The sequence below is a fragment of the Delphinapterus leucas genome, chromosome 18 (assembly GCF_059928025.1).
Source record: "Delphinapterus leucas isolate spDelLeu-1000000601 "Yukka" chromosome 18, BTC_Dleu_Yukka2, whole genome shotgun sequence".
Classification (NCBI taxonomy): Eukaryota; Metazoa; Chordata; class Mammalia; order Artiodactyla; family Monodontidae; genus Delphinapterus; species Delphinapterus leucas.
Genome location: NC_143146.1, coordinates 64381554 through 64525732, shown reverse-complemented (window position 1 = coordinate 64525732; position 144179 = coordinate 64381554).

Sequence of the window (144179 nt, the reverse complement as noted above, 5' to 3'; positions counted from 1 at the left end):
CTTCTCGTAAACATTCCTCAAATGTCCTTATTCTATAACGTGTAGAGGAGCATATCCTTAAAAATACTTTCTAGTTTTGGCCATGAATTGATTTATTTCTACATAACAGATGCTTTTCTGATAAAGCTCCTTGACTCACCATTTTTAGAAGGCAGCCCATGCTGGATTCAACGGCCCCTGTTGATATGCTGTTTCGTAGATCTAGTCTATTTTTTCTTGCATTATATGTTTAGTCTACCTGATTAGTCTGCAATCTCTCAAGGACAGTAGCTGTGCTCATTGCTTCCTTTGGCGGTATTTACTCAGTGGAAGCATTTTCTTCACTACTGTGATATAAGCTAGCGTTCCCCCACCCACCCCCAATTTTCAGGCGGCATGTGGAGCCTCGCGTACAGGGTACATTTAGGTGGCAGTGTAGAGCTTATGCTTATGATTTACTCATTCGTTCAACTAGTATTTTTGATCTCCTACTACCTGCCAGAAGCTATTTTAAACTCAACGGTAAACAGACAAGAATTTCTGACCTCATGTGGCTGGCGTTTCAGTGAGGGCAGAACAGATGAAAAACAAAATAGACAGGGAAAATATTGAGTACGTTAGCTAGTTCTAAATACCAAAAGGAATAAAACACCTAAAAGGTAGCATCTGAATATAGACCAAGAAAATGAGGGAGTAATCCATGGAACAATCTGGAAGGAAAACGGTCCCTGCAGGGGAGAGAAAGTGCACTAAGGCGGGAGCAGGAATAGTTTGTTCAAGGAAGAACAAAGAGGCCGTCAGGCAGTAGCAGAGTGAACATCTGGGAAAGCAGTGGGAGGAGAACTCATAAACGTACTGGGCCCAGCAGTGCAGGGGCTTGTGGGTTACTGAAGAGACCTTACTTTTACTCTGAGGAGAAGGAAAGCTATTTGTTTACTAGGGCTGCTGTAACAAGTCACCACAAACTGGGTGATTTAGGCAACAGAAATTTACTGTCTCACCATCCTGGAGGCTAGAAGTTCAAAATCAAGGTGTTGGCCGGGTTGATTCCTCCTGAGGGAGAATCTGGAGCAAGCCTCTCTCCTTGGCTTGTAGATGGCCGTCTTCATGTTCACATGACATTCTCCCTGTATTTGAGTCTGTGTCCAAATTTCCCTTTTTAATAAGGACACCGGTCGTGTTGCATTACGGTCCACCCTCGTGACCTCATTTTAAGTTGGTAAAGACCCTATCTCCAAATAAGGTCATACTCTGAATTACAAGAGTTGAGGATTTCAACATAAGAATTTTGGAGGGACACAGTTCAATCCATAACAGAAGCTACTGCAGGTTGTGGAGTACAGCAGTACAGGGGCTAACTCTACTTAAAAGAATCGCTTGGGCTTCCCTGGGGGCGCAGTGGTTGAGAGTCCACCTGCCGACGCGGGGGACACGGGTTCGTGCCCCGGTCCGGGAAGATCCCACATGCCACGGAGCAGCTAGGCCCGTGAGCCATGGCCGCTGAGCCTGCACGTCTGGAGCCTGTGCTCCGCAATGGGAGAGGCCACAACAGTGAGAGGCCTGTGTACCGCAAAAAAAAAAAAATTTCTACCTTAAAGGAACAGATTAATATAAGGAAGTGAAAGGGTTTATATCAAAGTTGCAACATGTAGGAAACATCCAGTACACTCTTCTTGGATTACAGAAGCCAAGCCCCACCCACGTCAGTCTAATCGTCTTCTAGGCTTTAAAGTTATCAGTCAATGTTTCCCAAAGGTGCTTTTCGGAACCTATGTAATTAAAAAGATTTTAAAGTAGCCATACTTTAAAGAAGCCCTGGTCTTCATCATGTCTTTGAAAAGTGAGGCAAGGTCTTGGTGGTCTGAGCACTGTAGCTGTACAATAATCGAGCACAGTCCCAGTATGATAAAATAAGCAGGTCAGCCCCTTTAGGGGCCATAAGACGATGTGGCTTTTGTGAAACAAGCCTGTATGTTTAACGAGAGGGCCTACATCAGTCTCTGCTACTGAAGATGTTTACTATTAGTGATTCTTGCTATGGAGGGACTAAATGTTTCCCCACTTCCCCAGCCCTAGGGAACAATTGCTCCATGTAAGTTACAACCCGTAGATTTGTTGGCTGAGCAGAAGAATGGATTTTGGTGTTTTGGGAGGCCACCGCAGGTATAGCTCAGTTATAGGAACGGCAGTGATACATCCTGAGGAGGGTGGGATTGAGTGCAGGCAGGAAGCATCTCTCCGAACCACAAGGATGGAGTCCTCCTCTAATGTTGACGTCGTAAATGGTCAAGGATGGGCAGGGTCCCCAAAGTCAGCAGACTCATCCAGAATTAAACCATCCTAGGAAAACAATCAACCATTTTGTTTTTAAAAAATGACTCCAGGGAAGGTCATTACAATAGCGGCCAAGGTTACGCTCCTAAGCAAAAGTAATTTTTCTTGTCTCTAACTTGGATGATTTTCTTTTCCTTTAAGATACCTTTTAAAAGTCATATATCACACCAATAACAAATCAACATCGACTTTTATATGATGAGAGGCAGATTCATGGATTGTAGTTTTAGATAGACATTTACTTTTCAGATAATTTGAAACTTGAGAATTTAACAAATTAGCTCATTTCATCTAAGAACTAATGGTCTTTCTCTGAGTCATTCACAACTGAGGGATTAAAGAAAACATCTTCTTGGTATATTAGTCATGGAGGAGACTTGACTTAGCTTGGAGAATGTTTATGGGAATGAGAAGTAGTTTTTCGGTTTCAGATTTCTAGTGTGCTAAATTTCCTTTTATGAGTAAACCCGTCATGAGTTTGGAAAGATGAGCGTCAACATGAATGCAGCTTACTGATTTGGTGGTTATTTGAACAAGAATCTATATAATTCAGCAGATATCAGGAGCCTTACATGAAGTTCTAACAGTTTATGTGAACTTTAGTCATGAAAACATCTATAATATGGGTAATGAAATACCAGGAAAACTATTTGGAGACAATTTTCCATGGATCTCTTGGGTTTCTGCAAGTCTTGTGAGTCGAGACGCTGACTGGCTTTGTTCTGGACTATCTTTTCCAGGATGCTTTTATATCAACAGGCTTGGAAGACAGACACTTCTCTTCCCAGAGCAAAGGGCAGGCTTGTTTAAAACATTGGAGGATGGAGATAGTGTCTCCTTCCAGAGTAAGGATAGGCGTGCTTATTGCTCAGTATAATAAAGGTAGTACCTCCTTTGGAGCAAAGGGAAGGCATGATTACTGCCCATTATAAAAAAAAAATCTGGGTCCCTTAAGCGCAGGGCTCCTCCCCTGTAATGCAAACATCTGTGTGTGCAGGTGTCCCCTGTCCCTCTTTGTGTTTCATGGGAGCATTGAGTCTTGGGGGAACAACAAGGAAATGCTGATATTCTTACTACCACTACTGCTGTGAGTCATAAAGTCCTCTGTCTCTGATTTAGGCATCTCATGTCTTCTACCAGTGTCTGGCAGACTGTGACAGGCTAACTCCTTAGCTTGCAAGTGGGGTAAAATCTCAGACCTGACACAGTTTTTTTTTGTTTTTTGTTTTTTTATAAAGTTATTTATTTATTTAATTTATTTATTTGGCTGCATTGGGTCTTCATTGCTGTGCGTGGGCCTTCTATAGTTGCAGCCAGCAGGGGCTACTCTTCATTGCGGTGCATGGGCTTCTCATTGCAGTGGCTTCTCTTGCTGCAGAGCACAGGCTCTAGGCGCGCAGGCTTCAGTAGTTGTGGCTCACGGGCTCTAGAGTGCAGGCTCAGTAGTTGTGGCTCACGGGCTTAGTTGCTCCGCGGCATGTGGGATCTCACCAGACCAGGGCTCAAACCCATGTCCCCTGCAATGGCAGGTGGATTCTTAACCATTGCACCACCAGGGAAGCCCCTGACACAGTTTTGACAGTTACATTGATATGCATTGGAAAGGTATTGTGTGTGTGTGTGTGTGTGTGTGTGTGTGTGTGTGAGAGAGAGAGAGAAAGAGAGAGAGAGAGAGAGAGAGAGAGAGAGAGAGAGGGAGGGAGAGAGAGAGAGAGACCTTCCATGTAAATGAGTTGGTTTAGAATTTCTGATAAACTAGCAAAATAACAAAAAATTTTTAAAAGGCTGTCTCCACCACTGTTACATTTTAAAGCTGGTGATTATCCCCTAGATTGTAGATTCTTAACAGGAAGGAACTATGCCTTCGTTTCTGAAGTCATAGCTCCTTGCTCTGTGCCTGACACATAGTAGGTATTCAGTAAGTATTTGTGGAACCAAAGTTAAATAAAGCACACCACTACAGGGTGCTTTTTTTATTGCACAGCCTCTTTTAATAATTTCATTTGATAATTATTAAGCTTTACTCTTGAAAAGGGGTGTTACTAATATTTTGAGTATTAAATCATACAAATGTGCATTTTACTATAATTTTATCAAAAACTAGTTTCTCTTTAAAGGCTGATTATCAAGCTGCTCTGCATTTTCTAATGTGTTTTGACTATATCCAGCCTCATGGAATGGAGCAGGGTTGGCGAGTTAAGATATTTTACTTCTCATTATTGGACAAAATGAGGCTGAAAATCATTTTCAACCTCTGGGATCCTATGGTACTGATCTCCTATTTCTCTCCCATGAATCTGAAGAGTATTAATATTCATTTCAAAGTCATTCTCTTTGTAAGTCACATTTTCTGGGATTCCTTTTCTCTCTTTAGGAAGGCACACCTGTCTCTGCCTGGAGATGGAAAAATGTAAACAAAAAAATAATTCACCAGGAGGGAAAAGCGGTGCAAATACTAAGCCTGTGGTTATTTGTGCATCTGAGGCTGGGATTCTCTCTCACGGTCTATTCCAGACAGTTTATCTGAGCCCAGGTGGGTCAGGCGTTCTTTGGCTCTGGGGCCGGGATGGAGTGCAAAGCTGGAGCTGAAGATTGGGAACTCTCCTTATAAAGTTCCCATTACCATCCTTGGAATAGAGCAAGGATTACTTTACTCTAAACGACTAGTATTAAAAATATTGCTGTGAATGAAAAATTCAGTTTAATGGTTGAAAGCATGAGGCTTAGGGTCGGGCAGATCTCCTGTCTGGCCTGGGAATGAAACCCGCGCCCCAGAGCGGAGTGGGGGTGAAATGTCATCGTATCTGTCGTGGCCCCAGTGCTGTGACTGCGCTGTGGAGAAGGGTTCAGAAATCTTAATTATAGCAACTGTTATTTCACCTATTATTCGTATGCCAGGCAGGCCAGAAAGAAACACATTTGCCTTTCCATTGGCATGGGGTAGGGTGGGAACGGGGCGGAGGGTTGGGTCCGGTGAGGAACTGGGGCAGAAAAAGAAATAGCAGGTGTGAATAGATCTCCTGTTAGAGAAGGTTCTGGAGAAGGTGATGTCTCTGCATCCGAAGGTCCTGGGTTTTTTTCTGTGTTTTTATTTTTGTCACAGTTGCTTGGGATACAATAACTCTCATAAAGATTCATCACTCCACAGGTGTTTTGAATCAGAAAATAATGAAGAATAGGACCCAGGTTCTGGCCTCAGAATCTCCTACAGTCCATTCAAAGGTCTTTCATAAACGGTATCTTAAATAGGGATCAGGGCACTAATTCTATTAGAACTGAATATTTCTCTTCTTAGAAAAGTGCATTGTACCTTTTCTGGCTGAAATCTAACTTGAATGTGCTGCCGAACACTTTCTGCAACAAACTGTGATGTAGAAATCTGTCCCAAAATTCTGCGGAGGAACGAAGCATCACCTAGCGTGCAGAGACGGGCTCGTCTGAACGAGGTTAATCTCCAGAGCTTGTTTAGTTCAAAATACTCTATACTCATTAACTCCTTGTCGTTTGTGACACACAGAGAGAATAAAGCATGTGCACATCTGCGTGTGTGCATGTACCTGTGTGTGTGATACAGAAGAGGAAAACTGAAGGGGGAAACGTGACCGAAGCTTGATGTTAAAAGGAATACTGAGTCAATGTTATTCTAGGCAGCACACACAAATTTCAACTTAGAAACTGGCAAGTTGGTTGTATTTTTCAGATGAGCAAAGTGCATACTTTCAGAATGATGGAAGACTATTTCAGCATGATATTTAATAAGTCTTTTATATTGATGACAAAATGCCAGGCTCAACCAGACTGAGCTGAGCTACCACCATTCGATCAGGGGCAACCACTTTCTCAAGGGACCAAGACACTCCCTGGTGAGCCAGACCGCACTCCGGGGGAGAGACGTTTTATTTATTTTGTGGATGAAATGATATGTCATACACCACGGGTCTACTTGACTTTCTGCCTGGTTTCACTGCCGACTATCTGGACCAACTTCACTATTCCTCTCTCAAAGACACAGAGCATCCCCAGCCAGCCAGCCCTCACAGCACAAGCCTGAGTCAGGAGCCAGCAACTCAGGTTTCAAAGTGACTTAGACAACTTACTGATGCCTTGGTCCCCATTTTCCTATCTGTGAGACAGTTTTGCTTGCCCCGCTACATTTAAGAAGATGTTGAGAAAGTTCTACAATGTCTCTGGGTCCATCTGAGCTCCTTCCAAGAATGACAACTGTTGGGGGCCGCTTTTAGGGTGGTTGCCTTCCCCAGACCACACTCCTCTGAGAACTGCCTCTCCCACCAGCAGCCCTGGGCCCCAGCAGCTGGCTCACTTGACGTTTTGCTGAGCTCCTGGCCAGAGTTAGTGGAACCAAGGGTGGACGAGAGGAGGTGACCTCTAGGAAGCCGAGCCTATTGGTGCCTCACCCTCAGAAATCTGGAAAGGGAACCTAGAACCTGGCTCAGTTGGTTGGGAGCCATGGCTGCTGAGCCTGCGCGTCCGGAGCCTGTGCTCTGTAGCGGGAGAGGCCACAGAAGTGAGAGGCCCGTGTACCACACACACACACACAAAAAAAATCCCTTCACTAAACAAAACAACACACATTAGCCTCCTGCTTGTTCCTCGGCATCCTTGTCTGTTAGGGTTAAGTCCATTTAGTCAACATTAACATGAAACTGAGCAGAACTTGAAAGCAGAGCCCAGAACTGAGCCATTAGCAGAGTTTTTATTTCTCTTAGCACATTGAAAGATGATCCATCTCAAAGCACTCCTCAGCCAAGCTGGGTTTTGGCTCCTGTCCATACACAGGTGGACTCTGGCTCCATTCACCAGCTGCGGCCGCCCCATGTCACTAGGTGAAATATGCATGTCATCCACAGCACAGTTGGCCCATTCCAAATATACTGTCAAGGGCATCAAATGAGCCGGAAGAATTTAGGGCTGAGACCAGACGCCGTCCACCACCACTGTCCAGTGGTCCCTGGAGGCGTGAGAAGCCAAGTCGTTTCTGTTCACAGAGGATCAGAGTGAATCATGACCATTTCTGTCAGTCTGAGGTTGAAAGTGAAACCCTATTCAACCATCAAGATTTGCTCAACAGGAGGCTGGTTACGGTGGGAAGCAGAGCACAGCATATACCCATAAGTAGTCCCAGACCTGTAGGTGGAGAGCTTTCCTTTCTGGTCCCTGGTTCAGCGCATCATCAAAGAGTCTCTCTCTCTCTCCTTCATAGAAAAAGGGCCAGTACACTGTTTTAAACAGATCATTAGATGAAAAGTTGAAATACTGTTTTTAACCCCAGCTGTGTGTCCTCGAGCAAATTATTGGCCTCTCTGAGTCTCAATTTCCTTGTCTTTATTTATTTTTCACTTTTTCTTCCTAGCTTTATTAAGATATAATTAACATACAACATTGTGTAAGTTGAAAGTGTTATATTGCACTATGATTATCACCGAGTGTGAGCTAACACCTCAATCACGTCACATAATTACCATTTCTTATTTTTTTAAGGGGCATTAGACTATATCACCTCCAAGTTTCCTTCCAGGTGTAAAGATGAGCGGCTCTTCTCCTTATAATAGAAACTCTTTGGAGTCAGGGTCGTATTTTCAACTCCTGTGGCCCCTCCCCATTGCCCCCTCCACAGTGACTGTCTTTTCTAAAGGGGAGTGAATGTGTCATGAAAGTCTTCCTCTAAAATGCACACACTTAGGCGTCACAAACCTCAGCCATTAAGCTACAAACCACCCCAACGATAAAGGCCCCCTTTCCGCTGAGTAACTTCATCACAACGAGAGATTACTATCAAAAGGATGTTTCATCCTGCAACTTCCCAAGAGAGATGAGGCTTCTAAATTGATATCTATGAACTCTGTCTTTCTACAGAGGCAGACAGCTACTCATATTTCCCCACAGAAGAAGTAGGGTTAGCAGGAAAATAAGAGTGTGTTTCAACTCCTTTTCAGTGGAATTTATGGGTAAACCGAGGGGATTCACCTTGTGTTTTTTTTTTTTATTTTTATTGGGGTAGAGTTGATTTACAATGTTGTGTTAGTTTCAGGTGTACAGCAAAGTGAATCAGTTATACATATACATGTATCCACTCTTTTTTTAGATTCTTTTCCCACATAGGTCATTACAGAGTACTGAGTAGAGTTCCCTGTGCTATGCAGTAGGTCCTTACTAGTTCTCCATTTTATATATAGTGGTGTGTGTATGTCATTCCCAATCTTCCAATTTATCCCTCCCCCCGCCTTAACCCTGGTAATCATATGTTTGTTTTCTACATCTGTGACTCTGTTTCTGTTTTGTAGATAAGTTCATTTGCACCCTTTTTTTAGATCCTGGGAGGCCAGACTCTGACTGAGAATGTCCTGATACCTGGGCATACCCACTCCACAGAGCAGTCACAGAGAGGGTAGTTCACCTCCCCGGCCTCCCGGTCTGTTCTTCTGCCGACTCCTGCCTTGTGGGTCACACAAGAGTGCTATCAGAAGGCACTCTTGTGAGAAAAGTGCCGGGAGCTGTGCCTCCTCTAGAAATGTCACCAAGACTCCGTTATGGAACAAGAATGAGACATCCCATCGACTTCCAGGCATTTAGATTCCGCGGGCTGGCGTGTGTGGGGTGTTTGCTTGCTCTGTGCCGCCAACCCCCTTGCTGACTTTTGCAGCCACGTGAGGCTGAGCTATCATCAACGGTGCATCAGGAATAGGGCTCCTTGTTTGATGCAAAAACATTTGGCCAAAAATACATTCATCTTGGAGGATCCATGAAACTTTAAAGATAAGAAAAACCCAGTGTCTGAAATCAGAGACAGCTCTCTGGAAAACTGAGTGTGTAAGATGGTCAAATGTGACGTAAATGCCAGTGATGTGTGCAGACCACACCACGTCTGCTCATTCTGTGACCTGATGAGTGTTATTTTGAACTGAAGTGACTTTGTATAAGCATGGATATTTTCCCTTTTTTCTTCTATTTTTTTAAGAAGGAAGAAAATAAATTAAACCCAGTAGTAGCCAATGAGTAAATATGTTATCTATTGTTAAAATTTATCTATAGCGTACCCATAGAAAAATTCGTGTAAGAGTGTAACTTCATAATGAATTTTAATATGTACTTTTGGATCATTTCTTTTATAATTTTCATCACAGTGATTTTTTTTTTATAGAAAAGTAACATTTTTATGGCAGTCTCTGATGTCTCTATTCCCCATAGAGAACAGACACACTTGTCTCCGACTGTTAAAGTTCCTTTTACTGAGTCGGTGATCACTCTGCATTGTCAATCACTGCTTGTAAGTACATCTCCTTCAACAGACCATGGAGTCCTTGAAATAAAGGGACATCCCCCCCTTAGGCTTAAAATACTTAGCAATTGGTACATATGAGATATATAATAAAGAATTATTACATAAATAAGTAAATTTACCATTACAGAACCATGTTACATAATGCAAAAAAAAAAATATATATATATATATATAAAATGAAGTCTCAAGTCTAATGGGCCAAAACAAAAACAGAAAAGGAAAAAACTAACTTAATTTGTAACATTCCTTTTTATCTGATGTCAATTTTTTTCTCCAATAAGCCATTGATAGGTAAAAGGCAAATGTTAAATCCCCATCGCTAACAATGCATCATACAGAAGCAACACCATCCAAACAAAAATACATTCTTGGTCAACTTGAGTTTTCTCTCAAATATATATAAATTGAGATCCAATAAAAGGAATTTAATTCCTGTCCAGAGTAATTCAGGGAATCTTTTCTGGAGGAGATCTCTGTCAAGATGAAATAATGCAGTCTGCTTGAGCTGAGGCCAAGTATTTTAGAATGTGTTGCCCTCACCATTTTTGAAAGTCCAAAATAGAGGATCTAAAAAAAAAAATCCACAACTTTTTTTTTCCTCTGAATGGAACATTCCATTTCAGTGCAATTCATCAATTTTTTCCACCTTGCTCTTATTACTGTTTTCTTACCAGATGCCCATTTCTTTCTGTTATTTCTTTCCATGCCCATGCATGCATGCCTGGTAACCTGAGGTTTATTTATTTTTATTTTTTAATTGAAGTATAGTTGATTTACAATGTCGTGTTAATTACTGCTATACAGCAAAGTGATTCAGTTATATATATATATATATATATATATATATATATATATATATATACACTTCTTAATATATATTCTTTTCCATTATGGTTTATCATAGGATATTGAATATAGTTTTCTGTGCTATGCAGTAGGTCCTTGTTGTTTACCCATTATATATGTAAAAGCTTACATCTGCTAACCCCAACCTCCCACTTCATCCCTCCCCCCAGCCTCCTCCTCCTTGGCAACTACCAGTCCCAGGTTTATTTTGATGGAGCATTCTGGCTGTGGCCAGGGTCAGAGGAAAAAAGTTAGTCTTCACTTCCAAGTTTTAAAATGCTGTTTTATGGACCATATCGAGGATTGTTTTTCTTTCTCAAAATCTTTCTAAGAGAAAAAACGTACACCATTTAGGGAGCTTCATACTGGGAACAGTCTGCATCATGGGCTGCATTGTCTCTTCACTCTTAGGGGGCAAAGCAGGCACTGTGCTTCCCACAATCCCATGATCAAAATGACCCCATTTTTGTCCTCTGCTCCAAGGTCTCTGGACTAGGAAAGAGCCTGGTGGCTTGTACAGCAAGACAAAACATGGCAGTTTGATCATATCCTGTATCTAGAGGAGAGCTTCAGGGAAGATGGTCTGCTTAGTTCTGCATTACGCTTCATTGGAGCACAGCTCACCAGAAGCAAAGCACTAGCAAGTGACATTGTCCGGGACCCTTACCTTGAACTTTTTTCTACCGGAAAAAGGGGGATAGACTGGGGAGGGGAGAGGATGGAAGATTCTTCCCTCCGTGTCTGACTTGAACATCATCCATTTATACATCCTGGATCCCAGCATTAGTTAATGGAAGTAGGATGTAAGAAAGTAAAATGAGAACATAGTCAGACAATAGAATCTCAGCCTAGGAAAGGACTTTAAAGCATTTCTGTTCTACCCAGTTACCTGCCGTTGAAATTCCTCTATAATATCTCTGCCAAGCAGTTACCTGGTGTTTAGTTAGACAGTGAATAAGACAATACACTCAGAGTGTGGCTATCACCGTCCTCAGAAGGATGCACTGTTCTCAGGAGGACCCTGTCACCTCTTGGAGATCTAGATGTTTTGGCCATAGGTGTGACTTTTCTGACCTCAGGCATTTTGTGTTGATCTGGTTAGATCGTTGGTCAGAATGCAGGGTCACAGCTTCCGTCATTAGGTCTCATGACACTAGGAGGCTTATTTATTTTGCAAGGAGAGCCCAAGAGGAGATGAAAAAACCCCCAAATGTTCTGCAAGCCCTTTCGCTTCCCAAACATGGTAGCCAGCACTTCCACTGGCTCTGTTTAAGGGTTTCTTTCCCTTTGCTGTGTGTGACCATGCCTAGCCACCCAAGGAACAGCCTGCTATATGCTCTGACCTGTGCTCTGATCTTTCCTGAGGGATAGTTTATTGCACCAGACATCTCGGCAGTCTGGTTCAGGCCACAGATTCGGACCCCTAGATTTCCCTTCCGGATGCTAATTTTGCCATCACACCTCAAGGACACCACTACCCATTCAAGCCCCATTGCTTCCTCTTCCTTTTGTTTATTTTCAGTCATAGAGTTTGCCAGTATGATAGTAAAACACGACCATATTCATGTATTCTTTACTTCTAAAGAATTGAATGAAAATGAAGTGAGCTATTGCCTTCTTCTAAGGAGCTGAGGACCTTTTGGTCAATAACCATTACTAAGCTCTCATTATATGCCAGAAGTCAACTTGATATTTTTTTCTAATCCCATCGTTTTGAAATACATATTTTGAAATTGACCCTTAAATTGACAGATCTTTTACTCTTTTTTTTTTTTTTTTTCGGTACGCGGGCCTCTCACTGCTGTGGCCTCTCGCGTTGCGGAGCACAGGCTCCAGACGCGCAGGCTCAGCGGCCATGGCTCATGGGCCCAGCCGCTCCGCGGCATGTGGGATCTTCCCGGACCGGGGCACGAACCCGTGTCCCCTGCATCGGCAGGCGGACTCTCAACCACTGCGCCACCGGGGAAGCCCCTTTTTATCTTTTTAAACATCATTTTAATGGTGTGGCTCTTCTACTTCCTCCCATCACAATCCTTCTTGCATTTTCTGCTCCAAGAGGTGGAGGAGTAGAGTTCTGTTCTACACCAAGGAGACAGTTGGCACTCAATGAATAAAAGAGATCGTAGACCAGGGGAACACTCAGAAAATATAATTATTAAAGCAGAGATGTATGGTAGGGCTTTCAGCAACAGAGCTGCTTGAAACTCCTTCAGAAAGAAGAGCTAGAATTCCTTATCTTCCTTTTATTTTAGCATCCAGACTTCCCTTCCTGGCTCCTAAAAACCAGCTTAAGCTCCTTTCTGCTCCATAGCTTGTCGGTGACTAATCATAGTATAAACGTTCCTCTCCAGCTATAAGTAACACTGGAGATGCCAAAACTCAGAGAAGAATTAAATCACATGGAACGTTCGTATCAGTAGAACTCAGGTCCTCTAATGATCACTACCTGCTATAACAGTACGATTCAAGGATCCACCTGGAAACAGACCCCCTTATCATTTGCTGACAAAGAAGGCTAAGAAGTGCTTCTTAGCTGGAAAGACACTCAACTTATATTGTACCACTCTTGTTTTCTCCTCCCACATGGGCCGTGTACCCTGAAGGAAATACTTCTTAGATGTGTTCGGAGGTTCTGTCCATTCTTCAACCCTGAGGTGACAGTGGCAGATGGCTACTGCCCTTCTTTTAGGCATCATGATACCTAAATTACCACGTAACGATGGGACCCATTCTGACGTCAGAAGCTAACGTCCTGTGAGGCGAATGGGCTGCTTCTCAGAAGACCTGGAATAAATGAGGGGCAGTGGAAGTGGTCCCCCCACCGAGTGCAAGTAATAAGCAGGTACATGGTGTGCAAAGAATTTAAAAGCAATGATAAGATCAACTAAAAGTCTGTCTGCTGTTTAGTATTTCCATGTGCTGGCATTTCTAAACAGTGTCAGTGATAAAACACGCCTTCCTGAAAAAAATCTGTTTCTCGCTATACTCTGTTTGGAATAATTGCTGAAGTTATTGTTGATTTCACATATGAAAATATCTCTGTAACCTTCAAATTAGCATGCCTTGATTATGTATTCTTTAATAAACATGGTATTTTAAATGGAAGTGAACACAGAGAACCCACTTTCCCAGCTGGCGCCCGCCAAGCCGACTGAGCAGCTTGTGCTTCTTTCAAGAGTTTGTGGTCAGGGGCTTGGAGCTGATAAAACTTGTTTCCGTGACAGTGCGTGTGTTCAATTGCTATGGTACTACACATTCCTATGATTAAACAGTAGATTCAAAATAAATGATAAAATAATGATAGTATATTAGTCACCTAGGGTTGCCATAACAAAATAGCACAGGCTAAGTGGCTTAAATACCAAAATTAATCTTCTCACAGTTCTGGAGGCTGGAAGTACAAGATCAAAGTGTCAGCAAGGTTGGTTTCTAGTGAGGCCTCTCTCCTCAGCTTGTAGACGGCCACCTTTTCCCTGTGTACTTACAAGGCCTTTCCTCTGTGCACACAGGGAGAGAAAGATTTCTTTCTCTTCTTATAAAGACAGTAATCCTATTAGGTCAGGGCCCTATCCTTATGACCTCATTTAACTTTAATTTCCTCCTCAAAAACTTGATCTCCAAAAAGTCACATTGAGGATTAGGGTTCAACATATGAACTGGGTGGTAGTACAATTCAGTCCATAACAGGTAGTGATGGACTAAATTGAAACAGAACCTTGGTCACTTCAATTCTCTCCTTCATTGTGACTGTGCTGCACCTTTACTTTTGTTTAAACTTTTAAATAGAGAAACAGATCACAAATTGCAAGGCATAATATTTTTGTTTGGTAAATGCAAATGTTAGCTCATGCCTGAAATATTTTACATCTTTGGAATAATACCTTTAATATTAAAATTTTTAAAATAAATTATTACCTATATAATTGTGATTTACTTGTTATTAAACTGAAATGTATCACCTGTTATTGCAATAGGCAAATATGTAGATAGGCTGTCCCCCTTTTTAAAAAAATACTTTAATAGAAAGTTTTAATCCGTTACTTGCATACTTTCTTGTGCTGTACAATTTTATTTTATCTTTTGAACAGCTTGATTATACACACAATGGCCAAGGAAAGACTCTTCACTGTGTTTCTTTACTAGGCATTTTTACATTTCATTGCATTTCATGATTATAGTTGGATATGTTTGTCATTGGAGGTCAAATAACTGTGGAAAGCCGCTCAGCAGAGGTTCTTGGTCCTGATGACTAGAAAGGAAAATGGAAAGAAGCTAAGCAAAAATCACCCTGTTGAGGTCCTGAGCTCTCAAATTAACTTAGATACGTTTTCTCTGTGGAAATGTGGTTGGGCCCTTTCCTAATAATGTGGGGCTGGGGCTAGGGAATAAATAGATCCACTCACCTCCAGCCAGGACTCACTCCCAGTTGCTTCCTGCTTAGGTTCAGTCTGCCCCAGCAAAGGCATGGCACCCCAGAGCACAGGTCCAAGCCCTAGATCACTCCGACAATCAGCCGTCGGTCACCCCCTTGGGCTTCGAGTGTGTACCCCAACAATGAACTCTCCCCACAGGAGCGTGGACCTCAGAAAAAGCCAGCAAGGACCTGGGCTTGAGTCTGTTTGGGATGGAGGGGAATGTTCTGGGGACCACATACCCAGATCTTGGTGGCAGGGCTTCAGATGGGCACTTCCCCTTGGCCCTATGGACCCTTCAAAGCCAAAGGAGGGTGCCAAGCTGGCCAAGCTTGCTGTCCAGGTCTAAGGAAAGCACTCGTGTGGGCCACCCTGTCCACTGGTGGAAGGAACTTGGCTTTGAAATGTGGGTTAAGCACAATGTATTTTGCTAAATTTTCTCCTCACTAGCTCCCTGGTTGCTCCACGGATCATGGATTTTATTCTTTTTTTTGTTTGTTTTCTTGTTTTTTTGCGGTACGCGGGCCTGTCACTGTTGTGGCCTCTCCCGTTGCGGAGCATAGGCTCCGGACGCGCAGGCTCAGCCACCATGGCTCACGGGCCTAGCTGCTCCACTGCATGTGGGATCTTCCCGGACCGGGGCGCGAACCCGTGTCCCCTGCATCGTCAGGTGGACTCTCAACCACTGCGCCACCAGGGAAGCCCCGGATCATGGATTTTAGATGCCAGGTCCCTTACTCAAGATCCCTGGAACTGCCTTATAAGAGTCTTGGAAAGTCTTCCTGCCCCTCGGTTCTCCATCTAAAAGCAGTACCTTCCTGGCTTATTTCTGGCCTCTGAAACAGCTAGTCGGGAACACTATAGACTGAAGTCCAACTTTTAAATACTTTCCTAAGAGTTAAATATAGCATTTTTTCTTGTTATGGCACTTGAACCAAAATTACTTAGACAAAGACCATTCTTTAAGTGCCCTGTGTTTAATGTATCTGCTTCTATGTTTGCATCGATTTATATTTGTACGTGAACGTGCATGTTTGTGTGTGTGTGTGTGTGTGCGCGCGCCTGTGTTTGTATCTTTGGCTCCCAGAAGCCCCACTGAGAGTGATTTGTTTTGAATATCGATGCCTGTTCTGGTTGAGACTTTTCTTCCCCTCTTAAAGGTTTCAGCAGAAGCTGTGAAAAGGTACAGATCAGAGCATATAACATTCCCTAAGGGACTTCTCGGAGGCTCACACTTCATGTGCCAGACTCCCTCGTTTCAGGATAAGTATTTGACATGCTTTGTTACCTGATTAAACCTGCATGTTTTTCCTTCTGGCTTATTACTGTCTGAGGCACTGTGTTGTGAAATGAAAATTACTGGCATTTGCCAAATGCAGTGATTCAGAGAATTGTGAATTAGGGTTCTTTAATTACAGAGATCTGTGCCTGATAGGTTAATTTCAAAAGCAAAGTTAACCACATGTGTTCTATTTATTTTCAAACTAATTCTATTGAATTACATTTCATTTAAAAGGCCTTCCTGGTCCCCTTTTAATAAACAAAGAACAAAAGACAGATGTTTTGTTAAGATCCAATCTCATTTCACCTGGGCTACAGAATGAAGAACAAAATTACATTCCCATGAAATAGAATTCAAGCACCAGTGATTTTTATGAGATGTTGCTTTAATAGTACTATTATTTGGTATTATTATTCCGAACTATTTTTATATTAAATTATTTGAGAATAAATAAAACAAGGTGATTTATGGGGGGAAGATAGAAGGTTCTGTTTTAAGCTCACATTGTTTTCTCTATTTCCCATTGATGTTTAGATTTTCAAGAAATCACTATAAACGATATCTAATTTTTAATTTTATAGACCATTTCGTTATTGTTAATAGATATTAATTTGAAACAACAGTAACAATTATTGCTACACAGTCTATGAAGGCAGCTTCTTTATTTTTATTTTTTTAATTAATTTATTTATTTATTCTTGGCTGCGCTGGGTCTTCGTTGCTGCGTGCGGGCTTTCTCTAGTTGCAGTGAGCGGGGGCTACCCTTCCTTGTGTTGCCCGGGCTTTCTCATGGCTGTGGCTTCTCTTGTTGTGGAGCACGGGCTCTAGGCGCGTGGGCTTCAGTAGTTGTGGCGCACGGGCTTAGTTGCTCCACGGCATGTGGGATCTTCCCAGACCAGGGTTCAAACTCGTGTCTCCTGCACTGGCAGGCGGATTCTTAACCACTGCGCCACCAGGGAAGCCCCAAAGACATTTATTTTTAAAGGATATATCCATTACAGTTATTTTAAGTTTTTCTTCCTTTATTAAAAGCAAGGTGTGCACATAATAGTAATTTGTAAAAGATCCAGGCAGTAGAACCCCAAATAAAAAGTTTGTCTCCCACCATCTCCATTACCCAGAATCACAGACTGTTAACAGTTTCAGAATTTATTTCCTCTAGAGCTGGTTTTATATTTTATATGAGATGCCTCTATTCTTTTCAAGAACTTTTTTTTTTTTAGCATATGCCCCTCTGTTACATTAACCTCCAATTTCCTAGGATCCTCCCCAGAAGCAAAGCATCTTGGGTGCCTCTTATGCATGCTCCTGGATATTACATTATCTAGGTAATTATTTAAATGACTCTCAAGTGGAAGATAGTTTCAAAATGCTAACAACTTCTGCATTTAAATAAAATGTGAATATAAGCATGAAAATGCTGTAGGTAAAGTACAGGTTGTTTCTCCTTTTATATAATCCTTCAGGATGTCATTCCCTTGGAAAACTCTTCAGAAATGGTGTCCCCCTCATTGCCTCTGTCCAGGGACCTTACTGTCCTTCATACACGGTGCATACATTCCTCGTCCCCAGGTTATTTACACTTACAGGGAGATGCAGCTACCCCCAACTGGTTAGGAAAAACTTGCTTTGTTTGGGGGCTCCTTGTGACTCTATTCTTTGATTCTGTGCCATGACACGCTTTGCAGGTAAACTCACCTCATACCACCAAGAGCTTGTAGTATTAAATTGATTTCACTTCTTAGGTTGGCATCCAAGATAAACTCTCCCTATACCAAATTCTAACCACTAAAATAAAGCTCAAACGTTTGGAGGGTAGTTTTAAAACTGTTACGTTATTTCTTTAAAGTGACCGCAGCACAACAAAATTTTCTGGCCTTTCACACACCTTGAATTTGGTAACTCTTCCCAAAGCTAAATGGGAAAAAATTAAAGGCCAATATATTAGTTTATATTTACTTTTAAAACAATTATTTTATGTTTCTATTACTGATTTATAACCAGTTGATAAGAACTTCCATCTTTCTGTTGCCCTCCTGGTTGTTTTTAAGGCACTGAGGTTCTACTGTGCTAAGCCTTCTAAGAAGATGTGTTGGGACCCAGTTCTTGATTTAACATAAATTCTGAGATTCCCTGCTGTTCCCTGTGAATCCTTGAGTGGATCGAGGAAAATGAGAGAGCCATAATTCTAAAACAGTATAGCATGACGCTACAAACTTTCTGTGGTTTTACTTCTTTTATGTTCCTTTTAAAAACAAGATATAGGGACTTCCCTGGTGGCGCAGTGGCTAAGAATCCACCTGCCGAGGCAGGGGACACGGGTTCGAGCCCTGGTCTGGGAAGATCCCACACGCCGCGGAGTAACTAAGCCCATGCGCCACAACTACTGAGCCTGCGCTCTAGAGCCCATGAGCCATAGCTACTGAAGCCCATGCGCCTAGAGCCCGTGCTCCACAACAAGAGAAGCCACCGCCATGAGAAGCCCGGGCACCACAATGAAGAGTAGCCCCTGCTCGCCGCAACTAGAGAAAGCCTGTGCGCAGCAACAAAGACCCAACACAGCCAATAAATAAATAAATAAATAAAAATAAAAAGTAAAAACAAGATATAATGAAAAACAACAGATTTTTTCAAAAATTGTTTTGTGATACCACCAGCCCTGCAGCCGCTCATGCAGGCACCCAGCCTTGCTCAGTAGCGGCTTAGTCCTCACTTCATGAGGCAGGGTCTGGCAGCCAGCTGGGCTGGGGGCCAAACCCACCTACCAGGACACTCAGAGTAGTCGGTTGCCCCACAACAGAAGGGCCCACTCAGCCCACGTAGGGGCACCCCTAGGGCGTAGAGTTCTGGTATCCAAAGGGGAGTATGCTAGGCCTACATCTCCTACATAGGCCACTTTTCCAAGATCCAGAAACGAAATAGGCAAGATATAGAAGCAACCTAAGTGTCCATCAACTTAAGAGTCCAGATGAATGGATAAAGAAGATGTACAATGGAATATTACTCAGCCATAAAAAAGGAATGAAACCTTGCCATTTGCAACAACATGGATGGATCTAGAGAGTGTTATGCTAAGTGAAGTAAGTCAGACAGAGGAAGACAAATACAGCATGATCTCACTTGTATGAGGAAACTAAAGAACAAACAAACAAACAAACAAAACACAATGAGAACAGATTCATAGACACAGAGAATAAATGGTACCAGAAGGGAAGGGAGTGGAGGTGGGGGAATAGGCATAGAAGATTGAGAGGTACAACCTCTAGTTATACAATGAAAAGTCACAGGGATGAAGTACACAGCATATGGTTAATAATTACTGTGACAACTTTGTATGGGGACAGATGGTTACTAGACTTATCATAGTGATCATTTCATAATGTATGCCAATGTCAAATCACTATGTAATACACCTGAAACTAACATAATATATTAGTTATATTTCAATTTCAACTATAGTTCAATTTTTGAAAATGGCTTCCACTCCTTTGTGATCTTCCCCCCCCCATTTTAATAGCCATGTTGGATGGATCGCATGAATGAGTTCATTGTAAGGGTGGATATCGGCTAATTAATGCTGTTTAAAAATATTCACGTGCAACTTCCTGAGTTAATGGTTTCAAACATTTAAATTCGTTCATTGGAAGATAAATAAAAATGGAAAATCTGTGCTTTTTTGCATGTCAGACTCTGTTCTGGGCACCAAGAAGACAGACTCCCAGAGCCACAATCCTCAACAGGAAGAGTCACAGCCTGCTGGGTGAGGCAGGTCATAGACCACCAGCCCAAAGTCATGATGACTCTTGGAATAAGAGTGAGGAGACATGAACTCTGCCTGGGATCCTGGAGAAGCTTCCACAGAGGAAATGATGGTTATCCTGTGTTATAACGAAAGACGGAGACTTTGGAGATGAGGATGGATGTTCACGCTGAGGGAGCTGAGGGTACAGATGTTGCTTTGGTGAGTGGTCTGGTGAGGCTGGAGCAGAGAGGGAAAGGGCGAGGTCGCTGATACACCAGGCTAATTATGCCTCGTGGGTGCTAAGGGCTCACTGGAGATTTTGCAGTAGGGGAGTCAGAGCCGGCCCTCTCCCTGCTAGGGCCAAATCAAGGAAACAGCCTGTTACTAACCTCTGCACCCCCCTGAGTGCAGCAGGCACCCCAGGGGGAGTCCGGACAGGAGTGTGACGGTGTTTCTCAAATCAACAGGATGTATTGGTATGAGAGATACCAAAATAACTCTTTCCACCCCGTCCCCGCCCCCCCAGCCCCGTCCCTCCTACAGATCCCAGCTTAGTCACAGTTATTATCCCCAGAGCAATCCCTCCTCCTAGAACTGGGAAAGGAGGTATTCCCAGAACCTTGCTGGGAGGCTTACTGACCTCTAACCACGAAGCTGTGCAGAGCAGACAGCCTTTGAATGAGAAGGCTGCTTCCCCAGCCCACGGGCTATAGCAGGAGGATGACTCTAGCCCAGACGGCCTGTGGAAGTCAGAGCAGACCTCTTAGAAAGCAGTGCTTCTTTGCTACCTCCATGCTTTACATTTTTCTCTTCGTGGAAGTTCTGTTCCTGCCCGAAGTTACTTGCAGAAGAGAAAAAGGATCTGTACAAAGATTTATGTTACAGAGGTTTTCATTGCCACTTGATGAATTTTGGCGAAACATGGAAAACAACCCTAAATTTCTAACAATGAGGAACTGGTTAAATCAACTATGGTACATCCATGCAATGTTATACCATGTGACCATTATAAATGGCGGAGAAAAGAATATATAATGAGATGGTACAATGGTCTTGATTTCTAAATGCTAGAATTATGCATGATTTCTTCTTTTGGCTTATATGCCTCTACTAAATTTTCGGTAATGCATGTACACATTTTAATTAAAAGGAATGCTATTTTTGAAATCAACAGTAATTTTTTCTTTATTTTGAGGTCCAAACACTCTGGGATTCAATACCAATTTAAGGCACTATAAATATAGCAAATGCTTAAACCGGATCTTCATGTATAATTTACTGAAGGAGTCAAGTGTACATTTCAGAACAATTCAAAGCTCTAATTTGGACTGTGGTCCTGGAGACATGGCAAATCCTCAACAGTAAAATTTAAGATGTTTCATCATCCATCCAAACCCCTTGACACACAGATTTTCTTTATGCAAGGTTGTTCAGACACCGTATTTTTTGTTATTGAACGTGTAATTTGACAAATTGTTTTCTCTGTCTCAACTCTGGGATTTAATAGTTACAAATAGGACCTTAAAAGGTAGACATTCTTTACCTCCCCACATAATTATTACTTACTGTTTATCACTCCTGCTCACTGGTCCTACCAACCGCTGTCCCCAGCAGGCGTACGCAAGTGTAACAGTTTTGTCCAGGTTGCCATTCTGAAAATAAATTTGATTTAATTGTGGATCAGCAATATGGAATATAATTTATATACATGTAGTTGAAAGGGGCCTTTATAGAATTTCTATTTATTGCTTTTATAAGCTCGAGCAAAATAATGTTTTTCTCAGGTTTGTTTTTTTTTTTGCGGTACGCGGGCCTCTCACTGCTGTGGCCTCTCCCGTTGCGGAGCACAGGCTCCGGACGCGCAGGCTCAGCGGCCATGGCTCACGGGCCCAGCTGCTCCGCGGCATGTGGGATCTTCCCGGACCGGGGAACGAACCCACGTCCCCTGCATCGGCAGGCGGACTCTCAACCACTGCGCCACCAGGGAAGCCCTTTTCTCAGTTTTGGCATGAATGCTCCTCTTCTGGATTTTGATGGAGAGTCTTCCTCGCATCTCTGGCGAGTGATTCCCAAGTAAGCAGAATTGTAGGTGACTGATGGTTTCTCTGGAAACGAGAATATACCTCTCGTGCTTTCACCTGCTTTTAAATTTTACGCCTTTTATTTGTCTTCTTTTTTCTTCTTTCATACCTCCTATGTAAGTTTTCCTTTTCTTTTCCCCTGGGCTGACAGTTTTCGCCAGTGGAGCACACAGGCTTTTGCTTAATGTTCTGGGGGGTAATTCGGGACTGCAAATTGCTATGATTTTCATAGACTCTCACTCTATAAAAATCCCTGTATGAATGTATAAATCTAAAAGAGAGTTTGGGGAGAAAGAGGAAAAAGGCACAAGCCCTGAACTTCAGGTACCGTTTCTACATAAGGAAGAAAACAAGGAAAATGAAACAGCAAAGCCAATGGAAGGACCAGGAGAGTGTGTTCTTCTAAGACCTCACACAGAAATGTCATCCCCAGATGCCCACAGAGACTTTAACTATTTTCTCTTAATTTTGGAAGGGCAGGCTTAAAAGTGTTTTAATATTAGAAGTGTCAGAATAAGCTTCATGAAAACATTCTTTCTTATTGGAAAGGGAACATTAATTTCAGATTAGCAATTTAAACAGTTTTTTTATCACTTTAATTTCGGAGCTGTCAGAAGAGAAGCTTCATAAATATTCTTTCTTGTTCAGAAGGGGCATTATTATAAAATGGAAACTCTGGGGTGGCCCAACTGAATATGCCCTGTAGAGAAGCTATAGAAAATGTTAAAATAATGAGATCTTACCTTCCAAGTGCCCAGGGAGTGGGACCCAGGGAGGCAGTTTTGAAGAAGTGTTAACATTTAAAAACCACCTGGGTTCCATATAATACGAGGGAGTAGCAGTCCAGCTGAGCTAATGGTACTTTTGAAAAGTGTTTTGGGGGCTTCCCTGGTGGCGCAGTAGTTGGGAGTCCGCCTGCCGATGCAGGGGACACGGGTTCGCGCCCCGGTCCAGGAAGATCCCACATGCCGCGGAGCGGCTGGGCCCATGAGCCATGGTCGCTGAGCCTGCGCGTCCGGAGCCTGTGCTCCGCAACGGGAGAGGCCACAACAGTGAGAGGCCCGCGTACCACAAAAAAAAAAAATTAATAAATAAAAGTGTTTTACTTACTCTGCAGGGAGCTCAGACATAAGGAAAATCTGGTTCGGCTATTTGTGGTTTTATAGCGGCCATATTCAAGAAAGCCAAAGTGAAATATAGGCATTATATAAAAATCCTCTTTACATATCAATGTGCTGTATGGAGTCCTAATTGCAGATAGGGAAACTGAGGTCTCTGAGAATAGATTTGAACTTGCCCAAAGACATAGCAAAGCAGTCATTAAAAAGAAAACTTCTAAGTCAGACAAAGACAAGAATTAGACAACTGCTAAGTCAGACAAAGATTCTATGTGGGATCTAAAAAGTTAAATATGGGGAATTCCCTGGCAGTCCAGTGGTTAGGACTCCGTGCTTTCATTGCTGAGGGTCCGGGTTCAATCCGTGATTGGGGAACTAAAATCCCGCAAGCTGCGTGGCGTGTCAAAAAAATAAAAATAAAACAAAATAAAATAAAATAAAAAGTTAAATATGTAAAAAACAGAGAGTAAAATGGTGGTTACCGGGGGATGGTGTGGGAGGGATAAGGATTATGGTGTTTAAGGGTAATAATTTGTAACAAGTAGTAAATAAGCCCTAGAGATCTAATGCACAGCATAAAGAATATAGACAATAATATTGTCTTATAATTATGTAATGTGATAACTCTATTTTGGCAATCATATTACAATATGTAAATATATCAAAGTAACACAATGTACACCCTAAACTTACATAATATTGTATGTCAAATTTATTCAATAAAAAAAACTTCATACAAATGTAATACATTTAAAAAAACTTGAAGGTGTTTCCAATTTTGTTCACATGTTCTGAATGTTTGTTAATTCCTTAACTCCAAATATTTGGATAACTTGACTTTATTTGAACAGCACTTTAAAATTTAATACATAGCCCCCTTTTCAGCATTATAAAATTTTGTTTCCAGAAATAAATGTAGTCTTGAAAATTCCCCATCACATATACTCTCCGACAAAAGTGTAAGAAGCATATCTTTTCCTCTAATTCCTGGCCCAGATTCAGGCTGTGAACATTTCCAAACACCTGCATTGAGTATCTGCTAAAGGGCCTGTACGTGGATCCAAGACCTGCTTCAGGTATCATACATTCTTTCCAAAAAGATCTTGCCTTTTTCTTTTCAGGAATGATTAGGAAAAGCTTGTGTGATAAGCTTGATTGCTTATCAAAAGAAAGAAGGCATTGGCTAGCCCAGCTTAGTGGGAGGGAAGAGAAAAGGGAAAGTGATTTTGGAACCATTTGTAAGGGTGGACTGATCTAACGTAATCCGATCAGGGATAGGGTTCCATTAGACCTTCTCATGAGGGAAGTAAAACTCCAAAGAGAACTGGAGTTGGAGGTCCAAAGTTAGTGATATTTGAAAAGACCCGACTCTTTTCACTTTTAATACTGTGATATTTACATGGTTCATGAAGACTCTTGGACATGCTTGGAGTTCCATGAATATGTAATGTTGTTTTGAATATTACTCCTATTAAAGTGGGTCCTTTTTAAACATCATACAAACACTGTCGTTTTCTTGGGGCTTGATGCTATTGGTTGACCACTGGTAGGACCTCTACCCTAAATTTCCTCTCCAGGAATAGTGACAAATGCATGTGAATCCTTTGTTCTCTTTTGTTTGGCCCACTTATCACCAATGGCTTGTATTTGCAAGAACGAGTTGTGTACCTTATGAGGTGTATGACCTTGGACAAAGTCACTTAACTTTCCCAAATTTTGGCTTCCTCATTTGTAACGTAAGAGTAATTAATCATAGAGCCTACCTCAAATATTTCTTCTACATATCGTGCAACATAATGCAATGTAGAGCATTTAACCCAGTTCTGGCACCAAGTAAGGATTTAATTTTTCTAAAGAAAAGTAGCAACTAACATTTATTAAGTGCTTATTATTTGTCAGGCAAGGTTCTAATCACTTGATAGGTATTAACTCATCTAATACTATTATTACCTCATTTTACAGATGAGGGAGTTGAGCCACTTATTTGTCAGAAATTTAAAAGATCAATAAGTAATATTGCTTACTTCTTTTCCCAGGTTGGAAAAAAAAATTGAGAGAGAGAGACACAGGAATAGGTCGATGAAGCTCTAAATATTACTTTTATTATTAATACAGTCAGTCAGAGGAAATGTCTTCAGATCTGCAGCCTTGCTAGTATTTTTTTTCCCAGAAGACAATTTACCCTCCCACCTATGGACATCACTGGACAATTGCTGGACTGCAGGTTATTTCCTGCAGAGAAGAGAGCAGATCACAAGGCTTCCTCTCAGCAGGAAGTGAGATCTGAATAAAGGGAAGGAAAAACCGAGTTGAGCATGTCTTGTTTCTTCCCTCAACTCCTCTGTCAGGTAATCCCTTCTCCTGTCAGGAGGAATAAATGAGAGAATCCAGCCATTAGGCTAAGAAAAATCCCACAACATTAAAAATGGAAGTTAGGGTCTAAGAGGCTCTCCAAATATCATCACCATCATCATGACTGTATTTATTAAGATTCAATTTCTTAAATACATAGCAGACTCCTCAGAGTTTTTAAAATTTCTGTTTCTATCAATTTGGGCAAGTTGTGTCTTTCTAGGAGTTCATCTATTTCACATACATTTTCAACTTTGTTGGCGTAAAGATGTTTCTATAACCTCATTATCTTTTTAATGTCTGTCAGATCATAGCAAAACTCCCTTATTTACTTCCTGATAAGAATAACTTATGCCCTCTCTTAGTTCTTCTTGATCAGTCTTGCTAGAGATTTATACATCTTCTTGGACTTTTTGAAATTTATTTTTAAGATATTAGCTTTGTTGAATCTAATGTATAGCGTGTATTTGCCTTCCAATTCACTGATTTTTGCTCTTATCTTTATTATTTCCTTCCTTCTACTTTATTTGGCTTTAACAGATCTAGCTTTCTGGGCTGGATACTTAGGTCATTGAATTTTCAGCCTTTCTTTTCTAATCTATGCACTTAAAAGTATAAATGTCTCTCTAACAATGGCTTCAGCAGCATACTACAAGGTTTGATATACGGTATTCTCGTTATCATTAAGTTTCAAATATTTTCTAATTTCCATTTTCTAGTCCCATTTATCTCATTTCTTTCTTTCATCTATTTCTACCATAATTTCAGTGTAGTCAAAGAACATGAAGTCTCTGAATGATTTCAATTGTTTGAAGTTTTTCAAGAGGGATTTACAGCGTAGCATATTGTCTCTTTTGATAAATATTTTCTTCAGAGATTGGGTCAAGTTTGCTAATCATGATGCACAGATCTACTGTGTTTTATTGACTTTTTGTTAAAAATCTCCATTTCTTATTGTGGCTTTGTCTGTTATTCCTTTTAATTCTGTTGATTTTTCCTTATATATATTGGGGCTATATTACTAGAAACATATAAATCTAGAATTATTATATTCTTGATGAATTGACTATTTTATCTTTATGAAATGTTTTTATTTTTCTAGTAAGGCTTTTTTCCTCAAACTCTACTCTTTTGATATAACTACACCAATTTTCTTTTGGTTAACATTTGTATGAATATAAATATGTATTTTTTCATTTTTTTATATTTAGCTTTTCTAAATCCATATGTAAAAGCTGTATCTTGTGCCCCAGATATAGATATTCATGGGGATATAGATATGGGTAATATACAGACATAAACATAGATCAATATCTACAACCTTATCTATGTCTACATTTATGTCATTATTATGTCAATAACATTATATTATAATTTATAAATATAAAAACCTATTTAACAAACAACATACATGATATTCTGTAACCTGGTTTTCCTACTTAATATATATTATAGAAGTCTCTACCTATGGATGCCATGTTATTTTTTCAATATTTTATCATGAAGTTTCAGCTGAATAACAAAGTTAAAAGAACTTTATAGAACACTTGTATATCCATCACCTAGACTCTACCACCAACAATTTACCAGCATTTTACTAAATTTGCTTTCTCACTTGTCTGTCCATCTATTCATCCATTAATCCACACCTACATCTATATCATCTATATCTATACCTGGAAAGTATATATACACTGTAAAAACTTTTTTATCTCCAGGTAGAATTGAATTATAGAGTTAAGAGGTATAGAATTTTTATTTTTATATTTTAATTATGTCTGTATCATTTAGGTATTAGAAAGTAAGCAGGAATAACTTTTGAAAGAAAAAAATAAAGGAAGAGGTATTAAAAATAATAAAACAGATTCCCAGACCTGATCCTTAGATACTGTGTGTCAGTGGATCTGAAAACCAGCCTCTTTTCCACCAGCCAGTCCGGCCTCTCCCCATGTGTGTCCTGCAAGCATTTCTTGAGCATTTAGTAAGTGCCGGACATGGAAAGAAATCCATTCCTCGTGCTATTCCATTGACTGCTAACAACCACCACATGAATTAGGTACTATTATTAACTCCATTTGAAAAAGAAAAAAACAACAAGCACAGAAAAGGTCAATTTCCCTCCAAGGTGCACAGTGCTGGGTGGTGAATAGCAGAACAGGATTAGAGACCAGAGTCTGACTCATTTTTAAATGAATCAACTCAAAGAAGACACAGAGTGTCCACTATGAGCCAGACAAGGGAAGCCGCAGACACCATGTATACAAAAATGAACAAGATCTGGCCCCTGACTTGAAGAAGTCTTCAGTCTGTTGAGAACGACAGGGCATTTTGATACTGTCTGGCAAGGGCCCTGATGGGGTAATCACGGGGCATTTGGGGAGCACGTGTTAAATGCACTTGACCCATTGGTGGGGGGGTATTGTCTGGAAAGATCTTCTGGAAGAACTAATATCTAAAGCTGAGACCTGGAGATAAGGAGGCATTAAGTGGATCAGAGTGCTCTGCCAGATGCTTTAGGACGTGGCATAAACCGAGGGCCAATGGTGGGAAAAAGGCAGGGGTCCAGGGTCAAGAGAGATCCTGGCCCATTTTAGTTTTATGTCATAGCAGGAGCTGTATTTCTAAAACACAGATCTGATTGTGTCATTCTTCTGTTAAGAGCCTCTAATGTTCTCTGCTCCCTACAGAGAAATACCCCAACTCCTTAGCAAACACGCAAGGCCCTTCATAACCGGCTCAGCTTACTTGCTCTATTTTTGCTCCTCCAGCCATGCTGAAATACCCAACTGCCTCCGCCACATCCTAGCTCCTGTTTTTCCCTCTGCTGAGATACCCCTTCTCCCCTCTCTGCTCGGTGAATTTCTACCTATTTTTCAAAGTCCACTTAAAAGTCACTTCTCCCCTGGGCATCCAGATGAAATTAAATGTTTCTTCATTGTTCACATGATATCTTTCTCCATGCCTTAATGCATAAATTATTATATTATTATTTTTGTGGCTGTGTTTATCTTATCTAATGGAAGCTGAGCTCCTTGACAGCTATGCACTTCTCTTCTCCAGGCCTAGTGGGTTGGCAGAACCTCGGTAGGTCACCGACAAATACTTGTGTAATTGAATTGATTTGAACTCTAATTTCGCCAATCGTTGATTCGATGTTTCTAACTTCACATTTTTCCTCTAAATTATAGTTAAAATTGTCAGTTTGTACGACCTCATTTTTAGTCCAAGAAGTCTGGCTCATTTAATTTCTTTATAAATAATGATTTATGAAAAGGTTAAGTGTGGTCAAGGTTAAGTTGCAAGCCTTACTGCAGTGGAATAACCCCAGGAGAAACGATGAGAAGAGATTTGAAGGATAACAATTGAGCAGACATCACATCTGCAGCTTTGATTCCTGGGCACTGGCACAGGAAGTGAAAGAACCCCCGAGGGTCCAGCTTTAGATTAAGAGATTATTCATAGCCAATCTGCCAACTGGAGTCTCAGGGAGTGGAGCCCAGGATTCTGTGCTTATTAACAATCCCCAATCCTTGCCCCCAAACATGCCCTCACTCAGTTCCTGCTCCCTCCCAGGTGATTCTTATGCAAAGTAAAGTTCCAGAACCACTGCTAATAATCTCCCCTGGCAATATAATTAGTCAAAATTATTTCCCATTAAATTGCACTTTCCTGGGAGGCATAGTCCAAAGCACATATTGTTGAACAGCATGAAGGATTCCGTCCATGGTGTCTAGGTGAAATCACGTAACTGACAAATATGTAGAAGTGCCACTAATAACTTTGACATGAAGATAATTACAAAGAGTTTGAACTTCTAGTTGTTCCAGTGTGAAAAATTGTAGTCAGGAGCCAGAGAATTTGAAAAGTGATTTTATGCTAATTAATTATGCGATTCCAGGCAGATATATTTGGAGATAGGACTATTTTAAAGTCGGGATCCTGCTTTTCCCAACATATCCTTTTTACATGAACGTTAAACTTAGTAGTTAATAATAATCACCAGAAGTAATATGACACTAACTTTAAAAACCTGTCTTCACAAGGAAAATGGCAAATGTCACCATGCTGCAATAATAATATGGTTATTATTATTCCAAATCCCATTATTATTGCAAACTCATAGACCATGAATTAAATTATGTTCACAAAATTGAATATTAGAGTGCAGAAAAATACAAATATTTAAGACACATATATAACAGTTTTACTGTGCAGGCAGAGGGAGAGTGAGAGTAAAACGGTCTCCTTCTGGCATACATTTAATAATATGAGTGCGTGGCAAAGCATTCAGGTGGTTAGAGTTCAGTGAATATAATAATAATAATTAATTATAGCACCAGGTATTACTATCCACGTGCCCCAGCTGTGCTGGAGCTTTCTATACATTATCTCTGGTCTTCAAAATAACCCTCCAAAGAAAGTATCATTCCAGTGTTTACATTTGAATACACTGTGTGTAGGCAATTGTCTAAGGTTTCACAACTAGTTAGTGACACTAGTTTCTGAACACAGGACTGTCTAAGCTCAGAGTTCATACTTCTTTTCCTTTAGATGAAAAACTGCATGAAAGCAGAGCATGTATCTGTTTTTATTCCCTGTTCAATTCCCAGAGCCTTGAACAGAATGTGGTATAAGGGGCTTCCCTGGTGGCGCAGTGGTTGAGAGTCCGCCTGCCGATGCAGGGGACGTGGGTTCGTGCCTCGGTCCGGGAAGATCCCACATGCCGCGGAGCAGCTGGGCCCGTGAGCCATGGCCGCTGAGCCTGCGCGTCCGGAGCCTGTGCTCCGCAACGGGAGAGGCCACAACAGTGAGAGGCCCACGTACCGGAAAAAAAAAAAAAAAAAAAAAGTAGGTGCTCAATAAATAAAAGAATGATAGCATGCTACCCAGATCAAGAATTTCATCCTTGTCAATTTCCTGGAAACAATCCTTAATTCCACAGTTTATGATGTCCTGACCCAAACAAAAATAACATTAATCATGATGATAGGCAAAAATATACTAATAAAAACTTTTGATTAATCCAAAAAAGGGCAAGCACAGGTCAAAAAAATAAATAAATAAACAGGACAAATAGAAAACAAATACTAAGATGGGAGACACAAGAGAAGAAAAGGACCTACAAAAACAAACCCAAAACAATTAAGAAAATGGTCATAGGAACATACATATCAATAATTACCTTAAATGTGAATGGATTAAATGCTCCAACCAAAAGACACAGTCTTGCTGAATGGATACAAAAACAAGACCCATATATATGCTGTCTACAAGAGACCCACTTCAGACCTAGGGACACATACAGACTGAAAGTGAGGAGATGGAAAAAGATATTCCATGCAAATGGAAATCAAAAGAAAGCTGGAGTAGCAATACTCATATCAGATAAAATAGACTTTAAAATAAAAAATGTTACAAGAGACAAGGAAGGACACTACATAATGATCAAGGGAAAATGATCAATCCAAAAAGAAGGTATAACAATTATAAATATATATACACCCAACATAGGAGCACCTCAACACATAAGGCAACTGCTAACAGCTCTAAAAGAGGAAATCGACAGTGACACAATAATAGTGGGGGACTTTAACACCTCACTTACACCAATGGACAGATCATCCAAAATGAAAATAAATACGGAAACAGAAGCTTTAAATGACACAATAGACCAGATAGATTTAATTGATGCTTACAGGACATTCCATCCAAAAACAGCAGATTACACTTTCTTCTCAAGTGTGCACGGAACATTCTCCAGGACAGATCACAACTTGATTAAAAATCTTCCAAGAAACAGAAGTGCAGGACCAGATGGCTTCACAGGTGAATTCTATCAAACATTTAGAGAAGAGCTAACACCGATCCTTCCCAAACTCTTCCAAAAAATTGCAGAGGAAGGAACATTCCCAAACTCATTCTATGAGGCCACCATCACCCTGACACCAAACCCAAAGATACTACAGAAAAAGAAAATTACAGACCAATCTCACTAATGAATATAGATTCAAAAATCCTCAATGAAATACTAGCAAACAGAATCCAACAACACATTAAAAGGATCATACACCATGATCAAGTGGGATTTATCCCAGGGATGCAAGGATTCTTCAATATATGCAAATCAATCAATGTGATACACCATATTAACAAATTGAAGAATAAAAACCATATGATCATCTCAATAGATATAGAAAAAGATTTTGACAAAATCCAACACCATTTATGATAAAAACTCTCCAGAAAGTGGGCATAGAGAGAACCTACCTAAACATAATAAAGGCCATATATGACAAGCCCACAGCAAACATCATTCTCAATGGTGAAAAACTGAAAGCATTTCCTCTAAGATCAGGAACAAGACAAGGATGTGCACTCTCACCACTATTATTCAACATAGTTTTGGAAGTCCTAGCCACGGCAATCAGAGAAGAAAAAGAAATAAAAGGAATACAAATTGGAAAAGAAGAACTAAAACTGTCACTGTTTGCAAATGACATGATACTATACATAGAGAATCCTAAATATGCCACCAGAAAACTACTAGAGCTAATCAATGAATTTGGTAAAGTTGCAGGATACAAAATTAATGCTCAGAAATCTCTTGCATTCCTATACAGTAATGATGAAAAATTTGAAGGCAAAATTAAGGAAACACTCCCATTTACCACTGCAACAAAAAGAATAAAATGCCTAGGAATAAACCTACCTAGGGAGACAAAAGACCTGATGCAGAAAACTATAAGACACTGATGAAAGAAATTAATGATGATACCAACAGATGGAGAGATATACCATGTTCTTGGATTGGAAGAATCAATATTGTGAAAATGACTATACTACCCAAAGCAATCTACAGATTCAATGCAATCCCTATCTATTTATCAGTGGCATTTCTTATGGAACTAGAACAAAAAATCTTAAAATTTGTATAGAGACACAAAAGACCCCGAATAGCCAAAGCAGTCTTGAGGGAAAAAAACTGTGATTAAAAATCTTCCAACAAACAAAATCAGACTCCCTGACTTCAGACTATACTACAAAGCTACAGTAATCAAGACAATATGGTACTGGCACAAAAATAGAAACATAGATCAATGGAACGAGATAGAAAGCCCAGAGATAAACCCATGCACCTATGGTCAACTAATCTATGACAAAGGAGGCAAGGATATACAATGGAGAAAAGACAGTCTCTTCAATAAGTGGTGCTGGGAAAACTGGACAGCTACATGTAAAAGAATGAAATTAGAACACTCCCTAACACCATACACAAAAATAAACTCAAAATGGAGTAGAGACCTAAATGTAAGACCAGACACTATAAAACTCTTAGAGGAAAACATAGGAAGAACACTCTTTGATATAAATCACAGCAAGATATTTTTTGATCCACCTCCTAGAGTAATGAAAATAAAAACAAAAATAAACAAATGGGACCTAATGAAACTTCAAAGCTTTTGCACAGCAAAGGAAACCATAAACAAGACGAAAACACAACCCTCAGAATGGGAGAAAATATTTGCAAACCAATCAATGGACAAAGGATTAATCTCCAAAATATATAAACAGCTTATGCAGCTCAATATTAAAGAAACAAACAACCCAATCCAAAAATGGGCAGCAGGCCTAAATAGACATTTCTTCAAAGAAGACATACAGATGGCCAAGAAGCACATGAAAAGCTGCTCAACATCACTAATTATTAGATATATGCAAATCAAAACTACAATGTGGTATCACCTCACACCAGTTAGAATGGGCATCATCAGAAAATCTACAAACAACAAATCTGGAGAGGGTGTGGAGAAAAGGGAACCCTCTTGCACTGTTGGTGGGAATGTAAATTGATACAGCCACTATGGAGAACAGCATGGAGGTTCCTTAAAAAACTAAAAATAGAACTACCGTATGATCCAGCAATCCCACTACTGGGCATATACCCAGAGAAAACCATAATTCAAAAAGACGCATGCACCCCATGTTCATTGCAGCACTACTTACAATAGCCAGGTCATGGAAGCAATCTAAATGCCCATCGACAGATGAATGGATAAAGAAGTTGTGGTACATATATTCAATGGAATATTACTCAGCCATAAAAAGGAACGAAATTGGGTCATTTGTAGAGACATGGATGGATCTAGAGACTGTCATACAGAGTGAAGTAAGTCAGAAAGAGAAAAACAAATATCATATATTAACGCATGTAGGTGGAACCTAGAAAAATGGTACAGATGAACCGGTTTGCAGGGCAGAAGTTGAGACACAGCTGTAGAGAACAAACGTATGGACACCAAGGGGGGAAAGCTGCAGTGGGGTGGGGATGGTGGTGGGATGAATTGGGAGATTGGGATTGACATGTATACACTGATGTGTATAAAATGGATGACTAATAAGAACCTGCTGTATAAAAAAAAATAAAATTAAATTTTTTAAAAAAGCAAACAAATACTAAGATGGAAAATCTAAACTCAGTCTACCAGTGATTAAATTTAGTATTTAGTAAACGAACTACTCCAAGTAAAAAATAAAGATTGTTAGACTGGAATTTTAAAATTACATTCATACTGTTCACTTCATTCTTGTAATTCTCTATTTATATCTGTTTTATGGGTGAAAAAAATGGAGACTTCAGGGAGTAAAGAAACTTGACAAGATGACATAGCTGATAAACAGTCAAGTCAGGATAAGAGCCCTAGTTGTCCAGCCCAGAATCCTCACTTGTGCTGGTTTAGTACTGCTCAGCAAAAAGAAGGTACTGTCGAGCTTGGCAAGAATTGTGTACGTGCAATTCCAGGGGCAGAGCCAGATTGTAGCAGGCGTGGTGAATGGTAAAGTTTAACCCCACCATAAAGAAGTGAAAGCTCTTTGGGACTAGATAGGATTTCTGGGCAGTGTTAAGGAGACAACTGACATCAGATACCACCAATCTGTAGCGCAATCAATATACAAAAAAGTATGATTTTCTCCAACAGCATCTGCCTATCCTGGTTAAAAGTAGAGAAAATGGATGGTTGAACTATTCTGGGTTTGCATTTTGCTGGAAAGTGGCAAAATACGAGATGGACAATAGAGGCTAGGGTCTGGGGGAGAGGCTTCTGCCTTGGGGTCTGAGCTGAAGAGGCAGGCTGCATAGTCAGGGGGCGGGGTATCTAAAGAGGGCAAGGGCAGAGGTACAGGGGCTAGATGTCTGTATGAGGCTGAAGAGCAGGTATCCCAGGAGGAAGAGAGGGAGAGATCTAGAAGGACTGACCCCTGCTCTCAGAGACCAGAATGGGTATCCAGACAATGTCTTGTAAGACATTCTAGAGATAAATTAGAAACAACGGTAAAGTAGGTTAAGTAGATTTATTTTGTATCATTAAATTTCAAGGAGAAAGCTAAAAGCTGGAGACTGCAACTCACTTCTTGTTGTTACCTGAACCACCATTTTCTTGAGTTTCTTAAACATTCTGATCAAAGATCATTAAAAAATTCTAAATTCCTCCAGGTAACAGATTGCTCTCTCTGCATCACTCAATTTTTTTTTTTCTAAAACAGGGAGGAGGAAGATAGTTAAAATTAGCCACCTCTTTATAATGCATTTGCTGAAGCTAATTGGTAATTATTTTTGAACAGAGGCAGTTGGTGTGAGTGGTGATAACATATTTACAATACACACTTAGCATCATTAATGAGGTTGTCATTTCTATGTGGGGTGGAGATGGTCAGAAGCTGTCGCCTTTATCGCAAAGAGCTGCTCTTTCAGTTCTGGGGTGGGATGTGGGATTAGAAAACTCTTAAGAAACGGCCCTGCAGTAATAATGCGTGTCATGATATGTATTTGAAGAGCAGTAATACATACAGTTTTTCAAGAATTTCCATATAGCAAATGAATCATTATTATCCTAAAGCTTGAGTATTTTAAACATCTATTAACATAAAAGTGTGGCTTCTTTACAGTAAAGTATTGACATGGATGGAAACTCCCTGATTCTCTGACAATAAATATATCTTCCCATCCTAATTCTTAAGCATTCTAATATTAGCCTTTGCCCTTCTAAATTCCCATATTTGGATTCAGAGTGAGACTTTCTTTTCACTTCTCATTTAATCAACGTTGGCACCCAACTCCCCTCTGTCAGCTTGATATTCAGCTCTGGGCTGACCTAATTCTTCTGAGGCAATGAACTCGCTTACTCCCCATAGCTGGTCAAAAGGAATCAGGGAGGGGAACGAGGAGAGATACCAACTCTTTCTTGTGTTGGGCTGCGTTAGGGCATCAGCCTAATGCATTTAGGTACTTTGATCACATTCCACGGACAGTACTTTTTGTTTCTGTTTTTGTTTTGTGGTACGCGGGCCTCTCACTGCTGTGGCCTCTCCCGTTGCGGAGCACAGGCTCCGGACGCGCAGGCTCAGCGGCCATGGCTCACGGGCCCAGCCGCTCCGCGGCATGTGGGATCTTCCCAGACTGGGGCACGAACCCGCATCCCTTGCATCGGCAGGCGGACTCTCAACCACTGCGCCACCAGGGAAGCCCCCATGGATAGTTTAAAGCACCTCCTTAGTCCCCACGGCCCCGTGATTGAGTTTAACTTGACCTCACTTCCTTTTCCCTGGGTATACAGTGAAACCTCCTCTTGCGGAGTGGGGTTGAGAAGGGGGATTTTTTTTGCCACCTCAAGTGGGTCCTGATGCTTGTGTGTCACTTCCCAGTGCCCTTCCAAGCACTGGAACGTCTGGTGGTGCCCGTGAGTCCTGGTTGCTGCTGCAGACATTTCTGCTGCCCTGTCATCACCCCTTGACCATGTTGTGGCATGTTTATTACACAGAAAATTGTCCTTTGGGTTCCGTCTTCACTGGACACTACGCTTCTTCCCTCTTCTTGCTGATGAGATGTTTTCCAACTGACCACCTTCACCACAGCAGCATGGAGCCTTAGTTATAGCCAAAACTCATAGCAGAGTTGGAATTTCCATCTTGCAGCTCCGACTGAGGAAAACATAGTTTAGCATTGTTGTCTATAATTGATTTTATTTAGTTCTAGGACTCCATTCGCAATAATGGCCCCCAAAGCATAACTTTGCCGGCTACGGATTGTGAATTGCCCACCTAAAGTCCATTCTCCCATTCTTTCTTACTAAAAGAACACCAGTTTTATCCCAGCTACCAAATATCCAACCACAGTTTATGCTTCCCAGATTCCCTTGCAGTAGGTATGGACCTGTAACCAGAGTCTGACAAGTAGGATGTACACTGGAGTGTTATGTGTGACTTCCAGAACAGCCCTTTCATGTAAGATAACTCAACCTGAGATGTACCCTTTCCCCCCACCACTGCCCACCTCCCACCTCCCTTCAGCTTGCTGCCTAAAATGTAGGAGCTCGTGTATGACTTGCTTTCTGTATTGCTTCATTCTTACAGATTACTTTTAATGGTGGGTTTTTTTCCTCCATGTCTTGTTTCTTCAATAAGAATGCAGCAAAAGCAACTTAAAATCATGGACTGCTTTATTAAGCAATGTCGTGTGTGTGTGTGTGTGTGTGTGCGCGCGCGCGCACATGTGCGCATGTGCACATGCTCTGGGGGTATAAACATAATAGAAAAGACAATCCCCGACATGAAAAAATGTAAGATCAGGGTAAGACTTACTTGGTAAGAATAATAACAGAACATATCCAAGGTATACATACAGGTACACTGATATATATCAACATGTAGATATAGATAGATCTTAACCTAGTGTCAAGATAGGTATGTTACACTGGATTTTAAATTATCACTTTCCTTCCCTTTACATTCAGAAATTCAGCTGCTCATGTGTTTAGAAGTGAGATGCTCAGAAAGGATGAGATGAATAGACATTTCTCCAAAGAAGACACACTGATGGCCAAGAAGTACGTGAAAGGATGCTCAACATCACTAATTATTAGAGAAATGCAAATCAAAGCTACAATGAGGTATCACCTCACACCAGTTAGAGTGGGCATCCTCAGAAAATCTACGAACAACAAATGCTGGAGAGGGTGTGGAGAAAAGGGAACCCTCTTGCACTCTTGGTGGGAATGTAAATTGATACAGCCACTATGGAGAACAGCATGAAGGTTCCTTAAAAAACTAAAAATAGAACTACCATACAACCCAGCAATCCCACTCTTGGGCACATAGCCAGAGAAAACCATAATTCAAAAAGACACATGCACCCCAATGTTCATTGCAGCACTATTTATAATAGCCAGGTCATGGAAGCAACCTAAATGCCCATCGACAGACAAATGGATAAAGCAGATGTGGTACATATATACAATGGAATATTACTCAGCCATAAAAAGGAACGAAATTGGGTCATTTGTAGAGACGTGGATGGATCTAGAGACTGTCATACAGAGTGAAGTAAGTCAGAAAGAGAAAAACAAATATTGTATATTAACGCATATATGTGGAACCTAGAAAAATTGCACAGATGAACTGGTTTGCAGGGCAGAAATAGTGGCACAGATGTAAAGAACAAACGTATGGACACCAAGCGGGGAAAGTGATGGGGGTGGTGGTGGTGGTGGTGGGATGAATTGGGAGATTGGGATTGACATGTATACACTAATATGTATAAAACAGATAACTAATAAGAACCTGCTGTATAAAAAATAAATAAAATAAAATTCCAAAAAAAAAAAGAGTAGCCCCCTCTCGCCACAACTAGAGAAAGCCCATGCACAGCAGTGAAGACCCAATGCAGCCAAAAATTTAAAAAAAGAAAAAGAAAGGATGAGATGGAGGAAAGACCCTCACCCTTTTGAGCTGTAAAGAACTGTTGATGCTCTGCTCCCACTCTCTTTGTAAAGAGGTTCCTCATTAACCACACATGAGGATGCCAGGCCGACAGAAGACAGTTCCCTGTAGTCCGTGTCTGAGAAATTCATCTCCTTCCTATCAAGTACTACTGGGCAAGTTACTGAGATGACATCTTAATACATGAAGGAAATCATTTGCAGATTCATTACATGCAAATCTTTTCTTAACTCCAAGTGCCTTAAAAACACACACACCACATAGACACAGACACGAGCATAACTATGTTTGTATCATTTCTAGAATACACAAAAACCAAAGAAAGTCTCCGTGACATCATGAAGTATACTGACAAACATCAATTTACCATAAAAATGCTAATCTTGAAAGCAGTTAATGCAGTAATATTTCCTGGAATCTAACGGAAAATGTTTCAGAATCATAACACCATAAAAAGAATGGTATTTATAATAAATATAATTTAATCTCACAAATAATGATAAAATCACAACTCTCCTTCTCAGTTGTTTGACCCATGGAATAAACTGGAGTTCTGCTGTAAATTGCATGGCATGTTGGTGATCACTCAGAATGGGTAGGTGATTGGAGAATGGGCAGGTGATTGGAGAGTGGGGCCCTTCAAAACGACCTTTTAAAGCTCATTAGTTGTATTGTAATATGCCGGCAGGTGTAGCAAAGACACCAGCTACCTACCAAAGATTCAGGCTTCCCTCTGCACAGCATAGTCGTTGTCAAGAAGTGGCTGCCCTTGTATCTGTGTGGTCTGAGCTGGCTCAGTTCTGGGCGTAGGTGTGTGGGTGGAGAGATGTGTGTCACTCAGGCCTGGCCCATGGAAACCTGCCTGTGATCTTCCAAGCACTCTTTCATCCTCCATCCTCTGGCTGGAAGCGAACAATGGAGACACCAGCGGAGGGGCGGAAAGATATCTAGAAAGAGCCTGGGTCGCTGAAACACTGTGTGGAACGCTGTTTGCAAAGGATTCACCTTAAACTGATCTCGTGCAAAAATGAACTTTGTGCTAAACATGTGCAGACTTGCCTGTTATCACAGTCAGCTCTGGCTTAATTAACACACAGGCTGAGGCCTCCCTGGTCCTCCTCTCAGGGCGATGCTGTCCTTTCACTGAGTTATTGGCAGGAAGGCCCTTTCCACGGCTCCTCTCCATTTCCCCATTCTTCACTTTTCTCTTTGACCTTCTCCCTATAACATCTCTTTTGAATCACTTGTCGATCCATTGGAGATTGAGCCTTGGCTTTCCTTTTACAGAGACTGCTGCTGCCAAGGGCTGGCTTCAGGAGCACAGGAAGGGGGGTGGGGAAGAGGTGGGACAGGGTCCCCTGAGGGCATCTCTCTCCTGCAGTGTCTGCACTTCCCCCGTAATTCCTCTTTTCCACCCCAGGGCCACCTGAATCACACTCCAGGGCCTGGATGTCAGTGCTCTGCTGAGGTCGGGAGGGCAGCCACATTGTAAGAGTGGCTTCTGGACTCTTTCTGCAAAGGAGGGATCCAGGAGCTTGCTGTACGAGGGGCCCTGAGAACACCTGGAAAGCAAATCCCATTGTGCTCAGCATAAGGTTGTAACTGACCAAGGGCCTCAAGGGGTCTAAGGCGCAATTTTATTTCCTCTTTGTAAAGTTCACCTGATGTTCCCTGAGGCTATGCCAATGAATAATTACCCATTTCCCTTCTCCCAAGGAGAATCAATCACAGTACCAAATGGTAACCGGCTCGTTTATGTAATATCCCTGGAATTTAGGTCATGGCAATATTCGAGTTCCATGTCATGAATAGGAAGCTTGCTTGAGACACAGCACCATGTTTTATTGCCTTTTTGTTGTGTTCCTTAGTATGCACAGTTCAGGAATCGGAATGGGGCAAGTCCATTCCCAAGTGTGTACGTGAGTGCACGTGTACATGGTGCCTAAGTGGGAGTGGGAGTGTGGTCCTCTGTGCTTCCAGGCCAGTGGCCTAGACTGGCACCTGAAAACTGGGTTTGGGGACTGAAACCGAGTTGGTTGTGGATCTCCAGAAGGATGTGACATGAAGAGTCCGAGACCTAATTCTTGTCACTGTTATTTCACAATGAGTACAATAACAGTGTGGATCCCAGCTCCAACACTTACCAGCTGTGAAACTTTGGGCAGAGTACTTAACCTCTCTGTTCTTCCGTTTCCTCTTCTGCAATATGGAAATTGTAATGATACCTGCTTCATAGGGTTGTGAGAGGATAACTTGAGATAAATATAAAATCCTCAGCGCAATGCTGTAATAGCAAACCTCAATTTACATTAGCTAAGACTAATGACAATTAGAAAAAGAAGATTGCGTTGTCTACTGAGGAGGTTACTACGTTCATCACAGAAGACCTCTTAAGTCTCTTCCCTGTTGAATAGTCTATGAATCTCTACCGGAGCTTCCTCTGCCATAAAATAAGGGTAACGTTCACTCATCTACCTCCCTGGGTTCTTGTCCATCAACTCAGTGGTACCTGGAGGTCTCCTGCTCTGTGAGTGGCACCTGCCACGTGCTGGGAAGAGAAAGCCCTTCCTAAGGGACCAGCTAGATCATGTCCCACCCCTGCAGGAAACGCTCCAGTGGCTCTTCCTCTAACACGAACCTGAGAAGCTCCCGAAGTGGTCTGTGTGTCGCCAGCCAGCCACCAAGCCTTACCAGCTGCAGTGCCCGCCTTGGCCCTGAGCCCAAACTGCTCACTATGCACGAATCTTGCAGCATGACTCTCTGTCCATTCACTCTTCCCTTGGGGTTGAATGCTGAGCCTACCTCCATCCGCACCCACACACACTCTCCATCACAAGCACAGATGTTTCAATATCATTGAGATTTCTTTCAGGACTCGTTTTAAGCACCTCTTTCATTTTGAAACTTTTCACCAATCCTACCCCCAAAGTAAACTGACTTCCCTCTTCCCTAGGACCTCCCAAGTCTTCCTACGTGTTCCTGTCACTGCACTTACAACCCTTCATTACACTGTTGTTCGCACATCTGTTCTTCTTGTTTCTTCCTCTTGTATCCCCTGTACCTAAGACAGCACCTGGCACATTTTGTGTTGAAGCGCCACATATTTCTGTTTTTATAGATGAAAAACTCAAATGTTGGCAATTTCATGTGGTCCAGCCTAGAGTGGGTACTTAGTAATATCTGCTGATAAAGTAATAAATGAGCAGAGGAATAAATGAATGAATGAACTTTTGCTCCCACTGACCTACTAGTAGCTGACAAGTCTCTTAAATGATATCATGACTTTCACAAACACTGATGTATCTTCCTGGGTACATGTTAATCCTTTTTTTGATTTTCCAGTAGAATTTTCTTAAAAATCTAAGCTATAGCTGTGAGTTACATTTTTACAGTAAAATGATAGAGACCGTTCATAATATTGTTCTCAGGCAAACAGAAGATTTAAGGATTGTCTAAGACAATCTCATACACACACACACATTCACATATGCATTCACACACACACTTTAGAATGGACTTATCCCATTCTGAACCCTGAACTTGTACATACTCATCCCTGTTTCTCCCCTATTGAACCAGCTTGAAACACTGTTCCAGTCTACTCAATCCATCATAATTAATCATTATATTATATGGAAGCCAAATGATTGTCCTATTTCCCAGTCCCACTCCTCGACCCAACCATCTATTCTTCTAAAAATGGTTATTGCGGTCACAAAATTGGCTCCAAATGTGACGAACAACCATGAGACAAACAACACACATGAAGTGTTTTTGTCTCACGTTTCATATCATCAGAAAATGACCCAAATCATCCACTGATAAGTCCCTCTTTGGGGATCTTCTCTGATCAAAGAAGCGAAGGTGGAATGTATCATAGGCTTTGGGGTTCCCCACATCTCAGGTATTGAATGTCACATTTCAACTAACATTGTGCTGAGAGCCAGCCCTCTGAGGTGGGACCGGATTTGACAAGAGTCAAGGAGCTCTAACCCTTCTCTCATGGGGGCAGTCAGGAGCCTTGACTGCCAGTGGGTTGTATGACCGGACCAGCGAGCACAAATTCAAATGCCTAGAGAGGCCAGTAGATCATGTCAATAGGAAAAGGAGGCTCAGTGAGAATCAATAGGGAGCAGTGAGGAGTGTGGCAAAGTCGTCTATAAGAAGGCACTCAGTTCCAGGAAAGTGTTCCCATGCAGGTCTGTGAAGTCAATGTTGCCAGATTTTAAGATTTTTAAAGAGAAGCTAGAAATCTGGAGAAATTTATGAGAAATCTTCTGGATTTTGAAATAGTGCATGTGTCACATAAAACATGGCTGAAGGCTAGATCTACTCTCCTGTCACCAGTTGCAACTCTTACATGAAATCATAACCCATGACACCTTAGGCACACAAGGTATTCAGAGACTGAAAGGGGGTTCAGTGGTCAGAATGCTCAAAGAAAACTCTCATTTTAAATACTCTCACTTAGGATTCCTGCAAATATTCTGACCCATGCTGAATCACGTCTCAAGTTTTAATTTGGAAGCTTTGATAACTCTCCTGGTCAGTTACTAGCTATCCCACAAGGCTGAGAAAGACAGAAAGAACTGGCTGAAATAGGAAAGGCAGAAAGAAGGTTGAGTTAGGCAGTATGTTTATTTTAGGGAAGAAGGAACGTTAAAAACCCCTCCTTGTTTTTCAGCTCCTGATGCATGTCTCCTTTTCTTTCACTTGCTCTTGTCTCTCAACTTTAAATGCTTTGGCTCTGTTATTAAGAAATTGTGTTTCAGTCATTCTCAGAGGTTTAGTCTGTGATGAGGGTACGGCACGATTAGACAATTACCACCCCTTTCTAAAAGTTTCGGTCCAGCATCAGCAAAACCTGCCTTCCAGCCTGAACTTCTTCCAACCCACTAACCGACAGATGGCATCACCGATGTCTCTGAGATACACACACACACACACGTGTACGCACCTTCCCCGCGAGTGAACACACAGTTCGGCTCTGGTGTTACAAGCACAGTGAACTTATCAAGCAACAAAGTGGGTGGCAGGGAGAGAGATGAATCTGGAGAAAAGGTCACCTCCTCTTTGGCTCCCACCCCCAATTAAGGAGTCCAGGGCATTTAAGGTCTAGCACATTTCCATGTGGGATGGAAACATGACTCGATGAAATGCAGCTTTTGAACAGGAAATGGGAGGGTCGTCAATTTGGGCTGGAGCATATGTAGAGTAATAATAATGACACTGCCTTTGCTGATGTCAGACCTCCATTTGTCAAATAGCCCATGGAACCGTGACAGGGCACGGTCCTCCAGTCTACCCAAGTCAGATAATTATACTGACTGCAAAACACCCAGGCACGGAGCACGGGAAACCTTTTAGGGGCCCTTTATCATGCCCTGCCTTTTCCAGAATGAGGCTAATTTGCTCCTATTTCAGCCGGCTCCAGCTCAGAGAGAACAGGCGAAGGGAGAAAAGAGAGTGAACCGTCAGTGTTATTGAAGAGATTCATGATGAGTCACGCTCACACACAGGCCAGGGCCATGCCAGACGCCACACCACTCATTAGCAGACCTGCGAACTGGTGTTCCTCTCACAGCTGAGCAACAGAAGGCCCCCGGGGACCCGCGAGGCCCTGTTCTCCCACACCCTGCAGTGAGAAAGGCCAGTTTGGGCAGGTCTGGGTGCAACTGGCACCCCAGATGCTAAGTGAATCTGTTTTATGCGCTGTGTTGCTTCAAGTATAATTATCCCAGAGCTCAGCTGGTGTGGAAATCAAGGTAACATCTCTTCTTGTTCCACTGAGACAGTTACCTGACTGGGGACTCCATTTCCTCCCCAGGTTCCCTTTGGAAAACCCAAGAGCTGGGCATGTACGTGTTTTGCCAGCCTTGCTCCTCTCATATCCAGCGACAGCTGTGAGCCCTGCTCATCCGGAACTGCAAACGATTCTTTTCCTTGTCCGAGTGATGCCAGCAATTAGAACTTAAATGTATAGTTCAGGCCATTGGCAGGCTCAGGGCACCAAAGACGAATCCAGCTCATTTTCAGGAGACGAGGGTGGGCTGTAGGAATCGTTGATTTCAGTTCCCAAGGCAATGGGGAAACTGAGGCAGAGAGGCCAAAGGACTTGCTCAAACATGTAAAGCAAAGAAGAGGAGCCAGGCCCCCGCTTTTCTGTTCATTGTCACTCCATTTGTTGCAGCTACATTCCCATATGATAAGACGTTGCTTCTAGTCAGGACAGTAAAATGTTCTCCCCTTTCTGAAAACATCACTCTCAGAATCAAAACTCCATAATGTTCAGGCAAAACAAACCAAAACAATCTGGCTTCCGTTAGTGCTCTCTGCGCCCTCCGCAGGGGACCTGAAAGCAGAGGGGACAGGGCTAGGACATCGTCTAAGTGACCACAGGAGGCACTGAACACAGTGGATCATCACCCATTCCTCAGGGTGATGTGGAGCCACGATGGGCTTTGGCGGAGAGAAGTAACTCTTATCACCCAGCTCAGTGGGGATCTGGCGTCCCTCCTCCGCCAGAATCACTACAGAGCCTGATTCTAGACCTTATGTTACTTGATATGCACTGCTATACATATGAGCTTAGATTTATGCTATCTACCCAAAGTGACCCTGGCCCTGAAAGAAATCCAAGTGGTGATTAAGAACCATCATTAACAACGCACATATGACTCAAAGCACTCACACTCCATTTCTTCGGGCTGGAGACACCTGCACCCTGGCTTCAGGGAGATGTCACCGTCTCCGTGATGACTCGGGCAAGTGTGGTAAGACCTTGGGGAAATTCCTGTGAGTTTCTCAGGTTTTCAAAACTCCCTGCAAAGCTGCTAGATGGTGCTTCATCTAAAGGAAGCATGTTGGTAATAAGGACCTACTGTTGGCACAGGGAACTCTACTCAGTACTCTGTAATGACCTATATGGGAAAAGAATCTAAGAAAGAGTGGATACATGTATACGTATAACTGATTCACTTTGCTGTGCCACAGAAACTATCGCAACACTGTCAATCAACTGGGCTCCAATAAAAATTAAGAAAAAAAAGATGTAAGAAAAAAAATAAAGGAAGCATGTTGGCAAACTCAGAGATAATGCGTGAAGGGCATTTACCATGATGGACACTCAGCCCTGGGCATTCCTCTTCCTCCCAGAGGAAATGTAAAAGACAGAGCCAGCGCCTGGTACACGGTGTGCCCTGGAGATGGGGGGCTGGGGACCACTGCCCCTTCCCTTGGGTGAGTCCTCCAGTGTCTCCCATTTGCTATGTTCCTGAGTCAAAAGAGGTAGAGCTTAAGACAGGAGATCAAGTTAAAAGAATAGCTCACCTGACCCCCAAAGGAATGTGCTTAGGAGTCGCCAGGGACGAGTATGGCCTCCCCACCCCAACCAGGGCAGGGCGCACTGGCCGGTATGACTACTCCTGCCCAGCTGAAGCCTGACTATAGTGTACACAGCAAATCCATGCACGCCAAGGCAAACATCCTCTGCTTCCAATTTTTACATTTGTTTCTTTCACAAGGGAAGGGATAATGATATCTGGCGATGTCTGCACAGCTCTCGCAGGCACCATCTTAAGTGTGTTGACTCTGTTAGCTTCCGTTACAACCTTAGGAGGAAACGCATTCCTCATTTACACGTGAGGAAGCCCATACACTGAGAATTCCCAGTCACACAGCTAGCAAGTGGCAGAGCTGGGATTTGAACCCACTCTGCTGGGTAAGAAATGATGACATGATTCTACGTGGACACAGGGTCTTGCGCAGCCGACGTACTCTGGAGCATTGGGGGGGACCTCTCTCTCTTCAGTGCCGTGTGGACATGCAAGAGAGGCAAAGAAGACGTGGGAGAGTCAAATCAAGGGGAAGTCCGGAATAATGGTCAAGAACAGGGGCTTTGGGATCAACAGGTGTGGCTGGAGTCCACTCTGTCCCTTACCAGCTAGGTGACCTTGGGCAGGTGACTCAACCTCTCTAAGCCTCATTTTTCCCATCTATAAAATGGGTGTAAGGAGGGCTCTATCTCACAGTGTTCTTGCAGGGTTAAAAAGAGCTGATCCCCCCCCATCCCAAACAGCACCGCACAGTGGCTGGCTAACAGTTAATGTGGCATACACGGTGGTGTGAGTTATTATTAAATACAGCGAGCTAAATGGCAATCAGGGCAAGATAAAGTTTAAAAAACAAAGATTTAAGGTCGACGTGATCTTCTTAGTGATCAAATTTGTCATAGAGACTTATGACCCACAAATAGGAATTTCCCTTAATATAGTCGTTTTGGGAAACAGTTCCTTTTTCTCTCCTGGCTGCCGTCATTTATTTGACTTCCTCTGTTCCTCCCTGGGATTTGGTGAATGATTCACAGTTATCATGTAACAGCTAAGCCTGGCTTCTCCTTGGTAACAGCTATGCCCATGGTGTCAGCAAAGCTGCCTCTGGGCAGTTGGGGCCAGACGCTGGATCCAGAGCGGACCTGCCCCACACATGCCCCTCCTCTGTGTCCTTGCTTCCCTTCACAGCCTGGCGGCGTGTAGGCACATGGCTGGCCGGGAGCCTGTATTCCTCACCCAGGTCCTGTCACTATAATAACCATGTTTTCTCTTGCGGTGAAGAGTAATTGAATTAAATTGGGCGGCATTTGATCCTGACCATGTTAACTGTCTGATCCAACTGAGGCCTCTGTGAGGTCGCGGGCAGGAGTGAACAGAGCGGCCAGACAGATGTCCTCATCCCTCGGGCCTGGTGGTCATGTTCATATTTCTGTGCCCACCCTGGTGACCTTCCTCCTCCAGGTGGAAGCCTCTGGAGGTTCAGTGGGCCTGGGGGTGAACCAGGAGAATCCCCAGGTGTGTGAGGAACACAGCAGAGCTGGCGGGAGTCTAGTTTGACTGATGTCACAACATACGGACGTGCAAATGTTCCAACAGGGACGGGTGGAAGCACAGGCGACGGGTGGCTCTATAAAACTATGAGCGCAAAAAGTACTCTGTGTGTGTGTGTGTGTGTGTGTGTGTGTGTCGGTGGGAGATCCACAAGCAGGAATTAAAAGTTTTGCTCTGGTAACATCTCAGACTGTCTGTGGTTTAAAAGTCACATGTCTTTGGCAAACAAGCAGCCCCAGGAGTCCTTATCAAGAGTAAATTATGTGGGTATGTCGCTTATCTAAAAGTAAATAAGAAACACAGATGACTGCCTTTAAATGTCTCACTAGCTCTATTTCCCCTTCTTTCTGCAGATAAAATTAAATACAGGCATCACCATCTAAATGTATCAGCAGGATGCACGAAGGGACGCCAGCAGGGGGAGATAGGAGGAAGGCTCAGGGGGTTATAGGTCTTTAAAAACCTCTTTTCCTGTCACCCTCGGTCCCCTCGGTCCTGGTATCACTGTTCAGACGTGAAACTGAGAGACATTTGCAAACGCTTGACCCCATCTCTCTCAACCTCCGTTTCATAATTCCTTAAGGTAAACAATGGAAACAAAAAGATGCTCGCACATTGAGGGTGCCTGGAATTGCCCTGCTTGGAAAACACTGGCAAGGTTGACTTCCATCCTCAAAGGCACGACCTCTGTCACTTCACTGTGGCCATTACCCTTGTTGGCTGGTCCTTGGTGAACCCAAGAATTGAGTTGCCAGGCTGGGAGGAGTCCTTCATTTTGACTGATCACCCGGGACCTGCCCGGAGGAAAGAAGTGCTGGGGTTTTGTGGCTACTAAACAGAAGTCAGTCCCAAGGACTTAGAGGGGTAACAGATATGGCCCTCCCAAGGAACTCAGAGTGCCTGGCTTCTGATTCTATCTATTCTCAGATTATTGATCCAGGAGGGGGTGATGGAAGGATTTCCCCCTTCATTTATATTCAGAAGGTTCAGTCTGTGTGTAAGGATAAGCGAGAAAGGAAGTCCCAAACACCCCATCATTTTTAAATGATGGGTTATGAAACATTAATGACTCCCAGGATGGGGAAAGTTTCCATTGGGACATATGATTCAGCCCAGTGAGAGAGCCCAGAGCCTTCAATAGATGTCAGCTTGGTTTCCAACCCATTAATCCTCTACAGCCGACCACCGCCTTCCCAGTGAGAGGTCCTCCCCAGAGATACAACGAGTCACCATCACAGTATTGACACAGCAAAGGGCGTAAGTCCTTGCTGCACCGTATGCAACCAGCCTAAAGTCTAAGATCAAAACCTAAATAAGCAGGAGTACTAGAAGAGCATATACCAAAGGCACCCTGGCCTAAGTATCTTCCCCATGTGGCTTTCTAACACCAATGGAGGCTTCATACTCGAATCCTCAAACACTTAAAAGGGATTGTCCCTAATTATACAAACAAATTGCTAATTTATTCCTCTTTATAGGCTGTTTTAGTAAATGAACCATAGATTAAATGTAGTGCTAAGTCGAGTGCATAACGGTCAGGGAATTCTCACCATGCAAACGAGCACAGCAGAATCAAGTCTCCAGAGCCCATGGTGAAATTTAGTGCCATCTTGGAACTTTCTGGGTCCCCTTCATCTGCTTTCTTGCCTGCACGTCCCTCATTCATGACGATGTTCCCCAGGTGCTGTTGGTGGCCTTTTCTTTTCTTTCTCACACACGCTCCCTGCAGGGGTTCATTAACAGCTGTGGAGGGCTTCAGTTACCATATGCACCTTGGGAAAGACCCAAATCCAGATGTTTAGGTTAACACTCTCTCCTCAACTTCAGTTCGTTCAGCAAACACCAGTGGAAAACCTACTCCATGGGAGGCACTGGGCCGGGCACTGGGTACAGGGAAATGCATCAAACACGGTGTCGCCTGTCAAGGCTCACATATAACTTTATATCCAGATACTATCGGAATTTTCCACTTATAGTAATAATAATAGCAGTAATTCGTTAAAAATCTGCTACCATTTATTGAGAACTTGTTTGGAGCCAGCTACTCAAAACATGGTGCTTTCTGGCCCCCGAAGCACGTGAGCAGAGCTTTGCTCACGCACGGATCAGGCAAGCCTCAGTGCCTTAGCTCTGCCATGAAACGTCTTCATTCCAGCCTAGTAGCCATCCAGTGACAAGTGGACATGGACCAGGTCACATCTTTTTTTTTTTTAATAAAGTTTTTCTTTAGAGCAGTTTTGTTTTCTTTTATTATTTTTAAATTGAAGCATAGTTGTTTTACAATGTTGTGTTAATTTCTGCTGTACAGCAAAGTGACTCAGTTATACACATATATACGCTCCTTTTTATATTCTTTTCCATTCTGGTTTATCCCAGGACATTGAATACAGTTCCTTGTGCTATACAGTAGGACCTTGTTTTCCGACCGGGTCACATCTTGATCACGTGTTTTGGATCATTTTAGCACGGATGCAAGAATCATGGTGCTTCCTATTTGAAGTTTCTATTGTCAGCAGATAATAATTAAAATTTGAAGTAAAAACGTCTTACAACTTCTCTTTTAAGCTTCCAGATCAGTTGAGTATTTCGAGATTGCAAAGTGAGTTTTTTTGAAAAAAACTTTGCAACTAGATCCCTGAATCAGTTTTCTCATTATTATATAATTAGAACAAATAAATATGTTTTTTAAAATATAAAATGTAAGATGATGGGCTTCCCTGGTGGCGCAGTGGTTGAGAGTCCGCCTGCCGATGCAGGGGACACGGGTTCGTGCCCCGGTCCGGGTACATCCCACATGCCGCGGAGCGGCTGGGCCCGTGAGCCATGGCTGCTGAGCCTGCGCGTCCGGAGCCTGTGCTCCGCAACGGGCGAGGCCACAACAGTGAGAGGCCCACGTACCGCAAAAAAAAAAAAAAAAAAGTAAGATGAGCTTGTCACATATAACCCCAAGCTTTTGTATTAGTTGATACTTCTTTATTGTTCTCACTGGTTGATTTTGTAACTGTTATAAATTTGAACTTACAAACTAAACATTCCCTAATATTTTTTTTCTATTTTTATTTTTTTAAACATCTTTATTGGAGTATAATTGCTTTACAGTGGTGTGTTAGTTTCTGCTTTATAACAAAGTGAATCAGCTATACATATACATATGTCCCCATATCTCTTCCCTCTTGCGTCTCCCTCCCACCCTCCCTATCCCACCCCTCTAGGTGGTCACAAAGCACCGAGCTGATCTCCCTGTGCTATGTGGCTGCTTCCCACTAGCTATCTGTTTTACATTCGGTAGTGTATATATGTCCATGCTACTCTGACCATCACCTTTGGGAAGCCACCCTGAATTCTCCAGGTCGAGATAGGATGTCTGTTCCCCTATCTGTGTTCGCACAGAAACACTTCCCCACCACTTCCCTCATTGCTGTAGTTTTTGCTGACATGCCTGAGCTCCTAGTTGGGAAGACCTGTAGCTTATTTATATTTATTTACTTAGTGGCTACCCACTACTGGCTTATAACATGTACTTAATAAATATGGATTGAATGAATGAATGAATGAACAGGTAAGCAATTTAAATAAGAACCCAGATTTAGTCCTTAAAGGATTTGAGCTTTCAAATTGCTAAAATGTCCATGCTGGATATGTAATGCCTACCAAGCATCAGGTCCTGATTTAACTGTTTATGCAAATTGCCTCACTGAACCCTCCAAACCAGCTCCATGAAGCAGGTAGTATAATCATCACGTTAACTTTTTCAGATGAGGAAACTGAGGCAGAAGGAAGTGATGTGATATGACCAAGTTCCCACCGCTAGTGAAAGGCAGGGCTACACTCAGACCCCAAGCTCTAACGCCGTGAGAACATCCTGCTCTAAGTTCCCGCTCAGGGGACTCCCTACTGATTACACAGAGATGGCTGTAGGTAGTTGAACATCTTCTTGAAGACGCAAAGTCATGATGACTAACCTCTAAAACAGATGCATTTGGGAACTGGTGAGGCCCTTTCTCTCTGCACTTGATGGCCCCGGCATATGGTAAATCTTTGACTCCCTGACTATCTGGACTTCTCAGTGTGCCTGTCTTTGGAAAGACCAGGGGCAGAAGAGGAAGGAACATGAGCTTTGGCGTCATGAAATCCTAAACGTGGAGCACAAGTCTACCATTTACTGGCTGTCTGACCTTCTCTGAATCTGTTTTATCATCTTTAAAATGAGTCCATCACACCAGTGTAACATTGGTTGATAGTGGTTGCTATTAGAATAAAACAAATATGTATGAAATACCTAGTCCATTCACTTTCCTTTCTTCTTCCTGTTCTAATCCTTTGATCCTAATGTGCTATGGGGTTTGAAAGAAAGCTTCTTAGAATCATGCCTAAGATAAGCATAGACAAGGTTCTGAGTCTTCATTATTTGAGTAAAGCACGTGAGCTTTAGAACGTGTCTTCTCTTAGCAGTTACCTTGGTGCCACTGGAGGCATCTTCGCTTTTTCCCTAATTCTTGCTTGTCTTCCGGATAGATGAGGCTGTGTTCCAGATAAGTGAGGGGTCCTGGTAGCCACCTGTCTTACCTGGCTCACCGCTTGGTGGCAGCACACCACACTTCCTCTACCCTTACTCTTTTCTGTAAGTGTGTAAGAAGGAGGTGCTTTACTTAGGGGCCAATCTCCACTTCTCCATCTCCTACGTTGCTTTTGATGCAAATGATCACTTACACTTTCAGGTAAAAGCAAATATTGTTTGTGTGTGCTTTCATGCACTCCTTTAGGATGACGTGGAGCTTTGAAGCCACACTCAGCACATTTCATTAGACCATTTTCACTGGGGGGTTTTTCTTACACAAAATGATCCACAATTAAAAATGTGGAGAAATTTTCTCAGTGTGGCACAGCTTTTTAAAAGATAGGGACAAAGCCTTTATCGAAAGAGCAATTTATCATGCCAGTAATTTTCTACCTCTGTCCTGCTATTATTAAGGATGGCCGTTTTAAAAGGAACTCTTTAGCTCTGGTCTCTCGGCTTAGCCTGTAGCCTCACATAATGGCCTGTCTCTAACTTCAGCCCATTTCCATGGAAGTAATTATACCACAGGGCCGAGAAGGGCGATTTGCCACAGAATCAAAGAAGAAGCAATTGGGTTCGAAATGAAAAACAGTCTCTAGATAAGGGAGGGAAAGAAGGATGATGGAAGTGAGGGGGATCCAGAGAGCACTGTTTTATGTGGAAGAGTGCTGTAGACTAAAGTTTTGAAATAAAATACCATCAGAATATGACAATAACATATGAAGTGAATGAAATCATTTTCCTCATGCCCCCTTCTTTCTCCCATATTTTTTAATCACAGCACATGGTTAGACGGTCCCAAATAAATGGTTCTCTACAGACACTGTGATAGTTCTTGAACCAAGCATTCCGAATAAATAATTTTATTTCTTTCATAAAATCCTGGAAAAGAATCACAGAGTCCATGGCTGTAGATGTGATCTGGGAACTCATCTTATCCCATTCCTGTGTCTTCCGGAAGGTTCAGACCAAACCTCTCCCAAGAAGATCAAAATCGACACTGGAAAGATCACGAAATTTTCTTTTCTTTTTTTTTTTTTTTTTTTAAGCCAAGGACAAAGATCCTTTGGTGTAACGGGTCAAATATTTTGTCCAGAAAGGAACATAAGCTCTGGAGTCGGGAGACCTTGGGGGAAGGCTGGGCTCCGGGGTTTGCCAACCATGCCACTCGGACAGGTTCACATAATGTGTCTGCGCTTGGGTTGCTTCAAAAATGGAGATAATAATCTACGTCACAGGGTTGTTCCAATGACCCAGTGAGTCAATGGATGTGAAATTGCTTTGTAAACTGGAGAGTGCTATTCAACTACCACTTACGAGCACTGTTGAGTTCACTCAGTTCTTTTCCTCCTCAGTGAGCTACAGCACCCAGCCATTTACCACCAAAGTGCAGAGGACTGACGCCCGTGGGCCGCAGCGCCCGTCCCCCTGTGTGCGCAGGCGCCCTGGCTCAGCAGCCTGGAGGGAGGGGTGATCTGAGGACAAAGGAGGTGCCTGGACCTCCCCGCCCCCTCCTGGGAAGTGCACCTGCGCGCTTTCCGCTGCCCCGCCTCCATCTAGCGCTGGAACTGTGGCCTGAGTGACAGGAGACGTGGCTTCGGGCCACTATCTTGCCGTATGACTCTAGGTTATTTCTTCACTTCTTTGGTTACTCATTCAAAATAAATGGGGATTAGAGACCTAGGCTCTTGAGCCAGGCAACCTGGGTTCAAATCCAGGTTCCACCAGTGACTTGAGAGGTGACTTTGGGGTAAGTACAAATACTGGTCAGTATTTACAGAGCATTCAGATACGCCAGCCCAGCTCCGAAGGCTTCATCTGCATCAACTCAGGTGATCTTCACAATAGCCTTATGAGGTTAGCCCAGTTATTATTCCCGTATTCCAGACAATGGAACTGAGGCCGACGTGCTTCAGTAACCTGCCCAAGGTCACTCAGCGAATGAGTGGCAGTCTCACACACTGATCATGACGACGCCTAACGCCTCCTAAAGATGTAGGTGGAGAACTCAGAGTAGTGTCCGCCACTAGGTAAACCCTCAGTGATCGCTGTTATTTATTGTTCATTAAGGACGCATTAAACACCAGCCACTCTGCTAGATGAGCCCATGATACACAAGCTCCCCAGGCCCACCCCGGAAAGATCGCAAATAACCTTACTTGTTGTATTTATTCCACACGGTTGTTCTGGGTATCAAGTCAGAAAGGCAATGTGTAAAGATGTCGGTGGGATATGTATTTTTTTTTAATTGGAGTACTTTCGAATGGCGTGTTAGTGTCTGCGGTACAAGGAAGTGAATCAGCTGTACGGACACATATTTCCCTCCCTCCTGGACCTCCCTCCCACCACCGTGCCATCCCACCCATCTAGGTCATCCCGGAGCATGGAGCTCTTGAAAGTGAAAAAGCAAGCAAGTACATGGGGAAGCCAGAGTTAGCATTAGTTTATGTTAGCTGAATCTGACACAGTGTCCTTGTAAGAGGAAAAACTGAATCCAAGAGATACATTATAATAATCTTCTGGCTGGAATAAACAGCGTCTGGTGCTGTGACAAGTGTCTAAGGCTCAGTTTGCCAAAATCACCGGTTTGATTTTGTAGTTCTTAGAGTGTCACGTTGACCCCAGCCCTGTTGTCATAACTCTGTACTTGTTTATTTCCCCCCAGGGTGGGACACTTAACAGCAACATGAAAGGCCTGTTTTCTTTTCCAGGACTTGTTGGCCTTCTACCAGAGTATCAGAGAACTGATCTTTCTAAACACCCCATCAACCTATACTTCTTGGACATGTACTGTTTGCAAAACACTATGCTAAGGGCTGTATTCGTTCATGCTTTCCTCACTTTATATCTATTGCTGTGGGTTAACTCTGTTATAATCTTTATATTACAAGGATCACAGAACAAATGCCACAGGGGTTCACTGTCCCTTTTATCTCCAAGAATGTCTCATAGAAGAAAATTGAACCTAATACAATTTGTGAAAATACTGAAAAGCACCATGGTTCTTTTAGCCCAAATGGCAAATTTCTGAGGGAGATAGAATCATAGTAACACGAATGTTAATCCGATTTTAATGGGCATTTCTTGACCACCTACTCTAACGTAAGTTCTAGAATATAAATCTTCCCACCTTGCACAAGTTATTTAACCTTACTGGACCTCAGTATCTTTATCTATAAAATGGGAAAAGAAATAAAATACTTGGGAAACTCTTAGAAAGCATTTATTACTTCATTTAATCCTCTCAGCAAGCCTGTGGAATTGACGCTGTTCCCTATTTTATCTGATAAAACTGGCGCTTAGCTTCCTGAGCAGAGCTGCATACCCATACCTAAGTTCTCACCGTTGGGAACAGCCCGATGAAGACTCAAATACACTCTTTATCTCAAAAGCCTGTGCTCTTTGCCCTGGACCAAAGGCCCAAGACCAGAAAGGATTGCCTTTGGAAAATTCAAAAGCCTAAACAGTCAGTGCCAGGTTTTATTATTCTTCCACTCAGCTGTCCTTATCCCAGCCATGTGGACACTCTGGCCCTATAATTTCTTGGTATCTCTGTTTGCAGGTCAGCGCTCAGAGAACTCACAAACAGTTTCAAAATACAAATGCCCTGTTTCAAAGCTAAGCAAAGCCAGATTGACTTTAAAATCAGAAAGTTCCGTTCTCCCCACTTTGTGTGCGTGGCACACTCTGTGTGCTGGAGGTCAAGTTTTCCCGGTGATAAGGGGGACCTGACCAGAAAGACCTCAAAGCAGGAGAGTGGAGCATGAGTGCCCCAGAGGTCATCGGCGGAAAGATGGCCTTGAGAGGAGCAGTGTATCTAAGTGGACTTGCCGCCGGGAGTCCGGGGGGAGCAAATACACGCTATTTCTGCCAAAGGTCACACACCCAGCGGGGCAGCTGACAAAACCAGGGTGGCTTTTAACTACAGCACGTGTGCTTTACCAATGTCCGAGCAGCTAGTGAAACTGAGAAACTTCCTTTGGGAAGTGCAGTGGGTTTAAATGCCTCAAAGTTCAGGAGAGTGTCTTATGTTGCTGCAGTTTCTTCTCTCTCTCCTCTCCCTCCCCCTCCCCTCCCCTCCCCCACCTGCTCTCCTCTCCTCCCCCCTTACCCATCCTTTCAGAGAAGAGGAATCCGTCCATTTAACTCGATTCATTGAACTCAAAGCCTATTCTGTCCTACATGTTCATAACTTTCAGTAAAACTTCATAAGATAGCTCTCACAACAAGCCCTACCAGGTACCACTCAAGGGGATGTGCATAAATTTTTTTCTACCCCTGTTTGATATACTCACGCTTAGCAATGACAGTTCCTTTGGGTCCCGTTCGAGATGCTAATGAGGAAGCCCCCTCCCTGACCTGCAGGTAGTTAAGCGTGTTGGAAGAGCGGCAAGGGAAGTTTCCAGAGACTTATCTGGAGTCACTACCTAATGAAGTTAGAATAAACGATCATATCTAATATCCAATGCAAGAGGCATTTATTATTGCCCCTAAAGGAAAACTAAAACACACTTTAAATTAGAGCACTCTCATTTACTTTTTTAAAACGTTGTGCACACTACTATATATAAAATAGATAACGAATAAGAACCTCCTGTACAGCACAAGGAACGCTACTCAGTGCTCTGTAATGACCTATGTGGGAAAAGGATCTAAAAAAGAGTGGATATATGTATGTGTATAACTGATTCACTTGGCTCTACAGCAGAAACTATCACAACATTGTAAATCAACTGTACTCCAATAACAATCAAAAACAAACAAACAGGGCTTCCCTGGTGGCGCAGTGGTTGAGAGTCCGCCTGCCGATGCAGGGGACGCGGGTTCGTGCCCCGGTCCGGGAGGATCCCACATGCCGCGGAGCGGCTGGGCCCGTGAGCCATGGCCGCTGAGTCTGTGCGTCCGGAGCCTGTGCTCCGCAACGGGAGAGTCCACAACAGTGAGAGGCCCGCGTACCACAAAAAAAACAAAAAACAAACAAACATTGTGGAAAGAATGCAGGCTCCTGCAGAATGGACTAGGAAAGGCAGCAAAATGATGGTTTTTGCTCCGGTCACTTTCCAGACTTCCTCCTAGAGGCTCTCCTGGAGAAAGGAGGCCAGTTTGGAGTCAGATGTGCAGGGGATTCTCCAAGCCCAGCTTCTCCTGAGCCCAGCCAGGCACCCAGGGACCCGTCTCCTGCCCCCAGGAAGTGGCAGGGCCAGCCTTCCCCGGTGCTGTGCTCCCCTGAAGAGGAGGGGCCCCCTCATTATCCAGATGCTGTTCACACCCCCATTCTGCCAGCAGCTACCCAGAAGCAAAGGTGCAGGGCGGGAGCTGCAGCTTAGCTGCATCACCTGTGTGCTCGGAGACCACTTGCCCCAATTCCCTGGGTGAGAGTGCTGGGCGAGCCTGGCAGTCGTTATTCATCTTCACCGCAGCCTCCCTGGCTCCCTGAGAGCCTTCTTCCCTCATCCTCTCTGTGGCTCACCTCGGAGCACTCCACAGAAAACTTTCTCTTCCTCTGGTAACTCAGGTCAGATTTGCAGAATGCAAATTCAGTGAAGGCTCAAGTCATTTTCCACATTGGCTGCCTCTTGTGCTTAAATTCAGCCCCAAATTGCTTGATTCTTGGCTCTATTCAGACTGCATGGATTTAGCCTGAAATTCCGTAAGTCATCAGAGAATCCCCAGGACCCCTCAACTTAATTCCATCCACCCCCAGTGTGTGTAGCTGGGCTACATCCACAACCAGAAAGGAAAAAAATCTACTTACAGAACCCAGGAAAGAGAGAGAATCTCTCCTGATCACAGCAAGGTGTAAAATATATGATGCCATTGCTGGATTCAGTATGTGAACTCGTGTAGTTTCACAAAAAGAGCTCAGAAAGGAGAGAGGAGTATCCTGGGTTCTAGCCTTGTTCCTACCATGTGAAAAGCAATGGATTCTTAACCTTGCTTTTTTGCGTCGTGGAGCCCTTTGAAGACCTGCTAAATGCTTTGGAACCTTAATCATATATGTACAACCTTTGAGGGAATGGATAACAGAGTCTGCCCTCAGGGTGATAACCCCTCCCTAGTCTACCCCTACAGTGTTCTCCAGTACCAACACCCACAGGGTCCATTAATCCTGCATTTGGGGGGAAACAATCTAGCAAGTTCTATTTTACTGTTCAGAATGCTAATTGTTCCATGTAGCCTCGAGAGTGAAAGCAGAACAGTGTGGGGAAGTTTAATCAGCTGGCCTCATCCTGGGTTTTTATGAAATGCTAAAATTATCCCCAGCTCCCCAGAGCGCTACTGCAGCTCCGTATGGTTTATATCCTAGCAATCTAGCAATTCATCAATCTGTTTACATACTGATGTTATACTTAGATTGATATTTAACTCTCTTCAGAATCAGTGCCTTGCAAAAGATTTATAAATGACTGCTTTGCAGTAATAGAACAGATATTGAACCAAACGGAAAATAGTAATCATTTAATTACAAATCATGGTCCCTTTCTTTTTATTTACACATACATGACCATATATTTACACATACGCACATAGAGCTGGCTGTGTCACAGTCCCCGACATTGACAAGTATGTCAAATACTGAATGTTGATTTGTTAAACAGCCGCTGAAGTTCTGGATATAAACAGCCTCCTATAAAAATGCACATAAAGTAAATGTACAGCTATCTATACACACATAAAAAGTGTGCACTTAACTTATCACTCTCTTTTTCTGCTTGTTTTTATTTCATGGTATATGTCACCGTGGGATTTAAAATCTTTCAGGAGACATCAACAGCATATGAAATAAATAGCCTTTTTTTTTCTACTCCTATAGTACCATAGAATTTTAAAGCTGGAAGAGGTTTGAAAGGCTGTTTACCCTGGCTTCCAACCCAATACAGGAATCATCTCTTTTACAACCTTGACAGATGGTTGTGCAGGCCTCTGCTTGAATACTTCTAGTGATGGGGAACTCACTTCCACACAGATCTAAATGACAGGAAGATCGTCCTTGTGTCAAGCCAAAATAGGTTCCTAGTCATTCCCACGACAGATCCGAAACCAAACTTGTCTTTCTTCTCCTTCAAACTAGCTCCTTCTTTTATGTCTCCCATTCTAACTAATAGAACCAGACCCCACACATCTCTTTTTCCCATTCAATTGGTTACCAAACCCAGATGAGTTTGTCTTGCCTCTTGGATCTGGTGCCTTCTCTCAGTGCCCCAAATTTTATCACCTCTTTCTTGAATTATTGCAATAACCAACAACTGATCACCGTCTGTAATCTCACCTATATGGCTCACCACTCACTGGAATCAAGACTTCACTCTGTAAACCCTACACTGAAGCCCTAGGACACTAGAGGATGCAGCTGCCCACCCCCTCCCCACCATGGTGAGGCTCCAGCTCAGTGCTCCAGCTGTGTGTCTCAATGCTCTGCCTGACACCCTTCCCACTGCAAGTCCCAGCCCTAAGGGACCACTTCTGGGGAGCTCCCCTGAACACGCCGTCATAATTCATACCACTATGCCTTCCTGGATTTTGTTCCCTTGCCTGAAGCACTGTTCCCCCTTGATCTACCCAGTGAAGTTCCACTGACCCCTCCTGACCTCAGGAACAAATCCCTTTTTGTCATCATGGAAAAAATGGAATTCACATAGAAATAGGAAAATTTATTTTGTTTGGGGCAACATTCTCCCTAATCAGCCCAGGTGTAAGGTTACCCACTTCTTCATGTGCTAGATCTGTTTCTTTCTCAAACTAGAGGAAGCTAGGATTATCTCTATCGACTTCTGAGGCTATCATTAGGAAATATACAAGTCCCCTGAGTTGGCCGAAAGAAAGTTTATTCAACCTGAATGACCCTAAGGAATTTGTTAATAAACAGTCTACCCTCGGGCTGTATATTCTTCCTTATCTATTAAAGAGCAGTTACCCATGATTTGAAAAAGAATTCATCCAGTACACACAGATGATCTATCCTGGGAATTGTCAGATCCGTGGACATGTTCCCTTACTTCCTAGGCAAACTTAGGCACGCTAAATTCGTAGCTGCCACCATATATTATATTCTCCCCCAGGGGCTCTGAAACACAGAGTTAATTTTATTTCTATTCGACGAATGTCCTCAATGAAAACAATAACGGCCTCTAGCTCCAACTAGCCCATGTTTAGCAGACTGGCCTGAGCCTGACTGCCTGTTGAAGGGAATATACTCTCTCCTCTCCCCAGGGGCCCTCCCAAGCCTTTCAGTCCCTGAGTGTTCATCTGGAACTCAACTTAGATACATCTCTGAAAACCAAATGTCTAATGAACACGTATGTACATACAAAATAACCTCACAAGTGTTTATAGCTTTATAATCACCAAGAAATGGAAACATTCAATGTCCTTCAACTGGTGAATGGATACAGAAATGGTCCTGGCCTGCTTACTACGAAGCAATAAAAAGGAACAAACTATTGACACATATAATACCATGAATCTCAGATACATTATGCTCAGTGAAAGAAGCCAGAATCCCCAATACTACACACTTCATGACTGCATTTACATGACACTCTGGAAACGGCAAAACTATAGGAACAGAAAACCAATCAATGGTTGCCTGCAAAAGGGTGAACAGGCATTTCAGGAACTGATGGAACTGTTCTATGTGTTGATCATGGTGGCGGTCACACAAGAAGTGTGTCTGCCAGACCTCATAGACCTATACACTAAAAAGACTGAATTTTAGTATATGTAAATTACACTCAATAAACTTGACCAAAGAGAGTTTTAAATGAAGTTTTGTTTTGTTTTTTTTTGTAAAAAGAAGAAGAAATAGTGGCTAAGTAACATTATTCTCCTCCTAACCCCAGCGTTCAAGTAGATGTGTTTAATCGGTAAGGATAAAGTTGATACCTAAATGGGGTCAGGATTGGGCAACATCCACCCAGCAGGGCAAACTGATTGCTGTTCTGAGAGACCACAGAGTGCCCTTGTCGGAACAGCATTTCAAACTTGTTGATTCTAGAATTGTTGATAGTATAGGTTGGGATGGCAAAGGGGTGGCCAGGGTAAGAGCCAAGCTTGGCGCTTGTGGGTGCACATCCTTCAGTGGTCCTCCTCTAGGGCAAAGGGCAGATGTCTGAACAACCTATGGGCAAGAATATGAGGTGATAGACATGTAATTTTCAAGTGCTTCCAATGCAGCATCTCACTGAATCCTCCTAAGAAGTTTCTGAGACAGGGGTTATCCTCCCAGTTGTGTAGATGAATAAGCCTGGGTTGGGGGAATATGACTGAACCAGATCCCAGCAAGATACTGGATGGTAGGGCTGGGCCATAGGGCTTCTGACTTCACGCTTATTTGTTTGTTGCTTGGTTGGTTGGGTGGTGGTGGCAGTGGTGATGGTGGTGGTTTAAATGCTACTCAAGCTCTTCATCTTTTTTTTTTTTTTTCCGGTACGCGGGCCTCTCACTGCTGCGGCCTTTCCGGTTGCGGAGCACAGGCTACGGACGCGCAGGCTCAGCGGCCATGGCTCACGGGCCCAGCTGCTCCGCGGCATGTGGGATCCTCCCGGACTGGGGCACGAACCCATGTCCCCTGCATCGGCAGGCGGACTCTCAACCACTGCGCCACCAGGGAAGCCCCATTCATCTTTGAGGTTAGTCCATCATCAGAATAAAAACTGGTGGAGATGACAGAGAAAAGCTTTTCTCTCACTCAAAGATAAAGATGAGGGTGAATTTCTGAAAGAGAGACATAAAGGATTTTGTCTAGAATAGTCACTTACAGCTCGGTGAAACCAAGTATCTAATTTACAATTTTGTAGTTCAGGGCAGCATTCAGGTATTTTGACTACATGATTGAAAACACTTGGATATTTGGAGTTTTGAGATGAACTGTCTGACCTTTTCTTTGTCAGCCAGGTGTCCAGGAGTTTTTGATTTACAAACCGCCCAAAGGTGACCCAGTAGAGGCATGTGGCGGTTGGGTACCTACAGCGGAATTTCAGTGTCTCAGGAGTTCTGTTATTATATCTGAAACCACTAGACTCACCCACATGAAAGAATGGGAAATACGTAACACCTTCCACACATCTTCCGGCTAACAGATCCCCCTGCTATACTGCATGAGAAATATAGATCATGTAATGGTTTTGGTAGACATAGGAACAGATTTGGAAACTTTCAAACCAGAAGGGTCAGAATGTTAGGAAGTTTGTAGCAGGGAAAATTCTTGCAGTGGCAGCTGAGAAGCTAAATCGTCTGACTAGACTTTCTCCACTTTTTCTGGCACATCGCCTAACTGAACAACCCAATCCCGTGTGGTTCTGTAACAGTCACACCAAACAGATGGCGCCCCTGCTTGAAGCCCTTCCGGGGTTCCGTGCAGTGCCTATGTGGGAAACGGAGGTCCAGAAATGTTGACTGCGGGGTTAGTGATGCGGTGGGAACCTAGGAATGGGATGGGGCAAGGGCTGTGTGTTCACTGCTCCAGGTCACACTGAGCTCCCTCCTCAGTCGAGCCAGGAAGAGTTCAGGGGACTAGATTCCACCCTGGTGCTTCCCTACGCTCTGGAGATTGTATTTTTTCCCATTTCTCTTTTTTTTACTCTCAACTTTCCCCCTGACCCCCTGCCAACAGGCCCATGCCTGCAGAAGGAAATGGAGAAAGGGCTCTCCTTTCCTCCTTTTGCTTTTCCTTTGATCATCCAGGTGAGCCAGGGGAGGGGGCAGAGAGAGGTGGGATGGGGAGAGGACCCTGGAGAGGAGCAGAATAGAGGAGAAACTAAAGCCCAAAAGCCCAAGAGCCTTAGAGGATGCCTGAGCTATACTAATCATTGTTAATAATTGTACATCTCCAGGTTACCTGCAACCAACCCTTAACAGTCCTCACGCATCTCACTTGGAGCAAATTCGTTTTGTGAACAACGTGGATTTTCACAGAAGAGAAATTATGGATTGATATCCCCTTAGCAGAGATGTAACTCTGGAAGTATTCATAAACACCTCCACTAAACGCCAGCTTCTTCTGTGTCATTTTAAACATGACTGGATTTCTAAAAAGGTGATTTTCAGCATAGCTCTTTGAGACCGCATCTATTGGGTAAAGTGAGATATACCTGCAATACAGTCAAGGTTCCCAGAGGAAGACATTCTCCATTTCTTCCACCATTTACCATAATACTTGGGCGAGATGAATGCAGAAGCAATGAACGTGACAGTTAGGCTGAGCTGAGCAAAGACCTCTCTGTCCCAGGGCACAGGGTACCATCTTGATTGCTGTTCCTGGCAAGGTTTGCAGGGTGATAATAAATGCTTCTCTGGGACAGAATCAGTCTGTCTCTCTCATTGCAAAGCAGAAGGCAGCTTTCCCACTTTTATGGAAAATGGGTAGGGAGAGAGAAGATGGCTATAGGGATGAACTTCCTAGTCATTTTATCTTCCAAAGCTCTGGGTTTTATGGGACCAGTGGAGATGAAGCAAGTGCACAAACTGTGAGTGAAATAAAGCAAATCAGCTGCCTTTTCAACCTTATGTTTTTAATCCCATCTCTCAAGTAGTGGCCAATTTAACCTTTAAGGATGTCTGTGCCCAGACTGTATGTAGCAAGGGCAGAACATTAAGAATCTCTTGACTTGGCCCAAATCCTATTTACAGTGCTAAAATAAGTACAATAAATTCTGCAGAAATGATCGGCCATGAGTCGTGCTTAGCATAACTGAAGCTGTTTCAAGTGTAACCGCCAGTCATTCAATCAACAAACATTTATTGAGCACCTCCTGCATGCCAAGATCTGGGTGAGGCCGCAAGGCACCCACTATGAATATCTCCTGTACCCTGGCCTCAACAGTTTGCAGCCAAATTGGGAGACAATTACATACACAAATGACCCCAAGGCTATGTAATAAGGGCTAAAACAGGGATGCAAAATAACTGCCACATGGAAGAAGGAGTGATCAAAGCAGCGTAGGGGTTGGGTGGGGCACTGGCTGGGGAAGGATATTCCCGGAGAACAGAGCTTCAGCACAGCTTTGCAAGGTGAGTAGAAGGTGACGGAACCAGGAGTCCCCTATCCAGGGCATGTTTGCTCCTGTGGGATTCTCAACCCAAGAGCATTGAATTTTCCATCAAGAGGGCTGCCGATTTAATTTTTCCTTGAAAATATATACACGAGCATATACACACATTTGCCCTCCTTGGTCTTGTCAGATTGATAGCAATTATTTTTTTTTTGTTTTATCTTCCCAGGTCATGGGTGCATTGAGATCTAAATTCCAAAGGAATCAAGAGCAAGTGTACTTCATGCCTGTGATTTCAAGCACTCTGGGGAAAGATTTGGGGTAGTAAGTGAATAACAGTGAACAATATTTTCCCATCTGAGTGGCATGTCATATAGTGTTTGCTCTTAGAATTAATTTAGCTTTCTGGTCAGGCTATCTTGCACACTTTTCAGGGTCCCCTGATATAAACAGACTAAGCAGTAAGGAGGACATGAAAACAAGTGTGCGTTTGTCTGGAAAGTGGTAACAGTTGTGCAAAGTGGAGGAAGACAGATAAATGCAAGAAAACAACAATGAACAGAAAGCTTTAGGACCTAGCTAGTCACTACACTATCTCATCACATCAACCAGCTGGCCATAAAAGCCTAGCTAGAAATTCAAGTCAAGGTGAGGAGAAGCTATAGGTGGCAGTGAAATGATGGAGGTATTTGGCTCTCCTAATTTATTTTTTTTTTAGATCAGGTCAAGTTTAGCAAATTTGTGACCACCTAGAGGGGTGGGATAGGGAGGGTGGGAGGGAGACGCAAGAGGGAGGAGATATGGGGATATATGTATACGTATAGCTGACTCACTCTGTTATAATGCAGAAACTAACGCACTGCTGTAAAGCAATTATACTCCAATAAAGATGTTAAAAAAACGAAAGAAAAAAGAAAACCTCCTCACTGTTAGTCAATAATGAGAAATGGGTCCAGTTCCAAAGTTGCCTAGAGCAAGTATTTGCCAAAGGCAAGCTGGGGCTCATAAGTGAATACTTATCAACCTAAATACCTTAGTTCCCTGTTTTTTTGGCAGGGAGTATGGAAAAAATGCTCATAGCCTGACAGCATTTGCCTTCATTTTATTTGTAAATCTGAATGAACAATATGCCTTTCTTGATGTAGATTCTGCTAAACCAAAGGGAGATAGGAGGAACAGTGTCCTGGTTTGCCCAGAATTCTAAGTTTTAGCACTGGGAAACCCCTCAGCCCTGGACAGCCTGGGATGGTTGGTCACCCTAAGGGAGAGAGAATCCCAAAAACAATTAGCCATATTCCAAGTGAAGGAATTCTCAGGCGGCAGGGGCTATTTGTCTATAGGTCAAAGCACTGTACCTGCCCAACCTTGGTTGGCCTGTTATGTCTCCTTCCTTTACCCATGATATGCGGGCCTGTGACGGGAAGATGAAAAAAAAGAAACAGACCCTTCTTTTCCTATAAAAGTTCTCAGGGTCAGCACCTCCTTCTCATGGCCTATTCAGTTACTAGTAGGTAGACACAGCCGATCAAGTACTTGGTGAACAGCAATCTCAACGTGCAGACAGTGAGATTGGCACTTTCAAAAGGCTTTAAGAACGCTCCCCCAGTTCAGTGGGGTAAGCATCACCTGGGAACTTGTTAGACATGCAAATCGCCAGGCCCCCATGTCAGAGGAGAAAAGAATAAAGTCAGAGTGTAGGACATGAGCTTAAAGAATTCTTATTGCAATTAGAACAAAGGCTAAACGTAATTTTCTTTTCTAATCTCTATCCTTACGAGGTAGACTGTTTTACCATTAGATGAAACTCGGGTCCAGATTAACTGCTTTCTTTTCTCCCAAATCTCCAAAAAAGCCCAGAGCACAACTACAGCCTGAATTAGGGAAACAGAGTAAAACAATTACTGTTTTAATTGAAAAGGATCCCCAGCAAATATTGATCCATGTCACAACCATGTGCTGGGGATGGAAATTAAGTCATCCTTAAGGATAAAACCCTCTCCACACCCCCATCCTCACCGCACCCACCCTTTTCCCCCCTCTAGAAGCAGGAGAAATTGATTCTAGTAAAGCACTGTTCTCTCCAATGCTGACCCAGTTAGGTCAGTGACACCTCTTCGAAAGGTCTGTGGTCTCTCTGCCCTCCCGGATAAATCTCATTCAGGGTTGCCCAGCAGCCTGGCTTTCTGGCCTTTAAAAATGGTGATGGATTCATTTAGAATCGGGGGCTACCGAGCCGCGAGCTCAGGTGTTGCAGAAATGGCAGGTGGTTGGAGCTGACTTGACAGCAATTAAATGTACAAATCTTTGATTAGGCTCCCGGGAATGGAGTCATTAGCAACCCAGAACGGACCAGCTTGGTTTCCACCGCCTCATTAGCTGCTCCACCGATGTTACTTTAAAAAGCAGAGAGGAGGAAAAAAAAAAAAACTCTCCAGCACAATTAGGAAACTTGAGTGACAAAGCCGGGAGGGAGGGGAAGCAGCCAGTGTAAGCATTTCCAGCTGAACAAACAGGTCCCCTGGTTTTTTGCAGTATGGTCGCTGACATGCACGTGCATGTTTGCTGGACTGTGAAATAGCCCCGTACCTGCCTGATTAATCTGCCAAAAGGGCTTTTTTTTAAAAAAAAAAAAAATCTGCTTTTTCGAAATCCTCAGTTAATTCATTCTTTCTATGGAAAGCCTCAGTGTGGTGGGAGCCTTCCTCCAAGATACAGAGGGCAGAAGGGCCAGATCAGCTACAAGGCCCCCTACACCTTCCCCAGGCGGGTCTGGGGTCCATACCCGCCCCGTGGGGGCCACAGAATCTCAGTGTCCATCTTCAGCTCCCCTTCCTGGCTGCCACTGTGATCTGGGCTGATATTTACCTTGTAGATTTCCCCCACTTTGTTAGAGAGCTACAGGTGGGCTAAAACCAGCTACTGCAAGTTAAACAATCTTCTCAACTGGGAGGTTTAAAACAAAAAGGAAGGACTTCCCTAGTGGCGCAGTGGTTAAGAATCCCCCTGCCAATACAGGGGACACGGGTTCGAGCCCTGGCCCAGGAAGATCCTACATGCTGCAGAACAACTAAGCCTGTGAGCCACAACTACTGAGCCCGCGTGCTACAACTACTGAAGCCTGAGCACCTAGAGCCCGTGCTCTGCAACAAGAGAAGCCACCGCAATGAGAAGCCCGTGCGCTGCAAGGAAGAGTAGATCTTGCTCGCCGCAACTAGAGAAAGCCCGCGCGCAGCAAAGAAGGCCCAACACAGCCTAAACAAATAAATAAAACAAAAGGGGAATGTATATCACAACCTTAAGGTAAAATCCTGTGTGACCGTTTATTTGATATGAGCCTAATGCGTTGTGTAATTTAGTATATTTATGTTTCTCAATCTGCCAGTCTGTGGATTAATATTTATAAAACATGCCCCACATATATTTACTGATCACCTATTATAAACCTCATGTTAATTGCTGTGGGGCAGTCTACCTATGACTTTAGAATCTGTAAGAAAGAACCACCATCTACATTTTCCCTCATTTATTCATTTATTTATTCAACAGACACCTGCCGTGTGCCTGTTTAGTTTAAGCATTGTTCTTGTCAATAAAATTACAAAGGACAGTAAAGTACAATAATTACAATTGCTTACTCTCTGATCAGCATTTCACTGTGTTAATTCACTTAATCCTTGCAACTCTGTGAGGTAAGTACTACTGTTATCTCCATTTTAGAGATAAGGAAACTGAAGCACGGACAGGTTAAGTAACTGGCCCAGTGTCACACTGCTGGCTAATAACAGAGCTGGGATTTAGACCCCGGGCAGTCTGGCCGCTTAACCACTATGCTGTGCTCTCTCAAGTTGCTTACCGCTTAATATGGAAGATGAACATCAAACCCAAACATTTCAATACAATGTGATAAGCACATCTGCTTAAAGTATATTAAAAGTATGTGGTAGAGAGAGAAGGGAATTATGAAGTGCCCGTGGAAAAGAATCCACAGTGGAAAAAATGTTTGATGTAGGTTTTGCACTAAAAAGAAGAAAACCACAGCTTTGAAGAAGTTATAATCTAATAAGACACTTCACTAAATATCTTCGACACCATTCTGACATAGTTTTTGAAACAAAAATTTCACATATGTTGGGAACCTTGAAAAGGAAGGGAACACACCTGAATGTGAGTGTGTTGGCAGGAATGATTTTATTAAGGAGGTCGTGACTAAGCAAAGCCTTTAGGAACTGGTCAAAGTTTAGGATCAAGCCTTGTTCAAAGCAGAGAACCCAGAAGAAGAGGAAGGCAAGGATGGGATTGGCGGAGGGAGAAGAGAGAGAACAAAGAAATATGCTTCCAAGGAGATGAGATGAGGAGATACTGTTGGAAGAATGATTTGAACCTAAGCACGGCGGGCATCGAATGAGAGATTTTATTTAATTCTAGAAATCGATTGAAGGTCTTCGGAGGAGGGGAGTGAAATGAAAATGACTTGGAAATACGGAGGAAAGCAGTAGAGAAATTCACTCGAATTAATATGATCAAGAAGTATATTTTCAAGCTAAGTAACATTTCAAGCTTAGGGGTTGTTTTTTACTCAAAATAACAATCGACTGCAAAGAGTTTTTGAGAAGATCAAATACGGTAACGAGAGGAATTCTTCGTGAGCCATAATATACTGTACAAACACCATTTTTATTTTTCACAATTTACTTATACGAACTTTAATTCACTTCTCTTCAGAGTTAGGATGATACCCGAGCTATGTGCTTGTCTCTGTGGCTAATAAATGGACAGACCATCTCAAGGAGCTTTTTATATTGTAGTGGACGAGTATGAGAGGTCTTTCCAGAACATTCGCCAGAGGAATCAGACGGCACGTTCTCAGAGCATCTTGGCCTCCCGAGAAAATGGCAGTGGTACCTCCAGAGTGGAGTAAGTTCTTCCTCTATCGATTATACTGAGGCGGTGCCCCGAACCAGGGAGAGAAAATAATTACCGCTCTTTGGCTGCCACCACCAACAACCAAAACAGGTGATTCTTCCAAGTCAGTGAGGTAGCACCACAACCTCATTCGCTATATTCTTTTTTTAATTTATGTATTTATTTATTTATTTTTGGCTGTGTTGGGTCTTCGTTTCTGTGCGAGGGCTTTCTCTAGTTGTGGCAAGCGGGGGCCACTCTTCATCGCGGTGCGCGGGCCTCTCACTGTCGCGGCCTCTCTTGTTGCGGAGCACAGGCTCCAGACGCGCAGGCTCAGTAGTTGTAGCTCACGGGCCCAGCCGCTCCGCGGCATGTGGGATCTTCCCAGACCAGGGCTCGAACCCGTATCCCCTGCATTGGCAGGCAGATTCTCAACCACTGCGCCACCAGGGAAGCCCTCATTCGCTATATTCTTAACTTTCCACCCGACCAATTGACTTCTCTTAGACCACAGCCCTACCTATTTCTTTTTAAAAATAATCTCTTTAACTCTCTTGCCCTACTCTTAATTTTTTTTTTGGCGGGGGGGATGGCTGGGTGGTGATGGTAACTGGGTTCATTCTCTACCACAAGTTCCAAATGCTTGTTTGTTAAGTGATTTGCTGGCTCTTCTTCTGTGATTGCTATGGAGAGCTGGGTGGCCTCCCCTCAGCAGGTCTGGGTCAATGTTCCCTCCTCCCTTTGATAGAAGACCGCGCTGCCCCTCCCCCACCCAGGTTGCTGGGGAAATGCCTGACTGCTATGGATGGGGGAGGGGAGGGCTCATCTAAGGGTTCTGGGGTTCCCAAAACTTTAACCTGATGCATAACTCCAAGACAAGGACCAGGTGGCATTTGAAGTCAAATACATTGTTTTTCATAATTGTGAACTGGAGCAGAAATGAAAATGGGATCTCATCTGTTAAATAATAATGATTATAAGACATGCATAATTTCTTCTGAGGTTATTTCTTTCCCTTGAGCTTCCTTGGGATAAACAAGGAGACAGAAGGAGTATTGCTCGCTTCCTGAGCCTGTTGTCAGGCTCGTTCTTTGAAACTACCATCCATCTCCAGCATCCCCAGTTGCCTTGCCTTTCTGGACTTTAACTGGGCCTTCGTGGCAAAGCTCCAACCCTGAGTGAATGCTGCAACCTGCCCTTCTTTCCCTATTCTCAACTCGTTACATGAGGGAGGAAAAGTATTGCCCCACCATTCAGATGTCTGCTGCCACAAATCCATGGCCAGTCTTTCTCTTGTCCTTGTTCTGCACCCTTTTAGTAGAATTTCCACTTCTTCACACTCTCCGGAAAGGTTTCACAATCTCCTGAACCCCTCGCTTGCAGCATATGGCCTTCACTTCTACATCTTTTAAAAGCCTGAGACTGTTACGGGCAAACTTTAAGCTTGTCCCCACCTACAAAAACTTTCATCCACTTACCTCCTTCCCTAGAGTCTCACAAAAGATGGAAAAGATGATGTTTTTCTTTGTTTTCCTCCCGTTTCACCTAGGCCAACCTCTTTCCTCTTGAGCTCTCGGGATCCTGTCCACCCATCTCCTTTTGGGCTTGGATCCAGCAATACCTTCTTTTTCTCTTGCCTTTACAACTTCTTCCCCTACATAAGTTCCTTCCTGCCAGACATAAACTTTCTTCATTGTTTCCCACTAGAAGAAAAAACACTGAAGCAGCCTCTAACTCTTTTTTTTCCCCCTTCCTTTAGCTACTTCTCTTTCTTTTGTTCTCACCAAAATATCTCAAACAGTCAACACCCTCTGTCTCTACTTCCTCAGCTCACATTCCTTCCCCCCTTCCTTGCCCAGCTACTTGCCAAGCCAGTTGGCCCCTTTCTCAGTCCTACCTGGTTGGTCTCCACGTGGCACTTAAGATGGTTGATCTCTTTCTTCCCCCTCATGCTCTCCACTCTCTCAGTTTCCATCACATCGCTGCCTCTTGTTTCTCCTTCAACCTCTCCCATCTGTCCTTCTTGGCTTTAAAGGCTGCTTTTCCTCTCATGCCCCTTAAATAGTGGTGTTTCCCAGGATCCTGTCCTAGACCCTCTTCTTTTCTCACCCTACGTTCTTTCCCTGGGCAATCTCATTGACTCAGATAGTTCCACAATCACCACTATGCTGGCAGCATGCAAATCTGTGTTTCTAGCTGGGACCTTCTGATAAGTTTCATGTTATACAAACAATGGTCTGCTGGACCTCTCCACCTGGCTGCCCACAGATCCCTCACATTCGGCTCGTCTGAAGGATCTCACCTTTGCCTTTCCGACACAAGCTGCATTTACATGTTCTCCGTCTCAGTAGATGGACCACTATTCATCTCGTCTCCCAGGTTAGAAGCCCCGGGAATGCCCTCGGTTCTTTCTCCTCCTTCATCAACTCCTGTCACGTGTACCATGTTCTCAAATGCGCCCCTTCCTTTCCATTTCCCTGGCTTACGTAGGCCCCGATTGTCTCCACCTGGACCGCTGCAAAGCCACTAACAGAACGTCCTGCCTCCAGGCTTGTCCTCCTCCAATCATCTCACTACACAGAGCCCTGAAGAATCTACCTAAATCACAGATCAGGTCATCTTATCCCCACACTTAAAAGCCTTTAAAAACTCCCATGGGCCTGTAGAATAAAAAATCAGTAGGGAGGCTGTTTATTATCGCCGCTGTCTCTGGCCTCATTGCTCACCAAGCCTTGTCTTCCACTGCTTTTCCAGTACCACTGAACCACTGGTGGATATCACCCTCCTAACCATCATTGCGAGCATCCAGTGTTTACCGTGTCCCGGGCTCTGTGCTAGCCTCTTCACGTGCCTTATGTCACGTAGTCCACACAATAACCCTATCTGGTAGGTACTAATCATTACTCTCATTTATACACGAGGACATTGAGTCAGAAGAAGGGTGAGTAACTTGCCCAAACTTGTATAGCTAGTAAGTGGCAGAGATGACCTTTCAACCCAGGTAACTGGACTTCAGAACCCACTCTCTTAATTCTATTACACATTCTGTGGCTTTGCTTATGTTCTGCCTCCAGCCTAGAATGTTCTCTCCCTCCGGTCCGCTCGCCCCCTTGCCTGGCATCTTCTGCTTCTGCTTAAAGACTTGGCTTAGACAACAGCAGCTCTAGGTAACCTTCTCCAATCCCTGGGGCTGGATCAGGTGCCTGAGTTTGCCCCTCCCCACACACATCCCTCATGCAGTCAGCGATCCCGTTACTTACACATCTGGCTATAATTATCTCTTAATTGTGTGTCTCCCCCATCAGACTCTGTCTTATTCATCCTAGCATCCCCAATGCCCAGCCTGGTGCCTCACATGTACAAGTTACTCAGTACATATTAAAGGTATAAATGGTGAAAGCCTGGCCATCAGCCCTCTTCCTTACTCTGAAAAATAAAGTCATATATTCATGTGGCAGGATAATGGTGATTAATCCATCTCAGAGAGCTGTGATTTGAAGGATTCTTCTCCGCAGCTAAAAGCACTAGTGTGCTGAACCATTCATGGTCCTGCACCATGAGTGCACCGTGCCTGACCAGCCTAAACCGCCCCCCCCCCCGCCAGTAACTGGAAAAACTGAGTCAAAGGCAGTGGAGAAAAGTCACATGACCAGTGGGAGGCTCAATGCGCTTGCATATTTTAGCATAAAGTTCATGATTCTATATTGCAATGAACTCTTCAGCCTGCTTTCCAGGCCCTTCACATTGATCTGCCTTTCTAGCTTTACCCCACGCTATTCACACTTTAGGACTCCACTTTCCAACACTCGCCCTGCCTCTGGCCTCTAAGCCTCCATATTCTTGCAGACGCCATCTTGCCTGTCCTCTGCACCTTTGCAATTCCTGCCAATGCTTCCAAAGCAGCTCAGTTGGCCCTTTCTATCTACAGCCTTCTCTGTCCTCCAGACCATAAGTGATCTTTCAATAGTTATTCTCTACATCAACCATTATACACCAAAATTAATGCTATACTGTCATGAAACATCCTTCTTCATGGCCCGGACAGATCTCTATATCAATTCAGGTTTTTGTACATTTGTGTCTTTTTTCTCCAGGGAAAATGTAGGTTCTTTGAAAGCAAAAACATATTTTACACTTTTCTCTCTCAGTGTCCAATAAATAGGGGACTTCTTTCTAAACCCTTGATTCTTCCTGACCTTTCCATCACAACAATCTTCCTCTTATTCCAGGCTCAAAGAGGGGATTTCTTTGAATTTCACCTCTTACCCTAGATCCAGGCTGTCACTAAATCCACCTGACCCTTTCCTGATGACACCTCACTGATCTGTTTCTTTCTCTGCGGCTCTGCAGTTCTCACCAGCCCGTCTACACCATCCAGTGCTACACAGAGAGGATCAAGCAGGAGCACCCGGAGCCCTCCCCCTCTATGTGGTCCAGCTCTCCAAACTCCCCTGTGCTATGCTCTGTGGCCCCTGGGTAAGCAAATCCCCAAATCTCATGATCCTTGTGTACTTTTCGTAGCACTACAGAGGAGGAGCTAATAGACAACACATTTACAGAAAGCCCATGGCTCTGAGATCAGCGGAAAACCCCCAGAACAATAGGAGAGGTAAATCGTACCTTAGGTACGATTAGGTGAATAGGTAAATAGTGGCCTTTACCTAAGCCCTACCGTAATTTTTCAGCTGGAATCAAATCACATGGAACAACTCCAGCACCCTTGCAAGATGTGATGAAAACCAGCTTATTTGTCTCTTAATTTCCCCTTCAATATGCTGTTCTGTTTTATGAGCCATATAACTTGTGAAGCAATTATGGCTATAACGCACAGACTTGGTCAGGAGACAGAAACCCGTGAGCCGGGTACAAAGGGTTTTGCGTGGGTGGGTCTCTGACGCGGAGAACTCGGGTGTGTGGGACTCGGGTGGGAGGGGTCCCTGGGGGAAGGTCTTGGATCAGGAGCTCGTGAGCGAAACTGTAGCTTTTGAAAATAACCAGCATTTGGGAATTCTGGCCGATATGTGAAGTGAGAATTAGAAGCATTTTCTGGCTCCAATTTCATATTCTCTCATCATGGAACAAAATCACAGGTATCACAAGTCGCCCCATTGCCTCCTTGACAGGTGACCGCCTTGTACAATGTCAACGTGCTATGGAGCAAAATAATGATTATACCGAGTGCTCACTGGTGCCAGGTGTGTTCCTTTGAAGAGCTTTGTAATATTAATTCCTTTCAACCTCTTGACAACCCCCGATATGATTACTGTTATCCACCTTTTACAAAAGACGAAACTGAGACCGAGAGGGTCTGACTTTCTGGCCGAAGGTCCCAGCCATAAGAGCAACACCAGGATGTGGATGCTGGCGGCTTGATGCCAACCCCAAGGCTTTCCTCTCTGCTATCGACTATGTGTACGGTGCTTTCTAGGTCCTGGGTACTGTTCTAAGCGTTTTACATGTACCAACCCTTAAAACCTTGCAACAACCCTATGAAATAAGAACTATTTTTGTCCCCAATATGTAGATGAGGGAACTGAGGCCCAGACAGATTATGTGACTTGTCTGACGTCACACGGCTGGAGAGGGGCAGGGCTCAGATGGAAAGGCATGCCCTTTGGTCCTGACACCACACTCCTGAGCCCGTGGTCCCCACTCACCAGTTGCGAGTGAGGAAGGGCCACCTCTTGGGGCTGCCAGGTGATGGGTATGAGGTGGGCACAGGGGTGTCCCACGCACACACATGCCGCCATGCCTCTCTGAAGACTCCCCCATCACCTTGGTTCTCTCTCACCCTCTTTTCTGGTACAGGGTCCCCAGATGCTCTCTCCTCTGGCTGTAGTCCTGGGACAGAGCAGGTGGCAGTGCTCGGTTTTCCAGGGACTAGGTTTTGTTTTCGACTCCAAACGTCAGCTGGACTATTACCACGTGGCTATGAGACATAGTTTTGTTACAAAGAGACTCAGCAGGGCACAAGTCCTCTTGTGTCCTAATCCCTTCGTGTGCAAGGGCTCAGCCAGCCTCTCCCGTTCTGGTGCCTCTCCCCACGCTTCTCTCATTAGGTTTGCTAAACCCCAGTTTAGCTTTTGGCACCTCAGGCTCTGCTTATTCTCAGTTAATAAACCGGAATTGATTTGGTAACTTCACAAAGAAAGAGAATCTCAATTCTGCTTAAAAACGAGGGTGTGGTGAGATGGGGGGGGGGTGGCTGGCTATAGATGCCCCATTCCTGCAGATCATCTAGGGAAGCTTAGCTGAAAGAGGTAGTTGGGAGAAGAGTGAACAGTGTTTGGCCTGAAAGCTCAAAGTCCTGGCCCCCTGCTCTTGGGGCAAACGTTGTGGAATTTCCAAATGATAATTCTAAAAGGTTTGCATTTGATGTAAGAAAAAGGAGTAAATGAGCAGCGTGGCATTGGGAACAGACCAAAGGTGGGGAATATGGTGCTTGCGGATTTTGTCTTGCAATATAAATCGAGTCAGGGAGGAACCGAGGGTATAAAGCATGGCCTCTGGAGCTTGGTGGCCTGGGTTCCTGCCCCAGCTCTGCCCCTGGCCACCAGCCACATAGCCTTGGGCAAGAAAGGAACATCTCTGCACTTGGCACCGAACTCTGCAAAATGAGTCAGTGGTAATTGAGAGGTTGGGAGCATTACACTGGTTACCATTCGTAAAGCACAAAGCACGTCTGCTGTTCAGTAAACTCTCAGTAAGGATTAGTGATCCTTGTCACCTATGAACAACGTAACAGAGCTTGTGCTAGGGCAGGTGTCTGTAGGAAAGGAATAGCTGAAAGGCTCTGCCTCTCCCGATGCTTTTCATATCACCTGGTTGTTAACCTGCTTTTATCTGTTGTAGTAAGAACAGGTTACGATGGTGGGGGCTTTGCAATCCTACTCTTTACCTTTTGTGGATGTTTGAGTGTTTTCGCAATAAAATATCTTTAACAGTCTAGGATTTTGTGATGGAAATGTATCATCCTCTTTTTAGAAACTTATATTTCATAATTCATATATTAAATTTAATAAATTAGGACTAGAAGGTGGGCAATAGGATCAAGAAGAAAGTGGAAGCAGTCACTACCACTTTATGAATACTCTTTAGAGTAAGATCACCCTGGGTCCAAATCGCAGCTGGTCCACTCACGGGTTTGGGGTCTTTGGATCATTTACTAACTCCACTGCTGTTTGTTTCTTCTCTTCATCTACTCAGATGATTAATCCCTGCTGCCAGGATTGCATGAGGTTTACATGAGATGACATATGTCATCCCCATCCAGACACACAATAGACCCTCAACAAACATCCCATCTTTCCTTCCTGCCACAGTGGAGTACAGAGGTGGGGAGGAGGTGGGGTGGGGCTGAGGGTGGGGCAGGAAAAAACTCCAAGGCTGACAAAATGAGTTTTGTGGATTTGATGAGAAACTGGTCTTGCACCCTCTGTTGAAATGGGCTCAAAGCAAAATTGTGAAGTAGGTTAAGTAGAGTCTGGGCTGCTTTCCCTCCTCAGCGATGGCCTCAGGCTATCCCTCACACAGGACCTCAGAGGATAGAATGAGACTCATTCATTCATACAGACAGACACATTTCAGGCTTTCTAAGAAAATTTGCATTTAAACTTAACTAAAAGAACAAAATCCCATTAGTTGAATTTCAGCCGGCAACGTAGAGGAGAGAGTTTTCTAGGGATTTTTTTGGGTGGGAGTGGGGCAGTGAGGGAGCAAAGGAAAGGCCTTTCTGGTGTCCCTGAAATCACAGCACATAAATGCCAACCTCCTTTTATTCCAGCAAAGTCCGCAGGCTGAGTCAAGGGGGAAATGAGAAGCTCTCCTTCAGCGCTGTTCCCCCTCAGGAGCCAACTCTGTTGGACGGTGAGGGATCCTGAATCATCCCAGCCCAGCAAGAAAGGGAGAAGGAGCTTCTGCCAGGTCTGCAGGTGCAGGACACTGTGCAGAGGACGGTGGCACCAGGGACATGAGGACAAGAGAGAAAGGAAGGGCGACAGGCTAAATGTGCTGGGTATCATAGAGCTTTTGTGGCTATCATCTCATCTAACCTTCACTACACAATAGGAGGAAGATAGCATGACACACGGTAAAGAAGGCTCAGTGTAAGCCAGGACACACACCCAACATCACACAGCTAGCAATCAGCAGAGCCAGGAATCAAACCTAAGTCTACCTGGCCCCAAAGCACCACGCTAGACTGCAGGTCTGGAAGCTAAGAGGAGAATGGGGAGTCTCCCTCTGTCTCCATGATGACCAACTTGACCCCAGAGAACACAGTAACTGGTGCAAGTGTCCTGTGTGGCCACCTGCCCTGTGAGCTCGGCGTTGTCCTGGCTCCGTGCTCTTCCTGTGTCTGGGGAGGCAAGAGGGCAGGGCCAGCACCATTACTCTTACTGCCATACTTCCTCTATAATTCTGTTTTCAAGCAATGGGCTTTGACTGCCCCAGCAGACCTATCCCCCAGGTGGCCATGTTCTGGTGTGTTCTGGCCGACAGCCGGCCTGGCCTCACCAGCTGTCTGCAGGAAGACTGATGTTTCACGTCCTTCCTGCCTTCTCTCTCCTCCTCCAATCTCCCAGCTCAGGCTTATTGCCTGCTGTGCCTGCTGGTCTGTTTTCTACTTCCCTCCCCAGAGCTTGGTTTGCTCTCTGGGTAAAAACACAGAAGGCTGCTTCCTACAGGTCCTGGTAGGGCGTTGGCCTTGGATGGTTGTGGAGGAGCAGGAGGTAGAGGATGATTATGACGATGATGATGGTGATGGTGATGACTGTGATAACAATGAAGGTAAGTGCAGACCAAGCAGCCCAACCCAGACCTTGAGAAGTACACCAAAGAGCAACAATTTCTTTGGGGGACTACTGATAGGATAACTATCCCACTGTCATTTTTCCTGGGACATAGATTATCTGAATCAAAAAAAAAAAAAAGTAATCAGGACAGGAGGAAAGAGCTACCTCCCCATCTTGAAGCTCTGGGTGCCTGAAGTTAGAGCTGGGGGGAAGCCTGGTAGGAGAAGGGGAAGGATGGAGGTGAAAGGGCAAGCCACTGGGATGCAGGTTAGGAAGCAGAAATACCACCTAAACTTTATTTTTCTCCCCATGGGAAGTGGCAGCAGCCACAGCAGTTTGGGAGTCTCCAGTCTCACCAGAAGACAGTGGCCCTTGAGACCACACCCACGTTTATGCTGGTGAGGTGACCCATGGTGGGCCACTAGGTCATGTCAGGATGGAGGCTGGCCATGCCAGAAAGACCAACCACGTAACTCGAGGTTGGAGCTTTGAACCACCTGACATCAGCCCAACCTCTCGACCTCCAAGGAAAGGATGGAGGCTGAAGAGTGAATTCAGACAAGTGGCCAATGATCCAATCGATTGTGCCTACATAATGAAACCCCAATAAAAACTCTGGACACCAAGCTCAGATGGGCTTCCTGGTTGGTCAACATATCAATGTACCAGAATACATCCTGATTCTACATGGAGAGGACACAGAAGCTCTGCATTTGGGATCCTCCTAGGCCTCACCCTGTGGGTGTCTTCTTTTCACTGGTCCAGATTTGCATCCTTGGTAGTGAAACTGTGAGTAGAGCACTTTCCTGAGTTCTGTGAGTCGTTCTCCCGAATCATCAAATCTGAAAGCGTCATGGGAATCCCCAAAGTTGTAGCCAGTTGTTCAGAAGTGTGGGCGGCCTGGGGAGCCTGGAACACGTGGCTGGTGTCAGAAGGGAAAGAAGTCTTTGGAGGACAGTGCCCTTTCCCTGTAAAGTCTGTGCTAACCCTGGGTGGTTGGTGTCACAACTGCATTGCAGCCTACCTTTGAATGACTGGATGAATCTACTACAGTCCAGTGAGGGGGGAAAAGGACAAGCTATGTCCTGTCTTCTAGCCACTGCACTCTCCAAGAGGAAGCTGAGTGGCGTTCACGTCTGCTGTCTCTCTGGGTAAAGCAGTAACTAAAGTTCTGGTTCTGGAGCTCATTCTCCTACAAAGCCCTTATAGGAGTATGTGAAACAGGGTGCCACTGAATTGACATTTCTGGAGTCAAATCATCTATTTTGGCTGATATAACATGCTAGTCTGAGCAGTGCATTGATTACTGAATAATCAAACTCATTTGGTGTCTGTAAAATGGAGATAATCTCACATAGTTCAGACACAGTCCAATGATTTTGTTGTTAAGAAAAGTGAATTGGCTCGGCCCTTTGCAATTCGATCAGTTGCTTGGCAATCAACCTGCCAATAGTCTTCGCCTCCCCATTTTTCCCTCTGATTTTAATTGTGGCATTGGAATAAAAGGATATTCCACACATCTGCTGCCTTAGACTTTGAGGCTGAATTTGAAAAGTCAATCCTTCGCCTGTTTTTTTTTTTTATTCCCGAACTAAAGAATCCAAGTATTGTTTTACATCCCTTCCTTTCTTTCTTTTCACCTTGCATCCCCCAATCTTCTCCAGCACCTTTTGCTTTTCCTTCCTTCTTCTTTTATTCAAAAATATGGAAACAACCTGAATGTAATAAGGATTCAGCCAATGCTGTGAGCACTGCAAGAAATTCTATGGAATCCTACACGTGATATTCTAACTTCACACCGCTGTACACATCCAACAGCGCTTGTGCTTCACCGTGACCCCCAGATCTCTGTATTTCATGCCTGCTTGGATCTCCAAGCCTCCCTTCTCCCCATCTCTCCCCTTCTCCACCATTTTTGCGTATGTGTATAATTTGCTTTACCCCAAAATTTGGTATTTGGCATTGGTTCCAGCAACATTATATTTTACCCTGTGTATAGTTTATCAAGGTGACTTCAAATTTCTTTCTGTATTTTAAGGGCCTAGTAACAATATCCAAATATATGGCATTTGCCTGAGATTGGAGCTGTTGCTTTTTCCCTTAACTGGGAGCTTTTTAAGTCTTGGCTGCCTGTCAAAAAACATGGTTAGATCACATCCATGGCCTTTTCTAAGGGACAGTGTCCTACCATAGCCTGTGCTGAAATGGAAGCCCCAGATGTGGCCCTATTACCTCTGTCCTGATCTGATTGGATGGAAGTAGATACCTGTGTCAGGGCTGCCTATCCAGGTGTATTTCCTGACCTATTGTAAAGAGCTGAGCTCAAACAGGGTTCCGCTGGGCCAATCAGATCCTCACTGACAGGACTTTGAATGGGGAAATACACAGAGTCTCAGGCTGTTTGCCACAGGGGCTGAGATGCAGTGGGTAAGACCATGAATAGCCTTGAGCCAGCTGAAGTTAAGAGCAAGCCCAAAGTGTGAGGAAGTAGAAACATGATCAAACAGAAGACATAGCATAGAGGGGTTATATTAGGTCGAGGGTGGTGGGAGGAAAAGCTAAAGCATGCATATAGAGAGCAGCACAAACGAGAGTTGGCCAAGTCGCTTCAGTGGCAGAGCACAAATTCCACCACTTCCAAGTACCAAGGTCCCGAGAGCTATCTTGCCTCCAGCTCTGATCTCCGGGTGGACTAGCCATGCTGTGGTTTCTGAGAAGAGAACTTCTCCTGCGCTGCCCCTTGTTTCTTGCAATAACCCCAGCCCGTCTACGGGACCCAGCCATCATGGGTCGCGGTTCCTTGTAACTCAAGGTTACACATTCGCCGCTCCCACCTGTGCCTGGGTACTGACACGGAGCATCGCCAAGGGGTCATGTTCCTTACTGGCCGCTGTAGCTCCCCCACGGTGCTCGCTATGCCCCTTCAACATGGACCAGCCACTCAGGGAAGCTGTTCTCCCAGGGCTCGCTCTCCAACAAGAATGCCTGAAGGATTCAAGGTAAGAACAAACAAATAAAAACCCTTACAGATCACGTGCCCTGCATCCCCTTATCTCCCTGGAAAGACGTGATGGTTCTGGCTGCATCTGCTCATTGACACCTCCATGTGAAATCCACCCTCTGCTCTGTGACTTCTGGTTCCAAAGGGATTCAGGGGTGGGAGACACCCCAGGTCCTCTCCCAACTTCGAGGGAAAGTGATGCCAAGAACAATCTGAGTGACACACGGTTCCTTCTATTATTCCTCAGCCTCTGGTTGGCCTGCAAGGCAGCAAGGCTTTGGGGGCTATCAGAGCCGTGAGATGAGAAGAGGATGGATATTTACGAGTTCTGCCCCACCCTGGTATCTGCAGGGAAAAGGGGGCCAAGAGTTCAAATCCTGAGGACCAAGAAGAAAGAGCACTTGAACTACTGCAGATGTGTCTGAAGCTCACAGCAGGGCTGGGAGGCAGCCCCAAGGTCACTGGGTCATTCTCACTGCTTTCACATAGGGCTGTTCCAAGTCCTTGACCACAATCCCTAAACGCATGAAGGGATTTACATCTCTCACCTGTGTATCACACTGGTGAGTAACCCCTGTGGATACACCCGGTGAATTCGTGGTCTTTCTAGCGCTAATGCCTTCCTGAATATGCTCATTCACGGGGAGCTGGTCATCCCAGACCATTTGACCCCATAATTCCCTGGCTCTCCTTGTGCCCACATGTCATGGCTGCCGCCGGGAGAATGGTTTCCTGTCCATCTCTCTGACTGCTGGTGGTGATGATGTGGTTGTACCAGTCAGGACGACTCCCTACCATCCAGACAGGGCTAACTCCAGGCAGGGACAGTGGGTTACTTGGTCAGCCTGGCACACCGAGGTCTCAGCTGGGCCCCTGAATCGTCGCTGAGCATGTCGAGAACTCTGCCCCCCACTCCTCTGCATGCCTGACTCATGTGGCAGCTTCCCCTGAGAGCGCCCACGGCTCCAGGTACTGTTCGCAGGCTGGTGGCCGCCTCCACATAGACAAGCAAACAAAGCCAGTCTCTAAGCTTGCCGAGCTCTGCTTAAAGATACAGGGCCTTGTGCTCAGAGCCACAAGCAGGCTGCTGCTACGTGCACACCTCTCTCCCCCGGGTTTCTGGTTTCTGCCATGACAATGTAGTGTGGTGAGTCTGCCTGGCGTCCCTTTCACACAGGTAACAGCCAGTCTCAGAGAATGCAGTGCCCCCCCCCACACATATACACATGACTAGGTAATATGTAGGTATGACTATATAGGTATAACCATGGTGTCAATAAACACCCTGGGGTGGAAACGGTCTTGTGTAGGAAGACAAGGTATCTGACGTTAGCTAATAAAATGATCCTGAGTAAATCACATCTCTTCCCCAAGCCTCATCTGGAAAATAAATAGTTTGGATTAAATTCTCTCCAAGATCTTTCCAGCTCCAAAGACCATTGATGCTGTGGATACTATAAATCTCTCACTGCCCTCAGACTTTAATTTTCCTTTCAGATAAGTAGTTGTTATTGAAAAGAACCATACAATTGAGTCAACCCAGAAGGAGATTTTCAATATCTTCCTTCCACGTAGGTGACTAACAGTTAGAAGTATAGGTGAAGAGAGCAGGCAGTGGGAGTATAAATTAAAGAGGATGAACCAGCTGAGGTGTAATTGAAACCTTCCCCATCAGCAAACTGTAAACAGAGAAACTCCCAGTTGTGCATTGTGGGAGTTGCCACAGGGAAGGGAGTCAATGCTGGGAGAAGGAGCTGACCAGCAAGAAAGGGTTGGGAAAACATAAGAGTTGGGAGTAGAAACAAGATGGCGGCCACCAGTGAAAAGAGCCAGCCCTCTCCCCCTGCTGAACCCAGAAGGGAATTCAGGCATTCGGGTGCTTCAGGTAAAGATCAAGCCAGAGAAGCAAAAATTACCTGATAACTTATGGATTTCAACAAAGCAGGAAGCAAGAAGCCTGAGGCCACAAAAGAAAGAAGAGGTGATATTTCACGTGAGTGAACCTGAAAGAATCTTCTTAGCCTCCATCAGGAGCTGGTCATCGCTGCCTGAGAAGGTCTCGCCCTAGTGAATACTTAAGCCTTTACTCAAAAGCAGATATTTCTAGTCTGAGCGCTTGAGGAAGACAGAAGTGGGTGCATTAGTAAGACTCTCAGGATGGTAAGGAAGCAGAACACAAACCAAGTCCACTTCAAGGTCTTGAATGAATAAAGTCTCAGCAGTTGTGGGTTGAGGCACAAGGATTTGTAAATAGAAGTCATAATTCATAGTGATTATATGCAGACAGACCAAATAACGTTTAATGGCTATTACACAGTATTTTCTGTAAAGCAAATTTCTTCATGTAAATCCAAGGTGCTTATGTCACGTGAGATATTCTGAAGAGCGCTGAGAAAATGAAACAGGCCACAGGATAATAGTCGACCAAAATAATTATCACGGGGACATTTTTTAAAAGGAAGTGCTGCTACCAATTGGGAATCAAAACTTTTCCAGAGTCCCTCCATCTTGATAGGAAAACTAAAACATGGACAAAATGCCACAGGAACTTACAAATCTCAGAGGAGACAGACGACCTCTCTCTAGCTCTAGAAGACTAACCATCCCCATGAAGTAATCAGTACTCTCCATCCCAACTTACGTATTTTCCATAAATAAATATCACCTCCTTTTGGGACAACATCTATTTTTCCCTTATATAATAGGCTTACCCTTCTTTGTTTGAAGTTTTTGTAAGTCTCTGAAATTCTGAAGACATTAGCAATGGTCATTATTTAATATTTCTGAAACTGTCATATCTCTCTTCTGCATTTCATGACTCAGTTCTTTGAGTTTCCAATATCCAACTTGACCACCATCAGCTTCTTTATCCTCTTGCCATCTGGCTTCTGGACTCATGGAAACCATCAGTGACCCCCTCCTAATCAAATTCAATGGCACTGCTGGGTCCCCACCTTTAGCATCACTTGTTATATCCTGTCTTGGCTGCATCGCTTCCTTAATTCTCTTTCTTGCCTTGGCTTAAGAGATAACTGCTTCTTTCCCTCATCTATCTGCTCCCTCATTCTTTCTCTGTCGGTGAGTTCAAAGTCCAGTGACTACAGGGACCAGAGAGGCACATAAGTGATGGAGGCAGGCCAGGGATGAACTAGAGCTAAGGGTGTATTCAACGGAAGGGGTGGCCATTACTCAGCTCTGACCAATGGCTGCACTCAGGGAAAGGAGGCCCAGTGCTGTGGAGGGTTGTTCAAACTTTTCAGGGAATCTAGGAATCTGGATTTTTATGGGGAGTCTCCATCTTTTTAAATGTGAGAAATGAATTCAAAAAATTTTCTTACAAATATGTGTGAACCAAACCAGGCACGTTGGAAGGGCCGGGAGCAGCCTGCAAGCTGTGTGTCTGCCACCTCTGCCCCACGCCATTTGCTCTATTCCACCACATCGAGTACATGGGCTCCTGTGGCCAACAAGGTCATGTGTGAAGTTGGGAGTAAACCAAGACCATGGATAGAGTTGCTCGGTAGGAAACAGAGACATGCTCTTGTTTTGTGCTAAGGAATACCTTGTAGAAGTTTCCTCGAGGGTGCTGGATAAACAGAAAGGGAATTCAGGAGAGGCAAATAGAACCATCCGGAATTGTGAGAGTCTTCGTTGAGCTTTGTTGGCTGTAAAGGACAAAGGTGTACATGGGCTCCCAACAGTACTGGATGCGGAGCACGGGCACACTTGGAATCCAAGGCAGTTCTAGCAGCCTGGTTATCCATCTAGCAACCAGCAGCAGGATATCAGCGATCTCTCTCTGGTGTTCCCCCTTTACCAAGCCCCAGTTATGATCAGATTCCAGCTTCGTTGTGCACTTCCCTTCTTGGGTCCTCCTTCCCAGCTAGTGGATGCTTGCCTACACTTCGGATTCAGTTCTCTCTGAGAAGAATTCTGTTTGGCCTGGTTAATCATTTTCTGACCTTCCTTGAGCGCTGATTTTTGTGCCAGTCTACCTCACAGGCTGCAAGCCAGGTAGAAATTTGATTCCTTTGAGTCTCTGCCTTCAGGCCAATTGCCCCTAACCCGCAGGTCATTCAGTTTCCATGGGTGGGGGAGATTGTTGGTAAGTTCAGAGCGTGATCTGCCAGCCACAGCTCTCTTACCAGAAGTCGGGGTGAGGCAGGCAGCTGAGATGTGAAAGACTCGTCTCGTCAGTGACTCTGGGATGGCGTTAGGAGTTATTGAAACTTCCACTACTTGACTAGGGAAGGAGTTTCCAAGGAAAAAAGAAACTCAGTAAGATTTATACCATGATTTGTAGAAAAGAGAAAAACTGTTCTGACCTAGTCAGCTCAGGAAACAAGGGCATCAGTTATAACAGGGAAAGGAAAAAGAAAATCTAAGAAGCCTGCCATTTTTGTTAGAGGACTAAATTAACACCGAAGTTTTAGCATCCCAAGTACTGACTCACTGAGAAAATTAAAAGGTCAGAGAGATAGAAGTCAAAATGTCAGACTGATGATAAAGCTCGACTGCAGAAATGGCTCAGACCAGTCGACCAATGGGCTTCGCCCTGGAAATAGGCAGATCTACCCACCTCATTACAAGCCAACTGGAGTCACCCATGACCACTCACTCGCCCCAACAAACTTTTGGACAAGCAGGCTGTGAGCAGGGCATGGCCCATGACGAGGTAGATGTATGTAACAGAGTTGCTTTTCTCCAACCTGCCAGATAAATTCAGGCTCTCCTCCCTTTGGTGAAGACTGAAACAAAAGGACAGATGTTTCTACTTCATTGTTAAGGTAAGAATGCCAAAGTAGGGGGGATGGAGCCCCCTAAGAATGGTCAGGTCAGAGTTCTGTGCATTGCTTTACAAATTCAACGAAATAATAACATTACTTATTTAGCCAACAGTTTCTGAGTACTCTAAGCAAGCAGACCAGGTCCTTGCCCTCATGGAGCTTACCATCGAGGGGAGGGCAGGTATTAATCATATCACCAGAAATAGATTTACCTTTAGACACTTGGATAAGTGCTTTGAAGGAAAAGTACCTGGTCCTGGCAGAACAGTAATAAAGCTAACTAACCTAGCATGGAGGTGATCAGATGGCCAGAAAAGGCTCCCAGGAGGAGGGATGTTTGTGCTGAGATCTGAAGGCAAAGATGGGAAGGGAGGCCGCCAGGTGGAGTGTGTAAAGACCCCGGGGCTGGAAAGGAGAATGTCACCTCGAAGAACTACAAGGAAACGGTTTGGGTGGAGTCGTGAACAATGGGAATGCGTTGGTTATGCAGGCACTGAAATGCCCCCTTTCTCCTCCAAACCCGTTAGAGAAATTCACATGAAGGAAACATGGCAACTAACAAAGACTTTAAAATAGTCAGGCAGGCTAGCTTCTAAGAAACAACTAGTTGTTTTTTTTTTAATAGTTACAAAAATAGGTGCTTCGATAAAGGAAGGGAAGAGCTTCAAAAGGCGGGGAGTGATCCACAGCACTAAGTACCACTGAGAAGTCAGCTAAGGAGAGAATCGCAGACTCCTAGATAGAGAGCCAGGGTCACCACTGGTCATCGTGGCAAAAACCGTTTCAATGGACCGATGGGGCTGAAGAAACGGAAGCAGCTGTTCAGCAGAGAAGAGAGGTGGGATATCAGCTGGAGGGAAATGCAAAGTCAGAGGACTTGTATTTTCAGATTCCTATAAAGCGCTTAGCAGTTTGAGACCCATTCAAATATTCAGTTAAATAACCTCTTTTCTTATTTATTTTATTGTTTTTTTCTTTTTCAGAGAGTAAGTTCTCCTGCAGTGTAGGAAGGGAATGGATTCTCTGTGAAAAGGGATCTTGGTTTCCTGGTCGCCAGTAGGACTAAGAGAAGTCGCTAGCCTCTGACTGCATCTACTAAGCTGCCCATTAGGCAAAAGTGGGTTTCGTGCCTATCCCTGAATGCCCCCCGTTGCACTACAGGACAATCGTCTGTGTGCTAACATCTCTGAACTCAAGGAGTGCTTGTTGAGCTTTCTGATGTGCTAGGTGCTGAAGGTAAAGCAATGAATAAAACCCAGTGCTTGAATTTAAGGAGCTCCCAGAATGCCAGGAAAACAGACCTAAAAACAGATATTTACAAAACAATGTTGTAAGTGTACAATAAAAGTATAACCAAAGACAGTGTTAGTACAAAGGGACATAATGTTTAATCTGGGTCTTAAAGAAGGAATAGAAGGTTGACTGTCTCCAGAAGGGTGAGGAAACATTCAGGACAGAGGGGCTTGTACAAAGAGGATGTTGATTCCCTTTTTGAAGTTATCTCAACTCTGCCCCTAATTTTTTTTTTTTTTTTTTTTTTTACATTCTCCAATCTGGTCCTTCCTTGAAATGAAGAACATGAATTTTTAAGCGATGTGGCCACTGAACACAGAGAAGCCAACTGGTCAACATAATTAATAATCCCATTTCCATACTCCTATAAGCACCTTCCTTGCAATGCTCAGGGTAAATTCTAATGCACTGAAATAGTAAAATGAAAAATTTTAAACACATGACTCCCTCAAGGGTCTCACATTTTAAAGAGGACACACAAACATAGGCACAGCAAATCTCTAGATAGAAGCTCACTTTACAAAACCTTCTTATATGTTTTTCAATTCCTTGAACTAAATTTGCGAGGATGGTGGGTGGGTTTAGGCAGAGAAGGGATGAGAGCTGGGGGAGGACAAATAACTGTGGCTGATTGGGGCAATAAACCGCGTGTCAAAACATTTACTCGAGAAAGATTCAGGCCTCAGGTGAGAACTTTTTTTGTGAATCTAAGTAATTTCTCCTCACACAATAAAACTTAAACATGGAAACGAAGTTAAAAACGCAGGTCTAATGACCAAGTTACCTGGATGAGAGGTCAAATTTCCTGCATGGAAAAACTTAAGAGATTGACTCCGAAAGTTGACTTCTTGACGCTCTAAGCACCAAGCTGTTCTCGCTCATCACAGCCGGGCTCTGCTATCGAGACCACTCTGGCCTCAAGGGCGAGGACCATCCCTGGACCAGGACAGGTGGGGCTGAGGAGCAATCTAAGGATGGGTAGGGACCCAGGGAGAGGACCTGCCCACTTCTATCACCACCTGAATCTTCTGGAATGTTCCCAGGCACCTGGGAGCATTTCCCTGGGGTGTCCCAGCAGGTTCAGTGATGGTGCCACCAGCCCCCTCCTTGCTGCCCGTGAGCAAATGGATCCTTGGGCTGAAACACGAAGCAGTCGTTAGCACCCAGGGAAGGTAACGGGATCAGAGCTTGCAAGGATACATTACCCTTTCTGCACTCACAGAGCTGATGTTTACTGCAGGATGTGAATGGCATCCTGCCAGGGCAAGGTTCTTAACTCCTCCTCGTGTCAGGGCTCTCAAACTTTTGGTCATCAAAGTCATCTGGAAAGCTTGTTAAAACGCAGATTACTGGTCCTCAGACCCAGAGTTTCTTATTTAGGGCCAAAGGATTTACCTCTCCAACAAGCTCCCAGCAATGCTAATGCTGATGGTCTGGGGACCCCACTTAAGAAGGTCCTAGGGCATCCTTGCTTATCCTGAAATTCCATGCACAATCTATGCGTATGAACCTGTGTGTTTTTGTCCTTGAATGTGCTTCATAGCTTTCATCAGAATCTCTGAGTGAATCAAACCACAACAAACAAAAGCCATGAACTTTAAGAACATTTACTAATGTAAAATACACAGAGAAATGCTGACCCAAAGAGAGAAGAGTATGCCATGGTATAGGAAGTGTAAACTCACTGGACAGAGCAAAGTCAGTTCCACAGTAACTGTTCAGAGTTGTTGAGTGAGAGCTGGGTAATGGTTGATAGGCACAACTGAAATAAAGAGATTTGGATAGGAATTAATATTCTCACCTTACAGGAATTTATTTTTAATTATAGATAATTATGCTGAATTACAAGATGATCTGAAGCATTACGCTAATTCAGGAGTAATGAATTAGCATGAATTACTGATGCAATCTTTAAAAATGTAACCTATCAATCAACACTGGATCAGCAACAGACAAAAGGCTATGATCTGACATTATTATTGTACAGTATTATAGTTAAAACCGGCCTTCAACCTAGCCCTTAAGAGCCCCCATGGAGCAACGAGGTGCCGATACCTGTGTCTCCCTGTGGAGCCAAGTGAAGACCTATATCCCTTCAGGTTGCCCTCCCCATTGGCTGGCTCTCAGACCCCTTAATTTTAGAGGTAGTGGAACACAACACCTTGTGTTCAGTCAGACCTTGCTTCAAATCCCAGCTCTGACCTTTACTAGTTATATGACCTTGAGAAAGTTACTTCCACCTCTCGGAGCCTCAGTTGCCTCATCTGTAAAATGGGAATGAGAGCCTAACACACAAGGGTCTTCTGATGATTCAACAATATGATATGTAAAACCTCTGACAGTGAAAATTCAACAGATGGTCATGGAGATCAGGTCTTGCCTTGGACCAGTGTTGGTAGCAGAATCACATATGGCGGTTACGCTTAGAAACTAGCACCTAGCCTTCCAACGAGCCCTTCCAGACCCAGTTTTGTTTAACAGGACATAGCAGTCTGCCTAGTTTTCATATAACTAACATTTCATGTGGGTTGTGGCTCACAGTCAAAGGATGGCTCCTGAGCTTGCAGGTGAAGTAAGGTCCTTTAGTCAGTGGGAGAAAGTGCTGGGCTTGCTGACTAAATGTCTGCCCGATGTGTATTCTCTCTCCTGAATCTGAGAGACCACAGACTGAAGACACAAAGCGGGGTGAGCAGAGGGGAGAAGTCGATTACAAATGTCTCCCACGCAGTGACTGCTAATTTCTATAGCAAGAAAGCTGACGACTGGCTACCTTACTCAAAGTGAAAGCACCTCGTGAAGAAGGGGGGAAAAACCCAGTATTAAGCACCACCCGTGAGTCAGTTGTGCTTACATATGATTACATAATGCCCTTTCCAGAGAGGAACAAAACAGAAAAATATTGCCCGAGTTCATAGAGCCAGTAACTGGTAGAGTCCGGATTAAAACTCAGATCTGTCTTACTCCAAATGTCACATGCTTTCAGTTAAATCATACTGTCTTTACCAAGATAATTGACTTCTACTTCATAGCATTGCTATTTTAAATAGAAGAAAAGAAAGAGGGTAGGTATAGAAGCGGAAAAAAACAGAAAGTACCTACATTAACTGCAAGTAAGTCAAGAAGAAAGCACCTCTCCGCACATAACCAGAACAAAAATGAATGACCAAACACACAAAAGCACTTGACACAAAATACTTAATCTATCTCAGGCTCTAAGACCTTTCTCTCATCCGGAAGGCCAAGAGTTAACCAGGCTAAATGGCAAAGGCAGTGAGGCCCAAGGCCTGTGGGGGGCAGCAGAGAGTCAGAGCTTGATGAGCACCACCGGCCATGGAACTCCGGGCAGAGGTGGAAGCCACCAAAAAGCCTTGCCCGGAGAGACTTTATTGATAACGGAGAATCAATCTGACTCTGTGCAAAGAGGTCAACCAAGGTTAGGGTAGACCTGGAGATGGGTCTTTGCATCTGGGTCCAGACAGGCATTTGCATTCCGGTCAGGGTGGCAAGAGGGGCTTCACCAGGGAACAAACTGTCCTAGCAGTGAGATCAAAGACCATGGATTGCTGATAGAGCTAGAGCCCTAGTGGTGTACACCTTGGGCATGAACACGCTCCGCTCTCACGGGTAGGTTGGGCTTAGCTTGTGTTCCCTCATAGCAAGAATATGGAGCCGGGTGGGCACTGTCCTGTGAGGTTCCTTGACTGGCCCCAGAAAGCATATGAGTTTGTGGCTCTTGATTTGAAATGGACGTCACCCCAGGAGACAGCTTTGAACTTGACAACACCCATCACTGAAAGTTTAGATGTCATAGAACATGAGTGGAATTCAGAGCCTGCACAACAGAATGGGTCAACCACAGAGAAAATTTGACGCACGCACACACACACGAAGAATAAAGACGATGTCCACGTTCTCATTCATACCTTAAATTTAAGGAGTACCTACCATAGGTCTGATCCTATAATCAGTCTAGTGAATGCAAGGATACATATGCCATGATCACTGCCCTCCAAAGGGCTGTGCAGTAGTGTAATTGGGGAAATGGGATCTGTATGTAAGAAGGTTTGTAATGCTGCCTTGGCATCTGTTAAATGCCAAGTAAGAGTGTAAACAATAAGGGATAGAGTTATGCTGAAGTTCAATGTGGTCTGAGATGGCTTAGGTTGACTTCACAAAGAAGTAGAACATTAACTGGCTCTTGGATAAAAGTTAGGCTTAGGTGGTTAGAACAATAGAAAGGAGGGTATTCCAAGAATGGGAAACTGCATGGGCTAAAGAGAGGTGGGAGGAAGGTGTGGGGCAAGGTTAGGGACCGTGAAGAGATCAGTCTGTCCAAATTGGTGAATTCATGTGGAAAGAGGAACATGCATCCAGGGATTTTAAGAATAATCTCACTTTCAAATTTGTAAGACCATGTATGATTTTATATGGGAAAATATGGTTATCATATGTCACCACCCACTAAACCCTGACAAAACCCTTGAAGCCAGGAAAGTAAGTCGTGTAAGTTTGTAGATAATGCTATCATTGTGTCTCTACCATAGTAGTTGGAACTCGGTAGGCTCGATGAACCAATACAATTTGTTCTCTGTACTTTGAGGGTTGTGTTCCTAACGAATATTTAGTTATCAAAAATCATATTAGGGCCTTAGGCTAAGTTTTCAGATGTGCAATTCCAAAAGTATTTTTTTCCTTTTGGAATTTTAAATATAAGAGCATAGCTTAAAAAATTAAACATCATTGAGCAAATCCATCCACCTAGCTTAAGTGGGGTATTTCTTTTCCCCTTACCGTGTAAGGGCAGATTTCTCATATTTTCTTATCATTCACTGAGGGGCAAATAAATCACACAGCTTTTCCAAGCAGCTGTGTGGGGAAGACTTGAGCATTGTTTTTTCCTTAAGGATATATGATTACTGGTTGGTTTTAGAAGACAATTGTTTATAACTAATAACATTAGATGTGACTCATTCTTCTTAATTGATCCCATCATATGCAAGTCTTGTTATAAGAGCTCTCCTGTAACATAGAGAACAGACTGGTGGTTGCCAAGGGGGAGGAGGGTGGAGATAGGATGGATTGGAAGTTTGGGATTAGCAGATGCAAACTACTATATATAGAATAAATAAACAACAGGGTCCTACTGTATAGCACAGGGAACTATATTCAATACCCTGCGATAAACCATAATGGAAAAGAATATGAAAAAGACTGTATGTATATGTATAACTGAGTCACTTTGCTGTACAGTAGAAATTAATACAACATTGTAAATCAACTATACATCAATAAAATAAAAATTTTTTTAAAAAGCTCTGCTGTAGAAGAAATACCTGTGTTTGTGACTAAATACAAGAATGAATGAATGAATGAATGAATGAATACATGCAGAATTGTTGATGACCACATTTAAGATGTTTCTCAAAGTGTAGGCAGTGAATCTCCTGTATCAAAATCAGCCAGAATGTTGATCTAAAACGCAGAGTTCTCCAAGGTAAGGCTCAGAAATATGCATTTTAACAAATTCCTGGGTGATTCTCACAGCTCTGAATGCTAGAATCTTTGCTGTAGAGTAGGGAGGGAGCAGACTTTGGGAGACATGGAAGCTGAGCTAAATAGTATCTGAGTAGATCCTGACTGTAGGGGGAGAGGCCAGGAGAGAAAACCCCAGTTATTCTCCTGAGGCTCCCGCAGGCAGAAGTACTCTGAATGTACACTATGAGGGGGTGATTTGCACAAATATATTTCAGCTTAAAAAATTAAGAATACATTTAAGAAAAGAACTTAAAAAAAAAGAGAAATAGAAAACAGTGTTCAGTATATGACACTGAGACCTGCCTCCTGAGAATCAGACAACTGAGGTGTCACATAACTGTGCAAACGATGACTGCTCCCAGGACAGTGTTGCTGCCTCAGGGTTTCCATAGCTCTTAGCATCCTTCCAAGAATGGACCAACACAGCCTGGTGGTATGGGAGAAGCTCCCCAGAGCAAGACAGAATCCCACAAGGGCAGGTCATAGCAGCCAAAGACTGGATCCTGTGGGAGGAATAAATGGCTTGAATAAGTGGTTTGGGCTTCTATCTGTCGGTGACAAGGATCTCAGGACATTTGGTTTTTAAGATGAGAGTTGACATAGGCAAAAGGGTACTTGAGAAGATGAATCTGAGAAACATGTACAGATTGGAGGGGACAGAAATCACAGGCAGGGAATTCAGTAAGAAGATCACTGCTAGGGTTTACCTCTTCCAGTTGGCCCCTTTCTTTTGATCGTTTTCATATTTCTTGCCATCACTGATTATTTCCGACTGACCCTCTAAAGTGTAGAGATTCTGCCTTATCACTCTTTGCGTTTCCCACTATGTATGGCACTGAACTGAACTGAGCCATCTCACTCTTCTAGTAATGAAAAGATATTTGATTTTTAATTCAACGCAAATCATAGTTATCAGCGTTTTATTTTTTTATTCATTCAACAAATATTTATTGGATACATATTTCGTGCTAGACCCTGGACTAAACACGGGGAAGAGAATGGTGAGAGATGTTACCTGTCGTGATGGGCAGTGCTCTCCACTGGGAGACAGACACAAAAGGCAAAGAGTGTGCCAGGGCATTTCAGGTGAAAATAACACAAGGAAAGGAGCAGAGGCCCCAAAGAGAACTGTCTCCTCCATGGAGGTAAATTAATGGTCACATGAGGTGCGGGTCAGTGGCAGTGAAGGAAAAGCATGACCTTGAATGCCCTGTAAAGGAGTTTGAAATTTAACCTACAGACACTAGGGAGCCATTGAAGGCTTTGAGGCGGGTGAGTTCATTGACAAGATCTGAGTTTTAGAAAATAAGCTTTCTAACAAAGCACAGCATGAACTGGCAAAGGCAGACTCTCGAGACAGGTATACTTCTCCTTGGAGCGTCACTGCCATAGTCCAGGTGAAAGATGATGAAGGTCCAAATCAAGGCGCTGATCTGAAGAGGCCCAAAGGCCCACAGAGGAGATAAAATTCTATAAAGCTAGAGAAGGAGCTGAAAAATGTCCCTGCCCTGACGACCACATGGACCAGAGGATGCCATTAATTGCACACACCGCAAGGAGGAAGAATCTGTATGAAGCAGGCTGACACATTCGTCTCTAACTCATGCATCACACTGCAGTTAGAGCATCCCACTGAACTCACCGACTTGGCTACAGCCCTCCGCTGCTCTGAGCTCTCCCTTGGACCACTCTTACTCAACGTCATCAAGTACCAACTCATTACCTCCTAATCCAACCAACATTCATCGGATGCCTTCTTTGTGAAAGTCATGGCAGTAGGTGATTTCAGGGAAGGGCGGATACATGGCGAGTTAAGATGTAGCTCCTGCCTTTCTGAAGCTCACAAGCTAAGAGTCATTGACGTATTCATATTTCCCATGAGCCGGACCGTGGGCTGAGCACGTGATACACCGGGTGAATCAGTTATGGTGCCAATAAATCCACATAGGGAGGCGAATCACGTGTTGACGCGGCTCTAAGACTAAAAATGACTCTTCTAACTCACAAGTGCAAACGTTAGTTCAATCAGACCATTTTATTTTTCTCATTTATTGTGTTTAGAGAGGGGAAATGTATCACTTTAAGCATAAAATGTCACCCTGATCTATTTTACGTGTAGAGATGACACATAACTATTTTATTTGAAAAACACATTCTACTGTTCAAAAGTGAAACGTAGCCCGACAGTCTAGGAATCAGTAGGCTAAAACCTGGAGCTTCCCCGTCACCCTGGACAACAACAAAGGGCTGATATGTCACGTGCCGCTATGACAGAACCACCGTACAATTTCCATACAATTCTGTGACTCAACCCCGACTTCGGACAGCTTGGTCCAGGCATGACAGGAGTGTCCACAGGATGCAAGCACACCTGCTTAATTCAGTTTTAAAAATTTAATCACCGAATTTTTCTTTCTTCCCCTCCAAGACACCAGCCCAGTGTTGGACTGATTTTTTTCCCAGAGAATTTATTGGTTCACATCATGTAGATAAGAACTCTGTGTCCAAAGAACTTGGAGTTTCAAAGCGATGTGATGATGCAATGAGACATTTGACCAAATTCCATCCTGGAGTTGATGATCCCACCCAAACGGAGAGGAGTGGCTGCTTCTGGTTTGAACTAGTTCTCAAGGCAGCGGAGCCTGGTATAAACATCACTGGACCAGGGACGTGGCTATTGGGATTTTTGTCCTTGCTCTGCTATCAACCAGCTGGGCTAACTCTCATAGGTTTCCTCATCTATCAGTGAACTCTTTGAACCAGTTGATTTCAGTGGCTCCATTCAGCTTTTGAAATTTGACAATCCCAAGAAACGTCTCTTAAAGAACTCTTTTCCAACTTTGCCATTCCGAATAATCAGATCTGGTCCCGCTGAAATTTCCTGTTCTCAGTAATTACAATTGAGTGGCAGAAATCTATGGCATAAAAAATTAATCATAGAGCAGTAAGGATGATAAAATTTAACCAGATGGTGACAAGATGAACTAACAGGAGAAACTTCTTCATTTCCAAAGCCTGGTTTCAGGAGTTTGCAGGCTCCTTGAACTTGGGTGATTACCGCAAGTCATTAGTCGTTTCTGCAAGCAGGGCTCAGCCTTAGGCCCGGCCTGGCTTTGAGAGGCTCCAGGCTGGTCTGAAATTTCATTTGGAGCCCGATCAGAAATATACCGTGGATGGTAGTGAGATCTACCTCTTTCTGTGTTTGAGGACAAAGAGACTTCTGACAACTGGGTAGGAAGAAGGCTTCCAAATCCAGAAGGAGAAGTCAGAGCCAGAGTATCTGTCCTGTTTGCCGTCAAGCTAAGAGGGAGGATATTAGAAAGAAAAAAAGAGAAAGGAAGGAAGGAAGGAAGGAAAAAAAGAAAGAAAGGAAAGGAAAGGAAAGGAAAGGAAAGGAAAGGAAAGGAAAGGAAAGGAAGAAAAACTTGCTAAAGGTCTCCTGCTGTTTGTGCCTTACCCTGGCTAGGAAGGAGGAGAGTTTCATTAAGCTCCTCCCTTTGTGTCTGCATATCTTAGGGGGTAACTTGTCAACTCAGAAACTTTGGGTTAGAATGTGCTTTGTAAGCAGATCTGGGTTTTTGATATCCTGGTGGAGTCTGGTCTCTGTCCTTCCTGTGTTTATCCTTAAATCCTCGTTGGCCTCCCTTCTCTTTTTATTTGTAGTGGATTCAGGTCAATGGGTCAGGATTGAATTCTTTTAAAATTTGAGAGTAATTTCAGAGGAAAAAGAGAAGCTTCAAGATTCTCTAAAATTTGCTTGTAGGAAGAAAGACACATTCTGTCTTCCAACCTATGGATATCTGTGATTTTGCTTTACAAACTGGGTTTATTCCTTCTGACCTCTCACTCCAGCGCGCTGGCCCCCTTGGGAACGGGAGAGGGGCCTTAGATCCCTGATAGAGACCTGACCCATACCTACATTTTCACCAAGGGTTTGGCCCACATGAAACTGTAGGAAAAGGCCTAATAAGGCACGTGAGTGTTTAACCAAACTCAAACAAATGATTAACTACAATGTGAGGAGAAAAACAATAACAGGAACCAACAATGGTACGAACACAGATGAATCATATGTCAGGCCTTGCTGATTGACGTCAGACTGGCTGCAAGCAGTGTCTGACAAGTTAAGGACAAGGTGACCTCCAGGGTCAGACGCTCCTGCTTCTTTAGACTATTTTCCTTTTCCAGGTACCATCTCTAAAGGTGTGCAAACACATAGCAGAGGGGATTTTAGCAGGTTAGGGACCAAATTTCAGAAATGCTGCCCTAAAGAGATTTAGATTATCTGAATTTATTCTAAAGAAAAAAAAACCCCTAACAATTTCAAGACTTCAAAACAAAAATTTATATTTATACTCTATCTGATCACCTTCACAAAAACATTTTTTACTATTTCTACTCTGCTTCTGTCCCTATCACTCCTCCCTTTTTTTTCTTATGACACTTATTACCACCTGACATGCCATAGACTTGTCTATGTCTGTCCCCCACCCCACTAGAATGTAAACTTTTTAAGAATAGGGACTTTTTATTTTTTGGCTGTGTGGCATGCAGTATCTTAGTTCCCCAGCCAGGGGTTGAACCTGTGCCCTCTGCAGTGGAAGAGCGGAGGCCTAACCACTGGACCGCCAGGAAAGTCCCCAAGAACAGGGACTTTTTTTTTTTTTTTTTTTTTTCGGTACGCGGGCCTCTCACTGTTGTGGCCTCTCCCGTTGCGGAGCAAAGGCTCCGGACACGCAGGGGCCCAGCCGCTCCGCGGCATGTGGGATCTTCCCGGACCAGGGCACGAACCCGTGTCCCCTGCATCGGCAGGCGGACTCTCTCAACCACTGCGCCACCAGGGAAGCCCAGGGACAGACTTTTTATGTTCACTCTCTTATCCCCAACATACGGATTACTGCCCAGCTCACAGAGGTCTCAGTGAGTGAATGAATCTAATCAAACACCTATCTAAGGGCGTTCAGTAAATGTTTGTTATGCGAATTAGTAAATAAAGGGATAATTAAGTCTAAAAAGAAGGAAGGAAGCAGATTAATTGACCACCTATAACAAGGTTTCAATAAATGTTAGCAAACAGTAGTCATCATCCTTTTTATTATTATATACTGAAATTACCTGTCCACGATTTTAGGTGACATATAACCAGGAGCTGACTGGTCCAGGAAGGGGCAGCTGCAATGGCTGGGGTGACCGGCCCTCACTCCACATGGTTTCTTAGTCCCTAGTAGGCTAGCTCGGGATTTTTCTCATGATAGCAGTCTACAGTAGGGCTCCAAGAAGGCAAGCAGAAGTACTCCAGGCCTCTCGTCCTCAAGTACCCTTGAGGCATTGGCTTGAAATCAGCACACCATCACTTGCTTCTGCTACATTTGGGTGGTCAGAGTTAAGTCACAAGGCCAGCCCATATCCCAGGGGCTGGAAAATCAACTCCATCCCCTGATGGGAGGGGCAACAAAATCACATCGCAAAGAATGCAGAAACAGAGAGGGGTGAAGAATGAGGGTCAGTTCTGCAATCTGCCACAATGGCAGGTATTTATATTCATTTGATGGATTCTTCTCCACTCATTAAAATGAAGCCTATGTAACCAATGCATGGAGTTAAAAGGATAAGTGAAAAAGTATGTGTCAACTTTCATTACAACCATATAAATATACACACAAAAGGTTAGAGGAGAATATACAGATATGATGGTTGCATAAGGATGCAGCTCTTTTTTATAAAATATTCTGACAGCTTTACTGGAGAACGCAAACCTCACATCACATCTGCACGCAGTGTAAGCCACATTTCCTTCCTTCAATAGGATTTGGCTGAAGTACCCAGTGAATGAACAAAAGAGTTATGGAGAGAAAAAGCAAATGACCTATTTTTTTTTTCCTTTTTAGACAAAATGTCCAAAATTCCATGCCAGACGATTCAACGGGCAGAAGGAATTTAGTGTGACATAGTATCCTTGCTATTTCTAGGGAAAAGGAGGTACAGCGTTTAGAGTACAAAGCAGAAAACCTTTGCCTGTTAAAGTATTTCGTGCAGGAGTGAAACCTTTCGTTGTGTGACTAAATCAATGGAGATTATCTCCTCGGTCGGAATTTCCTTTTGTCTGCACGTGTCCTCGTTGGGCATCTGTTCCTGCATTCGGTTCAGTTGCTGAGTTCTCAAGTGAATGGCTTGATTCAAGGTAATGCTGAATATTGGACTGAGGTTACTCTGTAGATATTGACGTCATGGCCTTTGACTCTATCTGAGGTCAGTCATTGACCGGCACATCACACTCAATGCCATGGGCTGACGTGAGCCACCGGAGGTGTGGTCCATCACTAGCTTGGATTTTGTGATGCTGAGGTTCTAATATTATACAAACCTGCTCTCGGGTACAATTTCTTCAGGACTGCTTGCAACAGGACTCACCTGTGGCCTGACTGGCAAACCGTGGTGTGTCATGGGAAGTTGCATGCGGGTTTACACTACGGATGAACCCTCACATGGGGCCAAAAGGCACAGTTCTTATGGGACAGCAAAGGAAAACAGAATCATAGAAATTCACAGCTGGAAGGCGACTTAGCATCTGAGGAAAATCAGGTCCAGAGGCAGCGTGCTATTTGCATGTGCTCCTGACCTAAAATGAGTTGCAGTGAGGTTTCTCCAAACCTCCTCTCCACTGTCCTGTTGCCCATGAGGATTCTCTGTTCTCTTACAGATAGCAGAGGGCTAGGAGTACCAGTACCTGAAACCAGCAGGAGGAGAATCACTCTACAGAGAGAGGACCACGTCTCTCCCCATTTCACCTGCTTCCTGCTGACCTCCAGAACTTTGAGTCCAGGGAGATGTGTGAAAGCTGCCGGTCCTTCGTCCTGTCGCAGCCTCTTGCCCACACTTCCCAGATTCTTGGTTTAATCCTCTAGCCCAGGCTAGAACCTCTGTGTCCCCAAACCCTCTCCTCTCCGTTCATAACAAAACGTGTGCTCAGAGATTCTTGCAAGTGATGTATAACTTATTTATTTCTTTTTTTAAAGATTATTTTTAAGGTCTTTACTGAATTTGTTACAATGTTGTTTCTGTTTTATGTTTTCTTTTTCTTTGGCCACGAGGCACATGGGATCTTAGCTCCCCAACCAGGGACAGAACCTGCACCCCCTGAATTGGAAGGCAAAGTCTTAACCACTGGACCCGCCAGGTGAGTCCCTATAACTTATTTAGATCCCAAAGCGTGGACCTTCTTTGAGGGATTTGCATGGTCATGAGGATTGACCCTTAAGGAACTGGGACTCTGAGAGAGGAACCCACGGAAGGGGCACAGACACGCCCTTGGGAAGGTGTGGAGGCAACTTGAAGGAGTGAAGCAAGCCAGGGGGCGGGGTGAGGTTCTCTAACAGCCTCCTTTGCAATAAGGGTTTCAGGGTGACTGGTCGACACCATGGTCTGTGCCAGTTCAAAGAGGTTCAAAGGGGGCTTTCCTGGTGGCGCAGTGGTTGAGAGTCCGCCTGCCGATGCAGGGGACACGGGTTCGTGCCCCAGTCCGGGAAGATCCCACATGCCGCGGAGCGGCTGGGCCCGTGAGCCATGGCCGCTGAGCCTGCGCGTCCGGAGCCTGTGCTCCGCAACGGGAGAGGCCACAACAGTGAGAGGCCCGCGTACCGCGAAAAAAAAAAAAAAAAAAGTTCAAGGGGACAGAGTCAGGGTGCTGCCCTTTTCTTGTCTTGGCCACAGACTCCTCACCCTCTGATGTAAGAATCAGGCCATCGTTCTGGGGCAATTCTGCTGATAGTTCCTTCTTTGTTATTTCTCAAGAGAAGCTGGAACTCTGAGCTCTAGACGAAATCCTCCGATTCTTAAGTGCTGCCAACTTCCTCCGGCGGTGGAAGTTCTTGGGGGGGAGGGGTAGAATCATATCATCCGTGGGCTGAATCTGGCCCTCAGGATGCTCTCCTGTGACCTGTCCCCCTTGGAGAAGGCGGTGGGATGGGGTGGAGCAGAGCAGGCCCCCCAAATCATAAAGTAGAGGAGGCTGATTGGAATTGAGGACTGTAGGATTCTCATTTTATGTTTCTCAAAAGCAGACATGCTTTTTAAAGGCCGTGTGACCCTTCCTTAGTGAATGGCCACCCACGTGTGGCCACCCACATAGGACCACGTGTGCCCTGAGCGGAGGGGTCAGGCGGCACGAGGCTGAAACATGCAGATATGGGGTCACCGCTCCGTCCAGGCTGCCCTGTGTGTGCCCACTCTCCAACCATTTCCTGGGTGTGGAGCAGGAAATGGTCTTACAGAGATGGCCAGCAAGGAAGGACTGTGGAATCTCAGTGCTCTAAGCCACCTTAACAGACATCTGTGCAGCCCTGTCGTTTTACACAAATAAACTGAGCCCAGAGAAGGAGGGACCCCTTGCTCTCAACCTCACACAGCTGGTTTACGGCTGAGCCAAGACTACAGCTCAGGGCCTTGCTCCCAGAGCAGAGTTTGTCTTAAATATCTTCCTTCTCCCTCACCCCCATCCTCACTCCACAAGGAGCTGTCCTAAAGGGTATCTGTGAAATGAAAAATCGAAGACAGCTTCCTTTCGGTAACACTGTAAGACTCTTCATGTCAAAAATTTCACCAGCTAGGAAAAACCACCTTTCTCAATTCATGCACCCCTATTTAGGGCTCAGAAAACAGAGACACCAAATCATTTGATGCTTTGCTTAATTATGAAGAGCTTAGTAAGTGTACGTGCGTGACACTCTCCTGGGCATTTTATACACCCTACTGCCGTTAATCTTCATTATTATCTCCATTTTACAGCTGGGGGAACTGAGGCTTTAAGAAGCTAAGAAGTCTGCCGAAAGGCTCACAATTATTAAAGGACAGAGCTGGCACCTGACCCAGAGCCCTAACGTAATAAATATGGCCCTTATAGCTGAGCTTCACCCCTGACTCAACGTCCAAGAGATGTTAGCTTTCAATGGTCCAGTTCCCAGAAAACCTACTACCGTCCTGCCATCTAGGGAGCTGCCCCAGTCTCTTATACAAAACACTGCTCTGTGCCCACTTCATCACACTTTTTTTTTTCAGGCTCCAAAAATGTGATCTCTCTCATGATGCCAATTAAGCAGGAATAATGGACTTCTACTCAATAGTTAACCATTCACCATGTATGGAAGAAAATCCTGGAAGGTTTGGTTCAAATACGAAAAGTGTCAGCTCAAAGGAAAATTCTTTTAATAATTCTCTGGAGGGGGGAAGTGTTCTAGAGGAAGACTTCCTGCAACTTTAACCAAAATGTCATGGATTGTGTACACTATAATGGCAGAATGTCTTGATCCCAGAAGAATACACAAAAACAGAGGAGGTAAATTAGATTCATCATTTTGACACCTGAAAGGATGTCAAGAAACCTTTAACCCACCGACAATCAGTGGAGGGTGCTGTCATTGTGGATCGCTCAACCAGATATGGGGCATCACGTTAGCAAGCTGGCTGGCCTATTAGAGGCACGCAATTCTTTCATATACTTAGTGCGGAAGTGGAGAGGATTCAAAACAGTTTCCTTGTCTCTGACACACATCCAAATTTTTAATAGCAGCTAAGTACCTTCCTAAGCAATTGAATAAAATAATGCATTCAAGCCCCAGAAAACCTTTTCAGACCTCTTTTTATCTCTATGTTTTACTGATGGAAAAATGGATTGTAATTCACATTTACAGACTGGGCACATGCCGTGCAATAGATTTTTTTTTTCTTTGTAAAACTCAAGCATTCCAAACTACTGGAGGAGTTAAGCGATTTTTGATCATTTTGAAACTAGCTGTCAGATTTAATCTGTGCTAAAGCGACAGAGGGCAAATGTATTCTGAAGCTTGTTATATAATTTACAGATTATTTCTGCAATTTATATTCCATCAAATAGGGTATATTAGGCTCTCAGAAAGCACGTAATGATCAATTAATTTCAGCAGAGCCATCCTGGTGGCACTTATGGGACAGACATGATTAGACCCTTTGCAAGCAGAGTCCCAAGGTCAAGTCATCAAATAGGACTGATCACATTTTCTAATGGTCTCTCCATGCCCATTAAAGAGCACTCAACTATTCAGACTCTCCTCTGATCATGACATTCAAAATTTGCTCTGAAGGTTCCTGACAAGCAAAAATGGATTCTCTAATCTTTAACCACATAAACAATAGCTAACCACTTGTAATTGAGTTTAAATTGATTTCAGGTGGCTTCAGAGAAAAGCAATTTCTACAACAGATTAACCTCTTAATTAAAGTATATTAAGAATACTGTCAGGTGTAGAAATTCTGCTACAGCAGAAAATTATACCTCATTGACATTCATTTATGAAAGGATTGCTGCTCTAGTCCCAGGTAACAGGTTACTTATTGGTGGTTCTTGCTTCACTAGGTCAACTCAAGCCTGACTCACTCTGTAAGCTCTCCGTCTTCTGTAAGGGACACGCGTGGGGGAAGGAGGGGGTGATGTAAAGTAGACATTGTTTATGGCATGATGCTGTCCTTCTACTTACGTCTGCAGAAAGTTACTTCTCTCCAAAAAATGGAACCTTCTGGAAAAACCATAGACTCCCTCAAATGATCTGAGGGTTGAGGAAAATCATGTATCAGCCTCCACACCCATAGTGACCAAACACGTCTCTGCCAGGTGTTCTTTGGTGCATTTAAGTAGACATCATTCCTGTCCTCCAAGTTCTTGCTGCACAGGAGCGGTCCTCAGATCAGCATCACTTGGGGGGCTGTTAGAAATGCAGAGCCTTGGGCCTCTCAGGCCCTCCCCACCCCAGGCCTACTAAATTAGAGTCACCATTTTAACAAGATTCTATACATCAGAAACACTTGGTCAGTTTGATGAAAACAACAACAGGGTGCATGATAGAGACCAAACAATTTCCTCTGCACTTTTTATTTTTCATCTCCCTTCTTTCAAGAACATCCTGGCTTCCCGTATTTCCTATGCTGGCTGTGAACATCCCAGGTGATTTCAGTTCCACTCACTCGATTCCATCCCAGAACATGGGACATTTGGAGCTCCTGACTTGGGCTGAATCAAGCTTTAACCCTGTGCTGCATCCATGGGCCTGGGACAACCTGACCTTGGTAGTTTGCTCTCTTGGCATTAAACCCATAGCTCATGTTCCTGCATTGGTCCCAGCCTCTGTCATCCTCAGCCTGGGGATTTTTTGCTGCTCTCTGAACTTGCATTTTTGATCTTGCCCACCTGGTCTCAAGACACCTAGCCTTACCTGTCTAAACTTAGATTGTGGCATTGACTTCTAACCCACCCCATAGGTGGCAGCCTCCAGCCCACCTCAGCGTGGCTCGTGGTGGTTCAAAGGAAGTGATACAAGCATGCATCTGTGCTCAGCACCCAGGTGTGGTTAGAAACATTGGTTTAGAAACGGCAGATCTCAGGCTCGACTACGCACTAGAATCCCCTGAAGAGACTGAAATTTTCCAGTGCCAGGGGTCCCATCCCAGATGAACTTAAATCAGAATCTCACGTCCTGAGCATAAATGTTTATAAAAGCTATGATGTGATTCTACGATGCAGCCAGAGTTAGGAGGCACTCGCTGAGAGAAACTTCCCCGCCCGGGCCACGCCCACCCCCGCTCCATCCTCTATGCTTGAGTAACAATTTACTTCCTCTTATATTCCACTTAGCCTCTCCCCACCACCAGAGCATTTAGAAAAGAGTGAATGAACGGTGTAGCGCTTCTGTGGGTCTCAATGGGGGGAAGGCGAGGAAGGGGGGTGGGGAGGAAGGACATCCCTGGATTATCAATCACGTTGCTAAGGCTGTGCCAAGAGGGTGATCCAGGATGGATGGTAAACTGACAACCCCAACTTCCCCCAGCTGAAGGTGCACGACTAGCTCAGAAAGTGAGAAAATGTAACCCGGTAATCACAACCACCCTCAAGCCTGGAAGAAAGCAGACGAAGCACCAGGGAAGAGATTTAACATAATACGGCACACGTTTTCCTACTTGCAGATGTTCCAAAAAAGAAAAAACTACTCCCACACTGTGGGCGTCCGTAAATGGCAGTTCTAACCTGTCCTGAGCATCCGTAAGGTGGATGGGGCACCGGGCCATCGGCATGGGGTCTGACCACGCCCAACATCTACAGGCTTTGGGGGAGGAAGAGGCAGCCCTGACCCCACGCCCTCCAGGGCTCCGCCCCTGGGTGGGTCTGAGCCCGCAGGGGAACCAGGTCAAACACCTGCTGCCTGCTGCGGTGACGGGGAGGGGCGGGGGGAGCGTGGGCGCCCCTGACGTGCTTCCTCGCTCAGCTTTTCTTTCAGGGGTCAAGAATTCATAACAACTGCCACCGTGTGCTGGTTCCCTAAGTGCCCAGCCCAGCAGAGGATGTGCACCTGGGAGCCAGAGAGACATGCAAATTCTCCCGGGGAGGGTCCCGCCCAGACCCACTGAATCAGAAATTTTAGAGGGGGGGCTCAGCAAGTTCTGTTTTTTTTGTTTTTTTTTTTTCGGTACGCGGGCCTCTCACTGTTGTGGCCTCTCCCGTTGCGGAGCACAGGCTCCGGACGCGCAGGCTCAGCGGCCCTGGCTCACGGGCCCAGCCGCTCCGCGGCATGGGGGATCTTCCCGGACCGGGGCACGAACCCGTGTCCCCTGTATCGGCAGGCGGACTCTCAACCACTGCGCCACCAGGGAAGCCCGCAAGTTCTGTTTTAAGATGCCCTCCAGGTGGCTCTAACACACGCTTAAGTTTTTTTCGTTACTTAGAGCTTTCTTAGGTGTCTCCTCAGTCGCCTTTCGGATCCTGTCTGGAAAAGAGAGGGGATGGGGGAAATGCCGGCTCTCTATTCAGATGCCTGCGCCCTGGTGCCTGCGGGGCTTCCCAGCTGGTTCTCAGCAGTCCCCTTTCTGAACCCCTGAGCCTCTGTTTTCTAGGCTCCTGCCTGCCTGGACATAACCTTTGTCTGTTGAACCTGAGGGAGCTGCCTTATCCTTCCTGCCTCAGTTTCTGTCCCAGGCCCTGCTCCTCTGCCTGGCTCCTTCCAGCTCTGCTTCCTCCTCTCATAACGGTTGAGGCCCAATCTCATCCTCTGGGCAGCAAAGACCCTGGGTGACGCCGGCTCTGTTTGCCCTTCCTATCTGTCACCCTCCCCTGGCCAGCTACATTTAGTTAGCGACCAATGGGCTGCTATTAGCAAATTCTTTTGAATGAAATAATTAAGGACTTTTGGTTTCCCAAAACCTTCTGCTTGTATTATCTCCTCAGGTCGCTGTGACAGTCAAATAATGAACTCAGGTGTTACCCCTATTTAAGAGTCAGGGACACTGAGACCAATCCAGGTGATGGTCCAGCTAATAGGAGAGCAAAGACTGCAGTTCAGGTCTTTCAAACCCTGACTCAGTGCTCTTCCCACTGAGGTGCATTTTCCACACTCTTCATTCATCTCTCCAGTGGTATTTTCCACTCTCCCCAATAGCACACCATCCACATTTTAGGTAACAGATTTGTAATCAACATTCACCTACAGCAAGTACTGGCTGAAACTGGACAAACAGCAAAGGATGTATTATTCTGCCTTGTCACACAGGTGCGCTCCAAAGATTTAGCTGAAGATAAGAGGAGGGATGTTTGGGCCACACAGAGGGGTCACCTGCAGCCATAGTGATTGATTTCTGGGGTCAAAGAATGCTCTGGTGATTGACAGAGTTGATTAATGGGTCAGTCACTCCTGCAATGGTTGAGAAATCAAAAGATTTTCAACTTGAACCTCTTGTTAGTTTACATCTACCTCTCATTTCTTAGGATGATCAACCAACAAGGACCTCCTGTGTAGCACAGGGAGCTCTGCTCAATGTTGTGTGGCAGCCTGGATGGGAGGGGAGTCTGGGGGAGAATGGATCCATGTATATGTACGGCTGAGTCGCTTTGCTGTGCACCTGAAACTATCACAACGTTGTTAATCGGCTATGCTCCAATATAAAGTAAAAAGTTCAAAAATAAAGAACACATTTGGGTATTCGAGAGCTAAAGGGATTCCCTACACGATCCCTCAGCTGCAAGCTCCCTTCCCTGAAGGCCATGCCCTGCCTGGAAAGGTATTGGTACTTATCTGCCAGCCTGGGTCTGCCTGGAGGTTAGGGGCTCAACGCCCTGAGCTGGGTCACCTCCAGCGTCTGGTGGGAGTTTGGGTGGACCACTTACCCAGATTCCCAGATTCTGAGCTGCTCTCTTGGCCTCTCCATGCAAGTCCTATGTCCAGATTGCAGTGTGGGAACCAGACGGGCGCCTGTTGCCCCAGCCTCCGTGACTAAGGCCTTCACCTCTGGACATCCACCTCACCACCTCTCTGCCTGTGGGTGCTGCCCTGTGGGGACCTCTGCATTCTAAACTCGTCCAGCCTGTGAGGAAGCCAGACCCGGGGCCAGACCTTCTGGTTCAGCTGGCTAACTCGGACTCTGATCGCAGCTCTGCCTTTGAGACTCACATAAACCCCATTTCTCGTATCACCACCTGGCTTTCTGGCACCACACGCTCTCAAGACGACCCACCCCAAGCCCAGCCTGCCTCCCAGGGCAAAGTCTCCCTGGTCATTTGTGACCCATGGTTCCTGTGACCCGGCACCGTCTCTCCAGCTCAGTGGAGGGTCAGTTCTGCACTGGTCGAGCCGCCTGGGATTCAGATCTAGAGCACGGCTGGGGATGAACCAATGAAAAGAAAGAAATGAATATATGAAGAATGGATGGACCAATAAACTGCACGTGGAGAAAGTGGAAAACAAGCATACCCACAACAGCCTCTGCTTTCAAACGTGAAGCAAAAAGGAATTCATCCTCCCTTCCCCATGTCAGCTGACCCTGGATCCCACAGGGATTTCTATACCTCCTCAAAAGTGGTCTAAATCCTCCGTTCTTGTGAGAGGTCCCCGCACTTTCCTGAGCAAACAACAGTGAAGAGGATGATGCCGAGAGGATAAAATAAGAAGAAATAAAGGAAATGAGCAATAGAAAATAGCTTTTAATAAGCACTTACTTTGTGCCAGGCACTGTGCTAGACACTGAGCATGCAGTAACCCCTGAGATCCTTGCCTTAATCTCCTATAATAGTAACATCACCCCCACTGTTTGGATGACAAAACTGGTGAAGCCAGAATGTGGTTCCAAACCTGTGCCCCTCACTACCATGTGAGGTTCCTTTCCTCACAGGCACCGGGTTCTCTGTTCTGAGGGTTAGTTCACTCCTTCGTTTTGGTCTCAAGAAGTGGTGGCTTGGTTGGCCAACCCCCATCATCACCATATGTGATGTTTTTACCTATAATCTTCTTTTGATTAAATTAGAGCATCCATATAATCCCTTGAAGTGTTGAAAAATGAAATTGACCAGCTAGGTCCATTCATTTCAGCTCACGTGTCCTGGGAAGAAGTCTGAACTTGGATCCCATTCACTGCCTTGACTATGTGACCTTGAAAACCACCGGCCATCTCTCAGTCTCCTCTCTACCATTCTATGCCTCCATAGTGCTGTTCTGAAATCAAAAGAGATGTTGATTTAGGAGCTCTCTATAAACTGGAAAACACTACCCAAAGTAGATTATTATTACGTCCAAAGAGCACTTCAACTCTTTTTTTTTCTTGCTGAATGTACTAACTTCCTAAGAGTCAGGAAGGGAGGGAGACAAGATCTTTTACGGCTGGGTTCGTTCCAACAACAGTACTTTCCACAAACATCCATTAAGGTCTTAACATGAGCCAGGCACTTTTATAGATCTTTTCTCTTTTCAGAGACAAGACATTTATGACCAAGTTACTTCTGCGTCTTCTCATATTTGGGCGGCTGTTACACCTGCCGTGGACTAAAGCCGGGGAGCTGGACCTGGATAGGTCAGTTAACTGGTTTCGGACACCGTGGCTGGACTCCACCAGCACCCAACTATCCTCATCCTGCCTCGCCTCTTTGCCACACATGCTTCTGTGCGTGCCTTTTCACGGAGGCCACTTTGTCACACGGACTCCCCGCAAGAGAGTGAGAATGGGTCACCAGAGCTCCGTCACCCTGTAACAAGCAGCTCCAAACACGTGTCCTGCCGAGCATGAGTCAGGTTAAGTGCGGACTTAGAGGCAGTCTCCTTCCCAGCTTTCTACATTTTTCCGTCTAGCTTCTCTTCCTGGGTTTGTTTTGCCTTTAGGTTTTCTTTTCTTTCTTTTTCAACTTTATACCTAGTTTTTGATACTTTCCTCTAAGTGCCTTGGCTAAGAAAGAGGCAGCATGAGTTTTTTTTGGAGAAATGCATTCAGCGTAAATATAGTATAGTATTACTATACTTTATATAGTATATTTATACTATTATATAATATAAAAATATATATTACGTTTATTTATACTGTATATAATATTTATACTATATTACATGTCGTATAAATAAACCCATGATAGACCGTGGTAGTTCTCCATTTCTTTTAACTAAACATACACCAGAAACTTATCTTTAACAGAAACTTTTGATTGAGATGTAATTCCAATACCTTCCCATTCACTCACCTAAGTCACACAGTTCGTCGGTTTCTAGCGTGTTCACAGAGTTGCGTAACCATCAGCATAGTCAGCATTAGAACGTTTTTATCACCCCAAAGCGAAACTCCATACCCATTGGCGGCCACTCTCCTTATCCCCCTGAACTTCTCAGCCCAAGGCAACCAGTGAAATACTTTCTGCCTGTATAGATCTGCCTATTCCAGACACTTCACATAAATAGAATCATCCAATACGTGGCCTTCTGTGACTGGCTTCTTTCACTTTGGCAAAATGTTGTCAGGGTCCACCGGTGTCAGTGTTCCCAGTAACTTTTGCATCTCTTCAGTTAGGAATTCAGACTCATGGTTGCTTCTCATGGAACTCTGTATTGTCTTTGCTTCTCTTGGAATAATAATAATAAATAATAATAAAAGTAGCCTTTAGTGGGCGCCTATATACATATTGTCTCATCCTCACAACAACCTATAAGGGAGTTACTATGGTCACCATTTCTCAAGATAAGAAACCAAGAAATGTCATCATGCTCATTAGTGATAGAGCCGGTATTCGAACTCAGGTCTCTGAGTCTAAATCTGTCTCCTCTGCCTCACACAGTAAGTCTGTCTTGGAAGATGAGTCCTAGTTATTACCAGCAGCATCATAAACACCTTCAACATATGTTTCTGACTCTTGAAACCCAGTGCTGGCCCATGGCTCTGGCTTGGACTTGCACCAGAGGAATAGACAAGAAGTTCCTTCAAATGAAACACCCAGAGACATAGCCTAGGTGGGAAATGAGGCGGGATGCACCCTGGTCAAGACTGTGGGACTCCAGAGTCCAAAACAGACCCAGCTTCAAAACCCAGCTCTTCCACCTTTTAGTCGTGTGTCCTTTGAACAGTTACTTTCTGAGTCTGGATTTTCCCACCTGTAAAATGGGGAGAATGTTTCCTACTTTGTGGAATTGTTATGGGGATGAAATAAAAAGGTGAGGGCTTAGCATGGTGCCTGGTACAAAGTAAATGCAGGAGAATACTCACCACTACTGATTATGATCACCGCCTTAGACGAAGATAGGATGGCATTTTGTCAGTCATCCAGGAAGCCCACACTCATGGCCTCTGCACACACACACACACACACACACACACACACCAGCGTAGTTTGGGAGGTGAACTCCCCACTGGCCTTCTATGATCATACCTGAAGTACCTTGTTATAAGGGGGAAGGGTTTAAATACAAGAGGGAATAAAGAAGAAGCAAGACCTATAGCACTGGGCAAGAGAATTTCCCAAGAACCTGACCTTGGGATCCCAGAACAAATGATCTCCAGGAGCCCAGAACTTCAGGGAAGAGAGGAGAGGCAGCCATGCTGTCATGGGTTTGCTGCAGCCAATTACTGATGGAGAGACAGCCTTTACAAAGTTCACTGAATCTTGCAAAAACATGACTACCGTAGCAGGAAAATTTTGACAAATTATGCAATTTGGAGGAAAACGCTCCTTTCTGTCCCCACTGCGATGTTCAGCTCCTGGCTAAGCCAAAAGCAGCTCCTGGCAAGAAAATCATTAAAAAAAATTGTTTTTTTGGGGGGGCATATGGTGAAAAGCAGGGAAGGAGGAAAAGAACCCTAGAGGAGTTTTTCCCTTTTATTAAAATGATTTTCTGCATTTGGCAAAATGGCACTAATCAAAACACATAATTCACAATGAAATTCATTTCAAAGGTCTGACTTTTTGTGACAGTTCTGGATGAAGAATCTATCCCACAGACACACGCTCCTATGCACACAAAGATGTGCAGGAACGTTTAGTGCAGCCTTTTTTAATAGTTCTGAGAAACAACTGAAAGGTCCAAAAACAGGAGAAAGGCTAAGCAAATACGGTACACACATCTACCAGAAATCCACAGAACTATGAAAATTAATGGACTGTGTTCATGTTGATATTGAAGGATGTGAAATATATAAATTGAACAAAACAGCAATCCATTAGACAATATATTGAGTATAGGCACATCTGGGAGGTATTGTGGGTTCAGTTCCAGACCACCGCAATAAAGTGAGTATCGCAATAAAGCAAGTCACACAAATTTTTTGGTTTCCAGTGCACATGAAAGTTATGTCTGTTTTGCTCACTGTTATATTCGTCCTGCCTAAAATAGTGTCTGGCACCTTGTAGGGACTCAAATATCTGTCATTTGACTGAATGAGTGAGTGTTCGTGCAATACTTTTGTGATGAACGATTAAATACATACGTATACTTATGTGTTTATATATGTATATGTGTATATATGTATATACTTGTAGAGGTGTATATGTAATAACTGTTGAAATTGTGACAACTGTCAAAGGCAGACATAAAGATACTGATGCTCTAAGACCAGAGGAGGCTGTCTTGTATGGAGCATTCTTCCTGTGACCTCTTTACCTCCGACCTCTCACCTTTCATTTGGGATTACTTTTCCTTCACTTTTTTTCTACATTAATTGTTCTTCATTGGAGCTCCAGTATATATAAATGCAGAAAGTCAATGAATGAAAGGAATAAGGCTATGAAATATTTTAAACTAGAGGTGATAGAGGGCAGTTTCTGTCTTATATTAGCCTCAAAATCCACTGTTTCTGGTTGCACCAGATTAAGAACATTTCTATCTGTATAGGTAAGTATTTACAAATAATAACTTTTTAAGTAAACAGGTCATCTTGTGGGCTCAGAAGATGGTCCAGTTCAACTGAGATAGCAAGAGAAGATCTACCCAAGTTCTTGTAACTCAAGTGGATGCATCAGTAGGAGCACAGGGGCTTCCCTGGTGGCGCAGTGGTTGGGAGTCTGCCTGCCGATGCAGGGGACATGGGTTTGTGCCCCGGTCCGGGAAGATCCCACATGCCGCGGAGCGGCTGGGCCCGTGAGCCATGGCCGCTGAGCCTGTGCGTCCGGAGCCTGTGCTCCACAACGGGGGAGGCCACAACAGTGAGAGGCCCCGTACCGCAAAAAAAAAAAAAAAAAAAAAAATTAGGAGTACAAACTGATGAGTGAGTGCTGTCTCCCATTGCTAAACTTTTGATACAAAATAAATTTATACCAGTGTTGTTAATTATAACTTTTTAATATGAAAAACTTATTTCTTAAATAAAAATTGAATGAAATGGTTGCAGTTTATCCAAGCCACGGCAGAGACCTGCAGAAAATGTTGACAAGCTTTGTTGTGAAGGGGCTTTGATTGGTGACCTGTTGACACCTTTCCCTGTTGGCAATTTCACTACTTCTCTGGCAGAGCTGACATCCCAAAGGTGCCCAACCCAGTGTATTATGTGAAGCTTAAAATGAAAACATGTGAGCATACCTGTCCCCACACCCACACCTTCTCAGAAGAGAGTACGACACTGCCAGGCTAAAGGGTTGGTAGCAGTGTCTATCCTCAGGATGTTTTCACAGGTTTGACTTGATGTGAACATTCTGTCATACAGAGTGAAGTAAGTCAGAAAGAGAAAAACAAATACCGTACACTAACACATATATATGGAATCTAAAAAAAAAAAAAAGGTTCTGAAGAACCTAGGGGCAGGACAGGAATAAAGACGCAGACGTAGAGAATGGACTTGAGGACACGGGGAGGGGGAAGGGTAAGCTGGGACGAAGTGAGAGAGTGGCAAGGACATATATACACCACCAAATGTAAAACAGATAGCTAGTGGGAAGCAGCCACATAGCACAGGGAGATCAGCTCGGTGCTTTGTGACCACCTAGAGGGGTGGGATAGGGAGGGTGGGAGGGAGACACAAGAGGGAGGGGATATGGGGATATATGTATATGTACAGCTGATTCATTTTTTTATACAGCAGAAACTAACACACTATAGTAAAGCAATTATACTCCAATAAAAGAAAAATCTTGCCTGGTGATTTCCTTTTTTTTAAAATTAATTTTACTTATTTATTTTTTTGGCTGTGTTTGGTCTTCGTTGCTGCGTGCGGCCTTTCTCTAGTTGCGGTGAGCGGGGGCTACTCTTCGTTGCGGTGCGCGGGCTTCTCATTCCAGTGGCTTCTCTTGTTGTGGAGCATGGGCTCTAGGTGCGTGGGCTCAGTAGTTGTGGCACATGGGCTTAGTTGCTCTGTGGCATGTGGGATCCTCCCGGACCAGGGCTCGAACCCGTGTCCCCTGCATTGGCAGGTGGAGTCTTAACCACTGCGCCACCAGGGAAGTCCCGCCTGGTGATTTCTTTTGAGTATTTTCCATCTTCCTTCACTAAAACTTAAGCTTCATGATGGCAGAAACTTTATCTTGCTTGCCACTATATTCCTAGTGCCTAGCACATAGTAGATGTTCAAGAAATATATACTGAATGAACGAACAAATGAGCAAATGAAAACTACCCCCAACGTTGACATAATCTGGAGAACACAAAGGATTGGGCTGAGAACTAAAAATTTAGAGTGTAGAGCATACACAGTTGTAAATGAGAGAAAACCTCAGCGCCAATAGACAGAGAAGCAATTTCGGAAACCATAAATAATTAGAAGCAAGAATTTTTTCAGAGGATAATAAAAGAAGTCACCTCTCTTAGCCAATAATGGATCGATTTAGAGGCAGCCTGCACCGGGGAAGTCTTACAGTGTGTGGCAGGTCCCCAGCCGTTGAGCTACAGTTCCAGAAAAGGACGCAAATGTTTGGGGAAAGATTTAAAACTAGGCAGGACCCTGGGATATGGGCCTATCTGTGAGTCTGTCTGTGGGGGAAAAGACCAAGTAGAATCCAGAATTAAACCGGAAAGCCCTTGTTCTAGCCACTCCTCTCTAAGATACAAAGGTCAGCGCTTGGTGCTCACGATGAGGCTGGGCCACGCCTGTGGGCACAGGTTAGGGTGAGAGGTTAGCCCCGCATAGGGAGGAGTTGAAAAACAGAGACCAAAAGAGGGGAGCAGACGTTCGTCATCAGAACAACATCCAGCACGGCATCGGGGATTAGGAAATGCTATCTCCCAAGAGCACGTGCTACAATGGGTTCCTGTCCCACAAGAAAGAATTCTCTAGACCTCACAGGGACACACCCAGTCTTACTCTCACACCTTCGCATTTGCCGTTTTCTGTTCCTTGGAATACCGTCTCCCACTTTTTATCTGGCAAACGCTTGCTCGCTCTTCAGAAGCCAATGCACACGTCAGTTCTGCTGCGGGCCCGCACAGCTCTGCTTCCCATGGACGCCTGAAATCCAGTCCCACCCCACGACATCTGGGTCTGGCACGTGGGCCTCGCATGTCTTGTTCTGTCCCGAACGATCGTGGCGCCTGTGCCTGAAATAAGCCCTCACGAGCGAGGGCAGAGGGAACGTCGTACCCTGGCCCTGTCTCTCCCAGTTCACACTCTGTACGCCCAGGTGGGCACACTGAGAAACCAGAGCAGGCAGCCCCCTGCCGTGCTGATGCCTCAGTCACTGACCTTCGTGGTCAGAAGGGACAATACTCACCACCTGATGTGGGTCCAGGCCAGGCCCACAATGTGTGACAGTTTTTTCCATTTGGGGCTCCCACGGCCCGTCAACTGGTCTGTGGGAGCTGCCAGGGTTCCCAAGTCTGCTGCTCCTTTTTCCTGCCTCTGGGTTTCATGGTTCACCGTCACTCCGACTCCGGAGCAATGCTCTCCGGTCCTGACGGCTGGACACATCCGTCTGCCCTGTGGCATCTTTCAGCCAGCCAGGCCTTCCGTCAACACTCGCTGTGGGAGTGGAGGCAACAGAGCACTAGGTGCTGTGGACCTGGACAGAGGCGACAGGACGCAGGGACTCTGTGGGGCTCCGTGGGGCTCCAGCTCTGCCAGCCCACATCTGGGACCCAGCAACAAACCCACGGACTTCAGTGAGTGGCTGGTGGAAACTGTAAATGCCTGTGATTGGGGAAGCTGGGATCATCATCACAGAATCCCATCTAAATGTCCCTCCAGGGTATGTCTCTCGATTGCACGTAGGTCTAGTTTGCATAGTTTCCTCCTGACCAAAACCAGATAGATGCCCGAGCTGACCTTCTCTCTCATCTTTGGAGATGCGCTGAGTCCAGGCTTTGTAGGCAGGCCAAGTCAGCGAGCAGCGTCTGGGAAAGTTGGGTGTGCTCTAGAAGAGGCCCGCGGCTCCGTGAGAAGACCCCAGCCTCGACTTCTGACCTGGGACCACGCAGCGGGCCCAGGGGCCTCAAGCACAGTGCTGACCACGTGGCCACAGATGGCCTCGGGCCACTCCATGCTGAAAGCCTGGGATGTGCCCATTCTGTGCAGGACAGAAGAGGACTAACTTTGCAAGAACGGGAGGAGCTGTCTGGAGTCACCACACATTGTCACGCATCCCCCCTGACTTCAATGGCATCTTGCAACGCAGAAATCTCTTCGTGTTTATGTGTGTTTCAAACCTGCAAGATTTGGTCTCCGTCTCGACAGAATGTACTGTTAACTGGAACAGTCCGGGTGCCTCTGCATGACTCTGAAATGCCAGCTCTGGTTGTGGTCAGATTTCACCCAGTGTGGAGGCCTGGCTCAAGGAAATCCAACTAAGGCACTTATATGGGTGAGTCTAGATTGCCCTCCTTCCCCACCGTGGTCCTCAGGACAGAGCACAACTTAAGAGAGGTTTACCAAGGCCTGCAGGTGAAGGGAAAACTGGTACAAACCATCTGCCCACTGGTCCAGAGAGGAGAGAAGAACTTACCCACAAATCCTAGGGAAGGATTTTCCATCATCTGTTGCTGACTGACTTAAAAAAATTATTGGAGGGGAGAGGGAGGGACCCTGTGGGTCTTATGAGATGTGTTCCCTGCCCTTCTCTCTGACTCCATCTTTCCTCCCCTCCCCTTGCTCAGGACACCCAACCACACTGGCCTTTGTCCTGTACCTCTAACTCCCCAACTCTCGTCTGCCTCAGGGCCTTTGCACTTGTCATTTCCTCTGTCTAGAGTATTCTTCCCTCACCTCAGCTTAACTGTCACCTTCTCAGAAAGACTTTCCTTGGCCACCTTATACAAGTAACCCTCACTTCCCAGACTCTCTCTATCCTGTCCTCTTGTTTCATCCCTTCATAGCATTCCTTCAATCTGAAGTTAGCTTGTGTATTTATTTATTGGTTTATTGTCTGTCTTCCCCGACCAGAACATCAGCCCCATGAAAGTGGAAACCCTGTCTGTTTTATATCCTGGTGCCTTGCCCATATTCCATAAATATTAAATGAATGAATGATATTATCACAGCCTTTTAAGATAATGTCATTATCTTAATGGGGAGAAAAAAAAAACCCTTCTATGAATTCTAAGTTGAGAGAGAAGAGGAAATAAAGCAGAAAATGGAAGAATTGTTAGCTGCTACATTAGCTCAAGACTGAAGCAACCAGAAACGCAAAAATCTGAATGCTTAAGTATAAAGTGTGAGCCAAGGCAGTTTTCAAATAGGAACAGGATTATGTCCTCAGGAAGCATACGGATTATAAAACGCCAAGGATGGCTACTTCACACCCCCTCAAGACCCGTGCCCAGTTCCTTCCTGGAAGGACCGCGTGATTTTTCAGCCCATCCCAAGAACCCTTCAGCAAGAAACACTCCAAATGAAAGTACAAAAGAGCCCGAGAAGCCTTGCCATGGACAGCATCTGGGCAGAAATAAGAACATCTGTTCTCAGCATGAACCCTATTAGCTCCATCACGTGGCTTTCAGTGAAAAAGAAAAAGTACAATTATGATACACGGGCATCATCATCGCTGGCAAGGTAGCAAGTGGCGCTCCACAGCGGGCTGCGTGCCCGGGGCGGACGTGGCTGCCGGCAGGGGTGCCCACGCGCCGAGGGACAAGAACAGACAGCAGCTATAGCTCGGTTACCTGGAGTCCGCAAGCCGGGCTCCTAGGGGCCGGGGTTCTGTGAGGACTGGAGGAAAGAGAGTGAGCGCAGGAGGGAGGTGGGGGAGGGAGAGGGGAGAGAGGAGAGAAGGGGAGGGTAGCACGGAGACGCAACAGGTCACCCTGCCGGGCAATTAACGGGAGGGGCAACGTCCCAGGCGCTAAACCAAGACCACCGGGGTTTAGGCCGCAGCAACACCACTTCCTAGACGCGTGACCTCAGGCAAGTTGCCTGACCATTTTGTGCCTTGGTTTCCTCCACCCATGAGAGGTGAAAATCCCCGCAGAGGGTCAGCGTGCAGCACTAGATGTGAGTAAGCCCTCAGAAGGTGTCAGCTGACGCTAGTGCTATTATTACTACCATCATTATCACCGTGATTTATGGCCGCATCGAGTCCTTCCAGCACAGCCAGCTATGTACCGGTATTATTCCCAAGGCAGGAAGCCCGTGGGTGGAAATGAAGGGCCCAGCCTCAGCCCTCTCTGTCTCTACAACCCGGGCTCTTTACAACTGTCGCGCAGGACCCTGTGCCTCCCGAAAAACAGCCCTTGAACTTATCAGGAGGCAGAAGCAATGCAGACTAAAGCAGTCTTTAGTTTAGACTGCAATGCAGACTAAAGACCTTCTGTGGAAGGTCAGGGGCAGACTCCTTTCCTAGGCCCAGTTATTACAGAGGGCACCACCTGCACCTAAGGAAACAGGAATGGAATGAGACAGACACGCGTTCGAATCCCAGCTCCACGCTCAGGAGCAGCGGGCGCGGCCCGATGGCCGAGCCTCTATGATCCCTCTATGATCCCTGCTGGAAGCACAGACTCAGATGCCCCGAGGCTTTGGCAGGGATCCGACGGGACCAGGTGGAGACCTCACGGTGTTGGGCACTCAGCACAAGGTAGCTCTCTGCATCATCAGAAGGCGGCAAGCTCCCTGCGAAAGCTGAGAAGCGAATGGGGAAAGGAGAGAGAAGGATAACAGTGGAGAAGAGGGCGGGCCTGGGAGCAGGGACCTGAGGTCGTGGGGCGGGGCTGGAGGCTGCCTGCAGAGGCACAGGGAGGCCGGCTCCAGAGAAACGGAGGACAGCCAGGCTGCCTGGGAGCCACAGACCCCCATTCCCCTCAGCACCCAAGAGCCTCTCAGCATGACAATATCGGTGCTCCTGATGGCCAAACGAAGCTAAAAGAAAAGGTTCCGTGATGTGCAAACAATCTATTTAAGAGGTCAGGAACTTATGGACTGTCTTTTAAAAGGATTTCTTACCAAGTTGTTAAAATTTTATAAGAGGCATTAAAGGGAGGTATGTTTCTAATATCCAAAAACACAGACTATGCAGAAGGGGTTCATATGCAGTGGAATCTCATAAAACTCCGGTGTTGCTGTTGACATTTGTTTATGTAAGTTCTCTCCTCTTAGAAGATGCCTTCCTGATGTTTTAGCCACGTGGGTGTTGGCACATGAAGAGCTGTTTAATCTTGGGCAAGCGGCCTAAATGCTCTGAGCCTCAATTTTTTTAACTGCAAAAGAAGTTTAATAGTAGAACCTACCTTATAGGTGGGTGTGAAACTTAAAGGAGGTAAGGCGTACAGAGAGAATTCAATCGATGTCAGTTAATACTGTTATGGCTACTGGCATCATTATTTAGCAATTGCAGTAGACGGAGCGCTGCTAGATGACTTAAGAGCCGTACAAATCTGATTTCTGGAAATGGCCCAAGGAACGTAATCAAAACTATCACCCCCTTCCTCTGCCTCTTCCCCTGTAAGTACCAGTTACCAGGCCCTCTCAAGCCCTCGTTGAAAGCACCTCTCTCGTCACTCTGTCCTCTCCTCACTTAGTTTTCTTCATCTCTCACGGGATCTTCATCTACCAACTGCAGGGCCTGTGCCGTTCCTGCGGCTAATCCACTTCACCCATTCTTCATGCAGAAGCTGCGTAGCCCATCTTTGAAGTCCTGGCTCGTCTTAAATTTAGATTCCTCCTATTTTTTCATTCTACTACATAGTATAACGACATTTGCTTTTATTCTAAAAAATCATTTAAATGGCTTACCATGTGGTTAAATTAACATTCCCAAGACTTCCCAGAGCTTCTCTGGCAGCCTCTGTAACTAGTACGTGGCAGGGGCTCAGCACATGGTTGTGGGCTTGAACCACAGGTGTAAAGAAAATGCCTAAGTCAAAAGACTAGGGGTTAGTATGCAAACATGACAATAATTGGCCAATTGGGAGGGTGGGATTGTGGCTGCATTTTTTTCCCTCAATTTCCCAAGTATAGGAGCAGATATTTTCTCTGATTGTGATTCTTGAAAATGTATTGTTGAGATACAAAAGTGCATGGCAGTGTTGTCCAGACGCGACACAGCCGAACATCCTTAGGTTGCTACCTGCGAGTGCTGGCGGACTGTCTCATCAGTGATTTTCCAGCAGCGTCAAAACGTAAAATAATATTCCCGGGACCACCTGCCAAGAAGTGGGTTTATCCTGTATCCCTTCTCGCCCTTGGGTGATGAAACAGAGCATCATGTGTGTGGGGTCCAGTGTGGCAAGCAGTGATTTATTTGCTCTTAGCAACCGCGGCTTCAGCTTAGCTTAGCGACATCTGGAAGCTGAATATTCTCATCAAGTGTGTTTTATTCAACTACCTGCCCTGGGGGTGCTGCAGGCTTGGTTGGCCTCCTGTTGGAAGCTGACAGCTCACACTACACCCTCGACCGAGCGTGGCTTTGGCTTCCACTCTTCCCAGGCACACAGGGTACAACCTGTTCTGAGCTGGCTTTCATAGCGCCTCATCACCAGGTAGCAGCCTCTCTTAAACATCTTAGTCATCACTCCGCTTCCCGCAGCCCCACGGCCTAAAGGAAGATGCTTTCCTTTTCTTGAAAGCGCCTTTTCCCTCTTTTTTGCAGTTTCCTGTTTGCAGTTTAAGAGCCAACGAGGCAGGTGGAGGGAAACAGCCTGTCAGAGCTAGCAAATCCATCCAAGGCTTTGTAGAGCCTGCGGGGTGGGGGTGGGGGGTCAGGCGTGGCGCAGAAGACTGTGGGCATCCGTGGCCCCAGCCTGAGAACCTGACCCTTCGGTTCGGGCAGTAAAGCCCAGACCCCAGCTACTAGGAGTCATGACTCTGAACGCGAGAGGCACAGAAATCTTCCTGAGTTCTGCTGGACAGTCCAGGGCCATAAGATCCTTCTTCAGGTTTCAGCAATAAACATGCAAAACCAATTAAAAAAAAAAAACATGATGATGGTTTAGGGAGAAGGCACTGGAGTTAAATGGATAGACATGGATTTATATCCCATTCTTGCCCTAACTAGCTGAGGGGTCCTGGGCAAGTCACTTGACCTCTCCGAGGTTTCATTTCCTCATCCAGAAAAATGTTGGAGAACTGTACAAATCCCGTAGAGCCTATGATAAAGACTAAATGAGATAATTCATGATAATTTATGTAAACGTATAGGATAACACCTGATACTTAGTAAGAGCTTACTAAATATGTGTCCTCAGTTTTTGTTTCAAAATTATCAGTCAAACAAATAAACTTACCTATGAAACGGAAACAGAGTCACAGACGTAGAGGACAGGCTTGTGGTTGCCAAGGGGGAGGCTGAGGTGGGGGAGGGATGGAGTGGGAGTTTGGAATTAGCAGATGCAAGCTAGTATATAGAGAATGGATAAACAACAAGGTCCTACTGTAGAGCACAGGGAACTATATTCAATATCCTGGGAGAAACCATAACAGAAAAGAATGTATATATATGTATAACTGACTCGCTGTGCTGTACGGCAGAAATCAGCACATTGTAAATCAACTATACTTCAATAAGATGCATTAAAAATAAAACAAAAACGAAAAACCAAAATTATCAGTCAAGAAATGCACGAGGATGGGACAGATTTCAGATCATTTCGCTTGCCTCCTAACTTTTGGTTTTTGTAAATACTTGCATGAAAAGAGCCCTTATCCCTTCCCCATCCTCCCTCCCCGACTCCCAACCCAATGTGCCTGTTCTCACCCTGATCCCTGTGGCTCTGTATACGCATCCTATAGACTGTACCTCCTTGTCCTTGACTCTTCCCTAGACAGCCCCTCTAGGGCACGGCCTGTGCTCTTCCGAGCCCACAGCCTTTTTAGTGTCCGGGATGCTGTTTCCCTCACACGAGGTCCTCAACACTATGCTCACTGAGCGAATTCTTGCCTTAAGTCTGAAAAATGAACTATTGATTTCATGGGCTGAGATCTTTGAAGATTTTCCAAGTCTCAGAACCACTTCCCAGTCAGAGAAGTTCAAAGAATGAATTCATCGACTGGCTTATTCTGCTCTCAAAAGTCATTTACACTTCAGTCAGGAGAGGCTAGGGAAAAGGTTGTTCGCCGGGGAGCTTTTGCCTCTTCGCACAATGTCTGATATCGGAGGAAAGAAATTTCCTCTGGTGTGCACTTCAGAACGTATGAACACCACGAGCATAAAAGTAGCCCTTCCTAGGGGCCCAGAGGGAACCCAATTCTTGCTTCCTGCAGCAAGGGATTGCATGGCATCAGAACAGCAAAGCTGCCCTGCATCTCTGGGCCATGCGGAGATGGCTAGGGCCACGTCCTGGTTTGGGATCGTGGTGCCAAGAGGCCGAGGCAGGCCAAGCTTAAGCCAATATCTCCAAGGAGGTCTCTCTCTCTCTCTGTGCTGCTGCCTCCTTCCAGATTCTCTCCTTTCCTTATGTAACTAGTTATAATTCACCCTCAGGTTTTTAAGGTGGACTTGGTGCAACCTGACTGTCAAGTAATGTTACGAGTGCCAATGAATGACGGTGCAAAGTCCTAACACCTGCACGGAAAAAAAACAAAAACAAAAAAACCAAACAAACCACTGGACAAATAAAAGTTAAGAAAACTCTGTCCACAGTACATTAATTAAGAAAGCCACGTTACGTAAAGACTTTTTGAAAGAAGCCATTGTCTACACTGACCTGACATTTCAGAGCTTGTTCTGGGCTTCCTGATAGGACAGTGGTTTGCTGCTATACGCCAAACCAGCCATAAGATAGGCAGATGCCAGGGCCAGGGGTCGGAACCCATAGAAACAGGAATGGAAAACGCCTGTGTAAAGATGGTAAAATTCTTTACAAGTTTTCCTGAGATTCACATAAAAAATGATCAAGTGACGCTATAAAAATAAATGCTTGCCGATCTCACAAACAAATTAGAAGCTGGCCTCGTGACTGCTCAGAAATGAGGAGCTGGGGACTTGAGCAGGTGCAGGTCAGACCTGGTGCTGGAAATAAACAAGTTGCCACAGGAACTTGACACTGGGAGAGACCCAAATTCCCAGAAAGGGCAGCACCCACCAAACAGCCCAGGCAGTTTGCTCTCAATTATCCACCCCATGTGTAATTTCAGGGAAACTTACACTGAAAATCACAGATTTTTTGACACTTAACTCAGAAAAAAATGAGTTGTCCAACAGTGATTTCATGCCCAAGTAAACCTGTCATCTTTGCTCTTAGTCTTTTCTTTCCCTTCTTACAGACAAAAAGGATCCAGACATTTTCCAAGAGAAAATAAACTCCCAAAGCTGCAAGATTTGATTGTTCACGTTTGCTTACAATGCTCAGCCAGAGAAGGGGGCTTTCGAGTTGGCAAAGCGCTTCCCTCCCACGTCCCCACTAAATCTCCACTGGCTCCCAAGGCTCTGACTCAGAGAACGTGTAAGCCCCAGCCTCGTCTCGTAAACACAGCGTTTCCATGCCCCATGTTCTAGATTCCTTGCTGGCGCAGTGCAACTCGGGGTCGGGGCAACTAAGGTAAGGGGACCATTCCAGTTCAACTTCTGAAGCTGTTTTTCCTCTGCTGAAGTTTAGGTAGAGGCCAAAAGGGCTGTTTTCACTACTGTCTCAAACTAAACTGCTGACAACTAAGTATGAACACTTGGCAGCATTTCAAGCTCCAACAATAAGCCAACTGCACGAAGAGACTGTTTTGTGTTGCTTTGCTCTAGTTCTTCTTTCTCTACCTTGTGATACTCCAGAAGCCTGTGGGCACTTTGTCCCTGCCCACTCCCAGGACTTCAGTAGCCACCCTGGTGGTCCTCACGCCTGCTCAGGCAAAGTTATCCCAAGGCGGTATAGCGGCCCTGGCTTTGGGGAACGGGGCATGCTGCCTCCCACCTCGAGCACGGGTCCACTTCTAACCCACCTGCTGCGTGGGTTAATTGTGATTGGAACACATTATCGAGACTGTCCTGAGAGTCAAGGATGACTGAAAACCACTGGGAGAGTGGAGAGGCACTAAGCCAATTTGAGAAGGGTCATCGCCCTTCTCCCCATTAATGCCACATCTAAGATTGACAGGGTTTGCTCCCACCTGCATTCTTTCATTCACTCAACATCACTTCCTCCCATGCCTCCCGGGTCTGTGTCCCCCACAGTCCAGATCTTTCCTGGTCCCCATCTTCCATCAAAACCCCCTAGTTGTGGGGCTTCCCTGGTGGCGCAGTGGTTGAGCGTCTGCCTGCCGATGCAGGGGACACGGGTTCGTGCCCCGGTCCGGGAGGATCCCACATGCCGCGGAGCAGCTGGGCCCGTGGGCCACGGCTGCTGGGCCTGCGCGTCCGGAGCCTGTGCTCCGCGACGGGAGAGGCCACAACAGTGAGAGGCCCGCGTACCGCAAAAACAAACAAACAAACAAACAAAACAAAAAACCCCCTAGTCATGTGAATCATTTCCTTTGGGCTCTGTCATCACTCAATGGAAGCTGAGTTGTCTGATAAAATAACTTCTGCTAACGTGCCAAGTCTCCCAGGGAACATATACATTTATCAGTTTCCTTCTGGAGAAGCTACGTCAGTGTAAAAAGGGATTTTAAGTATGGAAGACCGGGGATTGGTATTTGGAGGGAGCATGAATTAGTCACAAGTCTTTCAGTGACCAGTAGCAGAAAGCCAGCTGAAATGAATTCGGACAAAAGAAGGAGTTAATTGGATGATGTGACAGGAAAGGGCGGGGGTGGAGTTGGCCCCAAGCACAGCTGGAGAGAAACCCTGTCAGGACCTGCACTGGCTCCCATCACAGCTCTTGCCAACATGTTGGCCCAGCTCTTATCAGCTTCTCCAGTTGGCAGGGGCCAGGCCCCTGGCAGGTCTGGGGCCATACATCCTTACAGCTCCCACTGAGAGAAAAGGCCTCTCTTTCTTAGAATAGGGGAAAGGACTCTGATTAACTGAGCTTGAACCACATGCCCATCTCTGGGCCAATCACTCTGGCTAGAGACTTGGCTATTGTTTTCATTTTCTATTGCCACACTGAGTGGCTTAAAACAGACTACATTTATTATCTTATGGTTCTGGAGGTCAAAAGTCCAGTGAAGGTCTCATCAGACAAAAATCAAGGTGTTGGAAGGATAAGTTCCTTTCTATAGGCTCGGGGAAGGGGGGAGGGTGGTGAAGAATCCTTGCTCATTCAGTTTGCTGGCAGAGTTCATTCTTTGTGTTTATAAGGCTGAAGTCCTTGTTTCCTATTTCATTCCCCATCTGTGGGCCATTCCCAGCTTCTAGAGGCCACCCACATTCCTTGGCCCATGGCCCCTTTTTCCATCTCCAAAACCAGCAATGGTGGGTCAAGTCTTTCTCAAGCTTCAAATCACTCCTGCTTTTTTTTTTTTTTTCCTATTATCACATTCTCTGACCCTTCTGTTTTCCTCATCCACTTTTAAGAGCCCAAGTGATTACATTGGGTCCACCTAGAAAATCCGGGACAATCTCCCTGTCGTAAAGTCCACAAGCCTAATTCCATCTGCAAAGACCCTTTTGCCATGTAATGGCAATGTATATTAAATAGTATATTTGCATGTAAATGGCAACAAATTTGTAAAATATATTCGCAGGTTCTGAGGATAGAACATCTTTGGGGGTCGCCTCAAAAGATGGTCCCTCCAGTAATGGACCCCCCATATTTGGGGGGTCCACTACTGGACTATCACAGCCAGGTTTTAGTCTCATATCCACCTGTGTAGCCAGGGCATGGGCTGGTGGTGTGATTGACAGCTCCAGGAGAACCATGCAGAAGAAGAAGGATGAATAAGTTTCTTAATGAAGGACAAGATGCAGTCAGCAGGGGGAAGAAGAAGAGAAAACTGTCCACTACAAGGCAGGATGGGCCTTATTACGCATTTAAGCCACTGCTCAAAGGTGTTCCTCTTCCAGTAGGAATTTTAATATTCCCAATGTCAAGGGCCTAAAACATTTTTAATGAATAAATGAATGAATGAGAGGGAAGACAGATCAGAGGCAGAGACTTAATCTGTTACCAAGTTTACCCATCCCAAAGTGCTAGAACTTTGTTGGACTTAACTCTGAGCAACACAGAGGAAACAGAAACTACTCATAGGAATTTGGCCCGAAGAATCATGCTCACATATGGCAACAGAAGACAGCCAAGAAAGAGGGGGGACTGGGATCTGGCTCAAGACTCATGTGCTCGAGTAGATCAGGGGCTGGAACAGAGGAGGTTAGCTAGAGAGGCACGCTGCGGCATCTGTGGGAAGGACGAGTGTGCAGTGTTTGTTGGGACATTACTGGCTATGGTTCAAACTCCTGTAACCAGCCACACAAACTTGGGTAGCTTTCACCTTGGGCCAGTTTCATCTCCAGCAAAAGAAGAGAGGAGGATTATCAAGGATGTCAATGAAGTGGCAACCCACACCCATAACCAACCACCACGCTTTCGCGCTGAACCCCGGCCATCCTCAGAGTCCCCAAGGCAGCTCTCCAACAGCCACTACAAATTAATCCAAGTCACAACATGCATTAAAACCCCTTGGTCATCCTAGAGTCAGGTAACTTCTAACGTACTTTCCAGCTTTGACATTTAATATTCTAATATAGGGCCACTGCCTAGGACCAAAGGAGACCTAGACTCCGAATTTCAAACCCCTCAGGCTGGATGAGGACAAAGCTACCTGGTGAGAAAGGCAGAGAGAGGGCGGGAACAACCTTCACGACTTAACCCCAGGGCTCAAGAGCAGTTTCCGTAGGAATTCGAATCAGAGGTAAAATAAACCTCCCTGCTCAACAGAAGTCACGAAATGCCACCTGAGTTCTACACAAGAGATCACTTATGATCCCTGACGCGCGCGGGTAACCGCCTTGAGATTACATGGATAAGCCATCTGGGTTTGAGGCAGGGAGAGACGGAGCAGATAAGCTGGGAAATATTGCAGGTCAGTTCCCTGAAAGCCCTGCAGCAGAGATTAGCAAACAGGCGATTATTAAGGCGAGGTCTCTGGATTCATACCAGTGGGGGAAGGGAAGGAAACAGGATTGACCAGAGGGTAAAACTGGACTGTGGACTCGGTCCAGGTCTCAGCTGATTGCACGAAGGGCTCTGGAGCTGCGCTGGCCTATCAGAGCTGTCCCCGGTTGGGACAAGGACGTCAGACTTTATCAGCCTCCGTTGACCAGTCATTGGAGGGAGGCTGTCCCCAAGAAGGTGGCAGTCCTTGGGTGAAGAGGCTGCCTTCGTAGTGGACAGAGCTCCCAGAGCTCCCAAAGAAGACTGAAGGAGGAGAGCTGTCAGCCAGCAGCACGCCCAGAAGCTGAGGGAACAGTTCCTTTGATCCTGCAGGAAGGGCTGGGTGGAGCCATACGGAAAGGAAATGGGTCTTCTACCTGGATTGTCTACCTGGATTACTTTTTACTGTTCGTTGGCATGGCAGAGTCCTATCCTCTGTGTCTTATAGAGTCTGTAGCTTCTGCAGGTCCTGAGCCAGGGCCAGCATTCTGCTGTGCTCAGCAAAAGAAGTCACCAAGAGTGGGAGACATAGGTGGCATGGAAGGTTCATTCCAACGGATAAATGTCATGAGTTATTTTATGTTAATGCTATAGCAAAAATGTAGGTGGACAAGTTATATCATCCATGTAATGTAAGTTACATAAAGAGAGTATATTAGTCCGCTAGGGCTGCCATAACAAAATGCCACCGATGGGGTGGTGGAAACAACAGAACTTTATCCTCATCATTCTGCAGCCTGGAAGTCCAAGACCAAGGTGTTGGCAGGTTTGGTTTCTCCTGAGGTCTCTCTCCTTGGCTTGCAGATGGCTTGCAGCCTTCTCGCTGCGTCCTCACATGGCTTTTCTCTGTGCACACACATCCCTGATGTCTCTTCCTCTTCTTATAAGGACACTAGCCCTGTTGGGTTAGGATCCCACCCTCACAACCCCATTTAACCTTAATTACCTCTTCAAAAGCCTCATCTCCAAATACAGTCAGATTAGGGGTTAGGGCTTCAACATATGAATTTGGAGGGAAACACAATTCAGTCCATACGTATAGTCCTTTTAACACACTCTGCCCAGTAGTCTTATGCATGACTGAATGGTAGAATGTAAAATTTGTATATGGAGGCCATTAAGAATATATTTTGAAATTTGTTTTGTCTCCCTTTGTTTTTACTTTATTGTAGAGATTTTATTACTTAGATTAGGATTTGGAAAGCATAGACAAGTTCAGAGAAAAAATTAAAATCACGATATTTTTATCTCCCATTTTTTAAAAAAAGTAATATTAACTTTTGATGTATTTCCTTCCAGTCTTTTTTCTCTGCTACATATGAATTTCTTTTGCAGATTGGATCACATGTATATTGTATTTACATTTTTTGCTACACATTATCTTTTTGTCATTGTTCCATCTTAAAAGGAAGATAATATATCCACAGCTTCATTGTCTGATATTTTTTTTTGTGAACTACTGCACCCAGTTTGGAGTAAACATTTTCTTGAATGTCTGGCTTTCCAATATATTTCCTTTTTCATACAATTTCCTTTCTCCCCTCTTGCTATCCAAACGTTCTGCACCATTTTAGGCCCAGTTCAAGCCCTACCTCCTCAAGTAAAGGCTTCCCCAGTATTTCTGGGGCATAGTGACCTGGCCTCCTTTTAGATTTATATAATGTGCTTTCTATATTATTTGCTTAATCCCATCTTTCTCGTGATATATCTTGAACCACTGTCACGATGATTTTTAGTTTAAGCCTTTACTCCTCAAAGGATTGTAAACTCCTTGAGTACAAAGATGGCGGCTTCTATTCTTTACTCTGCTGTGGACAATTGCTCTTTGCTTGATTGGTTGGGTTTTTTGGTGGCTTGATTAGTCTGCTGGTTGGTTTGCTATTTTCTGAAAATTAGGAGTCATCCCCAGCTGTCTGTGGAAATAACGTTTTCCCCCTCCTATCCTTTGGAGGGCACTGGTTTGTGACATTTCCGCAGCGGGGCTAAATTGGATGCATTGTGTCTCTTTGTGTTACCCTGATTTCCCTGCTCTGTGTGTCTTGACAGCAAGATGGTTCTATTATGTTATATCCTATTGTGTTTTTATAATGGCTTAATTACTGCCTATGGGCTTCTAACTGAAAACTGGGGAGAGGGTAAATTCTATAAATAAAATGTGTGATCGGTGACGTTAATATGCTACCACATTTAGCTGTGTCTCCGTTGCTCGGGTTTACGTTACAGTTCAGAGTGTTGCCAAATACATGTTATAGGTAAAGAATCTATTTTAGATTCGTTTAGAGGGTGAATTAAGCTTCAGTCAAAACATATTCCAGAAAGAGGAACTCTGATGTTCTGATGTGCCCTGTACCGTATGGCAATCTATCTCAGCACGTTTGCTCTCTATGCAGTAGACTGGCCAACGCCTAGAGACATAGGCATTGAATGTGTCTATGAAAGAAGATATTCTTTGTGCTGAATCTGGACAAGCAAAACTTTAAATTATCGTTACTAAACCAAATGTTTCAGCATTTAAAATGTATATAAGATTGTATCTGGTTCATTAGGATGAACATAATACATTGCCGTAAATGGCTAAGAGGCCAACCCCTAATGACATTCAACATTTGTAACTGGAGGGGGAAAGAGAGCAGGAAGGAGGGAGGAAGGGAAACATGGGGGGAGGGAGAGAGGGAGGAAGGAAGGAAGGAAGGAACCCACGTATATGCATATATCCATAATGCCAGAGAAATCTGCCATTTGGTTACCTTCCCTTTGGAAGCCTTACTAAATTTAAATTTCAGGTTAAATTAACAACCATAAGAACATGTAGAGACGGAGAACCTACAATCAGCAAAGCAGGAGGCATGATATTTGACATTGCAGCTTTGATGCAACTATTTTGATGAGAGAATATTTTGTCATGTTTAAAAATTTTCAGCTATTTTTTTTTTTTAATGAATAGGGAGGCTCATAACCTCACCCCTTCCAAAAGCTCCACAATCCCATTCACCACCCTTGAAATGCAGACACCTGCCACCACTCCAAGGGATGGAGGAGGTTCCAGAAGGGAAGGAGTGGGACACACATTACTTACTTTTAAAAAACGATGTTGAGGGCTTCCCTGGTGGCGCAGTGGTTGAGAGTCCGCCTGCCGATGCAGGGGACACGGGTTTGTGCCCCGGTCCGGGAAGATCCCACATGCCGCGGAGCGGCTGGGCCCGTGAGCCATGGCCGCTGGGCCTGCGCGTCCGGAGCCTGTGCTCCACAACGGGAGAGGCCACAGCAGTGAGAGGCCTGCGTACCACAAAAAACAAACAAACAAAAAAAACAAAACAAAAACGATGTTTATATTTGACCAGACCTTTCTGATGCATCAAAACATCTACATCAAATGTTATCCTTTAATGCAAGTCCCAGTGGAGTGCCATTTCTGGACACCCAGCGTGCACGGGAATGTTGAAATTACATAATTACTCTGATAATTAATAGAAAAAAGAAGACATTTCACGTATCTACATCTGTCAGCGGAGGGGCACATGTGCCCAGACTTGTCCAGTTGGCCACTTCAGTCCCTCACTTCCTGCTCTGAGGGCAGAGGTCAACTAGGTGTCCCAGCGTTTGCATGGGACAGGCCCTTCAAGGGTGAGAGGAAGATGCCGATGCAGTGGAGCATGGGTGAGGAAAAGCAGGGGCCCAGGAAAGGCCAGTGGGCCTTCTCCCCCGAAACAAGAGCTAGAACAAGAGTAAAACCAGGAGGGGAGAGCCCTGCGGTCCTGTCAGGGAGAGGAAAGCGAGGCACTTCTCACCGTACCTGAAGAAGGTGGCTCTTTCCTTAAGCATCCTTCCTTCCAGGGGACTGTTAGTGTGAAAGCCTGTAGCTCCCCATCCCCTGGCCCCTAGAGTCCCACCCACGCGGGGACCCAAGGCTCAGGCCAGGCCCTGGCGATGGGTAGGTTCAGGAGGTTTGTTTCCAAAACTGAGCTACATTTTCCCCAGTTCCAAGTCCCTGGGCAATGAAGGGCGGGGTCGGGAGGCACAGTCGCTCCTCCAGGATGACAGCCCCTCCGTCTCCACATCTCCTTCCTGATTTCACACCTGCAAGTGCCCAGGGAGAAAGGAGCCTGGAGGACTGAGCACTCTGTCATCGAATTCCCTCCAGGGCACAGCCCCTGCAGGTCTGGGCTGTGCCCCGGGGGCTCGGCAGAGATCCTAGCCTTCCTCTACGAGTGGATTATTTATTTAACAAACACTTAATATAGGGCTTACCACTGGTCAGGCAGTGTCCAGAGTGCTTTGCAAATATTAGTTCCATTCATCCTCATAACCAGGCCGTGAGGGAGGGGCTATTATTATCTGTATCTTACAGATGAGGAGACGGGGGCAGGTTAACTCATTTATTGCCCAAATGCACCCAGCCTGGAAGTGGTGAGGCCGCTGGGCTGTGTGTGACGCCGCGTGGCACAGCTGGGGAGGGGAGGAGCAAGCCAAGAGCCGGAGGGACGGAGGAAGGGACTCCCGGCATCAGCACACCTAAGTGGGCGTGGCCAGGGCGAGGGGCCGCCCAGATGCCCCAGGAGGACTTGGGAGCTGTCCTCTCCCTCCCTACAGCCCATGGGTTTGTCCCCATTCAACCAGCTGCCCTCTCGCTTGCTTGACTGAGTCATGGGGCAGAGGGCCCAAGGTCGCTGCAGCGATTTGCAAAAGAGGACCGAGAACCCTTTCTTCTGTCTTCTTAAGACAGTCTTCAGAGGTGCCCATGACCTCTGGCTGCGAGGGTGAGAGTGAGGTGGGGGGCTGGGGGCAGGGGTGTGCGTAGCGCTGCTAGATAAAATACAGAACGTCCAGTTAAGTTTCAATTTCAGATTCACAACACTTTTTTTTTTTTAGTTCAAGTTACGTTCCATGCACTCTTTGAGAAACACACGCTAAAACAATTATTCATTGTTTAAATTCTAATTTAACTGGGTGTGCTGTATTTTTTTTTCCTAAATCTGGCAGCCCTAATCTCGAAAATGCTTGGTGGGCGGGGACACAGCTAGGTGGGCAAGTAGGCTGTGCACCACCAGCCAGATGGAGGATCCTGTGGGGAAGCAGGAGGGGTGACCCCTCCGCCAGAAGAGGCAGTTTCCTACCGCCCGGACAGAGGCCATGTCATGGCTTGTGACAGAGGGGAAGAGTCACCATAAGGCTCCATGCTCCACTGTGCCGCTCCACTGGCTTGCACCCCACCCTCTGCATGAAGCCCCCTCCCCCCTCAATTTTTTTACCTGGAAAAATTTCAAACCTACGGAAAAGTTGCAATAATAGTACGACGTATACACTCTTTTTGTCACATCTGCTTTTTCTTTCTCAATGTGCATGGGTGCACGTGTACACCTAAGAACACGGGAACGTATTTGTTTGTTAGCTGAACCATCTGAGAGTTTGTCGCAGACATTGGGAGACTTCATCCCTAAATATGTCTCTAAATAGGAGCGTGTGTCTCCTAGGAACAAGGGCATCCTCCTCCATAGTCACAATACCATGGTCACTCTCCGGAAATGTGGCATTAATACCATACTCTTAGCTAATATGGAGTCCATTTTCAAATTCCTCACATACATATAATTAATGTCACATTAATATATATTAATATATTATAATATATAATGCCACAAATATATGTATATATAAACATAAAATATATTTGTGTATATATACGTACACACACATTATTGGGACGATCAGAGGAATTTGAATGTGGACTTTGCTTATATATGTGTATATGTATATATATACAAACGCATATTATTATTAATTTAATGTGATTAAATTATTTTAAAATTTTAATCCAAGATTCAATCAAGGCTTCCAAATGCCCTTAATTTTCCTGTTTCTTGAGTCTCTTTTAATGCAGAACTACCTTCTCAGAGTGCCTTCTGCGGGCTAGACCATGGGCACGTGGCTTGGCATCCCGAATCCAATTTCATCCATGTAAGATAAAGGTTATCTCCTTTCATAAATAAGCAAACAGAAGCTTACTGAAGTTAAGTAACTCACCCAGGGTCACATGGGTAGTAAATGGCATGGCCAGTATTTGAACCCAACCCTGACTCCCAAATCCTTTCCTTTACACTGTACTGTCTGAGCTCTGTCTTCTAGAGATGATGCTGAAAGGGACTTCTGAGGTGGGAACCTGAGAACCATTCCAGGAGGTGAGAGAGAGTTCCATAGAAACCCACAGGATTTTAAGAGAGGAGCAGATGGGGTTAGCTGGGAGGCAGTGTCATGTCAAGGTTAGAAGTCAAGTCTTGAAGCCACCTGGGTTCCCATGTGGATTCCTCTGTTTCCCAGCTTTGTCCCCTTCACTTCCCCACCTGGAACATGAGAGTAATGACAGCCACCTCACCGGATGACCATGGGGCTCTACGAAGTATTCACATTAAGTCCTCAGCACCAAGGTGATCTGGCACATGCCAGGCCCTCGACAAATGGTAGTTACTACAGCTATCACGTGAGGGGAACAGTTGCCTGACAGGAGCCACATCAGAGAGCTGCTGCACCGGCGGCCAGGAGCTGCCCATCTGAAGGGCAGCAGGATTCGCTGCTTTTAACATTCACACGTGTGGGTTCCTCCACAAGGGAAGGGGAACAGCAGTGGGGGGTTTGGGGAATCCGTCTGCATTGCTGGAAACCAGTGAGATGAACCCCCTTCCTGACCAGAGCGCCCTTCAAGAGGAGCCCTCTGGCGGGGACACCGCTGCCTTCGCCCACCAGAGAGGTCCCTTCTCCACCTTTCCAGTGTCATCAACGATTTCCTGGGGGGTATGGAAGCCCAGTATCTCAGGGGAAGGTGGGAGTGGGCTTCAGACGGCTGGAATGGAAGCAGACTGTGGTGGACCGCGCTGTGTCCCCCTCAAAATTCACATGTTGAAGCCCTCACCCCCAGGATGTGGGTTATGTGACAGTATTTGGAGATAGGGTCTTCCAAGTGGTGATGAAGTTAAAATGAGCCCATTCGCATGGGCCTTAATCCAATCTGACTGGTGTCCTTATAAGAGGAGATGATTAAGTCACGGAAACCCCAGACTTGGGCACACACAGAGGGAAGACACAGGGAGAAGACAGCCATCTGTGTGCCATGGGGAGGGGCCTCAGAAGAACCCAAACCTGCTGGCACGTTGATCTTGGACCTCCAGTCTCCAGAATTGTGAGCACATGTATTGCTGTTGTTTAAATCACGCCGTCTCTGGTACTTTGTTGTGGCAGTTTGAGCAGACAAATTTACAGGTCCTCAGGTCCCCAGAGGCAGGGCTGGCCTGCTGAGTGAGAGAAAGAGGCAGCTGGATAGAGATTGAACCTGGCCTTTGGGGAGCAAAGCTCAGGGCTTCTGCTCTGCAGAGGACTGAGGGCCCCAGCTGCAGGTCCCCGAGCCGAGAGTCCAGAATCCTCGGTTATTCCTCCACTGGACACAGGCAGGGGTTGTCAAGATTTAGTCAAGCCATCAGCCTGAGTAATGTCTTATCTCAGAAATGAGAGCATGAGGAATGAGGACCGGCTAATGGTTAAGGTCCCTTACTCATCAAAAGCCCCAGGATTCCCACAGCAGGGGAAGGGGAGCGGGTTGGTTGAAAGCGCGGGCCGATCCGATTGTCCTGCTGACGACAAAAGCAGTTCAGTGGTTTCAACGCTCCATCACTTCTCTGCAGAACCTGGTGTGAGTCGTACGAGAGCCAGTGAACCAAGAACCAAAGCCAGGCTCTACATATGTTGTGAATTGCATTTTTCTTTCTCCATGGAGGAGGGTGCTTGGCAGGTCAGGGTGGCACCAGGGCTGACTCGGGTGACTGTCCTCCTGGATGTTGGGCTGATCTAACTGTGACATTGGCAGCGTGGAGTGACCTCTTCTTTGTGACACAGAGCCGCATGGTCTCAGGGGATACCGAGAGTCTGGCCTGTCCAGGGACACTGCCAGGCCACACGGGAAGCCAGCGTGTTGAAAAGCTGCTAGGAGACCTGGGCAGCCGACAACCAGCTACAGCCGTACACACTTGGGTGCAGAGACCGGCTCCCGACGCCCCTTGAGGGGCCAGCAAAGTTGTACGGTCCCAGTCTCCTGTTCACACCCACTTCCCCAGGATAGAGGAGGCTCTCCCTCCATCCCTGACCGCCAGCACCCCCATCCTGGACCCCAAGCTCAGAGTTAACAGGGGCAACAGCTTCAGAACTATTTTTCTGCAATTCCCTTAAAAGTGACCAATACGCCAATTGTCAAGCTTCAAAAGATGCATGAACTCACACACATGTGATACCATCCTTCTGAACTCTGACTGCTCTTAAGCATTTATTCCTCTCACTCCTCTGATCATCCCGGGTCAAGATGACGTCACCTAGGCAGAATTATTCTTCTCTATGGAGGGTCAGGAAATCGAGTCACTGAGAAGAACCGGGGTTAATCCAGTGACACAGGGCATGACAGAGCCTGAGTAGGACTCAGATGGCATCTCCAAGTCCCTGAATCAAGGTTTCAGCTCCTAGGAGATACATACATGTTCGGCCCATTTTCTCCTGAATTTTTTATTATATTATTTTATTACTTGTAATTTTGTGATTCAATTGTATTATATTAAAATGTCTTTAATATAAATGAATAAAATATATTAAACTACATTTTAGGACTTCCCTGGTAGTGCAGTGGATGGGAGTCCACCTGCCAATGCAGGGGACACAGGTTCAACCCCTGGTCTGGGAAGATCTCACATGCTGTGGAGCAACTAAGCCCGTGCGCCACAACTACTGAGCCTGCGCTCTAGAGCCCATGAGCCACAACTACTGAGCCCACGTGCCACAACTACTGAAGCCTGTGTGCCTAGAGCCCGTGCTCGGCAACAAGAGAAGCCACCGCAAGGAGGGGCCTGTGCACCGCAACAAAGAGTAGTCCCTGCTCACCAGAACCAGAGAAAACCCCGTGGTCAGCAATGAAGACCCAATGCAGCCAAAAATAAATAAAAAATAAAAAATAAAATACATTTTATAAATTATAAAATAAATTTTATTATTTTTATTATTTTATTATCCAAAACACGCCACCTGCTCCAAATAAAATTTAAATGTTCAAATAATTGAGAAATTATTTGCCATTTTTACTTATGCATCTGGATGGTGGCGCTGGGCACGCTGAAAATAAGGAGAAATAAATAACTCTGAGATGTGACAGCATATGTATCTGCTCAAGAGTGCATGGCTAAGATCTGCTTTTCATTTTTACAGTATTTCGTCAGACATATGGGAAATCACGCTAGGTGATTTTTATTTAATAAAAATTTTGCGTCAGCCACGCCCAACGCAAAACTCACAGGCACACGCGGACTGTCAGACATCCTGCTCTCCGTGGGAACAAGCGTATTCTCACTCCTGGGGATGTCATTACTGATACTGGAAGAGGACCTGAGGTTTTCAGAGGGATTGCCCGTTTTCGATACAAAACTCAGCAGAGCGTGGAGAAACCCAAGACTCTAGCTGCCTGTTTAACACCCGGCCTTCAGCGCTCAGGGCTGCAGGTAGAACGATCCCGGGGTGAGAGCCCCAAATTGCCCTTCCTCTCTCTCTCTCCGTATCATAATCTGTCTTTACCAGGCAAGCCCAAGAGGAGGCATCCCAGGTGGATAATTGACGGTTTCAGCATCTCTCCCAGCTCCTCATTTTTCCTTTTAGTCTCCTGATTAGATCTCAGATGAGTATATTTGCCTGCAGGGCTGCAGAAGCGTCTGCGTGAGTGTGGGATCGCTGCACAGCCCGGAGATGGCACTGCCTTCTCCGCCCCCCTTCCCCACCCGCTGGAAGCCCTGAGGCGGGAAAGGCACCTAGTTCACTAACTTGTGTGCGTCAGGCTGCCTGTGCTCAGCAAAGAGAGAGGCAGAGGCAGGGAAGGAGGAAGCAGGAACCTGATTTTGTATAAAACCCTTTGTCATACAGTCTACATTACTGAATGTATTATAGTACTTAGTGTGCGTGGCTATTCCTGTACAGCAAACCCCATATGCCACCATCTATCAATACTTTAGGATGACATAAGGTGCTTTCCATAGTAATCTTTCTTTGTTTCTTTGGCCGCGCCGTGAGGCATGCAGGGTCTTAGTTCCCCCACCAGGGATCGAGCCCGCGCCACCTGCAGTGGAAGCACTGAGTCTTAACCACTGGACCGCCAGGGAAGTCCCTCCATAGTAATTTTGAGTGTACTTGGTCTTTGCCTCACAGGCTGACTTCAGAACCTAATCTCCCATAAAGATGCAATTCCACGCTTTTAAATGTAAAATGTAGTTTAATTATGCTAATTAGGAGAACTCTTGACTCAAAAATGATTAAACTCAAGGAGCCAGTGTTCAGCTGAGTAATAGATGTCAGGTACCCAAGGGTCTGAGTCTCAGACATTAAACAAAGAAGAAAAGAACAGGAGAGAAAGGGGTGGCCTGACACAGGAGCTGAAATGGTACCTGTCACCCAGGGAAACAAGGGCCTTACTGTGTGCGTCTGGTCTCAGTCAAGGGCTAGGACAGGGCAGTGGTACACAGTGCAGAGAGCACAGCCGCACCGTGGAACTCAGGTGCCAAAACGGATGGTCCACACAGTCCCCCTGCTCTCTTTGTCATCACCATCGCCGTCATGGTCATCCACATTTCCTGAGTGGCTTCTCACACCAGATCGAGGAGACAGTGGGCTGGTGTCCAGGGCAAGGTCATTTGGTTTCAAGGAACTAAGCAGCTCAAATCACCAGGAGGTTTATTATAGAAAACCCTCACAAGTGCAGCCAGCCAGCCGCGGGCAAACTGGGAGGCCTTCCGGCAGGGAACTATCTGCTTCTCTGAGGCCATGTCGTCTCTCATCTCCCACTGATTGTCCGCTCTCTGCGACCAGTTTCTGTGCCCACTGACCACTCACCATGGCCCACACGGCCAGTCCTGAAATGGAGGGCTCAGCCACCAAATCTAGATGACCTTCCAACCTTGGAGACCACCATCAATTGAGTCCTGGCCCCTTGAATCTTAGTTACAATTCCTCAAAGAGAGAGTAAGGGGAGGGAGGGAATCGGTTCTGGCCACCTCATGGGTCAGGGGTACACTCTTCCACTCTGATCAGGACAGAGGTGGGCACATGTTATAACAGCAGCCACCCAGCTTCCCCCCCCCAGCTTCCCCCTCCAGATGGGGCTTCAGGTGGGAGGTGGTCCAAGTTAAGCTGGGCAGGAGGCTAACATGAATGCAGTGGAGGGACCTGAGTCAACGAACTCATCCAAGACTAAGGAATTTCTAAGACACCTCTTCACGTGAGCAAACTGATACTCTCTCCCTACTCAATGTATCAGCTAATGTGGATTGACTTATTCCTAGTCACCAACATCCATGCTTTTGAATCGTTTCTCGTGTCCTAAGCACTGTCTAAATACCAAGGGGTGTTGCTGCATTTAACCCTTATGACCGATAAGATGAGTGCTAATATCACCCCCAATTTACAGATAAGGAAACTGAGGCTCAGAGAGGCGAATGAACTGGCCCGAGTTTACAGTCAGTAAATGACAGAGCGAGGACATAAGCCCAGGGCCCAGTCACCTACCTGTGTGCTTTTTAATACTGATTTCCTTTTATTTGGCCCCATTTCTCTGAAGGCTTAAATACAAGGGAATAAACTTTACAGTTTTTCTACAATAGTCACTAAAAAGTTCCTAAGAGAAGATTTGCATCCCAGGTTCTGTAATACTTAGTGCCACAAAGATTTTGTTTTTTTAAATGTTCCACCTATATTTCCAGAAGGCATTTAAAACTTGTATCACGATATCGAGAAACGGTTACCTGAACATCTCATGTGTGCAGACCCCTGACCGGGTGCAGAGGATACAGTCCTGCCTTCCAGCCGTTTAATCATTTTTATTTGCCTTCTCTGGATTTTCTTCAAACCCCTCTCCATCACTTCATCTTACTTAAGAGGTGAGGCCAGAAAGAAGTCTAAGAGAGGCCTGACAGAGGCCGGTCAAGGTGGGAGGATCGGTTCAAAGTTCCCTCCTCCCAGGCACTTGTTTGTGAATTCCAAGGCTACGACTGCCTTCTCCTTAATGAGAGCAAAACACAACTGATTTAAGGTTTAGCTGGCGTACCACTAAGGCCACTGGCTCTTTTTCTTCCATACTTGTACATTGTCAGCTCCTTCCTGGCCTGTTTTCGTGGTCTTATTTCCATTCCCACATAAATTTCCCAGCCCTGTCTCCATCATGTGGCATCCTGTTTTATATCATTCGCTATCACCAATGGGCCAGAAACACTTGCGATTTTAATTCTTTCTTGTATGTGTTTCTTTTTTTCTTACCATAGACTCTTTACATCTTGAAGGATTTTTAGAAATAATTAGTTCTATCTAGTCTTTGCCTTAGCTGGGACTCACGGTTGCCCATTTCATCTTTTAAAAGCGGCAAGGATGGAGTGACAACAATTTCTTTCAGTAAGGATTTATGGACAGTTTTTAGGAGAGGGAAATCTGTACTATGCCAAGCACTGGATTCAGTACTTTAAAGATATTTTCTCCTTAATTTCTTGAAATGACCTGGTGATATGGGTTTTATCATGATCATTCTACAGATGAGAGGAACTAAAGATCAGAGAGATTAAAGTCACTTGTCTAACAAGAAGTAGGGTGGGAATTTAAACCCAGTTCTGGCAGCTTCCAAGGTCCATGCTTTTGAATCCTTTCCTACATTTACTTTCTCACTGTCAAAACATTTCTCTTTGCCAGACTTAGGTTTTTTTAATCCTAGCTCTGTCATCAACATGTCACTAGATGTGTCAGGTAAATCATTCTACCTCCTTGGGTTAATTTTCTCATTGTGAAAATAGGAATAATATTCATTTCACCTGCCTTGCAGGTGAAGATGAATGTAAAAGTACTTCAGAAAATATATATCCTAAACAAGTACAACTTCTTATTATAGTTATTACCAATCTTGAGCATTGTCCAGTGGGGTTCAGAAGACCCCCTCCTAAAGGATTTGAGGCTCCTTGTACTGGTAAAGAAATGGATTTGTTATAAAACATATAATTCTCCTAAGAAAGTACTGTATCAGTTAGGATGTTTTCACCTGCTGGCAACAGAACCCTGAATCAACTGCTGTAAACACCTGGGGGATTATTCGCACGGTAAGGAGTGCCAAGGTAAGGCAGCTCCAAGGTCAGTCGATTCATGGGCTCCTTAATGTCATTCGTGAGCAAAGTTCCTCCCATCTGTCAGCACTGCCCTCCTCAACTGGTTGGCTGGTATTCAGGCTCGCTGATCTCATGGAAGCAAGATGGCGGGCTTGGGCACCACCAGCATCCAGCAGAAGCTGAAGGCGACCACCTCTTCCTGGTGGTCTCCTTTTATAAATAAAAAAAACCCAAAAAAACAAATCTTTGCCAGGTGCCCCCATCCCCCGGCAAACATTCCTTCACATCTCACTGGGCAAAATGGTACCACGTGCTCTTGCCTAAACCAATCATGGGATGACCATGATTGTCTTACTGGGACATACGGTGGTGGGAGGGACAGCGGCTCATCCAAATAAAACCAGGGTTCTGGGGCTTCCCTGGTGGCTCAGTGGTTAAGAATCCGCCTGTCAATGCAGGGAACACGGGTTCGAGCCCTGGTCCGGGAGGATCCCACATGCCACGGAGCGGCTGGGCCCGTGTGCCACAACTACTGAGCCTGCGCTCTAGAGCCTGCAAGCCACAACTACTGAGCCCACGTGCCACAACTACTGAGCCTGCGCTCCAGAGCCCGTGCTCTGCAACAAAAGAAGCCACCGCGATGAGAAGCCCGTGCACCACAACGAAGGGTAGCCCCCGCTTGCCGCACCTAGAGAAAGCCTGCGCAGCAACGAAGGCCCAACACAGCCAAAATAAAGACGTAAATAAATAAATATAAATTAAAAACAACAAAAAAAACCAGGGTTCTGTTAATAAGGATGAAAGGGAGAACAGCTGTTGGTGAGCAACCAACAATATATGATCTAGAAAATGAATTACACCACTTAGGCATGATGGATTCTAGTACCTTCGAGTCTCAGAGGATCTCTACAAGAGAACTGAGCATGATCTTCTCCCCTCATCCCCACCCCCTACTTCCATTTAATTTCAACCCAGTTTAGTTTAAGGGATTCGATTTCATTCCACATTTACAGACTTCAAGATCCTTCTGCCTCCCTGGGTCTCTCATTTTCTCTTTATTTTGGATACGGCTTGTGTGAATAGGTACCAGATGCTGAAGGGCTGCTTACCATTTTCTTTGCTAGGCTTTCCCAAGTGAGACAGAGAAGGACTCCAGGATGGATAGGCTCTTCAAGGGGCCTTCATTAAAATAAGCTGCAAGTTTCTCTGTGTCTCCTTACCAGATCACATCACTCCCTACAAGACAAATCTCTACAGTGCTGTCCAATGTCTTATTACCTGCCCAGCGGATTTAGTCTCCAGTGAACAATACCCCCCCCTGTATTCCACAAAGGCAAGAGAAGACACTTGTTCTGAACGCGCTGCATGGAGCTCCTTAGCGTGCGGGCATTTCTGGATTGAGTTCAGTGTCCTGTGAATCACAGTGATTGGTACCTCCCAGGAGAGAAGCTCCAGCACCCAGAGGAAACTCAGGGTTAATTACATAAGCACAGGTAATCACTCTTCAGAAGTAATTATCCGGGTGGATACCCACAGATACTGAGTCTCAACTCCAGAATATTTTTAACTCTGGAGTCCACTGGCTTTTCCTGTCTTTCTCTCCCTCTGTTTATCCTAAAATTAACATTAATCAACATTTGGCTCCAAGCACACTATACTTCCACCATGTAATTATAACACGTTTCCTAAGTTTTTTTAAAAAGTTTGACCGTAGGTCCCCAGCTTCTATCTCTGAGTCAAGATCAGTATTTGTAACAGTGAGTTAATCAGGCTCTGGGGCCCAGGGGTGCTTAAAGAACACCTGCACCCCTACCCCATCCGATGCGGTAACAGACCCAGAGGCTGCCATAGCCCACACTCGTACAACATTCGTCCAATGGAGCTGAGGGGGATATATTTAGGCTTTGTGTTATGGGGAAATTATGTGGCACAAAAGCAATAATGTTTCACTTATTGCCCCTTAGATACGACCACCAAAATAGTTATAGGCAGAGATGGACAAGCTTGGATATCAAGTCATTTTGTAAACACTTTAAAAACCAAATGAAAACCTCAAACTGGATGCCATTCCCTGGCTTTTTTTTTTTTTTTTTTTTTTGCGGTACGCGGGCCTCTCACTGTTGTGGCCTCTCCCGTTGCGGAGCACAGGCTCCGGACGTGCAGGCTCAGCGGCCATGGCTCACGGACCCAGCTGCTCCGCAGCATGTGGGATCTTCCCGGACCGGGGCACGAACCCGTGTCCCCTGCATCGGCAGGCTGACTCTCAACCACTGCGCCACCAGGGAAGCCCCATTCCCTGGCTTTTTGATGACAATTCTTGTGACCATGGTTAGGAGAGTCTTAAAACAGTGGTAAGAAAATGTCTTCTCCTCACTCTCTGAGCAAGAGAAGAAAATGGAGATGTTGTGTCACTTCTACCACTGGGACACATCACTCTTCTTTGCACCAAAAGATAAATCCACTTATGAAATTGGCTCCATAGGTGCACAGGGTTAGGAAAGCAACAATGAAGCCATTTATTTGTAATCAAATACTGGAACTGGTGGGGTCTGTTTGCAGGCTTTAGCACTACTAAGAAGTCGCTAAGCCTCTGGGCTTTATTATTATTATTATTCATTTAATTTGTAAAAAATGATACAGATCAGATCACTAATAATACCATTTGCACACTTATTTCCCTCTCTTGTATGTTTTTTAAAATTTTTTCCAGTTTTATTAAGATATAATAGACATAGAACATAGTATTAGTTTTAAGTGTAGAACATGATGATTTGATATTTGTATATATTGTGAAATGATTATCACAACATGGTTAGTTAACAACCATCACTCACATGGTTACAGTTTTTTTTCTTGTGATGAGAACTTTTAAGACCTATCCTCTTAGCAACTTTCGAATAGATAATACAGCATCATTAACTATAGATGCCACGCCATATGTGACATCCCCAGGACATACTTACTTTAGAATTGGAATTTTATACCTTTCGACCCCCTTTATATGTTTCACCTGCTTTTGGGCCTTTTCCATCTGGAAATAAACTGTAAATTTGTAAAGTAATTCCTTTTTTTCAAAACGCTTTCTACATTTATGATCTCATTTGAGCCTCACACCCTGTGAGATAGGAAGGGTAGTTTTTGTTTTAAAATCGATAAAACTGAGGCTTAAAAAGGATAAGTGACTTACCCAAGACCGATGTGGGGAGCTGTATGTACTAGTTGCCCCAGGACAGTCCTGTTCCCAAATGCTGTTCCATAGCAACTATGAAAGGACTTTCTTAAACTCTCAAAATTGTGCTGGCTTGAATGATAAGGTACACTGTCTCCCAAACTGTAAGTCAAGGTCGGAGCCCAAACTTCCAACTCTTGGTCTAAGGCTATTTATTGCAGCCATCTTCCTCATGGTTACTGAAATAGCAGGCAATCAGCCAACTAGACAGAGTTTCTCCTGGTCTGGCTCACCAGGGATTACAGCCTGTGATGAATCAAGTGCAACTCTCCTGGGGCGATGAACCTTCTCCTAGAGATGGATGTAGCTTCAAAGGTGACTCTCCTGACTCAGAGTAGCTGACTCAACTCGGCCACGGCCACCCAGACTGGTCCCAAGTTCCGAATGCCAAATACTACTTAAAAATGCCCAGCCCTCGTCACTCTGGCCACACTGATCTACCCAGAATGAACACTCTACCCCTCGACTCCCCTGATCCCAGGTCAGTTATTCATGTCAGTGCTAAATTTACCTCCAGTTCACACCAACTTTATAGTATCTCACAGTAAAACTGGGAAATCAGAAATTGGAATTCTGATTCCAAGGCGAGTGAATACATATTAGGCTAAAAAATTAAGAGAAAACTCTTGTTCATCACAGAATCCAGGAATAGAAGCAATCGTTTGAGGAGATGAAAATCGTATCTTAAGATCCTTATTTTACGATGTGACTTTGCCTACACTTAGGACTGATTATAATTTCTACCTTTTTTCCTATTAAAAGGAGAAATAAGTAAACAAATGAATGCTGAGTGTTTGAGAATAACCTGAGTTCTCAGGAGAGAAAGAACCAGAGAAACTCAATATTTAGTTTTAAAGACTTGATTTTATGAGCTTGGTTGTCCCTTATTTTTCTGCACTCAGTCTAATGTCAAATGGCTTTCTCTCCACCTGACTCTCCAGAGTTTGTTAAAATAAACCCCAGATGTGGGCCCTGTCCTGTTCCTAATGGTGTGTCTCCTCTTACCCTAAGTGTGTGCATCTTTGGGTCATTTTCCTAACAGCCTCTAAAAATGTGCTTGTGAATAAGGAATTGGGGCATTGTCTCCATTTTGAAAACCACTGTAGGTGGGAGGAAGCAGCCTGGGAGCCCCTGGGAGTGGATACCACTGAGGCCCAGGAGCTTCATCCACCCAAAATCCATGAGATGTTTTGAGGTCTGGGGAAAGGTGCAGCCCAGCAGGGACCCAAGGCCTGGAAGGATGGCTCTGATCTTGGCCAATGGGGAAATTGTGCAGGACGATGACCCCCGAGGGAGGAACACTACCCAACCACGCAGTAGCACCCCTCAACAGAGCTTTCTTGATAGGAGCCATGGTGCCCCCCTGGGGCCCCGGCCAGCAGCAGACGGGTGCCAGGCTGGGCACTGCTCAGGCCCCCTTCAATGACCTCGACCGATGGTTGGTGAACATGAGCTTCCCCCAGTGGCATCTTTGTGCACAATTTTTCTTTAATAAAACTGGCCAGGGCTTCCCTGGTGGCGCAGTGGTTGAGAGTCCGCCTGCCGATGGATGCAGGGGACACGGGTTCGTGCCCCGGTCCGGGAAGATCCCACATGCTGCAGAGCAGCTGGGCCCGTGAGCCATGGCCGCTCAGCCTGCGCGTCCGGAGCCTGTGCTCCGCAACGGGAGAGGCCACAACAGTGAGAGGCCCGCGTACCGCAAAAAAAACCCAAAACTGGCCAGAGCTTTTAAAAATAATAATAATAACAAAACAACAACAAAACCACTATACTCTTCCCCGTAGGAATCACCTACTCCTCCAGAGAGGGAACTTCCCAGGGAGAGATGTACTGGGGGTCGTGTGTTGCCTTTTCACACAGCCCCGCTTTCTCCTCTTACTAACTAACCACCTGTGGAAAGTTTCCACTCATTGTTGCTCGGCCACTCCCTTCCTGTGACCTGGGCTACATTTGAGACGGAGGCAAGCAAGCCTGGGCTTGCCTTATGTGCTCCAACACAGAGGGCAGCGCTGACAGTTCAGACCCAACCGGCCACCTCAGAGCTGCCCGAAGGCCTCTGCCACCGGACAAGGCCTAGCAAGGGTCGCCAGAGTCTCAGTACGAGATCAGCACCAAAGCGAGAAGACCTGGGTTTAAATCTGAGTTCTGCCATGTACTAGCTATGGTGATGCAGGGCGAATCTCATAGTCAGAGTTGAATCTGAGATTCTCTCTGGG